Source organism: Jaculus jaculus, chromosome 2, assembly GCF_020740685.1.
Source record: "Jaculus jaculus isolate mJacJac1 chromosome 2, mJacJac1.mat.Y.cur, whole genome shotgun sequence".
Lineage (NCBI taxonomy): Eukaryota > Metazoa > Chordata > Mammalia > Rodentia > Dipodidae > Jaculus > Jaculus jaculus.
In genome coordinates this window covers 55,860,165-56,004,343 of record NC_059103.1, presented here as the reverse complement: position 1 = coordinate 56,004,343, position 144,179 = coordinate 55,860,165, and the positions used below count along the sequence as shown (strand labels likewise).

General features: G+C 42.0%; 4 protein-coding genes and 1 pseudogene across 10 annotated transcripts; 3 read left to right on the top strand and 2 right to left on the bottom strand.

Annotated features, from left to right (window-relative positions):
- Positions 1–53,413: 53,413 nt before the first annotated feature.
- On the top strand, positions 53,414–62,262 carry Alkal2 (ALK and LTK ligand 2). The gene is made up of 5 exons (XM_004656525.2): positions 53,414–53,675; positions 55,352–55,405; positions 55,486–55,566; positions 58,680–58,745; positions 61,695–62,262. The coding sequence occupies exons 1-4, from the start codon at positions 53,414–53,416 to the stop codon at positions 58,742–58,744; spliced, it is 462 nt and encodes a 153-aa protein (XP_004656582.2). The 3' UTR covers position 58,745; positions 61,695–62,262.
- Positions 62,263–63,442: 1,180 nt separating this feature from the next.
- Acp1 (acid phosphatase 1) lies at positions 63,443–91,695 on the bottom strand. 3 transcript variants are annotated; one of them, XM_045144421.1, is made up of 6 exons: positions 91,611–91,695; positions 85,978–86,051; positions 85,780–85,893; positions 66,331–66,392; positions 64,681–64,786; positions 63,443–64,543 (listed from the first exon to the last, which is right to left on the bottom strand). In XM_045144421.1, the coding sequence occupies exons 1-6, from the start codon at positions 91,651–91,653 to the stop codon at positions 64,466–64,468; spliced, it is 477 nt and encodes a 158-aa protein (XP_045000356.1). In that variant the 5' UTR covers positions 91,654–91,695; the 3' UTR covers positions 63,443–64,465. The 3 variants fall into 3 exon arrangements, 2 of the variants coding, with proteins under 2 accessions (XP_045000356.1, XP_045000357.1); XM_045144422.1 differs by lacking the exon at positions 85,780–85,893 and adding an exon at positions 85,628–85,741; XR_006635797.1 differs by lacking the exon at positions 63,443–64,543 and having other exon boundaries at positions 64,714–64,786; positions 85,628–85,893.
- On the top strand, positions 75,567–75,872 carry LOC101606445 (tumor suppressor candidate 2-like). Its single transcript, XM_045142743.1, has one exon. It carries the CDS (start codon positions 75,567–75,569, stop codon positions 75,870–75,872), a length of 306 nt encoding a protein of 101 aa, XP_044998678.1.
- Positions 91,696–91,894: 199 nt separating the features above from the next.
- Positions 91,895–124,710, top strand: Sh3yl1 (SH3 and SYLF domain containing 1). Of its 5 annotated transcripts, XM_045144262.1 has the most exons (10): positions 91,896–92,313; positions 103,108–103,218; positions 106,847–106,960; positions 108,708–108,772; positions 114,431–114,543; positions 115,341–115,469; positions 116,888–117,050; positions 118,188–118,266; positions 122,147–122,197; positions 124,335–124,710. In XM_045144262.1, coding segments are annotated over exons 1-10 (1,017 nt in total). In that variant the 5' UTR covers positions 91,896–92,312; the 3' UTR covers positions 124,526–124,710. The 5 variants fall into 5 exon arrangements, with proteins under 5 accessions (XP_045000198.1, XP_045000199.1, XP_045000200.1 ...); XM_045144263.1 differs by lacking the exon at positions 106,847–106,960 and having other exon boundaries at positions 91,895–92,313; XM_045144264.1 differs by lacking the exon at positions 115,341–115,469 and having other exon boundaries at positions 91,895–92,313.
- LOC123458543 lies at positions 101,096–101,790 on the bottom strand (annotated as a pseudogene).
- Positions 124,711–144,179: the final 19,469 nt, after the last annotated feature.

Here is a 144,179-nt window from a genome sequence, read left to right as displayed (position 1 = left end):
GATAGGGCTAACAAATGTCAAATAGCCATTTACATCACAACCATGTTCTGAGAACTTGGTGCATCCACTGATAAGCAATGCTTCTGCATTATTCCCCTAGTGACCTGCGACCTGAGAGGAACATGGGCCTCTTCAGTACAGGGTTGCTCTGCTCAGCAGACCTCATGGGTGCATTCATGTCTGAACTATGAGCTACACAGCACTTAAAAATGATTCCAAGCCAAACATGGTGGCACACACCGTTAATCCCAGCACTAGGGAGGCAGAGGTAGGAAGATCTCAGTGAGTTCAAGGCCACCCAGAAACTACATAGTAAATTCCAAGTCAGCCTAGGTTTCAGTGAGACCCTACCTTGAAAAACCTAAAAACAAACAAACAAAAACAAATGATTCCAAGGGACGGAGGAGATAGCTCAGTTGGTGAAATGCTTCCCTCACAAGCATGATCTGAGCTCTACCTTAGGAATCCAAGTAAAAAACAACCCAAGTGGGGAAAAAAAATCCTAGGCATGATGATATGCTCTTGTAATCCTGGCACTGTAGAGGCAGAGAGAGGTGTATCCCTGGAGCTACTAGCTAGCCAGTCTACCCTACATGGCGAGTTTCAGGACAATGATAGACTATTTCTCAATAAAGGTAGATAGCAACTGAGAAACAATACCTCAGTTTGTCCTCTGACTTCCACACATCCTACACACACACAAATGGCTCCAAAATATGTAAAAAATAAATAAATAAATAAAAAATAAACTAAGAATTTGAAGTACTTATGGCTTAAAACCTATCTTTTCATCTCAATCTTATACTTGCATTTATCTACATGATGTTGCATTTTGATATTTGATCTGCTCTGAGGCTACTCTAGTAGCCCAGTAAAACCTGCACAGCAGTGCCCTGAGCTCTCTTCCCACCCAGTTTGTACATCAACTGGGGGATCACTAACTGAGCCACACATAGTCTGCATCATATTTTTTTTCTTTTTATTTGTTTGAGAGTGACAGACAGAAAGAGAAAGAGACAGATAGATAGAGAATGGCCATGTCAGGGCCTCCAGCCATTACAAACGAACTCCAGATGCATGTGCCACCTTATGCATCTGGCTTATGGTCCTGGGGAATGAAGCCTCAAACCAGGGTCCTTTGGCTTCACAGCCAAGCATTTAACTGCTAAGCCATCTCTCCAGCCCCATAACATATCTTTTTATGTGCTTGTACAACACCTTGAATGAATAAGTCACTCGCTTTGGCTTCTAAGATTTAACTATTCACGTCCCGTTTAGTCAAAGTTGAAGCCCTGCATTGTTAACTTAGATAGGTTCTAACTTTTAGTTGTAAGCATCTGGCCTGCTTGTTTTAACCTTAAGTACTCTGACCTATATTAATCACCATGATTATAGGCAGAAGGTGAGACAGTGTGAGGTGATTGAAAGAAATGGTTCTTAACCCCAGCCACTACACAAGTATGTCTCTTCATTCCATAAGGAAAATAAAATAAAATCACAAAGTAGATGAGCAGTCTAGGCAGGTTAGAAATTGATTTGCCAACTCACCCTAGGGACTAATTTCAAAGTTCTAGGATGCTGGTCTGTGATATCAGTATTATGTACATTTAAGATACATCTATTCTCACTCTCACATTAGTTGGTACCATTTTCTAGCACTTGCCCCCCTCCCCACCAAAAAAGTATTTGCTGACAGATATCAGAACTGTGTATGAAGACAGAGTTATACATCACAGTGTCAACTTCACAGACTCTTATCTGCCTCTCTTCTAGTACTTTGCATACTGTAGGAACTCAGTAAACGTCATTAAATAACTAAATCAACAAAATAATAATAATAATAGGTAGATGCACAGCTTAATGTCTGGAGATGGAACTACCCATGCTCTGCCTCAGCAGGCATCCTCATCTTTTCTGGTCTGTGGTTCTCCAGGTTGTCTCAAGGATTCAATGACCCAAAGTCCACATCCAGCACTTAGGGAAAACTGTGTGTGTGTGTGTGTGTGTGTGTGTGTGTGTGTGTGTGTGTGTGTGTATTTTCAATTCTCTACCTTTAATCCCTTTTGCTACATATCCAGAAGTATAATTTAATTGCAGAACCACACAGTAATTATTTTATTTTTTTTTTGAGGAGTTGCAGTTCTGTTTTGCATAGCAGGTGTATCATTATATATTTTCACCAGTAGTGCACATGGGTTTTAATTTTTCCACCTCCCTGCAGCAACTGTTATTTTCTGTTTCTGTGATAAAAGTCATCCTGATAGACATGAAGTGACTTGGGCTGAAATTCCTAAATACTTAGTTCCAGGAATCATCTTCTCATGTTTGTTATTAATATTAATAATAATATTATTATTTGTTATTATTATTAATATTAATAATAATATTATTATCTCCTGGAGGGAAGTGCTTGCTCAAGAGCCTTGCCATTTTAAAGTGAAATGGTTTGCTTTCTTGTTGCTGACCTGTATCAGTTCCTTATATATTGTAGATATTACTTCCCATCAGTCAATAATTGTTAGTAACTACCTTGGAAGGTGTGATAGAGATGTTGCAGTGATGAGCACTACTCTGTCACTTCTCAGCACTATGGTGCCTTTTGAGTCATCACAGAGGTCACGGCCATCGGAAAAGAGAAGCTTCTCTAACAAAAATTGAAAGTAGCATTAATATATGGGTATGAACATTATGAAAAGTGCTTACTGGACAGTTTGGTGAGCATTTAGCCAGGCTCCAGCAGGTATTATACCCCTGGGGCTCATGACTTCCCCTGTGATATCTTTATTAATTTTCAGTATAGTTCTTTATATTTTCTGGATATTAACATTTTCCGTAATGAATATGAAAAATATTTTAGTAATCCATTATTATTTTTAATTTTTTTGATGTTTTAAAGATAAATTTTAATGGTTAAAAAATGTGTCATACTTGGATGTTTAGTTATTATACCAATCTTGAACACATGCATGTTACCTAAAACTTACGACATAAGTCATGATTTTCAAAGCCCAGTGTTCCTTACTTTAACAAGGAGCAAATGAATTTCCAAATGCCTTTCCGTCCCAAAGTGAAACCATGTAAAACAATTGTTTTAAATTTTTTAACTGGTTTTAATGTTTCAGATTTTATGTTTAAGTCCTTAATCTATTTTGAGTTGATTTCTATATCTGATGTGGACCAAGAGTCCAATTTCATTTATCTGCATATGAATACAAATGTTTGCACTTTTTAAAAATCATTTCCCCATTGTGTGCTCTTAGCACTTTAGTCAAATAAACTATAGCTCTAATAATGTTAAGTTCAACAAAACCCTGTAAATTGTAAATTGGATATCTTTGAGAGATCTCTATGTTGTTCCATTGGTCTGTGTGTCTGTATTTATGCCACAAACATGTTGCTTTGATCAGTTACTATTTTTCACCATATTTTGAAACTGGAAAGTGTGTTCTAGTTTTGCCCCTTTTCAAGATTTCTTTAGCTGTTTAGGGTCTTTTGCTGTTTGCTACAAATTTTAGGATTATTTTTTCTATTTTCATGAAAAACATCACTGGATTTTTGAAAGGAATTGAGCTTAACTGTAGGTTCATGAAGACACATGGGAAAACTTATAACTGTGACCAGAGAACTATATCTAAAAGTGCATACAATAAAAATGAAACTGAAAACATGGGATCGCAGTGAATGAAAACATTTCTATACAGCAAAGAACACAATCAATACAGTAAAAAAAAAAAAAAACTAGACAAAGCCTACAAAATGGGAGAAAGTATTTTAAAATCATAGATCTAATAAAGGTTAAACAAAATATATGAGGGACTCATTCAGTAGGTTTAGAACAAATATTTAATACAAATATAAGTGAAGAGCCTGAACAGACATTTTTCAAAATGAGGTGAATGGATTTATAGTAGGTATCTGATTAACTACTCCACATCCCTAATTAGGAAAATGCACATTAAAGCCACAGCAAGCTATCAGCCTGCATGCATTAGAATCACTATCATAAAGTCGACAAGTGATAACTACTGCAAAGATGTGGGGAAAGGGACTTTGCACACTGCTGGTAGGGCTGTAAGTTAGTATACCCATTACAGAAAATAAATTAGGAATGATAATAGCACCTTACCATTACAATCTCACTAGCTAGGGTTCATCCAAAAGAGTGAAAGCAGGATCTCAAAGACAGGTATGTACTCCTGTGATTATTGTCCTGTTAACAATAGTGAAGATATGGAGTCAACCTAATTGTGCATCAACTGATGAATAAATAAAGCAAATCACATTTGTGTGCACACATGCACATGCACACAAGTGCACACACGCACACAAGAATGCTATTCATCCAAAAAGAAAAGAAAGAGAAAAGAAAATTCTACCTTTTCCAACAGCATGGGTGAACCTGAAGGTTAGACAAAATAAGACAAATGCAGAAAGACAAGCATGGATTGATCTACTTATACGTGAAATATTAAGGATCTAGACCATGGAAGCATAATGGAAAAGAGGTTACCAGGAGTCTGGAGAAAGGAGAAAATGTTGGTCAAAGAAACAAAATTTTAGTTAGGAGGAATAAGTTCAGAGGAGTCTAGAATATGATACCTGTAGTAAATATAGTGGATTGTGCACCCGACACTGGTAAGCGTAGGTACTTGGTATTCTCATGTCAATTTCATGGTGAGCATGTGTGGTAATAAGTATATACAAACAAGCTGTACTTAGCTTTCAAAATGTAAACATGTATTAGAACATCATACTGTATACTATAAACAATTTTATTTCTCAATTAAAAACTAATGTGAAACTTCCAACAAAAATATAAAATAAATACTGAAGAATAGTCCTATAGTCAGAAAAATACATTAAAACCTGATTTGTGTGATTCTTTGACTATTCATTCTAAAGTTGTACCTTTTTATTTAGTTGCAAGGAGGAAGCGAAGGAGAGAGATAATAGATTCACCAGAACCTACTGCCACTGCAAAGGAATTCCAGACACATGGGCACTTCATGCATCTGGCTATATGTGATCACGCTCTCTCCCCTGCCAGGTAAGTATGCATCTGGCTATATGTGGATACTGGGGAACCAAACCAAGCCACCAGGTTTTGCAAGCAAGCACCCTTAACCACTGAGCAATCTCTCTAGATACTGAAATTGTATTTTAACAGTGTTTTGATACAAACAATGGATTTTAGGCTAACTGGAGTAAATCCAGGCTCTAATGTTAAAGTATTTCAGATTTGCTATTATTACACACTCATTGCATACACACAACACCTGTCTCTAACATGCTACTGATCCTGACACAAAATTATGAATTATCTCTGAATTACCAAGAAACATTAATCTATGCACCTATAATTTGTGTTTCCTATATTTTAACATATCTTAATATTTGTAAATGGACCAGTGATGAGTACTGTCTGGCTGGTCCAGTCTGCCCTCCTTTTTGTCCTCTTCCCTCACTCCCTCCTTTGTCCTCTTGACAAAACTTCAAGTAAAAAGTATATTCTCCTTCAAAAGACTCATTATTCCAGTCCTGATTCATTGAGTAACTTCTCTCACTCAGCCAGATTCAGAAAAAGACTCTTCCCTAGTTAAATATGCACACTGGAGTCTGAATACTTAATTCTAAAAATACAGCTCAGCTCCCAGTTTACAGAGCATATCATTATGAAGGAATTTAAGTTTGTCTTAAAAAGAAACATGGGTGGTGTGATATTTTTATGACTATGGTAAATTGCACCTGAAAAAATAATGAGGATATTAAATCTGGGTCCTTGGAGAACATGAATGGTGGTGCAGAAGGGTGGGAGAGCAATGTAGCCAAGTTTAACCCGCAGCCCTCTCCAACATTCAGTCTGACCTCTGACATAGGCGGTTTATGTTCATTTACTCCCGTGAATTCTTTGCTCTAAGAACAACTTGAGAAAAAAATGAGAGCTATCTCCTAGGCATTGAGTGACTCTTGAAGGTCAAGTGCACACAACTCAAATGGCATCAGTTAGAGACTGTCTTGGTGACTAAAGAGAATGTCCTAGGTGAAATATGCAGCTGTGTGTCTCACTCCCTTCTGGAAAGGCCATGGAATATTTGACCGAAAACTACTTGAGATGGGGGGAGGCTCATCTGATCACCCTTGTGGGTATGTAGTGACCTCACCCTCTACCAACACCAAACCAGCCACATCTCAATTGTCAAAACAATTAGTGAGATAGCCTCAGAGTGTTGATGCACCAGAAGTAGAAATCCACTTCTGATGATGACAAATCAGGATGTACATCTGCTAAATTCCCAACCATGTTAATGCTTTTCTTTACAAGCTACTGTCCTGGGGATGAAAAGGCAATAAAGCAGGGAAAGTGCTCTGAATATACTTAGAACTGCATTCATATTTCTTCTCCTTACCTACCTCAGCCTAGCAAGTATTTCAGGATATGGCCCAAAGCATATATTAAGTTAGGATATTGGGTACCAGCACAAAGGTGAAGGAGATTGACACAGAGAAGAATCAACTCCTATCCAATCAGTTATCCAGAGAAACGGAAGTTCCCAACACTTCATAACTGAAGCAGACCCAAAATGAACCCAACATGGCTCAGGGAAATTTTGTAGGACAGGGGACAGAAAGAATGTCAGAGCCACACGTTGGGTCATCATACACAGAGACATTTCTCCTACCCATAACTGTGGGGTAACTACACAATGCATGGCCCATACACCTGAACAAGGAGGGGCTAGGGGGAGGGGCTAGGACATGGACAAGCCTAACAATGGTACCAACTTGGCTGTACTCACTGAGTACAAAACTAATTAATAAAAAATGAATAATTTTTTTAAAAAATTAGGATATCAGGATAGGAATGAGATATGAAAACACAACTTAAACATAATTTTTTATTCAACAAATATGCCTAGGGAATAAAAGTGGTAAAGATTCTGAGGGATGAAAACAAACATGAAAGAAATAGAGAGCCAAAAGAGAAACAGAAGACAAGATGAATAGAAGGAAGCTGGTATAAGCATAGAATGAGGCATGCCCCAGCACTGGGAAGTCACTCTCTGGCAAGTGTCAGACAATCAAGCAACTAGCTGCAATTCAGTGGGATAATGAGTAGAAAGTACTCTATGCATATATTTAAACTTGGTAAGGCTAACCATCTTTACATACATATATATTGAAATTTAATAAAGTTATTCATTATTATATGTCTTTATTAATATCAGTTTTAAAAGTAAATGTTGTATAGCATGATAAATTAATTTAAATAGCTCATTCCTAAAGTAAAAGGAAATTAAAATTATCTTGGATATTTTTCTTTTATTGGAAAAATAACATTTAAAAAATATTTTTAAGGCTTACTCATTTGCACCCACATGTGTGTATGTGCATGGGAGGGGAGGTGTAGCAGGGTCTCTTAGCACTGCAAACAAACTCCAGACACATAGGCCACTCTCTTTGCATCTGGTTTTACATGGGTACTGGGTAGTCAAACCCAGGCTGGCAGGCTTTAGAAGGAAGTACCTTTAACCATTGAGCAGTCTTCCCAATCAAAGATAACATTTAAAAAAAAATTAGGGCTGGAGAGATGGCTTAGCGGTTAAGCGCTTGCCTGTGAAGCCTAAGAACCCCGGTTCGAGGCTCAATTTCCCCAGGACCCACGTTAGCCAGATGCACAAGGGGGCGCACGCGTCTGGAGTTCGTTTGCAGTGCCTGAAGGCCCTGGCACGTCCATTCTCTCTATATATCTGCCTCTTTGTCTGTTGCTCTCAAATAAATAAAAATAAACAAAAATAAACTTTAAAAAAAAAGTTGGAATTCTTCTAAAAAAAGTTAAATAAGTTTTAACGTCTCATGTCTTCTGAAGTATATGAAGAGAAGACATAGATTGAAAGGAAATAGATATTAAATTATATACATGTTATATGTTTCTTTAAGAATGTCTTGGGAAAACAATGAGCTCATGGATGATTGGATAAAAATCTGTACATGGGCTGGAGAGATGGCTTAGTGGAAGCGCTTGCCTGTGAAGCCCAAGGACCCCGGTTTGAAGCTCAATTCCCCAGGACCCACATAAGCCAGACAGAGTTCGTTTGCAGTGGCTGGAGGCCCTGGTGCACCCATTTTCTCCCTCTCTCTCTCTCTTTCTCTCTGCCTCTTTCTCTCTCTGTCTGTCACTCTCAAATAAATAAATGAAAATAAGCAAAAAAGCATGTTAAAAGCCAAGTGACAAACAGAAAGTAACATACAAAGAAAGCTTGACTCACTAGCCAGAGGCAGCATTGCAGAGAAGCAAGGAGTCACTGAATGGTACAGCTTTGAGGCATATCACACAAAACATAATCAAATAATGTTTGGGATTCATTTTAATAGAGAAACACATTTCAAAGCTAAATTTAATCACAAATCACTATCAGTAAAAGGTAAAAGACAAATACTGAGATCACAGTCAGATTTTCTGTGTCCACTGGTCTACATGGGGTGAGACAATGGCAAGCACTTTGCTTTTCTCATTTTGAGAATGTAAAACCCTGTGTCCATCATAGCTTTGCAGATTTTCTTATTTTTCACTAAGTAAGTTATATGGAACTCAGAATCCCTATGAGCAGAAATCTAGTTACTAATGCATGTTTTCCTTGATATGACTAATTTCCACCTCTGTGAAAAGCTCAACTAGGAAACATGAAGTTGATAGCTGTCCAACTCACTCTGGCTTTGAGCCTGGACCCAATCTCACCAAAGCCATTCTGTCTCTACAGCACATCGACCACCCCACAGATAAAGATTAACATTTCCCTTCAGCACGTTGAACCCAGCAGCACATTAAGAGGATTATACACCGTAAAAGAATTAGACACAGCCGAAGGTGAGAGTTGTTCCAAGAATGCGCATGAATTCCACATAAGAAAGCCAGATGCAGTAACACAGCACACAGTTGAAATGTAGCAGAGGAGATCATTTCAATAGATGCACACAACCCTCCACGTCCTATTAGAATAAACACACTCAACAAGCTAGGGGACGAAGGAAACATTTTTAACATGTTGAAGGGCAATTGAAAAATGCACAACTGGCAGCATACTTAATGGGGAAAGAAAAGGCTCCACACAATATCCAGAGCTTGAAGAAGGCAAGAAGAACTCCCATGCCACCATTTAACACTGCCCTGGGCATCAAAGGGAGAGCAATGAGGCAAGAAAACATGGCACCAGCACCCAAATCAGATGTGAAGTCAACCATTGAGTGAAACACTTGTGATATTCAGACACTACAATTTGTAAAGAAATTAAAGTATGTCTAAATAAGTTGAAAGACACTCCATATTTATGGTCACTCATAAATGTGTTAATGTCCCCCTAAGTGATACAATCCCTATTAAAATTTCAACAAGGTTTTTGTTGGAATGGAGAAGTTGTGTCTCAAGTTCTTAGGAAACTATAAGGAGCTATGAATACCTGACACACAGTAAGAGGACCCACATTTCTTAACTTTTAAATTTACTACAACCCTATAAATATCAAACAATATAGAAATGTCATTAAAATGGACATAGATCAAGGGAAAGGAATCAAGACCTAAGAACAAAACCTAAAAATCTATGGCCAAATAATCTCTCCCAAGGGCACCAAGACTAAGAAAGAGTTTCCTGAGCAACCAGTGGGGCAGGTGATTTAGAAGCCATGTACAAAGCTTGAAGGTAGATTCCTACTCCACACAACAAAGACTAATGGGAACCTTAAATATAAGGGCACAAACTACGATGCTCTTTGAAGAAAACATAGAGGTAAGTCCACAATAGATTATCAGAGTTGACATAAAAAAAACGAGCAACAAAATACAAAAGATGTTTGATTTCATAAAAATTAAAAACTTTTGAGCATCAAAAAACAGCACCAAGAATATGAAGCTGGCCCTGGTCGTATTATAATCTCAGCACTGGGGAAGCTAAGACAGAAGGATCTCAAGTTCAAGGCCAGCTTGGACCATATAGTAAGAATATGTCTCAAAAAAAAAAAAAAAGAATGAAAAAGTGGTATACAGAATATGTGAAAATTCTTGCAAAATTAATTATCTGATAAGGATCAGAAAAGTAAGTTAAACTCTTAACTCAGCAACAGAAAGATAAATGACACAATTTAAAAATGACAAAATTTGAATAGACATGTTCCCAGAGAAGATACATAAAAAGCCAACTAATAGATGAAAACAGATATTAGTACTATTAGTCCTTAAAGAAATAATACAAATGAAACCCATAATGATAGTTTACTCCACACCCACAAGAGTGGTTTGAAAGACAGCAAGAGAGCTAGAGAAATGACAAGCATTGACAATGGTGTGGAAAAATAGGAAGTCAACTTCCTCCTTGATGGGAACCTCATATCTCATATGCTATGGAAAACTGTGAAAGTTTCTTTAAAAAAGTTAAACATGAAATTACCATGCCACCCAAATTCTTCTACTAGATTCACACCCAAAAGAAATGTAAACATATGTCAATTCAGAAATTTCTTAACAAACGTTTGAGTACTATTATTCACAATAGCCAAAAGTCACACAAAAACTAATATCCATTAACAGATGCATAGGGGAAAACGTAGGGCATATACCTACAATGGAACATTGTTCAGCCATAAAAAGGACTAAAATACCATATATGCTAAGGCATGTATGGATCCTGAAAACATGATTCCATACTAAGGAAACCAGGAACACTCAGTCAGGGATATGATTTGAATCTGAAATGCACCCCCCCACACACACCAGACATGTGTTAAATACTTGATCTCCAGTAGGTGGCACTTTGTTGAGAGGCTATGGGACCTTCAGGATGTAGAGTCTAACTAGATAAAGTAGGAGGCAAGGAACAGACCCAGTTATTCCCTTACTGGGCATGTACCCTAAAAGCTCCATGCCTCGGTTCAGAGAGCTTTGCTCAACCATGTTCATACATGCTCAATTCAATTCGTAATAGTTAAGTGCTGGAATCAACCCAGATGTACATCATTAGACAAATGGATAACTAAGATGTGGTATATCTCCATGATGGAATTCTACAAAGCAGTAAGGAAAGATGACACAATGAAATTTGAAGAAAAATGGTTGAACCTGGAACAGATCATTCTCAGTGAACTCACCCAATCACAGAAAGACAATCGCTACATAGTCTCACTCATCTACAGCTCCTAACCTGAAACTACCCAAGATGTTGACATACTAACAAACATCTCAAGGACTGGATAATAGGGTGGGTGGGAAGGGAAATGAGGGTAAGGGTGGAGGTGGAGGACACAAAACTGGACCCAAACGACAATGGTACCATAAAATTCTACTTCCTAAAAGACAGACCAAATGGTTGAACCTTGTCCAGGCCCTTAGAGGGAACACCTGAATCACAAGGCCCTGGAGAGGGTACAATGAAGACTGACCTTACTCTTCTCCTGTTTCTCTCTCTCTCACTCACTCTCTCTCTCTCTCTCCCTCTTTCCCTCCCTCCCTCTTCTCTCTCTTCTCTCTGTCTCTTTTATATTACTTATCTTTTTCTTCCTTCCCTTTTTGGGTGCTGACCTGTAACTCCCAGTACTAGATGGTGGATATCATCCACAATGAACTCTTGATCAGAGAGACCTACAAGGTTTCCCAAAAGAAGACAGATTTCTGTCAGAGTACTTGATAACCCACCAAATGTTAGTGGTAAGACCCTACTGCTAAAGACACCATATGCTGTTGGCACGTATCATGGAGCAACATGGCTGGAAGCTGGAAGAGAGTCAATCCCCAGACAGTCAGAGCATCTAGTGCCTAAGGAGCAACTGGAAGAAAATGACCAATATCTACCCAAGCAACTCATTGTCTAACCTACTTAGCAGCAAATAATCTGTCGTGATGCTCACACAAGTGCAATAGTGGCACACAGCCATGGTGGGAAACCAGCTGCTCTTGATTTGGTTAATTGATGTGCTCAGTGGAATGGAACCCAAAACTGGAGCTGGGAAACAAGTCAGAATCATATCCAAAAATGAGCCCACTTTCCATTATCAAGCTTCCACCAATCATGGGCTACAAGAAGGCCAGACCTATTAAATTCTCTCTAAAAAACAATAGTTATCCCATTTATCTGGTGCTAACTTTACTCTCTGTTGGAGAATTTGCTTCTCTTTTTCAGATAGATGAAGATCCTAAGGAGAGAACCACCCCATCACATCTCAAAAAGGCTCCAGATGAAACTAAGAATAATTGGGGAAATAAGCAAGAGTGCTGTTTTCTTGGTGAACCTGGTACCAGCACAGGGGTGAAGGAGATAGATACAGAGAACACTCAGCTCCTACCAAACCAGATATCCAGAGACACAGAGGCTCCCAAGACCTCATCACTGAAGCAGACCTAAAATGAACCCAACATGGCCCTGGGAAATTTGCAGAAGAGGGGGCAGAAAGAATGCCAGAGCCACACATTGGGTCATGATATACAGAGACATTGCCTGCCACCCATAACTGATGGCTGACCCCACAATGCACGACCCATATTCCCCAATGAGGAAGGTCCCTGTGGAGGGGGGAGGACAGGGAGGAGGGTAACAGTGGTACCAACCTTACTGTATTCACTGAGTACGAAACTTTTTTTTTTTTTTAAAGTAGGAGGTTAGGGACAAGCTTTTGATGGTCATGTACCAGCTGCCAGTCTTGCCCATTTCCATACCCTCTCTGCTGAGTAATCTGCTATGATGTGAAGAGCCCCAATCTCATGTCTCTGATACCTTGAACTCTGCCCAGCTTGCCTGCTAAGAATGACTAAGACCCTCTGAAACCATGATTCAAATTAAACTTTTCCCTTAAGTTGTTTTTGTTCAATATTTTAGTCACAGCCATAGTTTAGTAACTAATAGTGAAAACTGACACTAGAGACATGGGGTCACTGCTATAACTAAACCTGGAAATGGGGTGTGGGGCCTTTTAACTAGTTTATAGAAGGTATATGAAAAGGTTTGAAGACATGGGCTAGAGAAGCTTTTTGTAGCAGAGCTTAATGGGTAAGAAATTACTTGACCAGAATATTGATCGGAATATACACAGTGAAGGCAAACCCTCATAACATTTCAGATGGCAGTGGGGAATCTATTAGGTATTGAAGTACTGACCATTTGGGTTACATTCTGGCAAATCACTTGTCATGTCCTACTATGCTCTTGTCCTGAAAATGTGACACTAAATTCAAAATCAGTGGACTAATGCACTTGGCAGAGGAAATTTCAAGGAAGCATAGCACCAATCACAGCTGCTGCTCACTGCTTTTAGCCAGATTTACAGTGAGGATGCAGAGCAAAAGCAGAGTATTTGAAAAACATGCAGTTTGATGAGGAAAGGAGCAGTGGACAAGTTTAAAGATTCAGTAAAATCAAGTATATACACAATAGGTGTAGACAAAGAGGCTGAAGTTGTTAAAGGGGTTAGTGTCACTAACATGAAGCCAATATTAGCACTTTTTAGAGGGAAATCTACCTTGAGCATAAGATCCCAAAGGCTCCAGGGTCTAAGAATGAAAATTTACTTGAAAGACATTCATTCGAGAAGAGAATACCTAAAAATAGAGGGCTTGGGGTTTCCATGCTCAAATGGAGCTGCCTAGAGAGGTGCTAGCCTCACTTCTGCTGGATAGGCACTTAGTAGCTATTGCAGCCATGGTGTATGGGTGCACAGCTATGGCTCAAGCTGGTCGCAGAACCTGCATGGTCCTTGGGCTGCTAATTTTGCAGGCATTCAGAATGCAAGAGTTACAGGGTCATGGAGCTTTAAAGCCACAATTTGAATGAAGGGCCCAGTGACCAGGCAATGTGTAACAAGGTCCGGCTGTCTGTGAAGAGCCTCTGTCATAGTAATACATAAAGCTCTGAGGGTGACATCCATGCTACAATGGAGATTGCAGGATGTTGGAAATACCAAGTATTTGTAACAACTGCTAAGGAAAAGTACGTGCAGCAGAGATAGTTCAAAAGAGAGTCCATGTGTCCTGTATCCACAAGCCTGTTGGAGCTTAAATGATGTCCTCACATGCCCCAGATGTTGGACATGGAGCTATAGGATTTATTTTTTGTCCTGCTTTGTTTCAGCCTTGGTTTGGTCTGCTCTTTTCTTGCTATGTGCCTATGCCTTACATTAAGAATACAAGTGTTGGGCTAGAGGGGTGGCTTAGCAGTTAAGGAATTTGCTTGCAAAGCCAAAGGATCCAGGATCAATTCCACAGGACCCACATTAGCCAGATGCACAAGGGAGCACACATGTCTGAAGTTGGTTTTCAGTGGCTGAAGGACCTAGTGTGCCCATTCATTTTCTCTCTGTCTCTCTCTCTTTCACTCTCTCTCTCTCTCTCTCTCTCTCTCTTTCTCTGTCAAATAAATAAATAAAAATAAAATATTTTAAAAAGGAAAAGAAGTGTTTACTCGGTGCCTTTGTATATTGGAAGTACAGACCTAGTTTCTGCTTTTACAGGGGTTCATAGCTAAGGTTCCCTTAAGTCTCACCAGAAAACTTTGGAATTCAGACTTTTGGATATTATTTGGACTGTGAACATTCTGGGAACTCTTGAAGTTGGACTGTACACATTTTGCATTATGATATGCCTATTAGCTTTTGAGAGCCAGAAGTATGATCCCCAGGTGATCACATCATTTGAGGAAACTTTGATGGAGCCTTGATGAGAAAGGACCTGGCTCATCACTAGTTGTAGCCTGTGAAGGTTACACCCAGAACTGAAAGCCTCTGAAATGGTGAATATCTTTCCTCCTTTAAGTCATTCAGTCAAGTATGTCGTCACAATTATACAAAACAATGAGGACGGTGACATTGCACATCAATCCTATTCTTTATCTAGACCAGACAAATCCAGAGACAGATAGAGCTTCTGAGGTACTGAAGATTTCCTCTATCCCTTTGGGCTCTCATTTGAAATCCTTAAGCAATAAAATCAACCTCCAGTCTAACTGGTCTACATTTTCTGTTTTTCCTCTCATAGTTTCTCTGTTACCTCTAGCTTTGTAAAGAGTTCTTTATAAATGTTTTCCAACTCAAACTGTTTTTAATTTTTTGTCATGCATATTTGCTTTAGTTTTGTTTTTAGCTTGTAATAGTTGCCTTGTTTATCCGAATGATTCTGTCTAATATACTTTGATCTCATTTGATGGTTATGATATCATCTTTAATGGCCCTTAAGATATTAATTTATGCTTACTTCTCATTCTGCTAGTAAAATATTCATCTTTGTGTGTTTGTTTTTTCATTGTATTCTTCTTTCTTATATTTTTATAATAGGTCCAGGAGTTACTCCTGTTCTATTCCAGTTAACAAAGACATGAAACACCTAGATAAATGGAGCAATATGGTTAAATATCACCCAATAATACAAACACTAAGCACTCTCTTTGTTGAATACCATCCTGATATGCCAATATCACTAGGTGACAAAGCCCATGGGGACTCCCTTGTGCATGAGGCTGTTTGTTGACCAAAATGTCCTTATGCAGATCATGGTATGGACACTCCATTCAGTGACAGCCTTCCACCCTACAATGGATCCCAGCCAGCTTTGGAGGTAGAAACATTTTGCTTCAGCTACTAATAAGGGTTCAGAGCTCTATGACACCTGTCTTTTTCTTTGGAAACCTTCAGGACCAATTGGAAAACACAATGACTTGCTTCTCTTTTGTGGGACCTGCATGAGGGTTGGGTCATCAGCCTCAAACTCTCATTTGTTTAGCTTTCCCTTTCAGTTACAGACACTACCAGGGGCTCCAGACATCTCCATTGAATCACAGTCTGTGCAGTAGCCACAGACTGTCTTGCTGAAAGAATGTCAAACTGAAAGTTTAACATCTCCACAAACATTGAGAGTAGCTAAGGATGAGAAACACCCCAGGAAAAGGATAGGAACTGTGTGTTGCCTGTGTGTCTCCTCCTGAGATTAAGCATGCTGCTTATCCAGGCCTCAATCCAGCCCACCAAAAACTGACAACCTAGGCAAGCACCTGCCCCAGATGCTTCCAAAAAGAAGGTGTAGAGATACTCAGTTTGTATCAAAGAAAATAAAACAAGAAACAGTCTAATTTTACATAAAGTTCAATATGCAAACTAGCAGGTTTGGAATCATGTCCAGGTGGAACTGCCTACAGAATGTACCCTGTAAGCATGTGTTGATACAGGAGCATCCCATGCTATGAGGTGATCCTTCTGGCGGGGCTGGCAATGTGCATGCATGCCCTTTGTTCTGACTGAGCACAAATAGAGGCTTGCAGGCTTCAAGTGCAAAGTGCTGGCACTCTGCAGAGCCAGCTGAGGGGTGCAGATTGTGCATCCCAAGCAACTGCATTTTAAACATGTGCAAAGTTATTTTTAACCTTTTATAGTCCTTTGTAGTATTCAAAGACAATGTTCAACAACTTCCTGCTTTATGAAATTCAGAAATACACACAAAGACATTTACTGAAAATTATGAGTAAAATGTAAGGAGCCACAATATCTAGGCTAAGAAAAAAAGGGGGAAAAAAAGAAGGGTTCAGAGAAGTCAAGTGAGTGGAGAAGCACCTTGAGTCAGAGGAGGAGTGTACCCGAATAAGGTCAGGGGAGGAGTGTACCTGAATTAGAGGAGGAGCTTATATGAGTCCAGGAGAAACACCATGAGTAAGGGGAGGAGCAGAGTCAGGCTAACCTGAGGTAGAGGAGGAAACAGGCAGGTTCCTTGAGCACTGTCAGAAACCCCTGCCTATCCAGGTTTGAATTTTCCCCCATTTTCCTCTGGATTATCTTTCCTCTTGATATGCCTTCACAATTATGCTGTTCCCCTGCAAGTCTAGACACAGGCCACACTTTCATCTAATTACAAACCCTGAAAATCTTTCTAGAGTATCCCTCGTTGGCCTCTAGTGCACCCACTCCCCAGCCCAGGCCTGTGGAGAGACTTTCTCTACAGAAATCCACTTAAGTCATACAAGGAGGGGACACAACAAAGCTCAGAGACATCGTCTGTTGTGGATATTCCTTACATGTTTATCCTGGCTGCCTCCAACCCCATAGAATTCCCTCTGCAGTCCCAGCTGCCCCCAAGTCTTCCTGGATGCTCTTCCATGTGACCATTCTTTTCACAGTGAGGTGAAGAAAGTTGCTGGGGCCTGGGAATGTACCAAGAGGAAGGCAGAATTAAAAACTTTGCCCTCCTGGCTTGTTGGACCCATGCTCACAAAGATGAAGGGATCCTGTGACATGGAGGAGCTGGATAAATGAAAGGCAGCATTACTTTTCTGCTCTAGTTTAGAGAAATGCAGATTTGATGGGTTCAACTGAGGATTTCTTTTACTTAACAAATAGAAACCAAACAAGTAATACTATATGTGAATCCTGTCCAGGAGAAAGCATCAAATATTTTGGACTCCTGCTTTATGCAGGGGGAAGGGGAAATCCATATTTGTATCAAAGTACAGAATAGATGTTTTTATTTATTATCTGTTGTTGTTTGGAAATTTTTCTTAAATTGAGATGAAATTTTCATGCAATCAAAGTGCACTGACCTTGAGGACAAATTCTGATATTTCGGTAAATACACAGTCATGAACCCATCTCGCCAGCCTTGTTCATTTCCTGCAGCAGCTGTAACAAATTACTGGAGAGCTCATGGCTTAAACAGCACATGTTTGTCCGTACAGTTCCAATAGCGGGACATCCACAGTGGACACACAGGCAAAGCCAGGTGGTGCAGGATCGTGTGCTTTCTGGACCTCAGACTATGCTGTCCTACCTTCCCAGAGTTGGTTCTATGCTCCAAACTGGACTTAGTTCTGGGGTCATATCAGCTTTTCCCCATCCACCATGGTCTCATATTCCTCTTCTCTGACAGTTTTTGTATCTATACCTTTGGGGGCAGACTTCCACTAACCAAGATCATTGAGAAGGTTGGACAGACTTCTGGATCTTAACCTAGCCACACTACAAATATTTTTCCCCCATAGGAAGTTGACAGCTCTAGGGTTAGTACATGGGTATCTTCTGGAGCTATGGTGACACCACAGGTGATAACAGCTGTCAGGATATATCTGTATCTGTGCTCAGAGCATTGCATTATGTCCTTAACCAGACAGGCCACCAACTCTCATACCAGTGACTTGGTTTCCCTCCACACAGATGGTCTGCTTTTCAGCTTCATAAAAAGGGGAAATGCAGTGGGCACTCTTTTATGCCTGAGGTCTTTTGCTCAGTAGATGTCTCTCAGAACTGTCTGGGTTGCCCAGTTTATCCCTGTGTTTCACTGTATTATGCAGCACCACCTGTATGATCTCATTGTACCTGTGAATCCATTTTACTGTCCACAGCTGTCTCAACTTTGATAGTCACTAGAAATTATGAGTGAAGACACTGAAAATGTTGCTGTCTAAATCTTTTTCTAAACAAATGTCTTTATCAGTGTGGTTTCAGAGTCATATAGTAGGTACATGTTTACCTTACAATAAGCTGTCAAAAAGTTTTCAAAGTGGTTCAAACCCTATCTTATAATGTGTGATAATTCAAGGTTTCCACAATCACCTCAACATTTAGTGTAGTAAATTTTTAATTTCTGCAAGTGTGTGATAGCTAATCTTGTCAACTTGATGGAATTTAGAATCAAAATAGAAACAAACCTCGGGGCTTATCTATGAGGGAGTTTCTACATTACATTAACTGAAGTGGGGAGATATGCCTGAACTATATACCACCATCTTATGGGTTAGGTATCCTGGACTGTATTAAAAGGATAAAGTAGGCTAAGCACCAGCATTCACTATTCTCTGCTTCCTGACTATAGGCTCACTGTGACCAGCCATCTCCTTCCCCTACTTCTATGCCTTGCCCATCATGATGGACTCTACCCTCTGGAACTGTAAGTTGAAATAAACCCTGAATTCTTTAAGTTGCTTTTGTCAGCCATTTTATCACAGCAATAAAGCAATTAAGTAATAGAGAAAATTGATACTAGGAGTGGGGTTGTTGCTGTGGAAAACTTGACCATGTGGTTTGTAAGCCTTGAATCTCATTTATGGGAGGAATGTGGATGAATTTTGAAACTTGAGGATAGTAAGAACCTAAAATATGTAATTAGAGCTTAATGGGCCGTTCTGAGGGGCAGGAATAGTTGAGAAGGCCAGAATATGGAGAGAGAGTTATACAACAGAGGCCCATGAGGACCCAAAGGGCAACAAAGACTCTATTTGGAACTGTGTTAGAGACAGTTCATGTTTTATACTGGCAAAGAAAATGGTGACATTTTGTCAGTATGCTGAGAACTGAAGGAGTCTGAGTTTAAAAGTAATGGATTAATTTGTTTGACATAGGAAGGCTCAAGACAGGTATTAAGGCTGCTATTAAAGATGTAGCTGTAATTATTAAAGAGGTCAGAACAATTGAAGAGAAATCTCCAGTGCAACACTGAGACCATGGGAAAAGTGTCCTGAGGGTAAGTCCACACCCATTGGAGGCTCCAATTTGTAAAAGTTAGAATTAATTTGAAAGAAAATAGCCTTACCCAAAGGAGTCCCTTCCTTAAAAACAACCATATAGGTAAGTATTATGCCAAGGGCAGCCTGAAAGGCATATTAAGTTCACTAAAGCTATGGTCCAAAGGGGCCAGGCTATATCCCAAGCTAGTATTGGAAGTTGGAAACATAGTCTACATGGTACTGGTTTTGGAGGCATGAAAAATTCAAGAGTGAGATGTCATGAAGTCATGTTATATGATTCCAGAGAGCCACTGAGGCCAGGTAATGTGTAGCAGGTCAGAGTCCCTACAAGGAAGTCCTGAGAGGACTCTGAGTGAAGCTAAGAAGGTAAAAACCTCAAGTTGCAATGGGGACCCAAGGATGTTGGAGTTGCCACACCCACGGGATATCTGCTGAGGAAAGATACAGGTTCAAAGTGGAGCTGACCCAAGAGAGGCTGTGAGTGCTGCAGAGGGCAGAGTTGGAGAGTTGTGACAGTTCCTAGCCCTTTGTAGATTCCATTGTGACCCCCAGAGGCTGGACATGAAGCTGTAAGATTTGATCTTTGACCTGCTGCATTTCAAGCTTGCTTTGATCCAATATTTCTTTGCTATGTCCCCAGTCCTCCCTTTTGGAATATGAATGCTTACTCTTACCATCATATATTAGAAAATTGTAATTTGCTATTTGATGTCAAAGTGACTCACAGCTATGAGATTATCTGAACCTCTCAGAAGAGACTGTGTTTACAGTTTTGAACAGATTTGCTCTCATTGTGATTCTAAATCCCATCAAGTTAGCAAGATAAACCATGATCACTATGCCCCTTGTTAATTTGACACTCAATAATTTTTAAGCCTTAACCTTTCACTTCTTGTCTCCATAGACTCATGGCCATCTCATAATACAAAATGCATTCAATTCAACTTTGACACACCCTGTAGTCTTTAACACTTTGAACACTGTTCAAAACATTATAAGCATTTTCTCCCAGTCTGTGACTAGCTTTTGTATTTTCTAACTGATGTGTTTTAGAAAAGGATTTTTAAATTTGGACATGGCTTAATTTTCCAGTCCGTTCCTTATAAAGTCAATATCTTGTTTTCTTCTCTTTAAGAAACTTTTGCGTACTCTAAGATGGCCAAGATAATCTGCAATATTTTCTTCTACAGGGCTTCCAATTTTTGCATTTGAAGGTCAATTTGCAAACATGTGCAGGCAGTGAGAGGTGGAGGTGAGTTGGGCTATTCTAAAGTTCTAGCTGCATCTATTAAGGCACTCACTCCTGTTTCCATTTGACTTCTTTAGACCTGTCAGAATTCAATTTACCACACAAGGGTTTTTTATCAGACAGACATGGAGTTCTCTGTGCACTGAGGCCCCATGTCTCTTACAGCAGCCTCATTGTGAGCCCTCGAATTATACAGGATGGGACTCTGACTTACCCATCGTTATCTAAAGTATTTGAGTTATTCTGGGTCCTTTGCATTTCCATATAAGTTTCAGAACTGACTTGTACACTTTTTCAAAGGCATCTTTTGGAATTGTGTTGATGATAAACATTAATTTTGTATATTTCCAATCTCAATAATGTGAGTCTCTAAATTTTAAAAAAGCAGCACACTTTTCCATTTAGTTAATATTTCTTTGATTCCACTTAGTTAATATTTCTTTGATTCCACTTAGATGTCTTGACTATTTTTGTTTAAGATGCTGCTAAGAATTGTATGTATCCTTGATTCTATTACAAACTTTCATTCACTTTTTGCTTAATTGATATTACTATATAGAAATTCAATTAATTTTTATATTTGTTTTGTATCTTCTGAACTTGTTATGTTTATTTATTGCTTCTTATATTTATTTTAATCTTCCCTTAGACTTTCCTGTGTAAACAATTATAACATGTGAACAAACATTTATTTCTTCTTTTCCAGCCTATGTGCTTCCTTGTTTCTTCCAGGATTGATTGCACTTACCAGGAGATCTAGCACAATGCTCACCAGAAGTCACAAAGAACATAACATTCTGCTCCTGCTTCTGTAAGAGCAGCCCCAGTAAAAGAAAGAGAGCTGTGGGTTTCCTTTGGGCAATTTGGCAGACCAGAAAGTCCCCTGGTATTCTTTCTTGACCTTACTGAAAGGTTTTAAATCATAAATGTATGTTTAATTTCTTTTGTATTCAATAAAATAGTCAACTGATTTTTCTCCTTTATTCTGTGAATATGTTGTTTACATTGATAGTGTTTCAAATGTTCAATCAACCTTGCATGCCTGAGATTGATTACATTTGATAATGACTGCTCTACTTTTCTTAGCCAATGAGAGGTTTGAGATTGTGACATGAGCAATTCTGACCTACACTTCTTTTGAGAACAGCTTTGGTGCTAGGACTATGTGGGTCCATAACACATGTTGGAAAGTCTTCTTATGTTCCCTCTCTTCAGAAAGTTTATGTAAACTTCAGTTATTCTCATGTATTTTGCTATATAGGCCTTAAGCATCTTTGTAGCAAGAATTTTTAAAATATAATATTAACTAAATTTTAGTACAAAAACTCTAAATCTTTGTTAGCTATGTGGAGAGGCAGACTTCTCAATGCTGGGACCAAGTATTTGAAACAAAATCAGCTAAGGGGAGGAATTATGATTGGGAATAAATTTCAGTCCACAGTCCTTGGCTCTGTTGATTCTATCCATTTTTCAGCCTATTAATTTGCATGTTACATAAGGCTGAACATTGTAGTAGCTGGAGTCTGGAAGATAGACTGTGTGTCTACCTCGTGGTGGACAGGAAGCTAAGATGTCTGCTACATCAGGCTTTCTCCTTTACCCCTTCTTATTGCATGTGGGCTTTAGCTTATAAGATGGTGCCATCACAGTCAGGATGTGGCTAGAAGTGCCCTCCATACATCTGTGCCTCTCTTGCCTAGGCATCTCTCGACCCACTCAAGTTGATAATCAAGATGAACAATCATATCCCTTTGTTCAAAGTTTGGATTTCCTTTGTATCAATTTTGGTAAGCTCGTCTGCCAAAGAATGTCTCCTTTTTCTCTAAGTTGTCAAATTTACTGGAAGAACTTTGTTCACACTATTCCCTTATGATTTATCTAAATTATATGCAAATTGCAATGAGATCCTTACCTTCATTTCTGATATTAATAATTTATTTCATTTCATTTCATTTTTTCTTATTATTTTCTTAATTATAATAATTTGAATTTAGTTTATAGCTCTATCCCCTAGATTGAGGTGGAAATATGGAAAAAGTTAATGTTCCTTTTCTACTGCCAGCCTTAAAAGTGTTGTGTTGCCCTGTAAACACTGACATTGCTATGTTTGTTTTCACAGAGAAAATATTTTCTAAATTTCTCAGTATTTTTCTCATTTTCTCATGAACTATTTACAAATGTGCTGTCAAATTCCAGGTATTTGTAAGTTTTTTAGATTTATTTTCATACTTCTATTTCTTACTGAGAAAGGAAAGTGTAAAGCCCCCATGAAAACATTAAATTTGTCTAGTCTCTTCCCCCTTCCAGTATGTCACGTTTTTCCATTAGTGTTAAGGCTCTGGAGTTAGGCTCATCATTATCAGTGATTACTGTGTTTTCCAGACGTTCTGACCCTTTTGATACTTTTCTTGTAACTGTTAAATGTCATTCAGTGGATAATGTTGTTTGATACAATTGACTTCTAAGATAGCTGTCTGTCTTCAATGCATGACGTGTCCTCTCAGATCATCTCACATTGCTCGTCCAAACCTTCGTTCCAATCATTAGAAATCTTGCTTTACCTTTGATAGATCTATCCATTATCTTTTTGTATTTTTATTTATTTACTCGTAAGGAAAGGGAGGAAGGGGAGAGGGAGGGAAAGGATAGGCATACCAGGGTCTCTACCCATTACGCATGAACTCCAGATGCATGCACTTCTTTATGTGGGTACTGGGGAGTTGAATCCAAGTTGTTAGACTTTTCAGGCAGGCACCTTAACTTCTGAGCCATCTCTCTAGCCCTATCTATTTATTCTAAACCTTTACCCTTCTTCCTTTCTATGAGAGTCTCTTAAGATTCTCTCCCATGTCTACTGTTGAATCAGTACAGAAGTAGAATCTACATCACTGAATGTTTATGGCACTAAAATGGAAATAGTTGCATATTTATGGGTAGCTGTCCATAAGTTGCTCTTACAAGAGAATAAACATATTCCAGGGAAAGAATTGAACACATCTTCCAGAGTATTGGTCATTAACCTACAAGTATATGACAGGTATATGGAAATATAACAAGCTTGTGTACCTATCTCATAAGCACATGTCATCAATATGCATCACTAACAAAAAAAAAATAACCTTGGGCTGGAAAGATGGCTTAGTAGTTAAGGCGCTTGCCTGCAAAACCAAAGGATCCAGGTTCAATTCTCCAGATCCCATATAAGCCAGAGGAACATGTTGGTACATGCATCTGGAGTTCCTCCCCCTACACCCTGCTCTCTTCCTCTTTCTCACCTCTAATAAATAAATTAATTAATTTTTAAAATAATAACCTCTAGCTCACTTCTGTCACAGTCAAATCTGAGAAAGGCCAATAATTGTGCAAGAGGGCCTCAGCTGTGACCACATGCCCTCAGCCTTGGAGGGAGCTCCTGCACCTTTGCTGACACAAGGTTAGCACAAAAAGTATAAAAAATAAAATAAGATGAAATTAACTGTGATTAGATATTCATTTTGATAGCACTTTTGAAGCCCAAGAATAATTTTCTAATGTAGAATTCAGGACTCCTAAGAAACATCCTTGAAGTCTAGGATCTTCAGCTCTGTTCTGGGCTGAGCTGCATGTGTTTTCATGCCCTCTCATTCTCCAAGCACAATGTTTTATTTATGGAGTGCTATATAAAACTCACAAAATTTAATAAAAACAAACAGATATGGTTTGCTTGTGAGGTATGAAAGTTCAGAAATTTCCAACTCTGGCTTTTCCCGAGCCTCACCTTTGGAAGTAACACCAGGTAGACATGATAGATGGTTAGTTTGAGCCACCAGCCTCATGCCATCACTCCTCTTTCAAGTCATAACATGTTTCTTTTGGACCTGATACAGAAGGAGAGTTCCAGATTCAGCAGAAGTCACCCCAAGAGTCGGGAACATGATATTTCTGGCTTCTAGACCCTGGATGTACAAACCATGAAACTTGGTACATCTGGAAACACTGAATTATGTGATGCAAGCCGGGTGGGGACATTAACCGAGGCCCAGAACAGTCTTACTCACCAATTTGCTTCCACAAAGAACTGTCTCTTCATCCAGCCCTGCTCATGGTTGCCAAGGACATGACCAAAGAATCCAGGCTAGGTGATTGACCAGAGGCTGAGTCGCATCTTTGCGTCTGTGGACTCCCAGGTTCCCAGGAGGGTTCTATTTATATGGCCCTGTAAAATCTGGAGATCTGAGGCAAAGCATGAGGACAATCATACTCTCTCCCAGGCACCTGGACTCAGTTGACGCTTCTTTTAGAAGCTTTAGAAGGTACAAGTGTCAAGCAGTAAAGCTCCCACAGAGCATGAGAACCACACTGGTCATGCAGGGAAACAAAGCTCAGCTAATAGAAAATCAAAAAAAAAAGAAAGAAAGAAAGAAAATCATTCCCAGGAGCATGTTCCTCTCAGCAAGCAGGCCCCCACTTTGTGGCTCTTGAATTCTACAGGCATGTAGCCATTGTTCTCTGAACACCTGATCTTCCTCCTAAAATCTAGACAGTATCTGTGGATAACTGTGAACCCTGTGAAGCTCTGAGGATAGAAACAAAACATTTTCCCTTTGCACAAAGAGCAGGGAATCTGGTATTGTAGCGCTGTGGACTCTTAAGTTGCCAAGACTGCACTCATGTCACTAAAAAACTAGAACTATGGAACCAGAGGTGTATGCTCATTTGGTCCTTTCACCATAGGAATTCCATAAATGAGCCTCTAGAGGCTTGTAAGGACCCCTCGTCCTCTACAGGTCTAATTCTCAAAGTCTGTTTTGGGTTGATGAGCACATCTGTCCATGTCTACATCTGATCCTTAACCCAAAACATCACAGGACAGTTTGGTATCTGAAAACCACGAGACAACTTTGCTCAACTTAAATTCTGCCTCCAGATTCTCTTCATAAAACACTGAGGACGAACTTCTGGAAAGTACTTGAGAATTTTGACTGAAATTATAGCAAAACAGAGTTTTTGGAATTCAGGAAAAAATTTATCAACTCCAGCCTTTGGGATTTTTGTCTATTTTAACACATAATTGAAATCAACTAGGGAGAGTAAATTGTAAACCTATCCATTTATTTAGGGGAGTTTGTGAATCAAGGGAGAGGGCTAGAACTGGGATATACACCACATGGAGACAGGACCTGGGAGCCCATGTGGAAGGCTAGACATGGGAATGGAGGGCAAACATGAAGGGAGTTTCTCAAGGAGATTCAAAAAGAGGATAGGGCTTTTAAAAACAAGCTGAGAAGGCTGGAGAGATGGCTTAGCTGTTAAGCGCTTGCCTGTGAAGCCTAAGGACTCCGGTTCGAGGCTCGGTTCCCCAGGTCCCACGTTAGCCAGATGCACAAGGGGGCGCACGCGTCTGGAGTTCGTTTGCAGAGGCTGGAAGCCCTGGCGCACCCATTCTCTCTCTCCCTCTATCTGTCTTTCTCTCTGTGTCTGTCGCTCTCAAATAAATAAATAAAAATTAAAAAAAAAAACAAGCTGAGAGGTAATAAGAGTAATAAAACAAAAAATAAATAATACACCCCCCCCCACCCACCCATTCTAGTGCCATGGAGAGCCCTGGCTGCTGGAATAGAGGAAGGCTTTGCCGGTGCAGCCCTGATGCTCAGGGGAGGCAAAATGAACAGCCAAAGAAGCCTTGCCATTCAGTAAGCCCCCCCTTATAGCTTATTGGGGTGGGGTTTACCCTCAGGCTCAGGTGAGTTCTGAGAGAGAGCTGATTGGTTTGGACTCAGGGGGCTGGCCCATAGAGGCCAGTATGCCGGAGTAGAGGGCATTGTTGCTAAGGAATGAGACTGGCTCAGATATTGAGTTTCAGTCTTGCTGAAGCAGGTGATGTGACAATTCATTTGGTTCCCCTTTTGGGCCCTCTCCTAGCTGACGACCTATTCAAAGAACTACTTCATCCCTATTTCTCCCTCAATAGAATCCATATGGACATAATCAGTGTTAGGAATTTTTAAAAGAACAACAAAATCTAGTGTAGCTGGGCATGAAACATAAGTGGGTTAGGTGCCTTGTGACTCCAAAGCAGTAACTTCTGAGAGTCCAGAACATTTGTTTTTATCAAAAAATGGATGAAAATTTAGATGCTTACTGTGTTTTAAAATGTCTTTTATGACATATATCTTAGGTTGAAATAGTAATGTAGTCCTCTGAGTTGAGTTGGAAGAGAACATTACCAGACTCTTTGTTAAGGATGTTTTATTTCTATGTCACTTCATCCACACCCACCCTGTGTGATGGGGCTTGGAGCCCGTCCAGGTCACATACCCTGGGCATGATCCAGGTTCAGAACCCCTCTCTCACTGCTACAGCATTCACCCCTAGGACATTCCTTACTATCTCCAGCTTACTTCTCTCTGGAACATCGAACCCTCCCTCCAGACAGTACCAAAGCTTCAAAGGTAAGTTTTTTGAGGAAAAAAAAAGTCATGGCAGAGGAATTTCCTTGTGATTCGCTACTGGTAGGCTGGCAGTAGAGGACCTGCCTCTCCTTCACAGAGCCAAAGTCAAGGACTACAGAAGACAAATAGTTTGCTCCTCTGCTCATGAATACAAAGTTGGGACTCTACACCAAATTGTGCTGCATTCCTCTGTGTCCATCCTTGAGACCCACATAGGATGGGGCACAATTCAGGAAGCTTGGTGGAACAGTATTCAGTATATCACTTCAATGAGATTTTTACTTTTTTACCTTATCTGTTTAAATATTGCATATAAATATAAGAAAAAGTTCTGCCTAAGTGTACATTCATAACCTATATACTTGCCTGAAACTGTAGCTCCATGCAGTGCCCAACTTGCTCGGAGACTGTGACTTGACCAAGGTTCTCAGCCTTGGCACAGAGCCTGAATGGTGAACCATCTAGCGCCCTAGCATGAGTGTGCTGTATAGCTCTGTTCTGGGTACCAGGGATTTAGATATGTAAGCCAGAACCAATATCCACCAAGGGCTCAGAGCTCAGTGGATATGGCAGACATGAACCTTGTTGCTGGAGATGGATCTGCATTGCAGTATTGTATCAGTATTGCAGCAATGTATCTGCATTGCAGAAAGAGCATTTTCAACTTTCTGACATTTGCTTCACAGGGACATAAGCATATAGATGTTTTCTCTTCCATGATTCTCATTCTCTGTTTCTGTTGCATCCCTACTTGGTCCCTAATCCCATCTTTGTCAGCAATGTGCAAGGCTTCCAATGAGACAAAAACAGCCATATTTTAGTTGCCTGCTGAGACTTAACTGCATATTGCCCCAAATAGTAACTTCCACCTCATGTTACCTGACCATCTAAAGATAGAAACTTCCATAACATGTATCCTCATGTTTACCTATAAGAAAGGTGCAACCAAGAGGCCAGCATCCATAAATTGGAGCCTAAAGCTGACAGCTGATAGTGGGTTATGTTTGGTTGAGGTTGAGACCAAAGCATAAACCTTAATGTGGAACCTCCTTCAGAAAAGCCATGGAGACAAGATCAGAGGGGTCTTATTCAGGTATGTCTAAAGACATGTATGCTACTAGGGTGTGGCACCTACCCCAGCAAACAGACCAAGTGAAAGCAAAAAAAATGGGGAACTAGGAGAATCAATTTCAACTTCTACGTCATCATTGTTAAGTGGCTGTAAGTTGGAGAGAACTGATGAGGTTTAAAAGAATTGGGACTTTTTAATACTATGGCAGACAAATTCCTTTTTCATTTTTTTTTTTTACAAAAAAAATGGCAATTGAGCTTTTAAACATTTCTATGGGCATGGTATTAAAGGCACAAAGCAGTTGTGGTAAGATCCCCAGGCAGACCTCACAGTATCCCAGCATCTTCCAAGGCAGCATATGCTCTGGATTCCTTGTCCCCACCCTACCCAACATGAACCACGAGCTCCCCTTTTAGGAAGACAAATTTCCCCTTCTGAACTCTCCTTCTTGGTCTGGGTAAGAACTTCCAAGGAAGGTAGAGGTGACAGACTGGCCTGCCTTTGATTAACAGCTCAGTCTGTTGCTCGATGCCCTTGGGAAACAACTTTGTCAGGATGTTTGAAGTGTCATGTTCAATCTAAAATGAAATCCCACATCTTAATGGGTTTTTCATAATTAGCATGTGCATATCAGCTGTGTATGTCCAAGAGGCTGAGGGGCAGGAATATGCCAGGTCCCTTACACCATACAGTGCTGGGTCTGGGAGGGGCCAGCTGGCCTCCCTCCAGTCTCTCTGTTGGCTCAGTGCATTGTTTACATCTGGGTGCTTTTCCTGTCACTTGCTAAACCACCAGAGGAGGATGAAAAATTCTAGGGCTGCTGGTGAATAAGAGATTTGGCCAGAGGCCAGAGAAGTGGCCAGTGGGCTGCCCTGCCACCCGATCATGGAATTCTGCCTTTATTTGGGAACCAGAAAAAGGGGCATTAGGAAGTAAAGAGTGCAAGCTTTGAGTACCTTTAATGAGGGTTCAACTTTGGTTTGTTCTGAGCTCTTATGAGCCCGTCAGCTTCCTTGAGCACACACTCAACAGATGTTTTTCATTATGGACAGAGTGCTGTAAAGCATGAAGCTCATCTAATCAGTGTTCATTAAACATGGACATATAAGGGAGACAGACCCTGGCCAGCCTGTCCTTTCTATGAGGCCACAGGCTTTTGACAGTTCACACTTGGGCATTAAGAGGAGTATGTGTGTCCTGGTGTTGCGGTGTGACTGACTAGTTGGCTAGTCTCTAAGTGTGTGTGTGTGTGTGTGTGTGTGTGTGTGTGTGTGTGTTGTGCATGTGGGGCTGCATGTATATATGTGGAGCCAGAAGACAACCTTAGGTATTCCTCAGGAATACTATTCACCTTTTTGATTGCTTTTTTTTGAGGTCTGATTAGCCTGGAACACACCTAATTAAGTTATATTAGCTATCCAATGAGCCCCAGGAATCCACCTGTCTCCCCTTCCCCAGAACGGGATTTCAACTTCACATCACCACACCCAGCCTTTTTCATGTGAGTTCAAGGAATTGAACTCAGACCCTCTGCTCATGAGGGAAGCAGTTTACCAACTGAACTATCTCCTCAGCCCCCACAGTTCTATTGACAAAGGTGTGATATGAGTGTTTTCTTATTTTTGCTTCTTGAAACAGGCTCTTTTGTCCAACTGCAGATTCTGCAGGCATCTGGTTGTTGTTCTTCTCTGACACCAATATAAAAATTGGGTTCCTTAGCCCTTTTCCCCTCACATTATCACTATTATAACCATGACTTGGATTTCAAATGTATGCATCACTAAACATGAAAGATTGTCTCTGTAAAGAAAAACTGATATGTTGTGAGGCAATGGGAAACTCGAATCCTAGGAAGGAATAAGCCAAACCCATTTTTTTCCACAAAGATAGGAAAAGTCTTTTGCCAAGATGACAGATGTGTCTCCTGAACAGAATGAGGGCTTAGGTGATAATCATTGTGTCTCACTTGATAACCCTTCACGAGCAATTGCCCCATCAAAAAGAAAACATGATGGAGACAATGCAGCTGGGCTGCTAAGAGGTGGAGTTGGGGAGCAGGAAGATTCTCATATGGAAACAGACCTGCAGGCAGTTAGAAGCCCAAGTAGTCGGCTAATATAACTCTAAGACCTGGTCACAGGGCTTGCCTGGTGAGGTTGCTCCCACCCTCCTTACTGCTATCCCTTTAATCAGACCCCAGGGGCCTAGTCAGAACTGGTGAGACACTCCACAATCAGAGCCATGTGTCTGGAACTTCATCAGTTCAATCACATACCGCAGGATCTCTCTATAGATCCCCTGCCACAGCAGGACTGACAGCAACAGGCTCTGATTCCTATGCTATCACAATAAATGCAATAATTAAATTAAGTCATCAAACTCTTCTCTTGTGTGGGTTGACAGCTCTGACTGCACAACAGAAAGTAATTTAGCTGAAGAGTGAAAACCAGTGCTTTCTTGGGTAAGTGGTGACTCATCCTAAGTGCACAGTTTACATGGGGCAGCACAAGTCAGAGGGATCCTCCAACTTCACACTGAGAGCCAAGGACAGAGGCTGAGCTGCTGCTGAGGGTCAGACTCAACTCAGAGCACAGAGAGGACAAAAATCCCATCTCACAGAGGCAGCCCACATGGAGTGGCAAACTCCTCAAGCCCCGTTCTCTATGTCTCTCTATTCTCTGCCCAGAGCTCCATACCCTACTACTTTCCTACCTGACTTGGATTAGCTCAGCAAGTATGTTTTTCATTTTTCTGTGATTTAAATTAAAATCTCTTTCCATCATTTTAGTTCAATCACCCCTTGATGGGTGGTATAGGTGTAGCCATGAATTTTTCAGTGCATCTGTATATGTTTCCTTTCCTGCTCTCACACCAAGGTGGAAAGTAAAAAATTGTCAACTACTTACACAGTCCAATTCCTGTCCTATTACACTCTCTTCACCAATGAGTCAAAAATCCCACTTGATTGCCATGTTTATGCCCATAGACTAGGGCTGTTTTCACTGTTGGTTACAGAAGCTCCTTTTGTAAATGTCAGTGACTATTGAGGAACCCAAGACTCACCAAGGTGATGAGAAGTGACAATGAAGAGCTCAATACTGGGTGAGACATCTCTATCACAGCTACCATAGAACTTTGCAGAGGAGGTGATAGAAATATTAGTCCTAATCTCACTGTTGACCACAGAACCTTCATTATGGAGATAGCTGTGGATATTAGCTCAAAACTCATCAAAATGTTTAAAACAAAAAGAGGCTGTTAAGAGCTCAGCACTAAATGAGACATCTCTGTAGCATGCTTCAATGGATAGGGAACATCTCAAAAGAGGGAGCAGAAAGAATGTAAGAGCCACATGGTGAGGAATAGTACTTACTATTCTCCAGACATGAACTGACCAGTGCTCTCATGACCTCACAGTAGATTTCATTACCTCCACAAGACCTGCACAATTCCATCCTCATTGTACCATAGATGAGGGGGAGGGTAAAAAGAATGAGACATCAAAATAAAAGAAGGACTAAGTGGAAAGTGGAAGGTGTTCAGTCTATGGAGTGAGGGGAAGGAGACAAAAGAGGATAATGGTAGGGGATTATGATCAAATGACAGCACTTTCAGGTATTAAAATTCTTAATAATTGTTTTAATTCTGTTTGAATCTCATTAAACAACATTACAAGCATACTTCATAATTTAGATAAGTATCATGTAATATTCATGCAAAAAGCACTGCCTGGTTCTCCACAGCAAGTATAAATTCTGGGCATGTAGTATTGTTTGTTTGGTGGTCCCAATCAAAGAGGACCTTCCCCCTGGAATCTGTATTGATTACTAGCAGTCTGTAAGAATTATTTTTAGCATCATCAAAGTAAGAAAATTTCCTTAAGTAACTTGTATGAAATTTTCACTCTTGGTTGAACAAAGGTCATTAATTCAATCATTCAAAAATATTTGTTGATTATTTCTATGTTTTCATCATTCCACTAAGTGAGGCTGTCCAAACAAAGCAGAAATTACTGGAACTGGAGGCCACACCAACCAGCAGAGTTACACATACACTGTGCTTTTTCTAGAGCCCTAGGACATCAAGAGGAGCTAGACCATAGCCACTATAGATCAGCACCTAGACTTTGTTCAGAGAGTATTGAGCTCAGGAGTCCTCTCCTTTCCAGATGCTAGCCAGCAGCTGCATCTATCAGCTATCTTCTGCCATGTGCAGGTCACACTGTACTGTAGGCATATATAATAAGGCTCATGACAGAAGTTATTGGAGGCCCACACTTTTATGAGTAAATGTCATTTTTCCCTCTTTTTCTCCTTCCTCCTCACTTCAGACGTCCTTTTTATGAAGTCCAGAGGGGGAAAGGCAGATGTTAAACTTGTATAGTTAGTATCAAATGAGAAACCAAAGCAACATCTCAGGCATGACCCAGGTGACTAATTGCACCAGATGAACTCATTCAGGACAGAGGGGGAGGCCTGGCCATAGAAGCAGGTGGCCTCCGGGGTGCCTGGGCTATAGAACTTTAATGTGTTTTCAATTTGAGAGCAAAACCCAGCCCCATAAAGGCTATAATCAGAGACAGCTGCCCCTGCCCAGGAGGTCCAGCCCCTGGATACCCACCCCTCTCTTCATATCAGCAATTGCAGCAGGAACTTTCCAGTGAGAAGCAGGTTCAACCCTAGGCACCACTAGGCAGGAAGACTTCAGTCCAGGATGGGATACAGATGTAAATCCAGCACTGCTGAGCAGAGAAGGAAAAGGCCTAGTTGGGGCACCTATTCCAGAGAGAAGAGTGAGGGGTAAGGTAATCCTTGAGACTCCCTCTCCATGTGGACAGAAATGCAGTTGTATCAATGGACTTTGTGATCTATTTGTTTTCTTTGGATTCACTCACACAGGACTGTTATGTTTTCATGAGCTGCACCAAATGGAACCTTTCTGGTAATAGCTCTTCCAGGATTAACCAACAGTGCAGAGTCCACCAACTGACAAGCAAGCTCCCCATGAACACAAACTTGAATGTATACTGCTCCCCACAATTCCATTTTTTTCTATGTGAACTAAATTCCAGATGCTTACAAGCAAAGTCTGTGTTGTACTATTGCCAGAGTACTGTGTTGCACAATGAAGAGTCCAGATGGGAGCTGTGACACACTCACAGCCAGACAGCACATGCAGGACCATCAACAAGGCCATCTTGTGTAAAATCTAGGCTCGGGTTACTATGCAAGACAGTGGTAAGCTCAGCATGGGCCCTTATGTCACATCCATCCCCTGTGCCATCATCTCTGAAAATTCATCTCAGGTCTCATTATTTTTTACCCAAATTCCACCCTTATAAATGTCAATTATGACACTTAATATGGACAGAGTGCTTATTTGTCAGGGATCATTCTAAGGGCTTTATGCAATTTATTTTTTCTTATTATATTATTTAATCCTTGCAACCACTCTGTGAAGCATTAATTATTATTTCTATTTTATAGAGGGATAGAGGGGTTAAGCAACTTGCATATGAATACACTGGTACTAGTTAATCTGAGCTTCAAATTCAGGTTCATCTGACTCCAGATAGGATAGAAGGAATAGCTAAGGTCCATTCACAACGGCTTGCTGTAAGGATGTAAAGTTGATATGAATCTCATAGCCCATTGTCATAGTAGTCCATAGTAGAGGGAGTTTCTTGCCCTGGATTTTCTCCCAGAGCCTGGTGGGGTGCCCCAGTCTTTGTGTAAATCCAACAGCTTCTGAGTTTGAACCCATGTTTTGGCATTACAGTTGGATGACTTTAGGTAGCTTCCATGTGTTCAGTTTTCCCATATATCTTGATTGAACATTCAGTTGTATGTTTTCTAAGACTAAATAATTCTGGCTTCGTTCCAATGTGGGTAATTGCAGTCTGCTTCAGTTCTTTCTGATTAATTTTTTTTTTTTTTTTTTTTTTGGCTTCTGAATTTTTAGACTGACAGGATTCAGTCCTGGCCCTGGGTGCCCTTAGGGCTTTTCATAGGTCCCATGCCTGAAACCACAGAGACCTCTAAGGGCCACAAGGGGAGCAGGCGGCACAGCCTGCACTAGCTGCTCTCCATTCCACACAGCTTCATGTTTCTCCCCAGAATTTTACAACTAATGTGTATTAAAATGTACACACCTAAGCAGAGGCTAGGCAAACTTAGGTGTTACAAATACTGAAGGTGAATTACTTTGGAAGATAGGAGTCATGATTTAAAATATGTATTCCTCATACATCATAACCCCACTGTTGTTTACATTGAAATATAAAATACTGACTTCTCATGATTGAGCTGATATTTATACTTTGATGTCACATAGCTAATCAGTTCTTAAGACCAGTATTGGCAGTTTCTAATCCATTTGAAGGAAAATTTCTCATTTTCTCATTATCTGTGTGAGGCTGGTTTCTGCTAAAAACACAATACCTTTGGTGGCTATTGGCCTTTTGAAACAATTGGGAAGCAAAACAATCTTCACTTCCAGACTATCTAATGAGTTCAACCAGCTTGTCAGACCCACAGAAGAATTACACACTTTCCATTTTATTATTTTGACTTTTGTCTGGAGTCACTGATGGAAAGAACTTCACCTCCAGAGGGAGTAGCTTGCACATCCTAAAAGCAAGCTCTTCAATTAAGTGGTCAGTCTCCTCCAACATGGATTTCCAATCATGCTCCAGCCATGCTGCCAAGAAAAAATACTGATCTTTGGATAAGCAAGAAATGCACAGTAGAAATTCTCAGGCAAAATGAATAAGGTTTGTGCACTTAAATATGTAGGAAAGATTGGGTCTGTGAAGATGGCTTAGTGATTAAAGGCACTTTCTTATAAAGACTTGATACCCAGGTTTGATTTCCAAGAACCCACCTAAAGCCAGAGGCACAAAATGGCCTGTGTATCTGGAAGCCCTGAGGCACCCACGCACCCATGCTCTCTTACTTTTTATCTCTCTCATAAATAAATAAATATATGTTTAAAATGTATGAAAGATTCAGAAGTGTTGAAGGCAAGAAAGAAAGGGACAGATAAAAAGAGGAGAAGTTGCCTCCCTATGAGTGGGAGGATGAAGACAGGTCCCAAGAGTCACTTCCCAAAGGTAGTAGCAAGACAGTGGAGAGTTAATTGTTCTGTATAAATACAAATTGCATTTCTTCTAAGTGAAGCAGATCCTTCATGTTACTGATGTGAGCTAAATACCAAGAGAAATGTTGTATAATGTTGTATTATCTCCTAGCTATATCTCACTAAAGGTTCAGAGGGAAAAAAGCGAAATATTATGCAGAGGAAGAGTTGATTCTAAAATTCCCAGACTGAAGTCCCATGGTAAGCAAAAAAAAAAAAAAATCATAACATAACATAAATTAAGTTTTTACTTAACAGAACTAGAAATTGACAAAATGACTCCCATAACAATGCCTGTGGTCTAAGTAGACCAGAGTGACACACACATTAAGCCATAAGTAGCTGGTTACGAATCTGTTGAATCAATGTACATTGCAAATGTGTTGTGCTAACTCTTACCTGATAGCAATTATCCTCAAAGAGTGGGCCACATTAGGTTGAAGCATTTCCACAGATTATATTAAGAAATCAACTAGAGGAGCACGTGCCTGTAATCATAGTATTCAAAAGATATAGGCAGGAGGATCAAAAGTTTTAGGCAAGCTTGGGCTGCATAGTGATACCGTGTTAGGAAAGAAAGAAGAAAGGAAAAATATTAAACACATTGAAGGGTGCATTAATTTTACTGACCACAGAATTTCAAACTCATATTACACAATAGCAGTGAGGTGAGTGGCATCATAGTTGGATCTTGTTCAGGCCCTTGATGTCCTGCATACTCAATCGCCAAAGCCCCCGTTGAGGTGAGCAAAGCAAAAGTGGAGACTCAACTTTACCTTCTATTACTTTTTTGGATGTCTAGAAAAATACAGCCCTATTCGCTCCCCATCTTTCCCCAGGCGGCCCCTCAGGAACCATTATCCCTATAGCCATCCAACCCCTGTTCTTTTTAGCAGGAAGCCTGCACTTCTATCTTGTTCACTAAAAACAAACTAAAAGCAAATGGTAATGCATGTATTATGAAATCTGCACTAGAACAATGAAGAAGCAAAAGGTTGAAAATAATTACATTCAGCCTTAGTGAGATAGGGAGGAGAGGTCGCAAGTGGTCAAGGAACTAAATCTTTATCATACCCATAACAAGTTGTTATTCAGAATAGCTTAACTTATGTAAAATGATCTATTCAGTACTCTGCCTTTAATACACATGGTCACCTGAGCAAATCAAGACTGAAATGCAGGTTTGATTCACTAAGGCATAAAGGCTGGGACTACACCCTTACTTACTGATGCCTCAGGGTCTCATTGTCATCACCAGAATTAGGAACAGACACTAAGTTGCAGAAGCATTCTGAAAAACAGTGAAAGACACACTAAAGATGAAAGAAATCAGGATGTTCATATTGGTTGAGAAGCCTATTTATTTTTGTGTTCATTTGTTAATATTTTTGAAAAAAAACTGTATATGTGAGAATGAACACATAGAGTGAAAGCAGTCTCTCCTTGACCTTAAAGGCTTAGTAAGAAGTGATTAGGAGGGCTGGAGAGATGGCTAGGTGGTTAAGCACTTGCCTGTGAAGTCTAAGGACACTAATTTGAGGCTCGATTCCCCAGTACCCACATTAGCCAGATGCACAAGGGGGCGCACGTGTCTGGAGTTCGTTTGCAGTGGCTGGAGACCCAGGCGCACCCATTCTCTCTATATGTCTGCCTCTTTCCTTCTGTATGTCACTCTCAAATAAACAAATAAAAATTTTTTTAAAAAAAAAGAAGTGATTAGGGGGCTGGAGAGATTGCTTAGTGGTTAAGGTGCATGCCTGCGAAGCCTCAGGACCCAGTTTGATTCTTCAGGTGCCAAGTAAGCCAGATGCACATAGTGGTGTATGCATCTGGAGTTCATTTGCAGTGGCTACAAGCCCTGGCATGCCCATTCTCTGTCTCTCTCACTGTAATAAATAACATCTTAGAATAATAAAAATAAATAAAAAGTGACCAGGATAAGCAGAATGTATCTTTCTTTTGTAACCCAAGAGATGCAGCATGCTCTCAGATTTAAAGCTAAGTTAGAGTCTGCTGTGCCTGAAGGAGACTTGGTAAAGCAGACCAGCAGTGGCCAGCACAGCAGCTCTGCTCTTGTTTAACCAACAAATCATAGATATTACTAATGGGGAGAGTGTTAGCCAAAACTAACGATGTATGAGAAGCTATATGGAAACCTACTACTCTGCAAGCTAATTTCTCAGAGAGTATTACAGAAGATGGGATCGAAAGAATATAGGAGCTGGAAGATGGGGAGGAATGCTATGGAACGCTGGCATCTGGACATAACAAGACCATAACATTCATTAACTCATACTGAATGTGATTATCTGCACAAGATTTGCACATTATGGGGCCAGTCAACATTCTATGGTAGACAGGGTAGGGCCTTGAGAGGACCCTGGGCCTCCCAAAACAAGGCAGGCTATTGCCAGTGCTCTTGACTGCCCACAGGAACTGCTTGGTAACACCCTATTGCTAAAGAAAACACATGCTTGGGTTCTACTACACAGAGAAATCAAGCTGGAACTGAGCTGAATGCTTCCTACTAGCTGGCTGGCTCTCATAATGCTTGAAAGGTGCTATGTAGGCTTCTGGGGGAGAAGAGTCTAACCCAGCTGTGGACACTGTGTGCTATACTACCAACCTTCCAGGCAAGGTGTGCCCTCTGGTACAATATTGGCATGACTGTTATGGAGATAACCAACCACTTTCTGATTGTATTTGAGGCCTGCTCTATAGGAGGAAATCTATGCCTGGTACTGATATAATAAAACCGGTCAAAAGCCTGAGACCAGGGAGGTCTTAGGAGGAAGCTACTACTGTTGTTTTGCTAAGTGACATGTTGTACCTATCAGACTACCTACTATTTATGTTTGTGCCCATAAATTAGTGCCACTCTTGGCTTTGGTCAGAGAAACTCTTCCTTCCTTCCTTCCTTCCTTCCTTCCTTCCTTCCTTCCTTCCTTCCTTCCTTTCTTTCTTTCTTTCTTTCTTTCTTTCTTTCTTTCTTTGTTTTGTTTGCACAAAGAAACTTCTTCTTGCAGAGGGTAGCAGTTACTGCAGAAACTCATAACTAATAATTTTTAAAAATGTTAAGAATGAAGGACTGTTCAATGCTTGAGCCTTAAATGGTGCATCTATATAACCCCTTCTGAAGCTCAGGGAGCATCCTAGGAGATGGGGCAGAAAGAATGTATCAGCTGGAGGATGGGAAGGAGTGTTGTGAAATGCTATCTTCCAGATATGGCATGCCTGTTGTATTCTTTTTAAAAAATATTTTACTTTTATTTTTTTTTAATTTTTTATTTATTTATTTGAGAGCTACAGACACAGAGAGAAGGACAGATAGAGGGAGAGAGAGAGAATGGGCGCGCCAGGGCTTCCAGCCTCTGCAAACGAACTCCAGATGCGTGCGCCCCCTTGTGCATCTGGCTAACATGGGTCCTTAGGCTTCACAGGCAAGCGTTTAACCGCTAAGCCATCTCTCCAGCCCACTTTTATTTATTTATTTATATGACACACAGAGAGAGAATGGGCGCTCTATGGCCTCCAGCCACTGAAAATGTACTCCAGATGTGTGCGCTCCCATGTGCATCTGGCTAACATGGGTCCTGGGGAATCAAACCTGGGTCCTTTGACTTTGCAGGAAAACACCTTAATCACTAAGCCATCCCTCCAGCCCCGTTGTACTCTTGAACTCATAGCAGTTGTGATCACCTGCACAAGATTAGGCACATTCACATTCTGTCATGGATGGGAAAGGGGCTCATGGGTCACCACCCTTCCCCAAGAAGCTAATGGCAGTTGATGGTTTGTGGAGGTAGGGGGACATTTTCTTCAGTGGTAACCACTGGTAAGTTGTCCATGCTCCAGAAAATAGCTTCCATCCCATGCTCATACAAGCAACCCTACTAAACTCAATGGGTCACAAAAAAACAAAATATAAATACATAAACATGGAAGTGGAAGGACTAGTTAGGAAGAATAAGGGGTTTGATGGAACTGGGAGAGTGACAAGAGAAGGTAATGGGGTGAATGTGATCAAAATATAGTATATACATGTACAAGTAAAATCAAAATAATTTTTAAATATCCACAAATTGTTTCAAAAATCCATTTGTACATAGTGACATGAAATTTTAGATTGATCAAAAATGGGATGGGAGATGACAACTTTCTTTATGAAATGTGTTTATTTACTTTAAAAATAAATTACTCACAGGTTCTTTAAATAACAGACATCCTTAGCACATTTAAGATTCATTTCAGCTTAAATTTCAGCAGTATTCCCAAGGAAATGCATGGGTAATTGCAGGCATATCCTCAGGGCCAGCTCAGCAAACAGACCTCGTGAGGAACTGGGCCGTCACTTCAGTGGAATTTCACAGATGCCAAATGTTCGGGCATCTGCATGGTTGATTTCACCTTCATTTCATTCTGACTATCCCTGCTCTTGGTGGAGTCGACATTGACATGTGATGTAGCAGCTTCTCAATTGAATATATTTTAAAAGATGGAGGAGATTATAATTACCAACCCTATGTATGGGATTATTCTTTCACAAATCTAAGACTTCAAATAAAAGTCAAAAAGGAATTTTCACTGCTTTATATACAAATTACAGGAACTTCTGCAAGCTGGAACTTTGGAGTAGCTATAAATTGGTTTTCAGTATTTTCTATCTCTATAATTTAAACCTGTTAACAATAAAAATGGAATTTCTTCCTACTATGGTTTTATATAAAATTTGTCATTAGAAATATTCATCAAAGGGTCATGATTTGCAGAGACATTTATCATACTAATAACTGGGGGCTAACTCCACAATGCACGACCCATTTTCATTAACAAGGAGGGTCTAATGGGAGGGGGTAGATCACAGATGAGCCTAAATAATGGTACCAAACTGCCTGTATTCACTGAAAAGAAAACTAATAAATTAAATTTAAAAAAAAAGAAATATTCATCAAAGTCGAGTAAGAACATAGTCACCAGCAGTAAGAAGAGCTGTCAGTCACTTAAAATAGAACCTATCAATTAATTTATACCAAAAAAATGACCCTTGAAAACTGTTTGCTGCTCATGCTTTGAGTACACTTTTTAAACTACACAATCAGCATTAGGTGCTTCCATCAACACCTCATTAGACTGGTCACATCCTTGCTAACAGCATGGTCATTGCTACCCTTTAGCAAGATCCCTATCTTAAAAGTCAGGCTTCAGAGATTCTGAATAATGCCAAGGGCACTTACTTTCTGTTTCATGAATCCACTATCATTTTGTAATATAAAAGGGTCAAACAATAAAATGTGCAAGGCAAGTAAAGTGGTTTTATCTTAGCAAAGTTAAAGCACTGCAAAGAAAGATACTACCTTTATAAGAAAATGTCATTTTTTAAAAAATCAATTCTTTCTGAAGTCCAAATAGTCCCCTTGAGGAAGCATTCATCCCCCATTGTCAAATTTCTGCTCATGGAATTAATGCTCAAACTCCTGACAACACTGCTATAGCTCATCATTGCTTTCTCTAGCCTGATAATTTTATGATGTGTATTTTTTATTGTATAGTAATGATAATATCTGAAATAAAAATGGCAATGCATTAGCAGGATTCATAATTGCTAGTTAACTTATAACACTGAGAAAAATCAAGGAACATTCATGAAGGCTCTTATGTCCAACCCCAGACCTAGCTTTAAGGCATGGTAAAATCAGCATACCTCAGACCTCCTGACTTCTGGGCCCTTTGCAAAGGACCCACCAGTATAATGTATGTAATAAAGGCCACTTGGACATGATCATTTGACCAACATAGTACAGAGGGGTAGGTTCAGGGTGAATCTGAACATATCCACCAGGAGGTGTTGTAGCCAAACCAGTGGTGGAGTTTGACATATACATGCTGCCAGGAACAATGCAGAATGGAGGTCAATCCTTCCAAGGACACACGTCCATCAAAAGACTGAGCATTCTATGGGCTGAAGAAATGGTTTAGTGGTTAGGGCAATTGCCTACAAAGCCTAAAGACCCAGGTTCAATTCCCCAGTACCCACATAAGCCAGATGCACAAGGTGGCACATGCATCTGGAGTTCATAGCTGAGTGTCCTCACATGCCCATTCTCCCCGTCTCTCTCTCAAAGAAATAAAATTTTTTAAAAGATTGAGAATTATAAATGGTGAAGTGGGTACATACAAATAGAGATGAAAAGTAATCTTTACCATGTTTTAAGCATGATATCAATTTCTGACCATGCAGGAGAGAAACCGGGATACTAGCTGGCCTGGCCATAGAAAGACATGGCCCACATACTGATGAAATCAAGCTGACAATTTCTCCAGGTCCAACAGTACTCTCTTAAACTGAAGCAAACCTGCAGGGGGCATATGGTGACACTGTGGACAAAGTTGTGACAGATTCTAAAATAATACACATGTTGACAGAATGGAAGTCTTCATATGTAGGATTCAGAAAGGAAGGCCAGGAGTTCATCAAATTCTTCTATATCATGAAAAGCATGAGAAAAGAAAAAAGAAAAAAAGCCTGCCTGCTGCTGTATCTATGCAAACACTCCTGATTGCCGTTCTATAAACACATGACCAGATAGAGCCCATCGATCCCATGAAGAGATGGAAAGACAAGAGGTCAAGGGGCTCTGTCTTAGAATGCAGGAGCAATGGGAAGTAGATTACATCCAACCTCTCTGGTTAATCCTGAGTCAGATTTTTCCTTCACATGGAAGCTAACATACTACATGACATCCTCTAAAGTTCTACTCTTGATCCCAACATATAAGGACAAAGAGAAAACCTCTGAGCCATGTTTAGGAATATTTGAATTATGCTGAGCACAAATTAAGGAAAGTGTTTTCCATTAAGAAGAGGGAACTCACAGAATTCATGAAAGATATGACACAAACTACAGATATTTGAGTATCTGTAGAATGCAAGAGGGAGTACTCAAACATTCACTGACAACAGAACAAAACTCAGATGTCAAGGGTCACCCCACATTTAATACAAAAGTGAATAAGTAGCAGCTACAGCAAGTGCCTCTTATGGCCTTTGGAGGGCAGGAGATCAGGAGACACAGTCAAGGCTCCACACCAGTGCCAGGGCCTAACCTCACAGGTGCTTCCCCTTCCCATGCACAATGGGGGCATGCACCTGGTCCTTGCATAGGTCACCTCAGAGACATCCTCCCATTCATACATGTAGCAGCAAGAGTCTTTTGACTAACGGACTGTCATTCTCAATCCCCTGGACAATGTAAAATAAGTATATTCCTCTTATTTTGAAGCTTATTCTTTCTCTTACTTCCTTTTTTTTTTTTTTTTTTTGTTCTCCTGAATCAGGGTCTCATTTAGCTCAGCTTGAACTAAAACTCACTCTGTAGCCCAGGCTGGCCTCAAATTCATGGCAATCCTACTACCTACCAACCTACCACTGCTGAGATTAAATCACAAATGCTGGGATTAAAGATATGCACCACCACATGCAGCAGAAGTTTATTTTTATATTGTGTTTGTTCTTTTTTATAAATTTCCTATTTATTTTGCAAAATAAACTAAAATTATAACTTAAATCATGAAATAGGAAGATCTTTGTTCACTGCAGTATGCTTAAAGCACTGGGACCTAGCTCAGCCTAACATGATTGCTAGGTGAATGAATTACTTACGATGCTGTCAGCAGGTATTCTCAGGTTTATATCCGCCCCCCCCCCCACCCCATACTTTTAAATGCCCCTGTAGAAACATCACCAATAATGCTAAACACTAAATGAAACAATAAAAGAAACATTATTTTCTTTGAAGCAAAACTCTCTACCTATCTTCCTCCACTCACACCACACCATGGTTTCAGGGTTTTCTTCTCTTTCACTTGTATTCCTGCAAAAGTGCCTTCTTCCAGTTTTATTCAAATGTCACATTTTTGGATATGACCTCTCCAGGTCCCTTACCCAATATAGTTTCTTTCTGTCTCATCCCTATCAGCATTTTTTTCTTTCTCTGTCCTTCCTTTTTTTCATCCTCCTACTTTTAACTTTATATTATTTTATTGGGTTCACTAGTTTCATCTACTCTATGGTGCAAGAACTCCATAAGCAAAACCTGTTACAGCTGCAGTACCTAATGTAGCACTTCTCTCTGTTAGGTATAAGAGAAAGGAGTGATGGGAGGATGGATGGATGAGTAGATGGATGGATGCATGGATGGATGGATGGATGGATGGATGGATGGATGGATGGATGGGTGGGTGGGTGGGTGGGTGGGTGGGTGGATGGGTGGGTGGGTAGATGGATGAATGGATAGACTAATGGATGGGTGGATGAGTGGACAGATAGATGAGTGAATAGATGGATGGGTGGATGAATGGATGAGTGAATGGACAGATGGATGGATGGATGGGTGGATAGATGGGTAGGTGGATGGGCAGGTGGATGGATGGATGGATGGATGGATGGATGGATGGATGGATGGATGGATGGATGGGTAGATGGACAGACAGTTGTGTGGATGGATGGATGGATGGATGGATGGATGAGTGGATGGGTGGGTGGATGAGTGTACAGATAGATAAGTGGATGGATGGATGGGTAGAAAAATGGATGATGGTACCCAATGGAGCCATGCTACTGCAGGTGAAACCCTGACTCCTTAGTGCCCCCAACTCCACCCATGCTCCTGTGTTCTACCTGCTAGCCCAGTTGAACCAAGTCCATTCAGGTGAGTTCTCCATTCCTAGTGTCCTCTACCATCATGCCCTGCCCACTTATTCAAACATACCAGCCTTCCCTGCCCACCACAGATAAGAAAATCCACATCATCCCACTCCTCACTGCAAAGCTTTGTGTGAACACATACCACCTTCCCCAAGCACTTCTTCCCCTTAGCCCCACTGCCTACATGGGCACTACATGAGTAAGCTTAACCACCCTCCCCAGCTTATGCCCCTACTACAACTATACAGCTACCTTGTGTGAACAGTAACAATCTCCACAAGACATACAGAATATCTCCAAATGGGCAAATCCCAACACAAGCATAATTCCCACACAGGTGACATACACACACAAAAAAAGCAAAGCAACATATCCCTACCAAGAATGCCCAGCAATGTAGTCAAGGCCTCCCATGAGAACTACTTAGAGGAAATTACAAAGAATTTTAAAACATTATTATTATAAATACATACAATGAACTCAAATACGGCATGAATAAATGCCTAAATGAAATTAAAAAAAAAACGAGCACAAACAGCTAAATGAAACAAGGTCAAATGAAGATATGAAAAACGGAACTCAGTAAAGATAGAAACGACAGAGAGGAGCCAGGCATGGTGGCGCACTCCTTAATCCCAGCACTCGGAGGCAGAGGAGAAGGATTGCCATGAGTTCTAGGCCACCCTGAGGCTATCTAGTGAATTCCAGGTCAGCCTGGGCTAGAGTGAGACCCTACCTCAAAAAAAAAAAGAAAGAAAGAAAGAAAGAAAGAAAGAAAGAAAGAAAGAAAGAAAGAAAGAAAGAAAGAAAGAAAAAGAAAGGAAGAAAGAGAAAAAGAAAAAGAAAAAGAAATGGCAGAGAGTATGCAAGAACACTGGAGTGCAGAAGTTTTCTTCTCTCTCCTGATCACCCAAGCACTTAAATAATAGCTTGTAAATATGGCATAGGCCTCAATTTGCTTCATGCTGAGCATCTGCTAAGGTCAGAATGCCTTTGCTCTCATAAAATTCATGTCAAAACCAAATCCTCAATACAATACAATAAGAGGTAGGACCTTTGAAAAGTAAGGGGGGTCATGAGACCAGTCTCACCATGGAATTATCATGCTTATAACAGAGGTTCCAGAGATTGCCTAGGCCCTTCTGTAACCCAAGGAACAATGGGCACTACATGAGTAAGACAAATTTATGAGAAAAGAAGGCACCCCAAATCTTCTATCAGTGCCTTAGTCTTGATCTTCTCAGCCTCCGGAATTGTGAAAAATGCATATGCTGTTGATTAACCACCCTGCCTGAAATATTTCATTATTAGTCTGTGATGATAACTCTTGATAGTCAACCTGATGGGATTTAGTCACCATAGAAACAAACCCCTGGGCATATCTGTAAAGAAGTTACTAGACTAGCTTAATGGGGATGGGAAGATTCACTCTAACTGGGGGTGGCACTATTCCATGGGCTGAGGTACCAGATTGAATAAAAAGGAGAAAGCTAACTAAACATAAGCATTCATTTCTCTCTGCTTCCTGACTGTGGATACAATGTGACCAGTTACCTTGAGCTCCTGCCGTCATGCCTTCTCTGCCAAGATGGAATATAAACTCAAACTATGAGGCAGAATAAAGCCTTCCTTCCTTCCTTAGGTGCTTTTGTCAAGTATTGTGTTTCAATAACAAGGAAAGTAACTAATGCATAACCCAGATAGACTGAAGTAGCATGTGATTGTTCATTGCATAAAGGCTACATTACAGCAGTGGGAAAGTGTCAGAGGAAGCATTATTCCTGTGTTCACATGTCCTTGTAATTGTAAGAATCTAGTGAATGAAATGTGGACATTTCTGTTGAACTCATAGTCCTAGTATATCTGAAGCCAAAAATATCACATACATTATCTTAATAGCACATGCTTCCTGCTTCAGATTGTAGCCATAGACATTACCAATAGGTTTGGAACTTCAGCTATGGTCTTAGACCATATTGGCAGGGACCTTCACCCACTGGCCTAGAAGATATGCTATGGCCTGAATGCTCAGTCATGGTCTGGACTCTCATTAACCTGAGGCTCAGTAATTGTCATGATTGCTGATCAGTGACACAAAAACTTGCTGAGGGCTTGGGGAGATGGATCAGCAGTTAAAAGCATTTGCTTGCAAAGCCTGATGGCCCAGATTCAATTTTGTAGTACCTATGCAAATCTAAATGCCCAAAGTAACACATGGATCTAGAGTTCATTTGCAGTGGCAGGAGGTCCAGGTACACCCACATTCACACTTCCTCTGTTTGCCTCTTTCTGTCTCTCTCAAATAAATGAATAAATAATATTTTTAAGAGAAAACTTGCTGAGGATGTTTCAGTCTAGTCTGTGCATATGAAACAGTTACATATTAAGGATTCCTAGATCTCTATAGGACTTCAATAGGCCCTCTTCTGTGACATTAGCAATGAAGGGAGGTGTACACGGACCATATATACTATTAGGAATGAATAACTATTGACAATACTTCTAAATTACTTTTACTGTTTTCTTAGACATTGTAGTAAGAAATTAACATATATTATGAAGAAATGGGGCTCAAAGTGGTTGTGTTACATTGATGAGGTGAGGAACCAGAACTCAGGTTGTACCTGTTATCTCACATTACATTCTGCACAGAATGTGGGAGCCTAGGAGTTCCTTCTCCTTCCTTTCAGCTCATCTGTCTAGCTTTATTACTGGGGTTCCAGGCCTGTCCTTCAGAATTTTACAAGGTAATTATCTCTGCCTGGAGTTCATGGTCCCCATGCCAACACGAATAATTTTTACTCGTCCTTTAGGACATTTCAAATTTAATTCTTCCTACAAAGTGTTCCAAAGTAGCTCAAATAAGATGTCAACATTTTGATGAATTATATAGTAGTTATATCTTTCCTATGTGATCATGTGCCTTCTAAAGAAATGCTTAATTTCTAATTCTCTTTATATTTTGATAGCACTGGTCTTCATAACATAGGAAACTATGATTGTAATCTTGGTTATAAACAACTGGGTGCTTAGAAAACTGGTATTGAGAAGTGGGATCATTGCTATCTGATGAGGTTGAACAAACTTTTTAGAATTGTTTTACGGAAAGACTCTGGAAACATTTGGAGATCTTGGCCTTATTAAAATCTAGACTGCTATATGAGAACTTAGTAAGAAATTTTGGTCAACATTCAAATAGCCATTGCGATGACAGAAATGTAGATTGAGAGATTAGGCTGATGAGATTTCTCATGGCAATGAGGACTCTATTGGAAAATGCATTCATAGTCACCCTTGCTATACCCTGACAAATAATCTTGTTACATTTTTCCATGTCTTGAGAGTTTAGAGGCAGTCAAGCTTAAAACTTATGGACTAGGTTATCTGATAGAAGACATTGCAAAGCAGAATAGTACTCAGGGTGTGGCATTGGTATTAACGGCTGCTTTTAACAAAATTCATACTGATAATTATGAACAAAGAGGAGAGCAGATCAGGGCAGAAATATCTGAAAAATGTATAGCTTGATGAGTAATGGTATACATTTAAAGGTACTGATCAGGAGAGTTTGGTTATTAACATCAAGAAAAACATATCAGGTGCTCCCTCCCCCCCCCCCGAAAATCAGGAAATAAGCCTCAAGTACATCAAGAATCAGCATGATCCCAGCCACCAAAGCATCAATGAGCCACAAACACAAGTGTGTTTCAAAGACTTGCCAAGGTTAGAGTCTTTTGAGAAGAGACACCCAGGGCACCCAGCAGTCCCAAACTGCCTAGGGAATCGTGTCAAACCAGCAAAGCCCACTGCAAACACTGGGCAAGTGAGCCCTTGTCCAGGAGTCTTGGCAACAAACCTTCACTTCATCCACGTGATGCCTGATTTACAGGTATGCAGAATGGAAGAGGCTCACAGAGGCTTTCACAGAGATTTCAAAGGAGAGCCTGAGAAACTGGGCAGTATGTGGCAATGTATGAGTCCCTATAGGAAGCCTTGACACAACAGTGTGTAGTGCCATTACAGTGAAGCCAAAGGTACAATAGAGACTCCAGGAAATTAGAGATGCCAGGAATGTTGAACATCTGCTGAAGAAAGCCCCGAGAAAGAGCAGAACTGGCCTGGAGAGGCTTCTTAGGATGCAACCAGCAGAGCCACAAGGATGGGAGCTCAGTAAGCCCTGGTTGCTCTTCAAGGACCTTTTGGATCTAATGTTTGGTCTTCTGGGCTTTGGTTTTGCTTTGGGATTCTTCCATTCTACTCCCCATCCTCCCCCCTTGGAAATGGGATGGTGATCCTCAGCCATCGTTGTATATTGGAAGGATACAGCTTTTTCACTCTTTTACAGGCTCACAGCATTGAGACTTAGAAGAGATTTGGGGCTTTGGGGAAGGTATAGAACATTTGACTTTGTGAACTACTGGGGATCGACTAACTGCATTGTGAGACAGACTTGAACTTTTATGATTTAGGGGTTCATATAACTTGTTATAATTTGAACCTTAAGGATTCTACAAATCTCATGTTACTGGCTTGGTCCTCAGCTTGGCATGACTAGGAGGTACTGGTGACTTTTAAAGGTAGAGCATAGTAGGAGGTCTTGTGCCATTGCAAGTATACCCTTGAGAGGAATCACAGGACTCCAGTTCCTCCCTCTCTTCCAACTATACTTTATTATGCTTTCTAACCCTGATGGTAGCGGTTTTGCTCTGGCACATGCTCCTTTCATATGCTCTTACCATGGTGTACTGCCTTGCTCTGTACCCAAAAGCTAAACTTCCAAAATGGTAAACCAAATAAGCCTTTTCAATTAAAAATAGATTATCTCCATTTGTTATAGTGATGAAAAGCTGACTAGTGGTGCCCAAGAAATATTTGTTTTAGTAGTGTTTTGTGTTTATCAGGAAAAATAAATGCTTATTTATTTCTGTAAGTTATACCACCAAGCACTGGTAATATAATGATGAATAAGAAGTACTCTCTGGCTGAAAGAATAGGACAGTAGAGTGGAAGACACAAAAAGCAACTGAGGATCTGCTAGGAAAGAAAATAGAGCAAGAGATTGGAACTGTGATAGAGTAAGCACAGAATGGAAGGGTGTTCCCACCTGGCCTCCAGAGGTGGACAGATGATTAGGGGAGGACAGGTTAGTCAATGATGGCAAGGAAGGAGAAGCAGGGAAGGAAAAGGCATTGGGCATAATGGGAGGGAGTGATGGTCCTATACATCTTTCCATATGGGATGGAAAGACTGGTGTAAAATGACATGGGCTTCTGAATTGTGAGTGGCTAGAGTCTATACTGAGAGCCTCCTTCCTGTTCTGAGACTAGGACTTGATCACTTCACCAAGGGAGGAGGCAGCTGGAGGAGAAAGACCAAAGCCCATATTCCCCAGCCTGAGGACTGTCCATGGCTCACTTTATTCTCCCGGTTGTCCATGAAAGGTGCTGTGTCCAGACTTCTAGGTAGAGCTTAAGAATATTTTCTTCTTGGGCTGCTTAAGGAGAAGACGAGTCCTAACAGATATCTGTATGAAGAAAAAAAAAATACAAAAGTCTGTCCTAAAATGACAACTGATCAATAATAGGCCTGTTCCCCCTGCAACTGACTCCACTCATCCCACCCCACCTAGGCTTATGTCCAGGATACAGGGGAGAGGAGAGGTCCCAGAAAGGAGGAACACGAACAGCTGAACCAGACCCTCTTCTTGTCAGACTGGATGAGAAACTGGCATTGGACATATGCCTGCTACTATGTATGGACTTTTTCGTGAAGACTTACATTAGATTATCCAGACAAGCCTGCAGGATTTGGCATATGATACTGTGAGGAACTTTTCAGGTTCACCTGACCTTGGTTCATTTAGATCATTCCATGTGTCATTTATTAGTAGGTATATTTCATCTTCCACACAATATGTGGAGTTGAGATATTTTGGTGTTATTTCTAAGCACATAAGACTCCATTTGATTCAAATATCCACATGGGCAAATTTGGCTGTTCATATGCTCTTTTATGCCACAGGAAGGGTCTTTTTTTTTTTAATTTAAAGGTACTGATCAGGAGAATTTGGTTGTCAAACCAGCAAAGCCCACTGCAAACACTGGGCAAGATATACTCCCAGCAAAATTTTATAAGCAAACCAAGAACATCCAACCCTTTCTTTAGACCTTTCCCTCATGAAGCATTCTCTTCTTCATGGCTATGGGACAAGAATATTGAGCAAAAATACATCAGTTATGTGATCAAGTGCCTCTGTCTTTTATACAAAAGTTGGCTCCTGACTCTTCTTCCCATGTGCTACAATCAGTTTTGCAGATGCAAAAATGGCATAATGGGAGGGAGTGATGGTCCTATACATCTTTCCATATGGGATGGAAAGACTGGTGTAAAATGACATAAAGATACCACTCCTGTATTCTTACACATAAAAGCTACATTATTATATGTTAGAAAAAAAATGGCCCAATTAGATGGCTTTCCTCCTGAAAGCTAAATATAGTTTGTAGTATATTCCTAGCACACTGATAACATAGTCACAGTAAAAACAAAAGAATTGTTAAAAGTAAGAAAGTGCTATTTCCTTGTAGATGATCATGTTAGTGTTTGTGAAAAATGACTTTTTATTTTTGTTTTTGTGAGGTAGGGTCTTGCTCTAGCCCAGGGTGACCTGGAATTCACTATGTTTTCTCAGGCTGGCTTCCAACCCACTGAGATTTTCCTACCTATAGCTTCTAAGGACTGGAATTAAAGGCTAACATAACTTTGGAACTACTTCATGATTCATTTCAACACATGTTGTTTACATATTACATTATACATATATATACATATGTGTGTGTGTGTGTTTAAAGGTAGCTAGTGCTCATCTAAAATTTAAATAGGAAATTGTGTGAATGTAACTTCTTGTCTCAAGAATAAATATCAAAATTCACTCAGTAATGACCTCAAGAGGATCTTCTTCAGCTTTCTGTAAGGAATATTATATTTTATTATTTGGGGGCTTTTTAATAACAACCACATCATTATACAGCTTCAGATCAGGGGCAAGGTCCAACCACCTCACTTTACACAAGGATGACTGGAGAGACTAAGTCATCTGTTGGTGCAACTTCACATGAGTTTGTGGACTTGTACGCCTGGTCCTGTGATGGCCCAGAGTGAATGAACTCAGCATCTACACTTTGCAGGTGTCTCGCTCACTGCTGGTAAGTGGAGAGCTTCCCCAAGTTCATCCTGTTGGCAATGTATGGAAGTTGAGTAACACTAATGATTGAGTTTTTAAAGTTTATAAATATTTATATAATGCGAAGGGCACAGTACTTCATAAGACTGAACAAACATGACTTGTCAGGTACTTGATCACCAGATTTCCTGAGCCCACACACCACCCAGGCACATGATCTGTCTTCCATGTGTGTATTAAACCATGAACTCAGTGGGGCTGAGGTTAGCATCTAGAAAGGAGTGCTGAGAGGAAAACATCTGTCCCCGCGAATCACAGAAGGCAGAAATATAATATTCAAGTCTAGCAAGACTTGTTGGGTTAGTAAAATCAGAAGGGTTCGATCCTAGTGTTTTTTCAGAAGTGAAGCTTTTGATTCCGAGCAACATTGTTATAGAAGTGTAGGTAAGTCTAAAACAATACATGACTAAGGTAAATAAATAAAAAACATCCTACATCTTCACAAAGCTTCCTAAGCTCCCAGCGCCTTCGAGTAGCCCCTCAGTGGCCAGACTTGGAAGCTGGCCTTGCCTGAGGCGAAAGCTGCGGGCAGTAGGCGTCGCTCTTGCTAGAGGCACTATTAACTGCTTCCTTATACTTGGAAAAGGAGACAGGGTAAAGTAAAAGCACCTCATCTTACCTAAGATCTGTTTCTCTCGCAATTTCACTTTGTCCTGGATGTATGTATCTGAGCAGAGCTACGTGCGTTTAAGTCATATTGCATGCAACAAAACAATAAACACTAGGAAATCAAAATCATTTACAGCAACGATAAGACAGATACATCTCCAAGGGTCACATATTGGCGTTCCCCTCACCCCACTTTCTACCCTTCTCACTCTACCAAACACTAAGTGTTCCCAAGGCCGCAGTCCTAGAGAGGGAAGGGAGACTGGTGGAACGAGACTGGAAAGCCAGGGTCCGCGCAGAGGACCCCAGGCCGGTGCACGTGCGCGCACCTGGCCGCACAGCATCCCAAACCACAGCTAGCGCGCTGCCAGTCAGAGGTGGAGGCTTTTAACGCTTGCCGCTCTCCCTTTCTGCTATTGTACTTAGAACACCTTCCCGATCCGAACGCTGACTTGGAGGACGTCCAGCTCTTGCCCAGAAAACACCAACGAAATGGGAAAGCGCGCGACTGATCAGACTTCTCACAAGAGGAAAACCATCGAGGAAGTCAATTGCTGAACCCTCACAAATGTGCCTGGCTGTGTCCAAAGGATCAAACTTTCGAAGACGCAGCCGGGGCACGAGCCCGGAGGGCGCCCGGCGCAGGGTCCACCTTGCTGGACGGCCGCGCCCTCCCCGCTCCGACGACCTTCGCGGGTCCCGCCAAGTCTGGGGCCGTCCGCGGAGCGCTCGCGTCTGCTTCTCCCGGTCCTGCGAACCGGTCGCCACGCCGGAAGATCCCTCCGAAAGGGCCAGACTGGGCGACAGTCAATGTCGAGGCCATCAGGGAGCTCCTTTTCAATAGCGGACGATGTGCATTTAGACAAAACCGTTTCCCGGTTCCCGGCAAAGGCGTTTCTGCTCGTCCACTCACTCACTCACCACAAGTGACAGCAACGGAGGGAGAGACAGGGCCAGGGGACCCGGGAGGCGGAGGGAGGACGGCCGAGGGGAGCGGCGGGGGGGCGGGGGGAGGGGCGGGGGAGGAGGAGGAGGGGGACGGTGGGGAGGTGGAGGGGCTGACGAATATCCGCACCGCGAGCGGCGCTCCGCGCTTCTAATTAAAGCGGCGCTCGGAGCCCGGGGGACCCGCCTGACGTCGGCGGCCGCGGGGATAAGAAGCGCCCGCGGCCGGCGGGGCTCGGCGCGCTTGGTCCTGCTCGCGGCGCTCCGTCCGGGGGGAGCGGCGGCCGGACTCGGGGCCACCGGGCGTTGCGGGCGCAGGTGCGGGCAGGTGCGGCGGCTTCCCCCGCCCCGGGGTGGGCCCGTCTGCTCCGCCGCTCCTGACGCCGCCAGGGCGGGCGACAGGCAGAGGTGGCCGCGGTCCCGCGCGCGGTCCCCGAGGCGAAAGAAAGTTGTGCGGCGCGGGCCCATCGCGGACGCCGCGTGCGGGAAACTTGGGCGCCCTCGGGTGGGACGGCCGGTCCCCAGCCGCCCGCCGCCGGCCACCGGGGCCATGCGCACGCCGGGGCGCCCGCTGCTCCTGGCGCTGCTGCTGCTGCTGCTGCTGGGCGCGGCGGGGGGCCGGGGACGCGCGCAGCCCCGGGGCCCCGCCGACCGCCAGACGCTGCTGCGCTTGCTGCTGGAGCTGGTCCAGGAGCTGAAGCAGTTCCACGCGGGCGACACGAAGAGGCTACAGCTCCTGGCTGAGCCCGACTTCGCCCTGGGCCGCAGGGAGGCCACGGACTACGGGGCCGACCCCGAGGAGCAGAGAGTCGGTGAGTGGCCCGCCCACAGTGGGGATCCGAGGGCCGGAGAGTGGGTGAGAGGCAGAGCGTGAGCGAGGGTCCTCACAGGGTGGACGCGACAGGCAGAGAGGTAGTGCTGTCTGGGAGTGTGTCATGATGGAGTGTGGGTGAGGGTCTCAGCAGTGTAGACCTGGGCAGCAGAGAATGGGGCGTGTCTGGCAGAGTAGGCCATGGGGAGTAGAGTGGGTGACACCAGAGGGACAGAGAGTGGCAGTGTGGAAGCCAGGGACCAAGATTGGGTGAGTGTCCGCCAGCGTAGACCTGAGTGGCTGAGGGTATTCGAAAGTTCCAGCACTGTGGACCCTGAAAGGAAGACAGTGCTAGCAACAGTGGGGACTGGGCTGAGAGCAAGTGCATCCAGACAGTGTGCTTAGAGGAGTTCCTACCTTCCACATGTGAGGACACCCTGGATTTCTTATTTTCTTGGAATCAGAATTGTTTTTGAAAGACATAGTTTTAAATAAAAATCAATTTTGATCGTTTTAACCAAGAAAGGTTTTGTATAGATTTTATTTTATTTTTTCCTTAAGAAAAAGAAACTGGCAGGGATGGAAGACTGTGTGAGCCTCTCAGATAACCATTCCTAATCCACCTCTAAGACATGCTGGTGCCGGGGTCAGGATGTTCTGCACAGACCTGGCATCTGCTATTTGCGAGGAAAGGTTCCCAGGCCCAGCATTTTCAAGAGGAGGAAGAAAGGGCCAGAGCTCCCTTGGTGGAGCCCTTTCCAGAGTGGCCCATGGGAATTTCTCACTCAGGGAAGCATGCAAGCTTTTAATGTTTTCGTGACACAATTAGGTCAAATATTATATGGTCAGTTTTGTGTAGACTGACTCAAGGAGTACATGAAGGCAGACCTTGAGCAGTGGTCTCCACCTCACTCACTGACGCCTCAGTACCAGAATTTCTGTTTGGATGTGGAAAGAGGCTGAGCAATTCTTCTGGTAAAAACAAAGCACTAAAGCATGGCATTAAATACAGAGAAGTTACTGGCCACCGGTGTTAGAGGGGTGAACGTTAATTAGAAGGACCTGTAAATAAAGCAAAAACAATGACCAGAATCATAGAAGAAAAATCAGGGAACTGTTGCTGGGGACTAGGTGCTAATGACTGTGAAAAAAGAGTGAGTGAAAGAGGCTTTTCCTGGGAACACCACTTTACCTTACAAATCAGGTCGATGTACATCTGCATTCATGCACACCAGCCTCACTGACTGGGAGGCATTTGATTCTTTAAAGAAGTATTTGCCTACAAAATGTAATGTTCCATTGCATTTTTGTGTGAAGGATCAGGTTTTATTTCTAGGACTTTGGAACTCTTCAGAATGAAGTGTCTACAAGTGATTTGTCTGTTGGAAGCTGTCTAACTAAAAGAAAAAAAATACAGTTCATCACTCTTAACTTTATGGTCTCTGACCCCACCCTATCCATAGAAAATAGATAATTTTGGAGCTTTATGCTGCTTGAGGAAAACCTGTCCCTGACCCATGTTTACATTGTGATGTGGGTAGCAATCTAATGTACTCCAGTCTGTTTTATCCAGCATATTGTAGTGTGGAAACGCACTTCCCAAAACTTTCTCCCACATTCACTTGTCACATTTATTAGGTACATTATTCAAGCAATGTAATTTCTCTCCCCTCACAGAAATTGTTCCTCGAGACCTGAGGATGAAGGACAAGTTTCTGAAACACCTCACAGGTGTGTGTTTTCTTCACTGTTCTGCCCTCCCTACTCCTTCATACCCTGAGTCTTCGTGACCTTCTTCCTCTGTGTTCCAGGTCCTCTTTATTTCAGTCCGAAGTGCAGCAAGCACTTTCACAGACTTTACCACAACACGCGAGACTGCACCATCCCCGCATGTAAGTGAGCACCCAGCAGGCAGATGGCGCTCCACCCTTCCCTTCATCAGCAAGCCTGCCTTCCCACAGGTGCAGGCTCTAAGGTGCAGGGGCCTGAGTGTCCCTCACTGACAGGGCTGGGACCAGGATGTCCAGACAATGGAGCTGATGGCTAAGCTTTGCAGCAACCAATACCAGTGCAAAGTATTTGCCTTGTTCGTTAGTGATAATCCGCCAGAATTAGTCAACTCTTGCAATGGGCTGAACTCTTCCAGTCACATCCTTATTTTGTTATGAATTCTGACCCAAAGCTTGCATTCTACTCAGTGTCACACAGGTTAGAAGTGAGTTAACTCAGGTGTCTTCTACTGGTCAGAACTCTGGAGTACAGTCAGATTGGTGTGGGACTTTTAAGTTCAACTTTATTGAGCATGTCCACTATTCTGACCAGTGGCTCTTTCTTCCAATCAGTAATCACCTCATCATCCAGGAATTTTATTTGCTATTCCAAAATGCTGCTCCTTCACTAGCTAAGAAATGCAGGCTTCACAGTCCAGTTCTCAGCTGTGCCATTCTTTCCTCTAAATTTCTTTTCATTCTCCAAAACATGCTTCAGCTGTTTATCTAGAACAGTAGAACTTTCTTTCCCCAAAGTTGCTCCTTGGACTCTTAATAAAACCATTTTTTAAGTGGGATGAAAACTTACAGTTCATTTAAAGCTTGTAAGATAAAATCCATGCAGACACACCACAACCTGGTTGGCTACTTTCAGAGATGACCAAAAGGCCATTTTTCCCGTCAGCAGACTGGAGTGGTTTGGCCTGCCTGCCAAATGAAGAGGAGATTTTTTTTTTTTTTTTTCTGTTGAAGAAGCAGTTACTGTGAATAGTAAAGTTCCTCATTTAGAGCTGCTTGTGTGTGCTGGACACTGTCTGGCATGTTCATGACATCATTATCTGTGGACCATGGTTCAGCAAGGCTGTCTCATTAGCACTTTTCAGATGAAGTGAGGCCTGCAGCATAAAACAACCATAGATGTCCTGAGAAGTTAGGTCTTCATCACTGAATTTGCTGTATGAACCTTCTATGCCATTACATTCTCTTTCTTCTCTGAAATGAAAGCATCTTCTTTTGATAATTACTGACTTGCTTCCTAGGGTCCCAGAACCTTTTTATTACTTAAATGTATATGTGTATTAACTATTGTCTTACAATAATAGGACCATAGAATCAAAATTTGAAAGTGGCTGTCAGTCATGATATCTAGTCCTTTCACTTAGCGATGAGGAGACAGAGTTTAAATTGCTGGTCCCATAGACATCAGCAAGATGTGCTCAGGGCTCATGCACCACATTGCAAAGACTCTCCCAGGGAGCCATGCTATGCTCCAAATTGCCATCTCCTTTTGCTCTAATATGGTCACAGCTCATGCTGGGCTCCCAGAGGTAGAAGGCTGGCACATTTGTGCATTGAGATGGCTCCTTCCATCTCTTCTCTAGTTTATTATTTCTAGGCTGTTTTAGGCCGTACAAAGAAAAATCTCTGAAATGTAAAAAGGCTAGAACTGACAGGGACCATAGAGTCTGTGCAGGTAGTGCTGTATTTGGGAGCTTGAAGGATTGCAGAGCCAAATCGTTGTCAGGTCTGATGCACAGAATATGCATTTAGCAGGACCCCAGAGTGGGGTCTTCATGCACATTAGGGTTGAAGGGCATTGTTAGAAACACTTGGCCAGACATGGTAGTGCACACCTTTAATTCCCGCACTTGAAGGCAGAGGTAGGGGAGACAGAGGTAGGAGGATCACTGAACCTAAGGTCACCTTGAGACTACCTAAGTAGTTAATTCCAGGTCAGCATGTTCTGAAATGCCTGGTCTAGTGAGCTGGGGGCCATGCTGACTGGGATCTTTAGATATGATGCAAACAGAATTATATACAGTTTGCAATTAGCTAGTTCTGAGCTCACAACCCATTGCACCTATGGTACAGAATCTATTCAGGAAAACTGGATTCCAAAACGTGGCAGATGAGTAAGAAAGTAGGAATCTAGGTGACCAGCTGCCACCATGTTGGGTTACTTTTCCTCTTTGAATCAAGGTTATATGCCATAAATAGTTAGGAAGTACATTCTTGAGAGGGATGTGAAGATTTTTCATTGCCAGTTCACTCATTCATTCAGATTTTCAGCTGAGGATGAACTCCTTCTATTTTAAGTTGGCTTTTGCTACACTTGAGAAAAAGTTTAGTAATTTATAAGCCACTGAAGATCTTCACAGAACTTTGTCCTGAGGAAATTCCCCTGTGGCTGAACTTTTTTATGTGTGTTTTCTGAAGTAGCACGTGGCAGAAGTATGGAGTAGGGAATTGAGGGAGGCATCAAGGAACACTAGCATCCACTCAAAAATTAGTTTTTGGTGTGCACTACTAGGATTGAGTCTAATGCCTTGCATAAGCACTTTACCACTGAGCTGTATCTTCAGACCTCCTAACTTGTGTGCTTTATTTTCCTTTCCTTTTCTTTCTTTAGTTCACGTTGTGAGACAGGGTCATGCTAAGTTGCCTAGGATGGTCTTGAATTTACTCTATAGTACAAGCTGGCACTGAACTTGGAGCCCTCCTGCCTCAGCCTCCTGAGTAGCCTCCCAACCAGGTTCAGCCTACTCTGCTCCTTTTGACCCACTTTCTTTTATATGTTAATGTGAAGTTCTGTCATGCTCAGTCAGCTCAGGAGGGGACCTAGACTGCACCTCACCTGAAAGTGAAGTTGCAAAAGAGCAATGAAAGGTCCTATCTCACTAGATGCAATAGTTACAGCACCTCTGTGAGCTCCACAGCTGCACTGCAGGAGACTGCAGGTAATGGCTGCATCTGCCCCCATGCAGTCATTACCTTACCTAAGTTTTGAAGTAAAGCCACTACTTTAAACCCACAATTATAAATGACAGTTGCTTCTAGGAAGCTTAGAAGTTAAAGAAATAAATGGACACAGTAATGTATATATTATGTATACATTACTGTGTCCATTTATATATATATTTTATTTATTTATATTTATATTTATAAAACCTTTCTGTTGATTTTAATGTTGTATAGGCAACTAACAAACAAGGGTCCATGGTTTGTTTTCACTGCAGACTATAAAAGATGTGCCAGGCTTCTGACCCGGCTGGCCATCAGTCCGATGTGCATGGAGGGATAAGGTAAGCTCCCAGTCATGTTGACCACACAGCAAGAATCACAGGGACATGAAAAACTCATGGGGATTCAAAAACATGCGTTCTTTAGCTGTGGTAGACACTGCCCAGAGGACAAAACATCTCAAAACATTGGCCATGAGTAAAAGGCTCCCCCTACTGGCTGCCCACAGTGGGCAAGCAGCATTGCAATGGGAACTTCCTACAGCACTAATTTCAGCAGAGCCTGTCAGCCTGAGTCAAACCATGGCTCTCATTCACTCATATGAGTACACATGCTCCTGAAACTGGATGTACTAGCCCAGCTTAGAGAATGTAGAGGACTGGGGGCTGTGGCTTGGTGCCGCCACCCAGCATCACAGATTGCATCAGCAAAACTTCCAAAAGTTAAAGCATGATACATGATGGTGCATTGCTTTTGTTGGGAAATCTTAAGTGAGACTGTTGGTGTGTTACTAACCATATCCATGAAAAACAGCTTATCTGGAAAGGGTCTAGTCTACGATGCCAATAAGCTTACACAAGATAGCTATCCTCTTTAAGTTTTTCTATCAGTGTTCATTTGTAATGTCTAGTGGCAGAAATGTAAATGCATTATCAGGCCTCTTGAGAGACATGTAGCAAGTGGTACTAGCTCTCGCTGGGCCACTAATGATATTTGGAGGAGGATGGCTTTATTTCCCGACATGAATGCCACTGGACTCAGTCACTTTAGACAACTTGGCAGAATTTTAATTTTACCAATTCAGGACTTCCTGTATGTTATGCGTGTGCCAGGCACTCTCAGGTAGTGACTTCCCACTACAAATAAGACCTACTTCCTGCCTGCAAATGGCTGTTCCCAGAAAATGTGACCACTGTCCAGAAAACACTAATAAAAGCAAATACTGCATTTTTCTAGTGATTGCTCTAGCTCATCTCATAAAAAATGGATGAGAGCAGCACTCTTTCACACACAGATGGGCTCAGTGCGAAGGCAGTGCTGTGCAGTAGCAAACCCTGGACCCAGCCAGTGCAGATCAGCCAGTAGTTGCAGAGTAACGTCCATGCCATGCTCTACCCCTGATTTCCCCATCAGGAGCAAGTACCACTAAAAATGAGAGGCACTGCTCTAACAATGAAGTGAGTAGGCAGTGATGCCATATAGGCTGGCTGGCTCTTTTCTGGAGAAAGCAAAGGTGCTTTCATGACAGCCAACGCTGAGAACACTCTTTTCCTCCCCTTCTTTCCAATACTTTCCAGTTCCTCATCCACTAAGTTTATGGTACGCAGGTCTTTTTATTAAACAGATGTATATTCTTGTGTATCTCCCCCAGGCGATGTGCTGGGGAGATTGTCATTTTTGGTTGTATATCTTCATAGTTGGGTCACTCCTGTACAAGACACACCTTGGTGTTTCCACCTATTCACAAGTGGGCAGTGTGCAAAGCACTCAATGAGAGCCACCCTGCCTTCATGCCACTAGCCTGCAGAGGGTTGACTGTTTCCACAAAGATGGGCAGCTGCAGTTCCCCAGTCAAGCTACCAGCAGCGCAGTGTCCACATGTGGCTGTTCTTCCTGGTCTACCCCTGCAACAAGAGAACATGCTTGCCGGAGCAGTGTGAGTGCAGCATCAGAAAATGATCAGGGAAAAGTGAGGTCCTGACCAGGCACACAATGGCCTCTCACACTCTCCCTGCACCACTCAGTCAAAAGCTGACAGGACACGCAGCAGTACAGAACAAGTCTGTGCTCACAAGCTTCTACGCCCACGCCACCTGCTTACAGTCATTCGTCACACGTCAATAGGCTCACTGTAGCCAAGAAATGGGTAAAGTTTGAAACATTTTTTATTCTTATCAGCTATTTTTCATATAACTTTCTATTTTTTTGAGATTAAATGATTCTAAGTCTGAATGGTTTAATCTGTGATAGCACTTGTACCAGCTAGCCACAGTTGGATTTTGGTTTCTCTATACCTTGTAGAGCACACATCATGATACACCTCCAATGGGGAAGGCCCTGAGCACATTGGTGGCTCACAGTGGCCAAGTACTTCCCTGCTATGTCAAGTCCCCTTCTCTCTTCACATGAGGTGGCTAGACCTGGCTGATGTCCCAGCTCCAGCCTAGAGTCCTGGGGAAGGTCTATACGGGTACTAAAAGGAGAGCAGGGAGCAAACCCATGGGCACCTCACTGAAGTTCAGGTGACCTCAGACCAGAGAAACTGCATTTCCCAGGTAATGCAGACACTGCAGGTCACTTACATGAAAGGGCTGAAATTCAGGATATATTTTTAATTTTTTTGTTCATTATTTATTTATTTGAGAGCGACAGAGAGAAAGGCAGATAGAGAGAGAGAAAATGGGCGTGCCAGGGCCTCCAGCCACTGCCAATGAACTCCAGATGCGTGCACCCCCTTGTGCATCTGGCTGACATAGGTCCTGGGGAATCAAGCCTCGAACTGGGGTCCTTAGGCTTCACAGGCAAGCGCTTAACCGCTAAGCCATCTCTCCAGCCCCAGGATATTTCTCTAGAAGCATGATTTTGATTAATAATTACCTGAAGACAGCCTAGAGAGCTTGAAATTTCCCTTTAAAAACTCAATGATATTATTCTAATATGAAGCACTAAAAGCAATATTCAGTCTTGATAAAAGTAGCTTTAGCATGTGAACAGAGAAGTATAAGGCAGGCCAGCTCTTCCCAGAACTGCCACAAACTTCAGACCTCCTTAAATACCCAAGGACCAGGTACAACTCCTAAACTAAACTCCAACAAACATTCATACATGTACATGACTCTCATCCCTTTGTCATTCATTACGTAGTAACTTCAGAAGTTGTTTCTGAGTGGCAGGCTGGGGAAGGGGTAGACTACACTTCTTGGAACTTGGAAAAATATACATACACACAGATTTCTTGTTTATAAATGTGCTGTTACACTAGTGATCTCTGGTCCTCTACTTGTTTTCAGCTGAAAAGAACACACCACCAGGAACCCTGAGAAGTGCCTTGGAAACCAACAGAACAGAACCACCTTTACCCATCCCCTGTGGACAGAGATTTATTTTTGCAGAGACTCTTCCATAATTCCTTTGTTTCGTATGTTGAGTTTGCAAACATACTCAGTAAATCAGTGTACCTGACAGCGATACATGCCACTCTTATTTTGAAAAAACTAGGAACACTGCACAAGTGATGTGTAGTGCTACAAAACAAGAATATTCTTTTCCAGATTAGGTGGAATCACAAGATTATTTCTTTAGAAACACAGAATCTTAAAAACTGTATTTTCATAAAACATATAGTATGATTTGACATTTTTCTATTCCTTATACGAATGAACTCCCAGAGTATTGTTTGGAACTGCATGAAAAATTTAAGTGAAAAACAAAACCTCAGTTGTTTTGGAGACAGTGGGTATAACTGTGTGAATATGTCCAACCTAATCCCATTTGTCCTTTGTAAAATCAGTGTAAACTAGCATTCCAGCTACTGTGCAATATGTAAATACTGTGAATAAACACAGATGACTCAGTGAAGTGTTTGTTATAATGTGGTCTGCAGTGACTCTTTTCCCAACAAGCTCTTTGGAATTCACAATTTTTTGAAGTGGAGGTAAGATACTAAGTACTAGCCCTAGTTTATTTGATATCTGGTAGTCAATACTTCAATTTGAAGATCACAGCCACCATTTCCCACATGATTTTATAAGAGCACCAAACTACAAGGAATCCTAAGACTTCTAAGCAGTCCAACTTCTATGAGTAGGTACTGAAGTCAGCACTACAGTGGGTTTCTCTCTACTGGAGCCCTGGTAAGCATACGGTGTTGCAAAGGACAAAGTACTCACTCGTCTTATTATGCTGATTTTCACCTAGGATACATACCTAAACACTTAAAAAAAATGGTACAATTTTATTTATGCACATAAAGAAATATGAGTAAGAAATGTGATTTGAGGGCTGAAGAGATGGCTCAGCAGTTGCCTGCAAAGCCTAACAACTCAGGTTCAATTCCACAGTACCCACATAAAGCTAGATACACAAAGTGTTGCATCTAGAGTTGTTTGCAGTGGCTAGAGGCCTTGGTGTGCCCATTTTATTTTCTCTTCTCTCTGCTTGTAAATAAACAAACTTAGAAAAAGGAAAAGAAAGGTAACTTGAGATTACAAAGGGATTACTAAACAAGGGACAGAAAGGTTCCTGATTTAATCTTATTTTGTGGTTCATCACTTACCCTCTCCCAGTTCTTTAAATTCCCAATCTCACTCCCCAGGAGCCAGTCTGTTAGCCAGGACATCGTGGCCCTTCTCAGAGTGAAAGGTGCTTGTATGACTGCTTTACTCTGGCACGCCTCCCATCTGGAGATTCAAACCCTGGCCAGGCAGGTGACCCACATTCCCAGGACCCCTTTCCTCCAGTTTGAGGACAACTCAGGCTGACTAGTTCTCTGGGATTAGAGCTCACCAGCTCTGAACAGAGGTTCAGACAACTGTCACCTGCATAGCGGCTAGGAGACTAGCTCGGGGCACCAGCTCTGTGAAGAAAGCCACAGGCAAAGTCACTTCCAGGAGTCTTTCATGTGGCAGCAACATACTTTAATCACGTTACTTGCTAACACTGAATATAACTCTGCATACTTAAACCTACACCATGTCAACAAAATACAAGAAATGTTTCTAGTATTTTTTTCACAAGCCACAGACAACAGACATCTCCATTGTATTTATAACACCCAGTTTATTGAAAAAGCAATCTTCCCTGACATATATCCACATGAATTTGAGGTCAGCTATGTTAAGTGCACTGAAATTACCTATGCTTGCCTGCAGCTTTTTAGCTGATGAAAAGATGCTTAAGAATGTTGTCAGTATTTAAGCACTTTAACATAATGGGACTTTTTCCAACTTTTAAACTACTTTTTCATACGGAAGCCAACTTATGTACATTATGTGTGTTAATGTGCACATAATACACATGTCCTTCTAACCACAGATAAAACACAGTTGTCCTTTTTGGAAGTCATTCCAGTTTTAGAGCAAAGTTGGATAAGATGGGAACAAGTAAGCTGAGGAAATTAAGGGTGCTAAAGACTAATAATTCTACATCTTTAGCTCCTTCTTTCATTTTTGAGACAGGTTCTCACTACATAGCCCAGGGTGGCCTATAACTAATTCATGATCCTCCTGCCTCATCTTCCCCAGTGCTGGAATTGTAGGCATGCCCTACCACACCCAATATCCCTTTTCTTTTGAATATACAAGTGTGCACCCTGAGTGTCTGAGCTAAAACTTTTCTAACGTTAAGCTGATAGCTGCTATAGATAGGGCTGCTATGACTGACTGTTAAAAGCCCAGGAGAGGTATAAGGCAAGCAGAGGGCACTGTCTGGGCTGGCCATGCCCCACTTTAGGTAGACTACACTACCCAGGTCTTGCTGGGTTCAGAGGCTGGCCTGGGCCTGCAGGCCATTCCTTCTTTATTGTGTTCAATATTTGCTAGTTTTACTATTTTGTAATTTGGGAAAGTGAGAGAGAGGTTCAACTTGTCTAAGAATGCTGTACCTCAGACTGACTCAAACATTTTTATTCTTCTGCAAATACAACTAATTCCCACTTACAATTATTTCTAAGATAAACAATAAATCAGCTGAAGAGACATATGGGGTCCAGGGCTTAGGAACACTACCATCCTTAGGGCACAAGACTAGTGGGAGAGTTGCCAGCTGCCGAGGAAAGATTCAGCTAGGAGGACTTCTCCAGGAAGGCCTGGCAGCACCTGAGGCACTGCTGGTACACCAGCTCGAAGTCTGAGTCGTTGCCCTGCAAGGACATGAAAAGAAAATATTAGCAATGGTACATAACGAAGATGTCCTCAGAAGACCTGAACCTGTCACTTAATACCACAGGAAACAACCTGCCCCATCTTTACACTGGCCCCAAACCTGAACGGTACTTACATAATAGGGATCTTCAATAGTGATTTGTTTCTGTGGATCATAGCTTCCAAGTAGCTCAATTTTAGCTTTGCAGTTTTTAACTTGATTACTTTTTCTATTCAAATCTCTGTAAAATTGAAACTTGAACTTAGAATTCTGATCTGTGGTTTCAAGTTAAACAGGGACATCTGCTCAGGGTTTATGAAACATCCCTATCAAAATCCAACCAATGCAACCTGATTTGGAATGAAACCAAATACTCTGCAGGGCCGTAGCGGGACCATTTCTCGGCTGTGTGCCATAGCATTCTCTCTGGGGCAGCAGAATGCAGCACCATCTCACTGAATCTGACATTTACAATGTGGATCTTCAATGAACTTGACACATGTACTACTTTGAGTATCTGGCTTTGCATAGGTACTGGGGAATTGAACCCAGGCTTTGTGATCAAGGGCCTTTAAGTACCAAGCCATATCTCCAGTCCACAATGTGCATCTTTTTAAAAAATTATTTATTTATTTATTTATTTATTTATTTATTTGGGAGTGACAGACAGAGAGAGAAAGACAGATAGAGGGAGAGAGAGAGAATGGGCGCGCCAGGGCTTCCAGCCTCTGCAAACGAACTCCAGACGCGTGCGCCCCCTTGTGCATCTGGCTAACGTGGGACCTGGGGAACCGAGCCTCAAACCGGGGTCCTTAGGCTTCACAGGCAAGCGTTTAACCGCTAAGCCAACTCTCCAGGCCACAATGTGCATCTTTAAGTCTCACAGTAGTAGGTTTCTCTTGTGAAATATGTGTTGGCACAACTGCATAGATAGGGAACAGTCTGAGGAGTATGAGAGTGCAAGGATCAGACAAATGACACCAGGACCAAATGTGGCTGGAGTAGATGAGTGCAGCAAGAGGCATAGAAGCCAAGGTGGTACCAGCCATGTTTTAAGTCCTTGTATATCTACCCACCCATTCTGTGAATTTACAGAAGCAACTTAAGCCCACTGTCCTTTAATTTCTTCTTTGGTAATAACATGAATCTCCTGATGAAAAGTAGAGTCCTGCAGAACACAGAAGTACTGTAGCTAGTAACTGTTACCTACTACCCCAACCACCATCATTATCAATAGTGTACACATAGTATCTGTTTTGACAGATTCATTTTGGGGGTGAGGTACTGGTAGAGAAATAAAAAAATCCCTAGTCCATAAGTCCTTACAGCACTAACAAAACCACCTTGTGCAAATCAAGGTATCTTGTACAAACTATAGCTCACAAGCCCACTGGTGGCCGACTCATCCACTACACCAGCAGGACCTTCCCTCTGTAAGGTGCCTCTTTGTAACAGACCTCTGAGACAACTCTACATAACCCCCTCATCTTCCTGTTATTCTGAGTAATTCTGTATGTAGTAATCATCCCAGTACCTTAGAAACTGTAAAAGAGCCAGGCGTGGAGGCACACGCCTTTAAATCCCAGCACTTAGGAGGCAGAGGTAGGAGAATCGCTTTGAGATCGAGGCCACCCTGAGACTCCACAGTGAATTCCAGGTCAGCCTGGGCTAGAGTGAGACCCTACCTCGACAAAAGAAAAAAAAAAAAAAAAGCTATAAAAGAAAAATCACACTGCAAGAGGTATTTGGCCCAATATAGAAAAATTACTCTTAAAATATGATTACCTCAGATTGCTTTGATCCATACACAGTATATAATCAAATGTGGCAAAGTCTTCTTTGGTAACCTACAAGTAAGAAGTCAAAATATGGTATTTACATTCATACAAAGGCAGTAATTTTTTTAAAACTTTACTTCATCTAGTCTATCATGCATTAACATTTTAATGACATAAGTAACAGTATTTTTAAATTAATAAAATATATTTCAAGAACTATATGGCAAAAAAAAGTTTATATCATAAAGCAGTATAAAATACATAAAGTTTAACATCAGCTTCAGTCCCCTGGGGATAAATTATACTTCTATCAACATACTGAAACGTCTTCCCACTTAATCCCCTCCATTATTCTATTTTCATTCAACAAGCACTGAATGTCCCAGTCTCTGGCAACATGATGGCTGAAGCCACAGGCTACCTACACAACAGAATAAACGCCCCCGAGAAAAACAAGGCAGAAAGGAGATGCAGGGTCTTGGGAGAAGGAGGACAAACAACTTCCAGAAAAGTGGCCAGAGAAGGCCCACCAGGAACAACCTCGACTATAAATCCACAGCTCAAACTGACCTGGGAGGTTTCCTTCAGGCATCTCCAGACTGCCTGCTGACTGCTGTTTTCTTAGGGACCTGAGCCTGCTTACAACATGATGGAGTTTCTTGTAGATACCCAGAGGCATCAAAACTCTGGTGCAAGAGAGAGGTAGCACTCTCAGGCAGAGAATACAGCATGAGTAGCTCAAGACTTTTTATTCTGCTAAAAATGGGAACTCTAAGCTCTTAAGTGTAGTCATTTAAATTATAACAAGGGGACTGTATTATATTAACATTCCAAGGCCTAATTTATTTCAAATCTCTCAGAACATGTATTATAATACTATTATATTATTTTCCAACCTAGTTGTGAGATATACCTTGGAAGTTAATATTAACTGTTAATTTTAAATTTATTATTGATTTGCACTAACAAAGGAAAACAATTACTTACTAGTCAAGCCACACAGGATTTTTGGATGATAAAATAATCGAGGAAGAGGAGCACCTGTAACTTCTCATGAAGAATAAACTGTGCAGTATTTCAACTCGCAGCTAGCTACCCAGGAGATGCTGTGGCAAATCAACCCCGCTACCAAAGACTACTGGAAAATCCATACATAAACCAAAGCACACCTTCAAAGTCACGAGCATGCTTCTGGGATGAGCTGGCTCGTGGCTCCAAATTGTAGTGAGAATGTAACCACACAGCAGATCAGCCCCAGCTGACCTCAACTAGCCCTCTGTAAGGACAACATGGGCCTGAATGGAACCTACAGCAGATATCTTACCTTCTGTAGCCTCGAAGCTCTTTAACTCAAAGTGATTTAGGTCTACATCCACAGACCCAATTTTATACCATCATTATTAAAATTGAAAAAAATTAACACTGTTATTAATTTCAAAATGATACAAATTCATTGCCTGTTATGGGCTTTTAAAATAATTTTTATTTTTTAATGAAAAGCAATTATACTTCCAAAACCTCAGACCTCAGACAAAAGAACGGCACTCTTGGATTTTCCTAATGTGTCTGCAAGTACATAAAGTAAATCTATTCCATACAAGTGAGAAATTTTCTAAGAAGAGTGCTTCTCTAGCCCTTGTGGCTCAGTGTGAAGAGCATTCTTTAACACTAGACCACAAGTGGGTAGGCGATGGTTAGAGACTAGCTGTGATGCAGCCAGAAAATCCTATCATTGCCCTTTTCACATTGTCCCAGTCAGTCTCATTGGCCAACCTCAACTTTTAGCAGATCCATGGCTTGCCAACTGAGGTCAAGGAGTCCTGGACCACACTCTAAAAGGAGGGGACTGTGAGCAATGCCAGGAGATAGCTCACTGTCATGACAGAAGGCTCTGGTACCAAGTGGGGTGCTACAGTCATTCGTCAAGGCACAAGCCAGCCCTCTCCAAAGAGCAGGGCTGAGTTTCAATGGTGCCAAGGAGCCACCCTAAAGGACAGACCTAGTCAAAAACCATGGTGGAAAAGGAAGACCCTAATTACCATGTTGCCAGTCTTGGACAGGGGAAAGGAAATAGGTTAAACCTGAGTAAATGTGGGGGAGTGTAGGGCAAGAAGACAAAGCCAGCACAGGTGCTTCCTCCCCACCTTGACAAGTCTTTCACCTATCAGGGCAAAAGTTCAACAGACCAATGAGAGGCTTCATGAATGAATGAGGAAGAGACCAACATTCTATACTGTGAGCTGCCATGTAGGAGGTATGATGTTCATGTCACACCATGGGCCCAGCAGGCAGCATAAGCCTCCCCAAGCCTTTGCCCAATCCTGTGGAGATGATGATATACCTGCCTTCTTATGACTGTGAGCCTATCCGGAAACAAAATTCAATCATCCAAAAACTCTATGATCAGGCTGGAGAAATTGTTCAGCAGCTTAAGGTAGTTGTTGCAAAGCCTGCTGGCCCAGGGCTCAATTCCCCAGTACCCACGTAAAGACTGATGCATAAAGTGGTGCATGCATCTGGAGTTTGTATGCAGCAATTAGAAGCTCTTTCACTATGGTCCTCTCTTCTCTCTCTCAAATAGATAAATAATAAGTAAGTAAAGACTCTATGATTGTTCAAATGTCATTACGAAGGGTGCCAAGCCACAAACAGAAAGCAGAAAGCAAACTCATCAGGCCTAGTGGCACAGGCCCATAATCCTAGTTATTCAGGAGATTGAGAAAGGAGGACCAAGGCTAGCCTGGGCTACAGAGTGAGTTCAAGGCCAGTATTTAGTGAGACCATCAAAATAAAAATATAATATAAAAAGGGTACTGGAGTTACAGTTCAGTGGCAGAGAACTTGCTTGGCATATGTAACATCAAGGTCCAATCCCCAATACTGTTAAAGAGAGAGAGAGAGAGAACAGACTCAGACATGACTCAGATAGGAGTTCTGACTCCAATTAATAAGACCCAAAGATGGGCTGGTGAGATGGCTTAGTGGTTAAGGTGCTTTCCTGCTAAGCCTAAGGGCCTGTGTTCAATTCCCCAGGGCTCATATAAGCCGGATGCACAAGATCTAGAGTTTGTTTGCAGTGGCAAGAGGCCCTCTGCATCTTTCATTCTCCCTCTCCATCTCCCTACTACTATCCAATAAATAAATAAAATATTTAAAAAGACACAAAGAACTCAGTAAGTACAATTCTATGGTCTCTGGAACTAGCAGAAGGGTTGGTAGACAGAGATCTCAGACTAAGTGTAGAGTAAGGAAGACAGAAACCAAAGAAAAGAACAAAAGAAATTTATATTCAATGTATATAAAAGTTGGCTTTCAGAAGAAAAGAGAAAGGAAAGAAGATATGGAAAGATAATCACCTGAGACTTTTGAAAGTTGATGAAAAACATCAAGCTACATCACCAGGAAGTATCTTTAGGTCTCCAACAGTAATGCTGCTGAAGCCAGAAGAAAACTTAACAGGTAAGAAAAAGACAAGAGATTCAAAAAATAACAAAACATTATCACACCAATTCTTCCAAACAATTAAAGCGGAAACACTATCAACCTTCTATAAACTCTTCAAAAGTACAGAAAACATCACCCATGTGTCTGATGAGACTGACCTGACAGGTGGTACTAGATGCTGCTACAACCCAACAGTACTACATGGCCATGTTCATCCATCCACTGGCACTACGTGCAGAGGTTCCATACCAGAAGCTGCACACATATCCAACAGCTAAGCAGGTAAACACACTGCGAATGCTGTAGCACTCAGCTGTTCAGGACCGTGCACTGTTACACACGGCAACATAAACAAACCACCAAACAACTCACAGAAGAGACTGCACATGAACTCACCCCACTTCTATGCTGGGTACGGTAATGCATACCTATAATCACACACTTGGGAGCTGAGGGATTATCCAGGTTCAAGGTTAGTCTGGGTTACAGAGTAAAACACTGACTCAAAAAGACAAAACACAGCCGGGCATGGTGGTACACACCTTTAATCCCAGCACTTGGGAGGCAGAAGTAGGAGGATCACCATGAGTTCGAGGCCACCCTGAGATTACATAATGAATTCCAGGTCAGCCTGGGCTACAGTGAGACCCTACCTCGAAAAACCAAAAAAAAAAGACAAAACACAGCTGGAGAGATGGCTCAGCGGGGTTAAGGCACTTGACTACAAAGCCTAAGGACCCATGTTCAATTCTCTAGTACGCAGGAAAAGCCAGATGTACAAAGTGGCGTCTGGAGTTCATTTACAGTGGCTAGAGGCCCTGGCGCACCCATTCTCTCCTCTCTTTCTTTCTCTCTCTCAAATTAATTAATTAATTAATTGAATTAAAAAAAAGACAAAACAAAACATGAGATCCCACATAAGGTTAAAAAGGCGAAACAAATCTTTAGGGATCATATGACCTCTCCAAGAGCAAGAAGTAGCTGCCAACACTCCTCAGTGGTCCTCAGTGCTGCAATAAGCCTATGCACAAGTAAATAAAAGGTGACTAATAAGGGCTGGAGAGACGGCTTAACTGTTAAGGCATTTGCCCGCAAAGCTAAAGGATCATGGTTTGATTCTCCAGGACCCATGTAAGCCAGATGCACAAGGGGATGCATGCATCCAAAGTTCGTTTGCAGTGGCTGGAGGCCCTGGTATACCCATTCTCTCTCTCTCAAGTAAACAAATAAATAAAATTAAAATACATCTAAAAGATTATTAATGAAAGGAAAGCATATACAATTAAGGCAATTCTCCTATGGCTACCTACATTAAGAGCTCACATCCTAAAAGACTGCATGAGTAGGAAAGAAGTAACACTCCACAATATGTCATTTATTAAAGCCAGGTTGACAAATTAGGAAAATGAACAACTTAAGAAGAAATATACTAGAGCTGGGTGTGGTTGTGCACACCTTTAATCCCAGTACTCAGGAGGAAAAGTTAGGAGGATTACCATGAATTTGAGGCTACCCTGAGACTACACAGTGAGATCCAAGTCAGCCTAAACTAGAGTAAGACCCTACCTCGAAGAAAAAAAAAAAAAGAAATATACTAGAATACTAAGTCAAATAAACTGTGATAATTAGTAAAGAAAAAGAATCTGTAACCTTAAGCCAGACTCACATCCTTTACCTATACTCTGAAATAAACAAAATGCATACAGAGAGAGCAAGAGGGAGAGTTGAGAAATGTTTCTTAAAATTAACAGGGGCTCTACTTTCTTGATTGAATGGCCCCTGGGTCTCCATTTCCTGGGTCCCCTGTTCTGGAGGGTGTGTGCATGGAAAGGTAGTGAAACCTGAAACCACAGAAGAACTGGGGAGATGAGCAAGAGTACTGCTTCCATGCCGAACCTAATAATCAATGCAAGGGTGAAGGAAACAGACCCTGAGGATAATCAACACCTACCAAAGCAGAGATCCAGAGGCTCCTAAGAGCTCATCACTGAAGTAGACTTAAAATTCACCTACCATGGCTCATGGAATTTTGCGGAAGAGGGAACAGAAAGATTGTTTAGAGCCACAGGTTGAGACATCATGCCGAGAGGGATTCCCTCTCCCCCCCCCCCCGAAAAAAAAGAATTGACTGCTGCTCCCACAATGCATAACCCACAACCCCATGGGGAATACATACAACCCCAGGGAGGAGGGTCTCAGCAGAATGGGGGCAGGGAAAAGGGAAAAGATGGCATCAACACATGATGTATCCACATAAAATATGTTGTTAATAATAGTAACAAATCAATAATAAAATGTGACAATTATAGAATAAAACTGCTACTGATATGTTTATCACCTCACTGAAAGCATAGAGTTATACTATATATTTCATATATTAAAACATGCTATAACTAATTCTTAAAAAAAAAAAAAACACCAGGACTTCTGGTTAAGATGGCGGCATAGGAACCACAACAAAACCAAAAAAAAAAAAAAAAAAAAAAAACCAGCAAAATACACTCTTCTACTAAATAGTGAGGTGTATAAGAAATTACCCACAGCAACAAAGAAGTGGAAAGTTCCAGAGCATCCAGAGCCCACATAGGCAGGCAGAACTGGCTCCAGCAGCAGCAGCAGCACCCGGTCCACGGGGCCACAGCTGCAAGGCTCAACTTGAGCCGCAGGAAAAGTCAAGTGCTGGGATTTTCTATTCACATCGGAGCTCTTGGCAAACTGAAGAAACATGAAGGGGGAACAGCAGCAGCAGCAAACAATGGAGGGGCGAAATAGAGGATCACATGGAGTATAGCAGGAGAACTAGAGCCATCATCCACAGCCTCCCCTCCACCACCACCAGAACAAGCGCCAGCAGGCACCAGATATCAGGGAACGGAGATCACAACACCCAGCAACTGCCAGCCTACTTGAACCCATAATGTATCAAAGAGGGACCCAAGCAAGAGCGCAGTATAACTGAGATCAAAATCATCCCAAAAGGTAACTGACATCACACCAAGTCACTACCCCCCAAATAAGCCTGGTATATAGGCCTATTGGTATATAGGAAGTACTAATTGCACCTTCCATATGAGGATAAATTATATGTTAAATCTGATGGATGGTCAGATTTGCCATTCTTAAATAAGCTGTATTTTGGGCTTGTTATTTGTTGCTTCTTGATTTATACTGGCTTTGCTTTCTCTTCTGTTGTACATTAGGGAAGAGTCTCACTCAGTCACAAGCTGACTTGGAACCCTCAACAGACCAGACATCTTAACCTCCTTGTTGACAAGATTAAGGGTATGGGGCACCACACACACTAAGAGACAGTGATATTGTTAGAGATTTGGTTGTCATAATATCTACTCTTCCATAAATACTCTGTGCTGTTTTTCATTGAAAGTGTACACTGTTTAATTAAATTTATTTATTTATTTATTTATTTATTTATTTGACAGCAACAGACATAGAGAGAAAGACACATAGAGGGAGAGAGAGAATGGGCGCGACAGAGCTTCCAGCCTCTGCAAACGAACTCCAGACACGTGTGCCCCCTTGTGCATCTGGCTAACATGGGACCTGGGGAACTGAGCCTCGAACCGGGGTCCTTAGGCTTCACAGGCAAGTGCTTAACCGTTTAGCCATCTCTCCAGCCCTGTTTCGTTAAATTTTAGAATCTGCCTGTATTTTGTTCCACTCATAGCAGGAAAACCCAACACCTAGGGTAACATTTGTAGGTATTCTGAGAATCTTGAGAGCCACACCTAGCACCTTAAGCTCCTACTCTGAAGATATATAATACCAGATTGAAAGATACATCTAATAATACTGCAGCTAACTAGAAAACCCAAGCATTAAATTAATCCAAGATGCAAAAATATATACAGTATAACACAAGGAACACCAAAATCAAGACAATATAAATCCACGAGAAGTACTAAAGCATCAGAAATGATCTCTAGTGAGAATGAGTTGGAGGAAATGCCTGAGAAAGATTTCAAACGAATAATTATAAATGTGCTCAAAGAAGTCAACGAGGAAATCAAGGAATCAAAGAAGACACAGGACACCAATTTAATGAAATAAAGAAGTCAATACTAACATAAATAAGGAAATAGAAATAATAAAGAAAAAGCAGTCACAATTACTAGCAATGAAGAACACAGTTAATGAAATAAAAAACTGTAGAAAATCTCACCAGTAGAATGGCTGAAGGAGAGGACAGAATATCTAAACTAGAAGGCCAGGTGGCAGATCTAATACAGTCCAACAAAGAGAAAGACAAACTAAACAGGAAAGTATGAATGGGAATTTTAAGATATTCGGGACGAAAAGATCAAACATAAGAATTCAGGGTATAGTAGGAGAAGAATTTCACTCCAAAGGCATAGTAGGCGTTTTGAACAAAATCATAGAAGAAAACTTACCCCAAATTGGGAAAGAGGTGCCAATGCAGATACAGGAATCCTTTAAAACACCAAACAGATAAAACCAGGAAAGAAACTCTCCTGTACATATTATAATAAAACTACCAAACATACAAACCAAACAAGAAATATTGAATGCAGTTAGAGATAAAAATCAAGTTACCTACAAAGGCAAGCCCATCAGGATCACAGCAGATTACTCAACACAAACTTTAAAAACCAGAAGGGCTTGGAGTGATATATTCCAAGTTCTGGAAGATAATAACTATCAACCAAAGTTACTTTATCCTGCATAGCTATCCATTCAAATAGATGGAGAAATAAGGACATTCCATAACAAAAGCAGGCTAAAGGAATATTTGAAGACAAAACCAGCTCTACAGAAAATACTTGAAAGAATCCTCCATGCTGAAGAGAAAGAAAAGCACACATATAAGGAAACTGGAAAAAAACAAGCAATACTCAAATACTAGTTAATATAAAAAAAAAATCAAAGGTAAAAAGGGAAGAACTAAAAAAAAATGGCAAAAATAAATACACACCTTTTAATAAAATCTCTTATTATCAACAGGCTCAATGCACCAACCAAAAGACATAGGTTTGCAGACTGGGTTAAAAAGCAGGATCCTGCAATTTGTTGCCTTCAAGAACCTCACCTTTTACAAAGGATGGACACTATCTTAGGATGAAAGGTTGGAAAACAGTGTTTCCAACAAATGGGCCTAGAAAACAAGCAAAGGTTGCTATCCTAATATCTGACAAGGTAAACTTCAGTCCAACATTAGTTAGGAAAGATAAGGAGGGTCACTTAATATCGATTAAAGGCACACTCCAAAAGGAGGACATTACAATCCTAAACATAAATGCACCTAACATGGGGGCTCCCAAGTTCATCAAACAAACGCTATTAGAACTAAGGTAACAGATAACACAAAACACAGTGGTAGTGGGGGACTTCAACACCCCACTCTCATCAAATGACAGGTCATCCCGTCAAAAAATAAATAGAGAGGCACCTGGAATAAATGAGGTCATAGAACAAATGGACCTGGCAGATACATACAGGACATTTCATCCAAATGCTGCAGAATAAATATTCTTTTCAATAGCACATGGGACATTCTCAAAATAGACCACATATTAGGACACAAAGCAAATTTTACAAATACAGGAAAATTGAAATAATTCCCTGCAGTCTATCTGACCACATGGTATCAAACTATAAATCAATAGCAAGAAAAGCTATACAGCATACACAAAATCATGGAGGAGCCTGCAGAAGGCGGCGGCGGCGGCAGCACCTGCGAGCCGAGCTGGGCATGGTGGCAGCCGCTGCAGCGCTGTGAGAGCCGGGCGGTTGCTGGCTCCGCCATGCGCCGGCGGCCCTGACATGGGCGCCAGCGGCTCCAAAGCTAGGGGCCTCTGGCCCTTTGCCTCGGTGGCAGGAGGCAGCGGCCTGGAGGCGGCGGGCACCGAGCAAGCTCTGGTGCGGCCTCGAACCCGAGCGGTGCCTCCTTTCGTATTCACACGCTGCGGCTCCATGTCCTATGATGAAGATGGAGATCTGGCTCACGAGTTCAACAAGGAAACAATCATCACCAAGAACGGGCAGAAGCGCGCCAAGCTGAGGCGAGTGCATAAAAATCTGATTCCTCAGGGCATCGTGAAGCTGGATCCTCCGGGTGATTCCCTATGAGGTATGAGCCTACTGGTTGGCAGACACAAGCACCCACTGCCCAGCAAGAAACTCCCTCCCAGGTTAAAGGTGTGGCTTCCATTGAGGAATCCAGGCTGGGGCCACAACCCTGAATAAAACTCCGTTGGCCCAGAACCTTCGGCCGTGAGCGGGACAGTCCCATAGGTGTTAACTTGTATTGGTTTGTGTGCGGACGAAAGGTGATGGGCGACTGGTGAGGGCTAATGACAGAAGCACCAGACTACCCTTCAAAGCCACGCCTGCAGAAATCATGGCGGGACATATGCTGGTCAGGAATGCCTGGTTCCTAGTTCCTTGCCTGGCCTACTTTCTTCCAAGCTTGCCTAGGGCCTGGCCCAGCTAGAAGTCACAGCACTTTACAAGCAAGGTCTGCCTTCTTCCAGCCCCTGGGCTGTGGAAGCTGTATACAAGTGGGAATCTTCCTTTCCCTCACTCCCCTACCCCACAGTCAAGAGCATTTCAGCCGTTTGCTACCTCGATTCCTCCTGTATCGGACAGAGGCTGGGGACAGATCCAGCCTGACTCTCCCCATCTACCTGCCATATGTTCCTGCTCTAGGATGGACAAATTATTGGTTGTTAAATAGGAATGGGGACTGGCATGGGAGGTTTTTCCTTTCACCCAGGGCTGGGCTGATTCCCAATGCAACTAGTTGCTGCCCTCCCCGCAGCTGGGAGAGCAGGCCAGGGTCGGACAGGCTGTGGGCTCCTGTTCTTATGAGGAGTTGCCCCAAGCCACCTATTACGTCGAATGCCCCTTGCCTTTGCCCCAGTCCCCTCTTCCCTGCTGGGGAAAGGCTGTCCACACCCAGTGGTAAGCAGCGGCCACTGTAGGGCTGGTGCCAGTGTCTGTGAGGAACCCACTGCCCTTACCCCACAGTGTCTTCTCCCCTTCAGGATCAGTCAGTGGAAAGGACGGGAGCCCCTTTGTAGGGACAGAAAGGAGGGGCAAACTATAAAAGAAATACTTAAAATGTGAAGGTTTGTAAATAGTCTAAACTATGATGGTGTTGGGCAAAGTCTGATTTCTAGAGATGACTTTTTAAAAAAAAAAAACTGCTTAATGTGGAAGCTGTGTGCTTCTAGAGAGTGGGAAATGGCTTGGGGAAGGTGGCCTCAGCATAGGAATACTGTTGTATCATTTGTTCAATTTCAATAAAATTATTTGTAGACCCTGAAAAAAAAAAATCATGGAAACTAAATAATACACTACTAAATCATGAATGGGTCAATGAAGGAATCAAAAGGAAATCAAAAAATTCATAGAATCAAATGATAATGAGAACACAACACAAAATATCTAGGACACAATGAAGGCAGTCCTAAGAGGGAAATTTATAGCTTTAAGTGCCTATATTAAGAAATTAGAAAGGTTGCAAGCAAACAACCTAATGCTTCACCTTAAAGCCTTGGAAAAAGAACAAGGCAAACCAAAAATCACTAGATGGGAAGAAATAATAAAGATTAGGGCAGAAATTAGTGAAATAAAAACAAAAAAATATCAATGAAACAGAGTTGGTTCTGTGAAAGGATAAACAAGATTGATAAACCCTTAGCAAATCTGACCAAAAGAGGACACACATTAATAAAGCTAGAGATGAAAAAGGCAACATCACAACAGATACCAGAGAAATTCAAAAAATCATAGAGACATACACCCTACTAAGTATGAAAATATGAAAGAAATGGATACAACCTACTTAAATTAAAACAAGACGAGATTAATCACCTAAATAGACATTTAACAAGTATGGAGATCCAAGCAGTTATTAAAAATCTCCCAACGAAATAAAGTCCAGGCCAAGATGGACTCACTGGTGAATTTTACCAGACCTTCAGGGAAGAACTAACACCATTGCTTCTTAAGCTTCTCTATAAAATAGAAAAAGAAGGAATCCTACCAAACTCCTTCTAGGAAACCAGCATCATCCTCATACCAAAAACAGGCAAAGATAGAACAAAAAAAAAAAAAAAAAAAAAGAAAGAAAGAAAGAAAGGAAATTACAGACCAATATCCCTCATGAACATAGATACAAAAATTCTTAACAAAATATTGGCAAACCAACTATAAGAATACATCAGAAAGACATTCACACTGACTAAGTAGGCTTTATCACAGAGATGCAGGGATAGTTCAACATACACAAATCAATAAATGTAATACATTATATAAATGGACTGAAGGACAAAAATCACATGATCTTCTCATGAGATGCAGAGAAAGCATTTGACAAAATCCAACATCTCTTCATGATAAAAGTCCTACAGAGACTAGGACTAGAAGGAACATATCTCAACATAATAAAGGCAATTTATGTCAAGCCTACAGCCAACATATTACTAAATGGGGAAAAACTGGAAGCTTTTCCACTAAAATCAAGAACAAGACAAAGATATCCACTGCCCCCACTTTTATTTAATATAGTACTGAAAGTCTTAGCCTTAGCAATAAGGTAAGAGACACACATAAAAGGAATACACACTGAAAAGGAAGAGATCAAGTTATCACTATTTGCAGACAACATGATTCCATACATAAAGAAAGGATCCTTGTCGGGTGTGGTGGTGCATGCCTTTAATCCCAGCACTTGTGGGGGAGAGGTAGGAGGATCACTGTGAGTTCAAGGCCACCCTGAGACTCCATAGTGAATTCCAGGTCAGCCTGGGCTAGAGTGAGACCCTACCTCAAAAAAAAAAAAAAAAAAAAAAAGCAACAACAACAAAAAGAAAGGATCCTAAATACTACCAGCAAAATGTTAGAGCTGATAAACACCTATAGCCATATAGCAGGATACAAAATAAATACAAATTAATCAGTAGCCTTCCTATATGCTAACAACAGACAAAGGATGAAATCAGAGAATCACTTCCATTTACAATTTCATCAAAAAATAATAATAATAATGATAAAACACCTTGGAATAAACCTAACCAAGGAAGTGAAGGATCTCTACAATGAAAACTTTAAAACTCTTAAGCGACAAATTGCAGAAGAAACTAGGAAATGGAAAAGCATCCCTTGTTTCTGGATCAGAAGAATCAATATTGTGAAAATGGCAATCTTACCAAAAGCAATCTACACATTTAAAGCAATTCCCATCAAAATTCCAATGGCATTCTTCCCAGCAATAGAAAAAACAATCCAAAAATTCATTTGGAATCACAAAAAAATCTTGAATATCTAAAACAATACTGAGCAACAAAAATAAGGCTGGTGGTATCACCATTACCTGATTTTAACCTATACTACAGAGCTATAGTAACAAAAACAGAATGGTACTGGCACAAAAACAGATATGCAGATCAATGAAACAGAATAGAGGACCCAGATGTAAGTCCAGGTAGCTATAGCCACCTGATATTCGATAAAAATGCCAAAAATACTCATTGGAGAAAAGATAGCCTCTTCAGCAAATGGTGCTGGGAAAACTGGATATGTATCTGTAGAAGGATGAAAATAGATTCTTCTCTCTCCATGCACAAGAATTAAGTCCAAATGGATTAAACACCTTAACATCAGACCTGAAACTCTGAAACTGCTAGAGGAAAAAGTAGGGGAAACCCTTCAACATACTGGTCTTGGCAAAGACTTTCTGAATATAACCCCAATTGCTCAGGCAATAAAACCATAGATTAACCACTGGGTCCTAACGAAATCACAAAGATTTTGTATGCAAAGGACACTGTGAATAAAGCAAAGAGGCAACCTACAGAATGGGAAAAAGTCTTTACCAGCTATACATGTGATAGAGAATTAATATCTAGGATATACAAAGAACTTAAAAAATTAAATAATAAGAAATCAAACAAGCCAATTACAAATGGGCTATGGAACTAAATAGAGAGTTCTCAAAAGAAGAAATAGGGATGGCACATGTGGAGGTCTGAATAAAATACATGGCCCTCAATATATTCAGTTGCTTATGTGTTTGTAGTCTGCAGCCACCTGGCTGGAGGCAATGCCACTGGGTGGATTTTAAGGTGTGGCAGTGGGTTTCAGATCTTAATCTAAAGATATACAAAGTGTGCCTAGCTGGAGTTTCTGAAGTATGCTGTGGCTTTTGACCTTTGGGCTTGTGCTTCTCTCTCTCTGTTTGGGCCTGAGAAGGCAGGCCAGCTTCTTCTGTCATTTATGGAACTCTCCCTGGATCTGTAAGCTTCAATAAATATCCCTTCCTTCATAACTGTGCCTGGTCTGGAAGTTCATCTCAGCGAACCTGAATCTGTCTGCTACAGCACATAAGCATCTGAAAATATGTTCTATATCCTTAATCATCAGGGAAATGCAGATTAAAACTACGTTGAGATTCCATCTCAGTCCTGTCAGATTGGCTACCATCATGAAAACAAAAGACCATAAATGCTGGTGAGGATGTGGAAAAAGAGGAACCCTTCTACACTGTTGGTGGGAATACAATCTGGTCCAGCCATTGTGGAAATCAGTGTGGGAGTTCCTAAGACAGCTAAAAATAGATCTACCATATGACCCAGCTATAGCACTCCTAGGCATATATCCTAAGGACTCATGTCATTACCTTAGAGATACTTGCTCAACCATGTTTATTGCCACTCAATTCACAATAGCTGGGAAATGGAACTAGCCTAGACGTCCCTCAAATGATGAGCAAATAATGAAGATAAGGCACATTTATACAATGGAGTTCTACTCAGTGGTAAAGAAAATTGAAGTTATGAAATTTGCAGGAAAATGGATGGATCTGGAAAGGATTATACTAAGTGAGGTAACCCAGCCCCAGAAAGCCAAGTGTTGCATGTTCTCTCTCATATGTGGATCCTAGCTACAGATGATTGAACTTCTGTGTGAGTAGGAACAAAACTCAGTAGCAAAGGCCAGCAAGCTAGAAAAGAGAAATAAAGTGAAGAGTAAGGAAGGGAGGGGGTACTTAATGGGTGGTATTGTATATATGTAAGTAGAAGAATAGATTAATGGGGGTGAAAGGCCCAGGTGAAGAGATTGAGTAAAGGAAAGGTGGAGGGAGGGCTAATCAATATCTAAGAGGATATAAATAAATCATATGGAAACCTACTTTTGGAGGCAATGGAACACTCAGGAACCGTAGATTGTTGCTAGAAAATTTTCAGTGCCAGGGATGGGATACCTTCCAGTGAGTTGTTGGGCAAGGAGGTCCCTGATGGCCCCAAAACATTACAGGCCATGACCGAGACCCTTGGTTTCCCACCAGGAATAGATGATAAGACCCTACTGCTGAAGAAGATTCCACATACTTGGGCTGCAAGGCCACTGAGTAATCCTGCTGGAACTGAGCTGATAACATCCTCCATGTAGCCAGCTGGAAGAAGCCATTCTGCATGCAGTTCAATGGGAGAGAGAGAAATCAACAGTGACGAAACTCAACAGTAGACATGGCAAGCCTTATATTTGGTCAGCCAGGCCAAATGAGCCAAAGGGTATATAGTGACACGTCTGTCATGGTGGAAACTAACTGCCCTCTAATTGGACTGGAGGCTCGTTTCATGGGAGGGAATACATTCCTGATACTGAAAACTTAAAACAGGGGTAGTCTTGAGCCCTAGGGATGTAATGTCTGCTGCTGTCTGGCTAAATATATATACTATGATTATCAAATGCCCACTAAGCACTTCTCTTAATGTTCGTACCCTTATATTACTGCTACTCTCACTTTTGGTAGAGAATCTTCTCTTTTCAGATGGCAGTGACATTGGGATGACTCAGAAGGCATCATAGTGGTGGAAAGAAGTGACTGGAGTGCTCAGTACTGCAATATCTCTATCGTACCTTCCAAGGCTCAGGGTCTATTGTGGAAGAGGTGGCAGAAAGAATGTAAGAGCAAAGGAAGGGTAGGACTCCTTACAACATTCCCCTCCCCCCCGACACAAAATAGCCTGGATATCCATGACCTCACAGAGCCTGACACTACCTACACAAAACCATCATAATAGGAGGAAAAGGTTATGACATCAAAATAAAAGACAGACTGAATGAGATGGGTACGGGAGTTGATGGAGAATGGAGTTTCAAAGGGGAAAGTGGGGGGAGGGAGGGTCTTACCATGGGATGATTTTATAATCATAGAAGTTGTTAATAAAAATAAATTGAAAAAAAAATCCAAAAAAATAAAAATAAAAATAAAAATAAAAATAAAACAAGGAAGGGTTGGAGAGTGGATGGCTGTCTCATAATTCCAATGTGTACTCAAAATAAACCTGCACCATTCACGAAATGGCAAATGGACAGGCCAAGTATGAAAAACCCTGAAGTGATCAAACTGAACAAATGATATAGTATCTTTTGATCTTTTACCCAAACTCCAAAGATGGGTAGTAAGGGGCATGGGACATAGCTTAGTCAGTCAAGTGTCTGTGGTACCATGAATTAGAACCTGAGTTTGATTCCCAGGACCCACATAAAATGTTGGGCATGGGATCTGGGGAAATGGCTCACTGGGTAAAGTGCTTTGGAGGCCTAAATTTGAATCCTCAGAACCCACAAAAAAGCCTAATGTGGTAACATGCACCTGAAATCCCAATGCTGACCAGCAAGAAACAGGAGGATCCTCAGGGCTTGCTTGCCAGTCAGTCTAGTGTAATTGGTGAACTGTAGGCCAATGAGAGCCTATCTCCAAAAAGGTAGACAGTGTTCCTGAGGACAGCCAAGTTGTCCTCTGACCTCCACATGCACATGCAGCCACACATACATACAGACTCACTTAGAAACAGGCAAGCTGGCTGTGGTGGCAACTTTAATACCAGTATTCGGGAGGCAGTGGTAGGAGGATCACTGAGTTCGAGGCCACCCTGAGACTACATAATGAATTCCAGGTCAGCCTGGAATAGAGCAAGACCCTACCTCAAAAACACACTAAACAAATAAATAAATAAAAAGAAAGTGAAAAAGGAAGGGCCGGTAGTTAATTACTTATTTTAAAGAAAGAACTCTTAGAAACACAACTATGTCTTCTGAATTATAATGTGGATACAAAGCTATCTTCAGGAGTTCCCCGTGCCAGCCTGTGTGCAGGCGGTGGGCACAGCAGTCTGGAGTGAGTGGGCCAAACCTGTTTCCAGGCTCCACCCACCTTCCCAGTCTTGAGTTCCCTGCCTGACAGTGTACCAGCAGCTAGGAAGTCTGGAGTGAGTAGGCCAGACCCTTCCTTTTGGCTCCTCCCAGTTTCCTGGTCCAAGTTCCCAGAACCAGTCTGTGTGCTGGAGGACAGCAAGGAGTAAACAGGCCAGGCCCCTGTTCCCTGGTTCCTCCCAGTCTCTCCTGGTCCTGGTAGGTCCTACTGCACCTGGCTTGGAGAGGCCTGGTCCCTGTGTAAGCTGTGGAATTGGGCCTTTTGCTCTGGTATCCTGACTGGCCACTAGGTACCAACATCCCTGTTTAACTAAGTCAGAGGGTGCATGGGCCAAAGGATAAAAACTTGTTTCTTCCTCTACAAAATATAGAGCCTTCCTAAAATGGGTAGACAGCAATGCAAAAAAACCAACAAAATCAGAAAACTGAAAGATCTCCACCAAGGATGCCTAGTCCTACAATAGAAGCCTGCAATGAAATCATAGAGAAATCAACAGAAATTCATTCCAACAGCCTGAGTTGCTAACATACCTGAACAACATCTCAAGGCTTGGACAAAAGGCAGGGGAGAGCTTGGGGGAAGGAGGTGCAAAAAACTAAACCCAAAATGAACTGGCACCATAGAATCCTATATTCTGGAAGTCAGCCTAAAAGGTGGAACCCTCAAGTGGACCTTAGGGGGAACACCTGAATCAAAGGGCACTGGAGAGAGTGAGACAAAGCCTAACCATAAATTTCTCATGTTTCTCTTTCTTCTCTTTTTCTATTCCCTTGGCATTGGACTGTAATTCCCTGTACCAGGATATGGTTTACATCCACAATGAGATCAGAGAGACCTACTAGATCTCCCAAAACAAGTAAGACAGACTTCTGTCAGAGCCCTTGATTACCCACCAGAGGTTAATGGTAAGACCCTACTGCTGAAGACACCATACATTTGTCAGCAAGGACCATGGAGGGACCTGGTAGGAATCCTGAGGAGAGCCAGTCCCCAGACAATTAGCCCATCTAGTGCTAAAAGGTGCTAGCTACATGAGTTACTGAGGGAAAGTAGCCAAAATCTATCCAAGCAACTCAGTCTAAGCAAGTCAGAAGCAACAACCTGATGTGATGCTCATACAAGTGCAATAGTGACACACAGCCATGGTGGGTAACCAACTGTTCTAGGATTGGCTAACAAATCCGCTCAGTGGAAAGGAAACCATATCTAGAACTAGAAAACAAGTCAGAGTTATATGCAGGTAGTGATTCTGCTACCCATTGTCAAGCTCCCAACTAATCTAAAGGCTGTAAAAGGGTCTACTCCCTTGAAATTCTCTCTAAATTAATAATGGTTATCCCATTTAACCAGTGCTGACTTCATTCTCCATTGGAGAATCTGCTTCTCTTTTTCAGATGGGAGCTGGACCTGAGGAGATAAACGACCCAGTGCACACCACCTCGGCCCCAGCTGAAACCAGAGGAATCAGGGAAATGAGCAAGAATGCTGCTTTTTTAATGAATCTGGTATCAGCACAAGAGTGATGGAGATAGACACTAAGGACATTCAATACCTGCAAAACCAGAGATCCAGAGGCTCCTAAGAGCCCATCTCTGAAGTAGACTTAAAATGCTCCCAGCATGGTTCAGGGAATTTTGCAGAAGAGAGGGTGGAAAGATTGTTAGAGCCACAAGTTGGGACATTTTGCACAGAGACAATGACTCCCCCCACATAATGTATGACCCATAATCCCCTGAGGTTGACCTGCATCCCCAAATAAAGAAGGCCTCTTCAGAAAAGGGGCAGGGAGGAGGGAAAGGATAGTACCAACATGTGTTGTTTACATACTAAATATGTCCATATCTAATAAAAATAATAATAAAAAAGAAAAAGAAAAAAGCTATCTTCAGGGCTGGAGAGATGGCTTAGCAGTTAAGGTGCTTGCCTCCAAGCCTAAGGACCCATGCTTGATTCCCCATTACCCACATAAGCCAGATGCACAAGGTGGCACATGAGTTTGGAATTCATTTGTAGTATCTAGAGGCCCTGGAGCATCCATTATCTCTCAAATAAATAAATAAAATATCTTTTTTAAAAAAGCTATCTTCAGCTGGGCGTGGTGGCACATGCCTTTAATCCCAGCACTTGGGAACCAGAGGTAGGAGGATCGCTGTGAGTTCGAGGCCACCCTGAGACTACATAGTGAATTCCATGTCATACTGGGCTAGAGTGAAACCCTACCTCGAAAAACGAAAAAAGCTATCTTCGTCTGAAATTGAAGGGCTTGTAAGCACTTCAAATAGACTTTAAGTGTCCATAATATCACCTGCATTCTCTTATATTTTCAAGGCACTTAGAGAAAATGTTTTCAGGTCTCATGTGACTTTGTTCTATCAACACTGGTAAGTAATACTATCACCCTGGGCTAAGCAAAATTTATGTAGGTAGTAAAAGAACAGAGCCCCCAGCTCAGGTCTGGCTTGATGCAGGGGTGCCCTTACGGTGATTAATGTCATCGTTATGTGCACTTTAACAGGCCATCCCAACATCTTGCAAATCTTTCAGAACTACACATGTAGCCAGTTAGTTCACACCTAACAAACATGCATAACAAAGCCTCACAGTGTCAAAAGTTATGGGGCTCTAGGCAGTAGAAATTAAACAAGGTCTTTTCTACCTGTCTTGCCTTATGGGCTGTGCTAATGCCATGATTTCTTAGGCAGCTCATAGCTCTTGGGTCCGGGGCCCGGCCCACGTTCCAGTCAGAAACAGCGCCGCTGTCAATGGCCCACTGTAACACAAAACACAGGTCAAATTCCAGTACAGTACCTGCCGGGCAATGTGATTCATAGGGATGCCATGCTTCCTCATGCAGCTCTGCCCTCGATAGTCAGGGGGGTTCCCCACTTCATAGGTGGATGTAGCCGCACTGTCTATCCTCCACTGTGGGAGAGAAAAAGAATGTTCTCGCACTTTCCTGCCCAAAGGTGTTCAGACTAACGGCTCAAGGTACTGAATGGTACTTACGTTATCTGAAACATTTGCATCAGTTACTAGTTTTCTGAAAACTGCTTCTGCAATAGGTGACCGGCAAATGTTACCTTGAAATGAAAGGAGAGGATATACGCAGATTATTAGCTGTGGCAGAAAGATGGACGCTGACTCCTGACCTGAAGAATGGGTGCACCACCTCCCATATCAGATGTACACAGCTGCATCTCATCTTCCCTGGGGAAAAGCAAAGGCCAGCAGAGCAATGTAGGGTTCTGTGGCCTGCAGCTGATCAAACCAGATTCAGAGACCTGACACAACTGTCATGTAGGAAGACATGGTAGGAAAGCAAGCAAAACCAAAATCAGTTCCATAGGTTGCTACTACTGACCCATGAAATCTGTTACAACAAGCTTAGTTCAAAATAAAACACAACAGAACTGAAAACATGTATTTTCCAGTACACTACACATAATAAAGACATTTCATAAAGCTAAATACTAATATGTATAGGCATGATAATTCAACACATGCTTTTCTGAGCAATCATGCCAAAGCCCTGGCCAAGAAGAATGTGAACCCTGGGAGTCAGCTAGTTTGAGGAACATGAGGCCCTCCAGACTCCCCTGCCTGCATCAAACTTCTGACATCAGTCACCAAACCATGGGCCCCAGATCACATGGCTACAAATCTGGGATTCCCACAGACTCCCTTAGGTATTCTCTCAGATGACTCAGAAAAAAAGCTGTACTTATGACTCCATGCTAACAAGGTCCATATTAGAACCAGCTAGGGGAACAGAAGGTACATTCTAAGGGTCCCAAATAGGACATCTTTTTCTGCTCAGGGTCATCTGATCCTCCTATAACTGTTAAGTGGCAATACTTACAAGCATACTCCTGCCAACCAGGCAGCTCACCAGAGCACCAGTGTTCAGTCACTAGTAGCTAATTGAAGGGATGATGGACTTTGAGCCCCAAACATTGTCCTTTGCTATAAGCATCAACTGGGACCACCATAAGTAACAGACACTCCACCACTTCTAGAAAATCCAGGGAAAGCAGAGGTGAATTCCCAGGAGCCAGGACAAAGATCAAATTCTTAGCAAATTCTTAGAAAAAATAGTTTAAGAAACAATTCTACAAGCTAGGAAGCTCACAGACGCTAAATGAAATTGTGAAAAAGCCAATGTTTAACCAGTTTTAGTTTACATGAGAGCCTTCAGATTGAAGACCTGAAGAACAAGGGAAAACTGTCCAGCTTTATGCTTTATTTTCTAAGTTACCATCTGTTAGGTCAAGATGGGCTCCCAAGATGGAGTCACCAAGGACAGCAGAATGATGACAGAGGCATAAGGAAGTGGATTATCCATGCGGGTCTCAAGAAACTACCCAGCCATTATTCCTTCCTTGCCTAACAATGTCTCCAGCTCATGGTTTCCTGCCCCCTTATCTTGTAAGTCACCTGGTCACTGTTTTTGTCTCACACCTTGGCTATCTTAAGTCTCCCCTAAAGCAACCTTTTTTATTCAGCTCAGCAAAGAGTTCTTTTCCCTTCCTCACCTTCCCCCAACTGAAAAAGCCCTATAAAGCCCACTAACTAAAAACTCAAGTTGGATGTTCTCCACTCTTGAGAGTCAGCCCTACTTGCTGGTATTTTTCCTAAATAAAAGCTTTTATCTTTGCCTGCAAGTGGTTTGTGTGGTTTTGGTCACTTACACAAAACCTTATACCATCGACAGTTTTATGCTTAAATTTAATAAGAATGGACAGCTGGGCAGACCTGCAACTGGACAAAAGGCCACTACTTGATGGTAACATGGACAGGGAACCTGGCCAGGCTGTTCTGAACAGCACTCTGTCCTCCAAGGTGTGGGGTGAGAACCAGAAGGTCTTCAAGGGAAAAGGGAAAGTAAGCTTTCATGGGTTCTTTCATGGTTTCATGAGTTCTTAAAGGAAGTCGTATCTTAGAGGAATTCTGTTTTGCTGTGGCAGCAAAAGATAAGAAGGCAAGAAGAAGGTGAGAGAGACTGTTCAGAACACCCAGCAAGACAAAACATATTTTAGGATGCCATGTGTACCCCGACAACAGAAACACAACGAAGGGAGGGAAGGAAAAACTGTCAGAACAGAGGTTACACTGTGAAACACCTGGTGAATCTGAATCAGTCTTCAACGTGCAGTGAGACATAGGGATGGCCTAGTCAATGGACCAGTTCCTGCTGTCATGGCACATCTCCGTGTTAACAACAAAGCATCTGGCTTTTTCTTACACACTGACTTTCCATAGCAGTACAATGTCTTATCTGTAAACCATAAGAATTAAGCTATGAATCAACCCTAAATGCCTTCTATGTGCCAATTTGTTTCCACATTCTAATGTCTTCGATTTTTCTCCTGAAATACTGTCATCAGCACTGTTTACCACTGCAAAGTGCCCCACTTGTCACCACATACTCTGGAAATAGTTTTAATTAGGACAACTATGATTATTTTGAAACTTCAGAAGTAAAAAATGCCTAATATCTCAACATGTAAAGAGACAATGAAAGAACCTCCACCACTCTTCAAAAATTTATTAAGTGTAAAATAACAATTTTTCTCACAAATAAAACTTATACTATTTAGTGATTCAAAAACATAGTTATCTACTTTCCCCCAGATATGTGTATTTAAAACAAAAAGTTATGTTGTACACTGAAAAAACTCTACTTGTACAGAGACTACAAACCATACTACCTACAAGATCAATAGAAGTGAACATTCAATCCTAATAACTTGTCTTTGGTGTACCAAGCTGACAACACCAAATTAATGTTATTAAAAAAATAGGAGGCTGAGAATGTGGCTTAGTGCTTGCCTAAATGTGCAAGACCCTGGTTTAATCTGGGGCCGTACCAAAAATAAATTAGCAAACAAACAAGGAATAAAATAATGGAGATCATCGGTCATCAAGAAAATACAGAGCCTCAGGTTTCACCTTCTATAAGTCCAAGAAATGTAAGCAGCACCATGGTTCTCACATGAGCTACACTGGCTCAAGTCATTGCTGCCTTCCTCAGAAGGTCTCTGCTTTACAGAGTACAAAGCTAACCTCATCATGTTGCTAAAATAAGCTCTTCTTGGCCAGTAGCCCTGCCACCAACAAACTTCTGATGCTTCTCTACAACTCAGTCTTAAGAGTCAAACTAGGGCTGGAGAGATGGCTTAGCGGTTAAGTGCTTGCCTGTGAAGTCTACGGACCCTGGTTCGAGGCTTGATTTCCCAGGACCCACGTTAGTCAAATGCACAAGGGGGGTGCACACATCTGGAGTTCGTCTGCAGTGGCTGGTGGCCCTGGCACGCCCATTCTTTGTCTCCCTTTATCTGCCTCTTTCTCTCTGTGTCTGTTGCTCTCAAATAAATAAATTTTTTAAAAAAGAGTCAAACTAAAGGCTCTGATAGAATAAAACTTTTGCATGTGAAGTAAAACAGTTCACTGTATTCTAGAAGGGCTACTATACAGAATGCACCTTTCTTCCCCTAAAATTTTCAAGGAACAGAGTCTCACCATCTGACCAACAAACATTTGGCCAGGAAGGGCATCTTTGCCCTTTCGTCCCTCCTTCAGCATAATCTCAACCCTGCAGATGGAACAAGAGCTATGCCTCCTTTACCCTGCTCAACACCTCCCATGACTTATCTCATGCATACCAAGGCCAGGTCCTTACACAGCCTCCAAAGATCTGAACCTCAAATAGGAATCCCAAAACAAAAACTCATGTCCTACCATCTTTGTATATAGCCCAGAAGGCTATGAATACATTTTATACTCTTAAGTCACAGGGAAGAATGCAAATGTAGAAAATCTTGTTATATGTGAAAATGACAGAGTTCCAGTGTTGGTATCTACAAATAAAGCTCCACTTCAACACAGCCACGTTCCATCTATTATAAATGGTCAGTGGCTACACCACTGTTTTACAAGCTCAAAGATTTACTCTGGCTGTTTACAGAGTGCACATGTCCCTGGCCACCCTCAAGTCTGCTCACTGGTTGCCTTCAGGTGTGTCCTTCCCGATCAAATTGCTCCAGCTTTGTCTGAACACTTCTCACACAGTACCACTTGGTTGATGATGGTCGACACAAAATGTAGCTCCAGAAAGACTGGGCTTCATCTGTGATGTTCACTATTCTATGCATCCTTAATGCCTAGCATACAGTGCCTGGAAAAACAAACAACAACACAAAGGAACTGTATTGAAGACAAATGTCCACAAACACACCCTTCCCTGTGGTGACTGTAGTGCAATATGCCAACATAGCCAACAATAGCAAGTGAACACAGGCACAACAATGGGAAACTATTAGATACCTAAAAAAAAAAAAAAAAAAAAAGCACTATTTAACAAAACTGGTTCCACCAGCCAGTATGCAACAAAAACCTTAATACTCACTATCAATGTGAAGTGAGACCAGACTTTTACTTTTTTCCTTACAGAAATTAAATTGCACAAACACCCACTGAGCACCCCATACTGCAGTGTCCTCAAGATGGGAAAACAGAAAACCCTCCTTATTGCCCACAAGAAAGTTAGCACTCACTGGGATAGCACCAGGTTATCAATAATGAAATTTGTGGAATAAAATCTCTCCATAAGAGGTAAAAAGAGGCAATGGCCTGGGAAAGCAAAGATGGGAGTACAAGAATTTGATCCTACAGAACACAAGGGTCTCCACGTAAAACACAATATGGAGCTCAGTAAAACTGAACACATTATCAACGAACACAAATCACCTTCAGAGAGCCAGCCAGCTAGCATGGGGAGAAAAGGTATGGTGGGTGAGCAGGAAGCCAAGTGGACTTCCAAAGAGGAGCAGCTCTCTCCTGTTGGAAATGCAAACAGTAACGCACCACTTTAGGCGGGCTTCCTCGGGGTGCAGGCAGTGATGAAGAACGCTCAAGAAAGAAATTCTCCTTCAAGTAAGTGTGTGTGTGGGGGGGGGGTGGTGTCTGATGAAATTCAAAGAATGAAACTAATTCTGAATGGGAAGGTATTTTTAGATTTATTTATCTTTAAGAACTTCACATTGTTCATGCACACAGAGAAAATGGGCTAGAAACCAAAATTACAGAGACCCAGAGAATGGAAAACTGTAAGCTGAAACCCACAGTAACTGCAGCCCAAGGAAATCGCCTAACTGGAGAAAGTATATCACCGAGGATGTGTCCTTAAACTTGCCTTGGTCTTTTCCTACTTGACCGCTTTTCTGTGCTTCCGGTCCACATGGAGTGAAAAGCCAGTGCCTCAAGCTCTGGACACCATGACGACCACGATGTTCCCAGAATCAACCGAGCCCAACCACTGCCTGAAATGCACCCACTGAAACTATGAGCCAAAACAAATTTTCCCTCCCTAAAGTTGTTCTGGTTACGTTGTCACAGAGATGAGAAAACTGACACAGCTGGTGACGCGTGATACAGACTGAAAGGAGGAGGCCAGAGGCTGTCGGGGTGCAGGCGGGGGACACAGGTTTAGGGGGTGCGAGCGGATGAAGGTGGGCAGAGGCTCGGGAAGACTTTGCCAAGGCGCCCATTTTCCCCGGCCTAGTGTTTCTGGCTTGAGGCGCAACACAGTGCGCAGCCCAAGATCCCAAGGAGGAAAGTGTACGAAGTTGGCGAGCTCTTACCCAGACACACGAATAGCACCGACTTGGGTCCTACCTCAGCCATTTTCCCAGGCCGACTACGGCGCGCAGAGACGGCGTCGGCGCGTCCTCACGCAGCGCATGCGTACCACTAGCGTCTCGCCCTGCGCTTGCGCAGACGACCTCCTTGTACCCGCGCGCCGCGGGAGGCGGGGCCACGAGTCTCGGGAGGGCGACGCCGGGCTGGCGGGGTCGCGAGTCCCCTTCGGTCTGCGAACTAGCGCGCCTGCGCAGCGCACCTGAGCGCGGGCGGGTGCGTTCCGGGCGCGCTCGGCGACATGTGCCTGGCGCCGGGCTGGAGTGGGCGGTCGGTGGGCTCCCCGCGAGCGGTTCGCTGACTCCGGGGCTGCCCTAGCCCCAGTTCTCGACCCTTTCCTGCGGTGCACCCGCTGGACCCCAGCCCCTGGGTACTCCACTGCCCTTCTGGGTGGTGGGTCTTCCTGATGCAAAGATAGGATGGTTTAGAAGGCTCCACGGGCATGAGGAGGGCGGACGCAATTGTGTGCGGTCCGGAGCAGAGGTCCAGGGCATTGCTCACGGGCGAAAGCTGGGCGGACTCCACCTGCTCCCTCACCTGGGTCAGGTGCGCCCGCGGGGCGGGACCTGGGGAGGCGGACCGAGAGGACTTCCTCTTCCTGAGCCGGTGCCTAAAGCTGGCACCAAGCGGAGCGCGGCGCGACCACCAGTGAGTACGGGTCTCCCTGCTGGCGACGGGCGTTGCAATGCGATAGAGGACCGGGCATCGTCAGTCAGTCGCTGGGTGGGCTGGGTCGCGCATCTGCCGGGTCCTCCTCGCTGCGTCGATCGCTCCGCCGATCCCCAGAACAGAAGATTTAGCGATTTCTAGGGTTTTGATTGAAGAAGAGTCACAGCCGTTTCAGTTCCTAGAAAAGCTCTCCTGAGTTTCATATTTTGACGACTGACGTTAATTTTATGTGGTTTTTTTTTTTTTGTAAGATCTAGTGTTTCGCTATGTTCTGGTGCCCAATTATTTTTGAGAAAGGGCATCTTACGCACTGGACACGTGTGGGCGGGGCCCGCGCCATTGCAGCGAATCCCAAGATTTGCATGGGGCTCACCTGGGAGGGTGTGTTCTTCTGGAGGGGTTCCTGGGGGTGGGGTGTTCTGTGGATAGTGCGGCTTTCATGGGCGAGGGGCTCTCGGGATAAGGGGTGTTCCTTCGGGAGGGAGACTGTCAGGAGGAAGGTGGCTTTCTTTTGGGCAAGGGGCTCCCGCCCTCCACACACTGTCACCTGGCCTTGCAACATGGAGTCCGAGCTAGACCACTGTGGTGGCCTGAAAGCGGAGTGGCTAGAGAATCTTTCACTGAGGTGGTCTTTCTTTTTTAGTATGAGACTGCCCTCTATTGATTTGATTAAAGTAACGAAACGGGCATTCTCTACTTCTGAAAGCGTAGCATCTTCATTTCAAAAATGCCTACTGTTACCCACTACTCTGCTCGGGTTGAGCTAGAAAGACTTGAAGGAGCCACTCCCACCTGCAAGAATGCTCTGCCCTGGGGCAGGAGCTTGATCTGTATTCCTGTGTTTATCCAATGTGTAGGTCTTGCATTCCTGCTCAACCAGGTGTTTCATTGAGATGTGAGGAAATGTTTGGATTAATAATGAGTTAGAAAACCTGCATACACAGCTCACAGAACAGCAGGGCTCTGATTTAAGGTGCTGTTTTACTCCAAGGCGCTGCCTGTTATGAAATGCCTGAGCAGCGTCTGATCGCAAATTGTTATGTTGGGAAGTTAAAATAGAGTAAGTGGTAACCTCCATCCTGTTTATTGCAATCAAATTAAGAATTGGCTGTTCGTTCACTAACATTCAATTTAAGCAAAATTTCTGTGAAATGAGTTAATACTCTGGCACATCTATTCTGTTTAAGAAAGTTTTATTCTCAAAAAAGTTGTCCCTACTTGGAAATTTGATTTGATGCTTGAAAATAAAAGATATTTGATCCTGATTAAAGGGAAATACTGAACTGTGTGGCTACTAAGACAGACTGTGATGCCTATTAACATTTACAGTTCAGTCACAAAAAGACACAAGTCTCTGCTGTTGGGATTGGGTTTTGAATTTTCTCTGAGAAAGAGTACATTTTTAAATGACATAATCAGACCAGAATGACCTATGTGGTCCTGTCCTGAGCCAGCGGCTCCCTGAGGGATTAGGGGAGCAGGTGCCCTGTAAAGGTTTTGTTGTCCAGTGTTCCCAGCGGCAGCTAGGAAGTGAAAACACAAGAAGATATGGAGTTGAAATTTGGTTATTGAGAGATTAATGATCTGACCAGTAACAAGTTCTGATTTCTAGAACTGACAAGCTTTGTCTCGCTAAGACACAGGGAATAGTTAAACCCAAGTCCCAGAAAGGTAGTATTGATCTAGAAAAAGGGGAAAGATGTCAGACAGCAGTGTTAAAAGTTCTTGAGTGAGTGTGGGCTGGAGAGATGGCTTAGCAGTTAAGCGCTTGCCTGTGAAGCCTAAGGACCCCGGTTCGAGGCTCGGTTCCCCAGGTCCCACGTTAGCCAGATGCACAAGGGGGCCCACGCTTCTGGAGTTCGTTTGCAGAGGCTGGAAGCCCTGGCGCGCCCATTCTCTCTCTCTCCCTCTATCTGTCTTTCTCCCTGTGTCTGTTGCTCTCAAATAAAAAAATAAAAAATGAACAAAAAACTATAAAAAAATAAAATAAAATAAAGTTCTTGAGTGAGCTCACAAACAAAATTTCTTTTATTTTGGCAAAAATTTGGTCAACTTGTTCTAAATACTGTATATCCTTAGCTAGTTTCTTCTGATTTCTGATGGGATTTTTATCAGTTGAGAAAGTTAACCTCAGTTTCATGTAAATTACAAGGTTTTATAAATTAATATGTTACTCAATAGAAATTTTTAAAACCATTTGTAAGAGTCCTTTACCAATAGGCACCCTTCGCATAATTCCTGTTTGTTGAGCGAAGTAATATAATCGGTGCTTGATGATGAGGCTGGTTGGGTTGAAAGTGGGGAGGGGCCCTATGATCTGTGGGGTTTTGCTCCTGACCCTGAGTATACATCTAGATTGCAAGCACTGGTAAGCTTTCTAGCCTGAGTGGAAATTTATTTAGAGTAAGATTCATATGTCACTGACTTCAGTAGCCCTAGACTAAGTTATTGACAGATGGTGAATATGTAAAACCATTATCAGTTCTTATGTTTATTGAAACTCTGAGGTTCCCAAAACAAATTTTCTTCCCAATAGTCTATAAACTCTTCTTAGTATTTTTATAGTGTGAATTTTAAGTGTAGGAATCAGATATCTTAGTTGCTTTTAAAAGGACGCTTTTCATCTAAGACATTTTGAGTTTAAAGTTTGGGAGTCAACCCTCTTAGGAAAAATAACCCAAATATTTATAAATAGTTTGCTTGGCTTAGGAAGTCAGAAGCTTAAGACTTTGATGAGTGTTCACATGTTGTGATGGGAGGAAGGCAATGCAGTCGCTCAATAGAGTCTTGGCACATGACGTCCATGGCAAAGCAGAGGAAAAGTGGGCAGTCCAGGAAATGAAGCTGAGAACAGGAAGAGGACCTGTATATAACATTTTATTTTGCATGTTTTGGTTCTGACAAAAATAGACTGCATGTAACTGTGACTAGGCATCTTGTGGGACATTTTGTAGAATCCCTGAATGTTCTGTGATTCAGCTGACCTACTGAAAAACTCTCACTGGAACCAGACTTGCCAGTAGATGGCCTATCTACAGTCACAGCTTGTGGGGTATAGGATTCATGAGCCCAGAAGTTCTGCTGCTCATGACCTTCCCCCTGAACAGGCTGTTTGCATAGGCCATACTTGATGTTGAATGTGGTTGTGTAACTGGTCTCACGTAGCCTAGTTGGAAGAGGTCAAAGTAGAAAGTCTTTGTGGACATAAATAAATAAATGTAGTAATGATCAAAATAGGTTCTATATTAGAAACTGGCAAGTAGGAAATCATAGAATAGGCCCAGCAAGAGCAGCATGCTCTCAGATGGGCTGTGAGGGGCGGGAGGAAGTCAGTGAGTGAAGTAAAATCTCCAGGTCGAGACTTCAAGAGAGTAGAAGTCACAGTTGGGCTTTGAACTGAGCTTCGGAGAAGAAGACTTGAGAGGAAGTGAATAGTAGGGTTGAAGGAGTTGGGTCTAAATAGCTGTATTGAAGAAGATAAAGTTGAGACTAGAATTTAAGGGAAGTGTTGCAGTCAGGTTCACATTGCTGGCAGAAAACACTCAACCGAGAGCAGCTTGTGGGGAGGGGGAGGGTTTGTTTTGGCCTACAGACTCAAGGGGAAGCTCTGTGGTGGCAAGGGAGAAACGATGAAATGAGCAGAGGGTGGACATCACCTCCTGGACAACAGCAACAAGAGAGTGTGCCAACCACTCCTGAACTGCCATGGGGAAGCTGGCTATAGTATCCATAAGCCCACCCCCAGCAATACACCGCCTCCAGGAGGCTTTATTCCCAATTTGCCATCAGCTGGGTACCTAGCATTCAGAACACCTAAGTTTATGGAGGACACAAGAATCAAACCACAGGGAGGCTAGGGATAGGCAGAATAGAGAGAGGCTCCATACAAACTGTGTAAGCTACAGAGTTAGGACAGTGTCTGTAGGCATCTGAGGTTTAGTGCAGAAAAGGGGAACTCAGAACAGGAGCATGGCTTGGCAGGGGCTGTCGTATGTGGTCAGTCAGCATTAAGCTTTGGAGGATATATACAAACAGTGTTCACAGGCCACTTCAGCCAGCAGTGGGGATGATGCTGCCCTGGCACTCCTGTGTCCAGCCAGGCAGGCTTGTCTGCTAGGTGGAAGGAGAATGCCCCAAGCTAACAAGAGGCCTGGAGCAGCTGCTCATACTGCATTCCAGGCTTGGGCAGAAATCAGCCCTACTGAGAACTGTGTTCTGTAGGAAGTAGCAGTCAGCTGGTCTTGAAGGAATCCTAGTTTTACAGGTTGGGATTCCTGCTGTCTTCTGTAAAGGGCCAGAGAGTGTGTGTATTGTACTTCACCAGCCAGGTGCTAAAATCTAGGATATCATGTTGGTATTTCTTTAGCAAGTGAGAAAACTAACTCCCACAACTTTTTTTTTTTCATAATCACTGAAAACTGCACTTCTTGAGTGTTCGCCTCCAAGCTGTTCACTGAAGGGCGGAGGGGTGGGGGGCACGTGTGGCACTGCTCTGGATAGAGGTTTATCTGGTTCCTCACAGAGCAGAAGGCAAATACCAACATCCCAGTTGACCTCTCCCGTGATTCTAAAAATGGCAGGAGTTGGTTCTGGTCTGGTCTGGGCCTAACTTGCCAGTCCTGTTGGACCACTTACCTGCTTACTCCTGGCCTCACCCTCTTAGAGTACCTGGCTGCACTCGTTAGGTAAACAAGGAACTCCTTCCTTATGTGAGCCACTTGTCCCAGGGCCAGGAAGGGCCTCCCAGGATGCAGCCCACCCGCCAGGCCCTGTGAGTGACAAGGTCCCTCAAGTAAAATCCTCTCTGCAGCTCCCTCGTCTTCCTGTGGGCGCTCTAGGGCCAAGCAGCTCCCAGGCTGCTCACTCCTTTGTTCAGGGGCCTTTGCAGCCTTTGCATGGGGTTGAACCTGCCCCAAGCTCTCCCATGTGGTCTACATCTGGTCCACACTCACCCTGCCTCAAGAAACCACCCAATTTCCTTATGTCTTTTGCCATGGATGGTAACTTACATATCAGAATTCCCCCTCCACAGCCTGTTGTGGAGTTTCCACCTCCTGTGTAGAGCTGTGCTCTGCCTGCTCAGGAAGATGGAGTCTGAAGCCAAAAGAGGGCCTAACCACTCAATATTACAATGTTTTAAGATGTACTTGCTAACAGAAGTTGGCACTGCAGAGATAACACATCTTTTTATCCATTTTAACATTTAATGAAAAAGCCATACTACAACTCTGCTTTTTATGGAAGGATTTGCAAATATATTGTGAATACTATATAATCAGAGATACTATGATAAAAATTCTAATGTAACAAAAATAATAATATAGGATAATCATATTTGATGTATTTATTCACTTTTTTGCCTCTTAAGTGACTAGAATACACATGTAAACTTGTCTGTCATTCCTTTTCAGAAGTCTACCTCATCAACACATACACATGGTGCCACCTGTATGGATCCTGGGGCTCTTTTCCTCACTGATTTTTTTTTTTTTTTCGTTTTTGGTTTTTGGAGGTAGAGTCTCACTCTAGCCCAGGCTCCCAGGCTGACCTGGAATTCACTATGGAGTCTCAGGGTGGCCTCAAACTCATGGCAATCCTCCTCCTACTTCTGCCTCCCGAGTGCTGGGATTAAAGGTATGCGCCACCATGCCTGGCCTGATTTCTTTTATATATATTATTTATTTATTTATTTGAGAGAGAGAACGCGGCAGAGAGAGGGAAAGAATGGGCACACCAGGGCCTCCAGCCTCTGCAAACGAACTCGAGATGCATGTGCCCCCTAGTGCATCTGGCTTACATTGGTCCTAGAGCATTGAACCGGGATCCTTTGGCTTTGTAGGCAAAGGCCTTAACTGCTAAGCCATCTCTTCAGCCCTTCTTCATTGAAAAAAAACCCTAGCTGCTTCCACTTGTTTTTTTGTTTTGTTTTGTTTTGTTTTTTGCAAGGCCTGAGTCCTACCTGTCATGGGATTCAGTCCTCAATGCTGCCTTATACACCAACCAACATAAGCTAGAAAATAAACTGGGCTGGAGTACGAGCCACACATCTGTGCAGGCCAAGTCATGAGCCAGAATCTCAACAGTGTCATCACTGCACTGTGTCAAAAATGTAGACTGACATGCTTGTGTCTTTCCACAATGCCAAAATTTATTGATTAACAAACTCACAAGCCCTGCCAAGTTTTCTAGGCTGAAATTTAAAATCAAGGAATCCTGATTGCACTTGATAGTGTGATCATTGGTAATCAAAGGTTCTTTTAATTATCATTACTAGTATGAGTTTCTCATGTGTCTTACACTTCACATAGTAACTATATGCATATCCCTATATTACAGAATAACTAAAAAAGGCTTAAAAGTTGCACAGAGTAAAGGGACTTTGCTGAAGGCAGAGGCTGCTAAAAAAGATGCAGAGTCATGGCAAGTAAATATATTGTCCCAGCCAGAGCTGCTAGATGTACCCAGAGCCTGACAAGTTTGAGGTCTCCAAAGTGCAGGGCTCAGGAGGAAAGCAGTTCATAGGAAAGCTTGTTTGGGAGCCCAGTATGTGAATGTGCTGAGTGGAAACCCTGGGGACAGTCAGATTTTGCCTGATGGTAGGCGGGTGGGTTTTGCTGATGTTAGGTGCAATCCAGGTAAGGGTGGTATGTTATCCTTTATTGATCTGGTGTGTTCATAGGTTCAGATTTCTGGCTTTTCTAATTTTTTTTAAAGGTTAATTATTGCTCTAAGCTAAATAGCATTATTTCTTGCTTTTTTAAAAAAATATTTATTTGAGCGGGAGAGAAGCAGATGTATATATATATATATATATATATATATATATATATATATATATATGGTGAGAAAATGGTCACACCAAGGCCTTTAGCCATTGCAAATAAACTTGAGATGCATGCATGGCTTACATGGGTCCTGGAAAAATGAACCTGGGTCCTTTAGCTTTACAGACAAATGCTTTAACTGCTAAGCCATCTTTCCAGCTCTGAAATAGCACTTTTTGAAAATGTTTTTATTTCTTTATTTATTCATGCAAGATAAAAATGAGAATATGAGGAGCCAGGGCCTCTTGCCACTGCAAACGAACTCTAGATGCATGTGTCACTTTGTCCACCTGGCTTTTCATGAGTAATAGGGAATTGAGCCTGGGCCAGCAGGTTTTGCAGGCAAGTGCCTTTAACCACTGACCATCTCCCCAGTCTTCAAATCTGATCTTAATTTACCCTTATATTCCTTGTCTATATCAGTTCATAAATGGTACTTTTTATTTGCATGAATCAGTTGTTTATCAGTGTATGCCTCATGATTGGTGCTGGATGGTTGGTGGTATCTATGTGACAAAACATGTCGCATCATTCTGCCATTGATTTTGTACTCAAAGTGGAAACAACTGCTTCTTTGCAAATTAGTCACCCAGGTCAAGGCACAGCCTAAAGCCAGGACATGGAGTAACTTAGAATATAGTGCAACCTGATCTCCACACATGGCTATTGCAGTGGTATCCAGCAGTCATCAAACTACTAGAACCATATGACCTGCATGAGCCAGTCAAGACAGAGATGACCACAAGACCAAAACTGACAGAGAAATCAGAAATGGCTGCAGTGCTGCCAAGTGTGTGCAAGGACTTACAGAACAGTGCCCAGGAGACGTGGAGGGAGGCATGTTGTCTGGAGCAGATCTGAAAGAAAAACATAATGGTCAACTTGAAGACACAGCAACCAGAACTATCCATAGAGGAGCCAAGAGTATGTGAACTCAAGTTCCCAGAAAAGCCCTGTATCCACTACCTACTTTCTACTGAATGGACTGGCAAAAACTTGTGATCACAGAGGGATGGGCTGTTGCAGGATCAGAGCCAAATTACCTTAATATCTATTTATTGCCCACCTCTGTGTCTGGCCTAACATCCTGGTATTAGTTGATCAGATGTGACCTTTTTGGAATGTATTAGCAGACCTCCAGCTTCCACCACTTCAAGGATTGAGAATGTCATGAGACAGTATCTGAAGCCTATAGTGGAGTCCCCCCATCTCTGCTTTGCTATAACTCACCCGCCTGGTAGTCAGCCAATGTATTTGAAAAGTGCCATGATTTATGTCTTTTCTTCTATTCTGTACCTATAAAACCTTCATGAAATTGGCAACAAATTGGAATGTGGAATTTGGAGTAATCTAAATCTGTGTTCTCAGGCCATGGTCACTCATATTTGCCTACAGAATAAACTGTTATCCGTTTTTGCATCAACAGGTGTGAGAAAAGGAACAGAACTTTCCATGCCACGTTTGGAAAAAAGTAACAATAGATGTATAGATTTGAAATCTGGTAATCAGGAGGGAAAGGAAGGTCTAAATATATTTCAAGAAATAATGTTCCTTGATTTCAGTGGACACCATTGAGAAAATGATCAGGCAAACTGCACACTGGGAAAATATTACGGATATTGTATGTATGTGCATAAATAAACACATGCATATGAATATAAAGGTGTTTTAAGGCAAAAGATTTGAAAAGATACTATTAGAAATCAAATAAGCATAAGCAAAGTTTTCAACATGGCTAGGCATGTGGAAAATAAAAACTAAATCCACATTGAAGTGTGGATTTAAATAAATTAACATTTAAAAGACTTTCCATACCACATACTTGGTGAGAATGTGAAGTAACTAGAACTTTAAGCAATTCCATTCTTTGGAAGGTGTTTTTTTGTTTTGTTTTTTTTTTTTAATCTTAAATGGGAGTAAGAAATTTGGCTTTTATTTTTAGAATCTGATAGGCTCTAAACACGTGATAGAATCATCATCACACAAAAGCCAATCTAGTAAAGTTTTAGGTGACCAGTAACTTTGTCGATGAGGTCCGCTGGTCCTGGCCCAATTCCTAGGACAGTCCGAGAACCTGCTTCAATCTGTGTACGTCCAGCATCTTGGATTAAATTTACAGTCAGTCCCAACATTTTTGCATGGGTCAATAATTCAAGCAGGGTTTCCTCATCAGGGGCTTTGACCACTACCTTGGGCTGGCCACAGCACTCCCACTCTTGGAGCATGTGAGGGTTTCTCCTTTGATTTTGCTTGTAGGCGGACACTGCGGCATGAGCACTGCACGGCAACTTTCCCTTTTCTCATCTTGAAGTCATTTCGAACCACAAGGATCATCTTGTATTCCCCACCCTCTCCCAGGATGCTTGCTTCAGTTCCCATCTCTGTCTGTCTGTCTTGAATTTTTGGGGAGCACCCCAAGGCGTACCTGGAGGCCCCAGCCTAGGCCCATGCCACAAGCAAGTCCAGCAGCCAAGCTGAGTGTGCCAGGATGAGCCAAATACTCCATTACCACGGGCTTGGAGAGCTCCTATGGCCCCGCTGCCCACTCCACGCTGAACTTCACCACAAGGCGGGAACACCCTCGTGGAGCGCCCTGGAAGTTTCTTACATGATTAAACATGCACTTAACCATTGTGAGCTAGCAGTTTATATCCTTGATAATTGATGCGGCATAGAACCAGAGGAAATGAAACATTTGTGCACTTTTATGGGTATTTACAGCAAGTGTATTTGGAATAGCCAAAAACTGGAAGCAACCTAACTATCTGTGGACAAATAAATGGAAGAACACATTGTGGTGTTCCCGCATACAAGAATTTGGCCTGGCAGGGGAAAATGTAGACTTACTACTCCCACTAGTGTTACAGCGTAATAGTATAAGCTGTCAAGGAAAGGGTAGATACCATTTACTTTCAGTTATATGAAATTCTGGCACATACAAAGCTAATACAGAGTAACAAATTGGATTGGTATTGCAACTAAGCTATTATGGCAAGCAGTACACTTGAGGTTACAAATATCCTGGCAACTCTGGGAATGTAAAAGGCTGTGCAAGTGCAGGCATGCAGTGGGTACACTCATGCAATTCCCAAGTGTGCCAGAATTGTACTTGTAGGAAAGTCTACATTTAAACATTTCTGATCAGAAAGGCCATATTCAATTTTATAACTTGCATATAGTTAGTAAATGCATTTTTTGTTAATTTTCAAATTTAATTTTTAAAAAATTTTTTTTGTTGTTCATTTTTATTTATTGAGAGTGACAGAGAGAGAGAGAGGGAGAGAGGTAGATAGGTAGAGAGAGAGAGAGAATGGGCACGCCAGGGCTTCTAGCCACTGCAAACGAACTCCAGATGCGTGCACCCCCTTGTGCATCTGGCTAATGTGGGTCCTGGGGAATCGAGCCTCAAACCGGGGTACTTAGGCTTCACAGGCAAGCGCTTAACTGCTAAGCCATCTCTCCAGCCCTCAAATTTAATTTTTTATTAGCATTAAGATGATTTAATTACAGGAAGAAAATACCTAGTGAGGAGATGGTGCCAGATTTTATCTAAATATCCCTTGATTTTATAATTGGTGAGACTTGCCAAATTTGGGAATTCCCATCTGAAAGATTTTACATCTTTCCTAAGCAATGAAGTAGTCAGAAAACAAAGACTTAAAATCATTTTCCAGGGAGGTCACCATATTGATTCTGAACTTGGTGCAGACACCCAATCAGCATAGTGTACTTCATGCTCCTGGATTAAGTGCTCCTCCTGCCTCAGTTTCCCCAGCTGGGGTTTCAGGCACATTGACATTCATGCACATTGTTGCCAGCGGGATTTACAGTCACTCTGTGGGGAAATAGAACTTCTAAATTCTTGATTTTATGTGAGAAAACAAATGAAATTGCAACAAGTTCTGAATTTACACATAAACTTTTTCACTCTACTTTTTAAATCTTTCAGTGAATAACCCAATACCTTCCAATCTGAAATCAGAAGCAAAGAAGGCTGCCAAAATATTAAGAGAATTCACAGAAATAACTTCCAGAAATGGACCTGACAAGATCATTCCAGGTAGGCAAATTTTTAGATGCATTTTTCACATTGCTGTTTTTTGTTTTTAAGCATTTGTTGTCAGGTGCCCACTATTTAAAAACACCACTGTCCTTGTCCTGAGAGAGGAAGTGCCTCAACGACAGTCCTCTTGCTGTCAGCCATCAGAGCCAGAGAACACAGGACCCTTCCTCACTCTGCTTCCTCAGCCTCAACCTTGAGACCTTGCTACCCTCAGTTTTCCTCAACTCTTCTGTCCTTTGTAGCAAATTTTGAGGACTTTGCAAAGCAGATCTTTTTATTTTTCTAATATTTTATTTATTGATTTATTTGAGAGAGAAAGAGGCAGGTACAGAGAGAAAGAATGAGCTTGCCAGGGCCTTCAGCTACTGCAAATGAACTTCAGACGCATGTGCCACCTTGTGCATCTGGCTTACATGGGATCTGGGGAATTGAACCTGGTTCCTTAGGTGAGGGCCTTAACTGCTAAGCCATCTCTCCAACCCAAAGCATATCTTTTTAAAGCACTTGTGAGTTGTTTCTCACAAATTAAGGAAATTTCATTTACAAATAATTGGCAAGTCTTGTGTTACCTAAGCGAAAGGCGCCAAAAAGAATTTGGCACTTTAACTCTGATGAATTCCAGAACTGGTTTCTTATTCTTCTAAACAACACTCTTACTTCATACTCAAAGTTTTCATAAAGGATACTGTGGTGGTTTGACTAGAATAGATGGCCCCCAATATATTCAGTTTTTTATTGTTTGTAGTTTGCATCTGTAGCCACCTGGCTGGAGGCAATGTCACTGGGTGATCTTAAGGTGTAGTGGTAGGTTTCAGGATTCAATCTGAAGATATGCAAAGTGTGCCTAGCTGGAATGTGCTGGTGGCTTTTGGCCTTTGGGTTTGTTCTTCTCTCTCTCCACCTGATCCTGTGAAGGCAGGCCAGCTTCTTAAGCCATTTATGGAACTTCCCCTGGATCTGTTGGCTTCAATAAATATCCCATCCTCCATAACTGTGTCTGGTCTGAAAGTTCATCTCAGTGAACCTGAAGCTGTCTGATACAGATACCAAATACTAGTAACTCCATAAGTAAGACACAACAAGCACTAACAATGCCTTTAATTCCTGTGTTCACATAGGCATGCTAATGTAGCATAGCAGACCCAAATCTTTGTGGCAGCTAAGTAGAGTGAATCATAAGACCACCTTTCCTGAAGCAGGACAGTTAGTACCAAAGCAGAGTCAAACATGAGAGTCCTGATAAATTTTAATTTTGTGCTGTTTCCTTATATATAAGACATTCAGGTTCAGTAGTTGTTTAAGAAGACATAGGTTGATAATTCCCAGCACCACTGTGCATCAGTCAATGTTCCCTCAGTCATCAAACATGGGCTTGGGGCTAGAGAGATGGCCCAGCAGTTAAGAGCACTTCCTGTGCAAGCACGAAGGCCTGAGGAGACCTTGAAGAAAGCTTGAGCGCTATCCCCAGGATCCCCATAAACAGCTGGGTGTGGCCATGCACATCTGTAAACCCCAGTTCTATGAGAAGTAGAGACAGGAGGATGGCAGGGGCTTGAGAAAAAAGAAGAAAAGAAAAAACAAGCTCCAGAATCAGGAAATCTGGCTCAAGTTAGAACAGAAGGAAGAACAGTGGAGGGGACACCTGCCATTCCTTCTGGCCACCTCCAGTGAGGGTGTCCTGTCACAGGCAACAAGGGCACATACATGCATGTGCATGCAGCCACACTACATGACACATACACAATGAATAAATACATGCCTTGAATGTCACTCTACCACACCTAGTCACCCTTAGAGAAGCAGGCCAGGAATGCCTGCCCTAACATATTCCTCTTGTGTGGTCAGGCTGATCACAGACAGTCTGGCTCAGAGGTGAGCTTTGGGGAGACACTACCTGTTGGTTACAATGCCTAGTATTTAGCTGTTTCCAAAGGAGGTTCACAGAATACTCATGCCAAGAAGATTTGTATGCAGTTAGCTTGGATAATGCTGTAAACTAATTTCCCTCCTAATTAATCACAATATGTGACTGACTGTCCTGCAACCAAGAAAAAAGTGAATTTTTCTAAGCCAGACTCTTAAATTATTTAACATGTTTAAATGATTATCAGAATTTTATTATTTGAGTTACAATTGTGTTGACCCAGCACTTTCCCTCTTCCTGAGAACACAGTCACTGTTGAGCCTTGATGCCTTAGGCAGGTTCAGCCTGGCACAGCTGCTGAGCATCCCCCATAGTTTACAAAGGCTCTGCTTGGATCTCATGAATTCCCCACTGAGCTGCTTGCACATACACATTTCGGGGCCACTGATTGCAAGTTTAAAGAAAATTCCAATAAAGAACTTGAGTTCTCAGCAGCTGCAGTCTGCCAAAGAAGTGGAAAGCTGCCATCTCTTGGTCTGTCCAGTGGCCAGTACACTGACTTGTGGTGAAGAGCGCCTCCTAAGCCCAGTGTGTGTTTGCCCTCAGAGGTTAAGGATTGATGTATAAAAGAATCTTAGTTTAGAAAGTAAATCTGCACCAGTTCATTCTGTGCTGTAAATGAAAAGCCTGTTGGCAAATCATTTAGGGATTACTGTCCTGGTGTTTTGTTGTCCCTAACTGTGGGTAGGTAATCTATAAAAAAAGATAGCTGGCATGTGGAGAATTTAATTTTAAAAGCATGGCGTTATGTTTAATGTTTTGAAATTGAGACATTAGTAACATCAGAAACATTGAGACCAGAACATGAGGTGTGGAGGATATGCTGCCAACCTGCAACTATAAACATACTTGATTGTACATGATAAGAGCTACAGCTTTCAGTCTATGACAATACTTTTTCTGCCTCTGAAAATACAAAGGTAAAGTGTACCTAGTGCCTGGTGCCCGGAAAGCCCCCTTTTCTGTATTTCCTGTTGCCAAATGAGCCCCAAGTATTCTGTGTGCTGACCCTTCTGTGGTGTATTTTTTCTAAAAGTCTAATTTAACTTTTTGTCTTGTCTTGTTTTGTTTTTGTTATCTAGGCAGGGTTTTGTTCTGTGCCAGACTGACCTGGAATTCACTATGTAATCTCAGGCTGGTCTTAAACTCACAACAGTCTTTCTACCTATGCCTCTTGAGTGCTGGGATTAAAAGCATGTGTCACCACACCCAGTTTAATTTAAATTTTAAAGTGACATAATTATAAATTTCACACTTTCAAGGAGTATTTACAAAACCTTACCATGCTTTAGTATATAGAATCTGGTCCCACTATCCTAAGAGGCTATTTGACAAGATAAATTACCTTTCAGTGATGTCATTAGCCTTGCCTTTTGGAAGATATGTTATCATATGAAAAATTTCCAAAGCAGTGGAGCTCTGCTTTTACTAGATACATACATTAGTAAATCTTATTCTATGTAATGAAACCCAAAATATGAGTGAACCAATCTTTGTAAACTAGATTTTCAATGTATAATGATAATACTTGATTACTACAGTAGATCATGAAGTTAAAGTGGAAGAAGCCACTGAAGTTTTGTTACAGAACCAAATTTTCATATTAATAAAAGGTAAACTCAGTTATGTGTTTAGAAAATCACACTTAAGCCACAAACTACATTTTGGTCACTGTTTGTTTGTTTGTTTGTTTGTTTATAGCCCATGTGATTGCGAAGGCAAAAGGACTTGCTATTTTGTCTGTGATTAAAGCTGGGTTTCTGGTGACAGCAAGGGGAGGCAGCGGGATTGTCCTGGCACGTCTTCCAGATGGAAGTAAGTGACCCTTGCAGAGATCTTACTTCTTCTCCATCTGTCTGTGGTGGATGCTTTCTTCAGAAGTGTGACAGATAAATTGGCCATGCTTGCTGCTCCTTCAGATGTGTCCAATGTGCATCAGGAAGCCAGCAGAAGAGCTAGTCTTAGGTTACTAGATGGGATTCAAGGTAGATCTTGACTGCTTTGAGCATACATTTTGTGGGTCTCCATGCGACACCTACTTGACTACAGTAGTACATACATTTGTGTTGTGAAATGTGAGCTCTTCCTCATCAGCTTTGTGAAAGCCATTTTCTTCTGTTTATGAAAGTCAGCATGAACTGTGCCATCTGCATGGTTCGCTGTGTGTCTGGGAGATCAACATCTGTGATGTCTGAAGACACCCCTGGGATTGGCTTCATTTCCTGCTAGGGTGTCCTCACAGCAAGTGGAATTTTCTTCCTACAGCTCTGGCTTCACTTTCATTGCTCAGTGCTTCTTCTGGTATTGGGGTACAGAGTAACCCCCATATATATCCACTAGTCACTTTCCTTCTATAGGCCCTTCATTTGAAATTCAAAAATTAATGTAGATCAAAAACACCTCATTTAATTTAAAATGTCATAAATTTTAAAATAGTGGGGGGAAAAAGCCAGTCTTTAAAAGTTAGAAACCATGACGTTCTTCTTACCAAGCAACGCACAGCTGTTCATGGACAGAAGTCTCTGCTCAACACTGAACATGCACAGGCACCTTCCAAGTGGGTCTCTGTCTGAGGGAGGGAGGGAAGACAGAGGGAAGAGTGAGTCTGTAGAAAAAGGCCCCACCCCTGAGCCCACTGACAGGCAACTAGCTTGTTGCTAGAAAGCCAGGGTCTGCTTAGACTAAGCTCTCCTTCCCCACTCTCACCCAGTGGACTTTTCTGCTGATTTCAGTCTTAGCTTCTCTCCCCCATCCTGAAGAGCAACAGCCACGTAGGACCAAGACTAAGTGAAAGGCTGTCCAAATAAGGTAAGGCAGGATCCTAATCCCAGAGAAGCAAGCCCAGCCATTTCCAGCACAGGAAATGAAAAGCAGTTTTGGGATGTGAGCCACTGATTTCTGAAATCAAAACTCCTCTACACCTAACACATTAGCTCTGCATGTATCAAATAGAACCTGTTTTGGGGGATGCGTTAGCTAGCAAAAGGAGTGCAGTATGGGAGAGTTTCATTTAGACTCCTCCCCTCCCCACACAAAGTTAAAAATACTTTTTTCTAGACTGGTTTAATGTTACTGATTCTATCAGAAAAATGTAAGTATATATCCTAAAACTCCAAACAGATGGGATTATTGTACTTAGTGTACAAATATAAATAAATGTCTTGTGAACAACAGCAATAGTTTAGTATTCTGCTACCCCTAGAAATGATTGTAACAAACCTCAGTCCTGATCTTGCCTGCCTGTAACAAAATGGTAACTAAAGACAAGGCAGCTGAATTTTTAAGATATTCAGAAATGAAATCAGATATTTAATCTATTTATGAATAAGAAACCAATAGTTTAGTTTTATGCACATTGTTAGGAAAGGCTTTGAGCACCTGAGTTTTTGAGTATGAAATACTTACTCATGGTAAGTATTTGATACCTTTCAAATACCTTCAATTTTAAAATATTTTAAAGTATAAGAGAAGACATGAGTCACATTTCATGTAAAATATATTTTTCCTATAGTCACATGATAGACTTTAAATGTTAAAACATATTTTTGTTTGCTTTTATCAGAATGGTCTGCACCTTCAGCCATTGGGATAGCTGGGCTTGGAGGAGGGTTTGAAATAGGAATTGAGGTAAGTAGATTATGTGTGTATAACACACAAAACATAACTGAGACTTCCTAGTGCTCTTATTTTGGCTTTGACACTTCTGGAAAATCATTCTTGTTCTCTCTCTCCTCCTGCTTACCTCCCCATCTAAGATAATTGAACCCAGGGCCATGTATATTCTTTCTTTTCATTGTGAGGAGTATTTCTATCATTGCATATTCAGTGTTTCAATCTTGAGCACATCCATATATCAGACACACCCTAATATCTCGTGACATAAAGGATGCTAACTGCAAAATCATCTCCTCCTTGATAAAAGCAGCTCCTATCAAAAGCATTAAGCAAGCTGGAGCTTGAGCTATAAGAGCATAGCAAGGGCCTCACAGCCTGCCCTCATTGGTGGTGATGTTCTGTCATATCCTTTAAGGCACTTTAAGTGAAGATTAGCTTCACATTATGTTTGATAGGCTGATCTGCCCACGTCAGGTCAGTGCACCTGCATCTGTTCATGAAGCTCTGCTGTGGAGGTCCACCTCATCTGTCTCCTCATCTCTTGCAGTATTGCTACATGGTTGGTAAATCTGATCTACCAGTATGCTTCAGTCATCATAATTTCAGTCCATTTCTTCCAGAGCTATCCTTTTATGAATTTTGCTCTGCTACCTTATTTTTGCATTTTCTGTGTTATTGTGAACTCTTTGACCTTCTGCCCTGACGCTGCATTCCCAAGAACTGAGGAGAGCATGAGTTCCTGTTCCTCTTACTTGTGCAGCTCTTGCACAGATCTCCTGTCCACCTCAGATGGGTGAGGAACTAGAAAGGGACCAGCTGTTTCGGTGAGTCCAATACCCACAGGCCCCAAAAGGGAGCAGCCGCAGCATGGGCACAAAATTAGCAAATCCCCCTTTCCTTGATGTCTCTTCTGTCAAGGGTTGTGTTAGCCTGTTGATCCCTCCTTGTTTTCAGCAATGCCTGTGGGCACAGACTATGGCTGAGTTTGGTCTAATCAGCTTGTTACTATGGGGTGATCTTCTTGGGTCACCTGTGCTTTAATTTGTTGCTCTGAGGGAGCTGCCAGCCACTTCACACTGGGTCACCCACTGTGTCACTATGACCTTCACCACCCTCTGTTCTAACACAAGTCACTTTCCTTGAAGGACTGTAGCTCTCTGCTCCTGAAGTTGGACTCTAGTCTGTGTCCATATTCTCTGACAGTTGGGATGTAGCCCAGTCCACTTGAGGTGACACCCATACTGCATTAGACAGGATCCCAACCAATATGGTTGCTGTACTGGGGAGAGAGTCCAGGGATCTCTTGGTGTCCCTTCAGGAAGTCTTCTCGTACTAAGTGTGCTTCATTGCAGAGAGCCTTTTTACTTACAGGTGAAGGATAATGTGAATGGAGAGTCACCATTAGTTGTTAAGTTTTAATCCTTCTTTTAACCAGGGAACATTGGAGAAGGTACTTCATCTTTCTAATTTGAGCCTATAGTAAAACAACTTGTATACAATGATCCTTAAATACCCTCTAATATTCCCTGGTGGCAAGAAAGCTGTCGGGCTGAAGCTTGCAATGCCATCAGTTCTGTGGCTGGACTGGCCTTTTCTTCTGGGGACATCTGTCCACATCCGAGCTCCAGTGGAACCATGGGCTGACTCTGGTTCCTGAAGCAGCTTGCAGAACACAGCAATGATCTGTGCAGCAGCAGCAGCAGTTCCTCCATTGTCCCACTGCTTCTGCGTATCCATATGCTGCAGTGAAGGCCCTCGAGAAATCCAGTGAGAAAAGCTGCAAGCTCAAGTTTGTACTCTTTGTGCCTGGCTCATTGTAACAATTTTTGTACCAAACATGAACAGGACATGTACCCAGGGTACTGGTCTGGCCATTGGGGTCCAAGACTGCTTCTGGTGGCTTATTACCTCATGCATGTCACACTTTATGCAGCATGGACTTATCCTCTTGGAACAGGAATGACAGTGACCCTGAGTGAAGCCTGAGACACAGGCAGAGTCTATGGGCATCAGTCTCTGCTCAGGCCAAAGGTACTACAGAGTGTATAAGTCAGTGGCTCCAAGTTCTTTCGACATAGTGTGTACTGAGTAATTACATAGACAAGTGAATGGCCATCTCTGTCTTGAGTGAGGGTTAGTATGAGAAGAGAAGGTCATTTTTGTAGGAAGGAGATTAGTAAAGAGATGTGATTTTGAAAAGTGTGTGTGTGTGTGTGTGTGTGTGTGTGTGTGTGTGTGTGTGGTGTTTAATTCATTCTTGGATATGGTAAAACTTTGAAAATCAGTGCTGTAAGGAAATAATGCCAAAATTTGGTTTTAATATTTTCTTTGTGGGACAATTACAACAAAGCATAAAGCCATAAAAACCAGGAAATTTGGCCCATCCTTGTGTGATCCAATTGACCCAAAGTTTATACTGGACCACTGACCTGCTTTCACTGGAATTTGATTGCCACTCCTTAAAAAAAAAATCATCAGCCTTTCCAGGGACAATTTGAGTTCACAGTTCTATCTTACTCAAGAAAAAGGCTTCTAGGCTAAAGTTGAGAAATTACTGGTAGAGTTGAGAATACAGTCCCCAGTCCCCTAAGACTGATATGTGAAGGACAGAGTTACTGTGTAAGGACTGGAAGGTGCTGGGAGATGTCCCCATGTCAGGTTTAATGTGATAATACTAGCCATTCATCATTTCATGTGATGATTTTTACCTGTCACCTGGGAATCAAAACAAGACTATTTAGTTATCTCCTGTGAGATACAGGCTATACAGTCACTGGAGAAAGTGCTTATTTTTGCATCAGGAAGGCTGTGACCCCAGAACGAAACCAGCACATGAGTTGTACAGCTCCCAGGCAGGTTAAAAATGGGTTGAGAGGACAGAGTGAGGAGAACAGTCTGGCAGCCTCTGTGAAGGGCAGATGGGGAGCCTCATGGGGCTGGAAGGAGAGTGCACAGGCCTCCATACCAGTGCTCAGATGTGGTCCTGACAGCTAGCTGGCAGCTGCCAAGCATCACCCATTGATCTTGACCCATGATTCTGGGAAGATCACATCAGGGACACGGAGGTGGCACACATCCTGAGTGGCTCCACGTCAGCTCAGAAAGGACTCCTGAGAAAATCCCCCAGCTTTTCTGGCTGTTGGCTGTTGTTCTTTAGCTCTTCCATTTAAGGATTTATTTAATTGAAGAACTTGGATCTTGTTAATTAAATTTTAATGCACAGCGTTTTGGCGTTTGTCAGCTTCTCCAGCACTCTGTTAGGCTGGTCTCGGTGTTGACCCACCATGAGCAGGAAACTCTTCTGCTTCTCACTCCAAGCTGTAGAAAGAAACCCAAAGCCCTGGGACTCACATGCTCCTGGGCTGCTGACAAACCATGGCTGTTCTCATTTGGTATTCTCAAAGAACACAGGATCACCTTACTGGTCTTTCAGAGGGACTACACAGCTTAGAAGATTAACTTTCTTCCTAAGTTACCTCTGCAGAATCTCACCTTACTTAACTGTTCTGAGCTATACTTGGTAAGACATAACAACTAGACCATCAGTTCTGGGTACAGATTGGCTTGTTTGTTTGTTTGTTTGTTTGTTTGAAGTAGGGTCTCACTCTAACCCAGGCCAACCAGGAATTCACTATGTAGTCTCAAGTCTCAGGGTGGCCTTGAACTCATGGCTGTCCTCCTTCCTCTGCCTCCTGAGTGCTGGGATTAAAGGCGTGCACCACCACGCCTGACTCAGATTGGCCTTTTCTGAATGTGAATGTACCACATGATGCTAGGCTATATTGTTCTCTGAAGCTGCCTGTGAGACACAGTTATACAGTCACTAGAGAAAGTGCTTAACCTGTGCATAAGGAATGCTAAATCCGGTGTGCGGGTATGGAGATGCAGGCCTATTACCCCAGCACTCAGGGGACTGAGGCAGGAGACTAAATACAAGGCCAACCTGGGCTACGGAGTGAGAGCCTATCCTAGCAATAACAGAAAAATTCTTAGTCGTCCTGCTGTGCAGCACTGCAGTCCTCAGAAATTGTCTGTATGTAAAGTGAAACTAGCCATTGGCAAGTCAATAAAACCTTTCTGCATAGGTCAGGGCTTAACACTCGTCCAGGACCTCCTTGTACTGGGACGTTTTTTTCTTTTTTACAAGTGATCTTGTTTGGTAGTAACAGAATAGCTCCATACATCAAATGAAACACTGATTAGCAACCATTCAAAAAATTTAAAGAACTATATGTGTTAAGGTATCTTTTAAGGTATGTTGGCCCAGTGGGCTTCACAAATGATTCTGGTTCTTCAAATATCCTACAAAGTGGCTGTGTGATCATCCACCATCCCAGAGAAGGCACACTTCATTTCCCCAAGATCACACTGGCATACGAGAAGCAGCTATGAAACTCACACCCAAAAAGTTTCTATTTGGAGTTCAAATTTTTAACACCTACCACTATGTTTTCAATTTTATAGTTACAGGTGACACACGCATCCAATCCTTGGGACAATTCAGTGAGGTAGGCTCAGCGCGTCAAGATGAGATATAAAGGCTATTGAACATGTCCCACAGCGTCCAAGGATAAGAATGGGAGTTAGCACTGGTGTCTCCCATGATGCCTCATGAATGATGAGTCATACTCTTTCTCTACTATAACCTTGGGTGTAGCAGACAGCTTCAGATTCACTGAGATGGACTTCCAGACCAGGCACAGTTATGGAAGAAGGGATTTTTTGAAGCTTACAGATCCAGGGGAAGTTCCATAATGGCAGAAGAAGCTGGCCTGTTTGCACAGGGCAAAACACAGAGAGAGAAGCACAAGCCTAAGAGCCAAAAGCCACACAGCTCAGCACACTTCAGGAACTCCAGCTAGGCACACTTTGCATATCTTTAGATTGAAATCTCAAACCCACCACCACACCTTAAGATCCACCCAGTGACACTGCCTCCAGCCTAGTGGCTGCAGATGCAAACTACAAACTAATAAAGAGTTGAATGTATGGGGGGAGCATCTATTTAAACTACAACATTGGGCTCCCCATGTTCATGATAAATTTGAAAACAAACTCTCCATATTGACTTGGCATGAGCATACACTTAAATCTCATTCTGATGTTTGTTCTTAGAGAAAAATTAAGTCACAGGTATGGGCATTACTAATGGAAAACAATGGGCTCCTGATGTTTTGAACTTCCATGACCCAGACAGGTGTCTAGTGTGCTGTGCCCTGTTAGTGGGCACACAGCCTCTCCAGGAGTTAGGATGGGAGAGATACCTTGGACCTGTAGCCTGACAGTCCTGACCCTATTCCCTGGGTCTAGCATTTGGGGAAGTTTACTTTGAAGTCAGCACATTGAGCCCCTCACCTGCCCATTTTGATGTGCTGTGGTTGTCAGGACAATAGATTGCAGCTTCTCTGAGACTGCATCAGCAGCCATATTAGTTGTGGCTGGGAAGAAGAAAAGGAAACCTGCACTGGGTGCCTGGGAGCTCACAGGGTTTGCTGTAATCACAGGTAGACTTCTTAACCCATCAGCTCAAAATGATGGCTTGTCTTTCAGACTGGCTTCCTGCCTACAGTGAAAGTTACATTAGGTGAGGCATGTCTGCATTTAAGTCAGCATGTTTTAAGCCATATCTCAGTGTTGGCATGTTTAAATAAGGGGGTTTCTACATTCCAGGTATCGGATTTGGTGATCATTCTGAACTATGACAGAGCAGTGGAAGCCTTTGCAAAGGGAGGAAACTTGACACTAGGAGGGAATTTTACTGTGGCAGTTGGGCCCTTGGGAAGGTGAGTGAATAGCAATTAAACCATAAAGGCCTAAAAGGACATCGTGTGTGTGTGTATGTGTGTGTGTGTGTTTGTTTCTTTGTCTGTGTGTTTCTGTGTCTGTCTGTCTACATTTAGAGAAAATTAGGTTAAAATGCACTAACATGATTTCTGCATATGCCAGACAGTTTGAGGTCTCACAAACAAGAAAGTCACACACACACACACACACACACACACACACACACACACACACAAAACACATACTGAGTGGGATAAACTGGAAAATCTAAACCTAGAACACAGAAGAAGAAGAAACACTTCAGAAGCACAGGTCATGTTTTTATGGAATTGACATAAAATTTTCCATAAGCTGTGAAGATGCTAAGCCAAGTCAGATTTTATTAACTGATATGGGCAGTATCATGAAAAATGGCTGAATCTTAATTGAGCAGTGTTCATAATACTAGAATTACATTTTCCTTCTCTATTAATGAAATACTACCCTTGGGTTAGCGAGCATGGCAAAGAAATTGTCACAGTCTAGTTATGAAGCAGCACAGTTCTCCATCTCAAAGTGTCGTGTAAGAAGAATCCACACTCTTCAGCACTCTGGGGTGCATCTCACCAGGTGGGAAATGCCAGCTTCGGTGGCTCCCTCACCAGAGCAGCCTTGCCAGGTCTAGTTCCATGTATGTGCTGCCACTGCTGCCTTCCCACTGAGCCACATGAAAACCCTAGCTTAGCCAAAGGGAGCACAGGTCAAGTAACTAGATGCGGGTAATGAGCAGTTGTGTTGGTCCCACCACCCTTTGCAGGAACCTGGAAGGAAACGTGGCCCTGAGGAGCTCGGCAGCAGTCTTCACTTACTGCAAATCCCGGGGCCTCTTTGCTGGCATCTCCCTGGAAGGGAGCTGTTTGATTGAAAGGAAAGAAACTAATCGGAAGTAAGTTTGCAACACAGTGACTTTGATTGGTTTAAACAATGTATAATTAGAAAATAACACCTCAAAAATCGATGTAGTTCTGATTTACAAAGTACACTTGCATATTCTTTTAAATGCAAGATTTATATTTAAAATTTCAATATGAAATAGTTCTGCTCATAAGAAATTTAGAGGAAAAAAAATAAAGAACAGAATCTTCTTTTGCTTTCTGCCTTTAAACATTTTCCTTGGCATAACTTTGCCAAATAAGCCTAGAACCATGGTATATGTTTAGTTGACAGATAAGATTTTTTCCTACTTAGCATTTTAAGACCCATAAGCATGACTTGGTAGCCCAGTAATATTTGACTAGGTGATGACATCATGTGGCCTCTGCTCTCCAAATATGCTGTGGAGGCACAGCAGATAAACTGTGGGTTAGTCAGATGTGCCTCATCATGAGAGGCTTCCCATCACCACATGCTGCTTCTGTCTTCTTCAGTTCCAAATCAAGACCAGTTTTGATTAGAAACTCAGTTTGGCTTGTTTTAAAATCTTTGGTGCTACCTCAGAGCTTCTTTTTTTTTTTTTTTTCTTTTCAGAGCTTCTTAATCTGTGTCAGAAAGTTTTCCCCAGATGGCTTTAGAAATTGTGCCAGCAGACTCCAGAGTCACAAACCCAAGGTAGCCAGTGATGACATGGCTCACAGGACCCTACTGACAGGGGCAGACCTTCCACTGAAGGACTGAGAGCTCCCATCAGGCTTACAGCCAGTTCTCCCAAGAATGTAGCATCATATGTGACTTGCATATAAGTCAGAAGTAGTAGGAATGGTGAAAATTAAGGTTTGCAGAGGTCTTCATCTTAGAGAATCAAGAGTGATATTTTCCAATTCTGGTTTCATTAGTTTAGAAATATAACTTAAGAATGCTTTTAGAATCTCAGTCCTAAGTCTTTGGCAGACTTCTCTGCCAAAGCTCAGCTAAATCCTGGATAAACTAAAACAAACAACCCCTTAATGAATTGCAGGGCTTCTAAACTCATAAAGCACATCTTTATTTAATTTTGGTTTAAAAAAATGTTTAAAGAAATTACAAAGCCATATGTGTAGGACTTTTTGTAACATAAAAAGGAAAGCTTATGAAGATATATATATGTACCTACATACATTTGTACATTTATATAAAAATATGTGTGTGTATTTGTATATGTGGGTGTGATTTTTGTATGAAGAGAGGGAGGGAACATACTGGTATTTATGGTCCTTGCCTATGGAGATAAGCTTCAGGGTGACTAAGAATTGGCCATGAGGGAAAGCTTATGGTATGTGAGGTGTGTCATGAGCGTGATTACACAAGTGTGTGCATCCTGTGTTTACCTCTAGAACAGATCTGTTAGTAAATGTTAAAGAAGTGTTCTTAATTTTGAAATTTTATTAGATTTTACTGTCAGGATATCCGAGCTTATGACATTTTATTTGGAGATGTGCCACGGCCAGCCCAAGCAGAAGATCTTTATGAAATTCTTGATTCCTTCACCGAAATGTACGAGAGTGAGGGACAGCGCATCAACGCCAGAAAAGCGGCACGGGAGCAGAGGAAGGTGCTGTGGCAGGTTTCATGTTTCCCCTGGTTATCACAGGGACTTTCTGTCTTAGGACACTCTATCCCTGATATCGGGTTCCCAACAACATACTGAGATTTCTTTGTGATTCATTTATATAAAGTCCTCACAAATGTCTTACGGCTTTGATGCTGTATAGATTTTAAGGACAGTTTATCTTCTGTGGTTACATTTCCCCTAGGATGAAACTCAGTAATTCTGGTTAACAAAACCAGTAGCAACTGCAGGCCTTAAAGCACCCAAGATGATGTGTGTACTTCTCCCCCTGGCTGAACATAACCAATCAGGCTTTCTTTGGTCCTTAATGTACAGAGTAAAACTGAAACATGGGGTTTAAATTGTCACACCCTCTTCCTGCTGACAGCTCCCAAGACCATATCACTGTACCTGCAGGCTCTGAAGACCACACCAACTGTCAGGGTGCTTACCTACAGGAGTGCATTGGACCATCCACATCAGACTCTCCCCATTTAGATTGCACATGGTTCCCAAAAACAACACGAGAGCATTCAGGAAGCCTAGCTAACAAGTGCAGAGGTGGAAACTTTCTTTTTTTTTTTTAATTTTTATTTGCATTTTCCATGATTATAAAAAAAAAATCCCATGGTAATTCCTTCCCTCCCCACCCCACACACTTTCCCCTTTGAAATTCCATTCTGGTGGAAACTTTCTAAATAAATTGATCAGAAGATAAAATAATTCTAGTCTAAGTAAAATGTTTTTGTTTTATAAATTAATTTGTATCTGTGGGTGCATGTTTGTGGGGGCACATGCCATGGCCCACATGTGGTGGTCACAGGACAACTTTGAGGTGTTTGTGCTCCACTGTCTTTGCAATAGAGTCTGTTGCCACTGCAGAGGAACTGCCAGACTGCAAATAAATGTCAGACTGGCTGGCCCACATGCTTTAGATTCTCCTGGCTCCGCTTCCCATTGTCTTAGGCATGTTGAAACCACAGATGCATGTGTCATTTTGCATCTAGCTATTTCTGGGTGCTGGGGAATTGAACCTGGGTGGGTAGTTTTTGCAAGCAAGCCCTTTAACTGCTGAGTCATCTCCCCAGCCCACTAAATAAAATGTTTTAAAATTATGTGTATTACTTTTGTGCCTGCCAGGCTAAGGAATTACCTCCAAAACCATTGTCAAGACCACAGCAATCATCTGTCCCAGTCCAGCCAAATACCAGCTCTCAGAGTAAGTGCTTCTGTTATAGCTTAAGAACAATCACAGTTTATCAGTTGTTAAATATTATTGCTAAGAAAACAAACAACCCTGTTCTACTTCAGAATTAAATAGAAAACTAGTGGGTATTGGAGAGAAAAAAAAAATGCCCAGCCTCTTCTAAGTCCTGGCAAAAGTTCTCACTGTAGCCATTGTGAAGATGTTTGTTCTTCAGAAGTTGCGTCCTCACACTTGCAGCCGGGTGTCATAACAGTTCTTATCATCACTAAAAGTGTGTGTGTCCGTCCATGTGTGAGTGTGGGCATGCATATACCACAGCGTGCATGTGGAGGTGGGTGGACAACCTTGTGGTGTCGTTCATCTTGTTTGAGGCTGACTCCCACATTCTTGATGCTCTTGTTCCTGCTGCACTCACTGGGAGTGTCTGGGAATCTCACAGTAATATGCTGGAATTGCAGAAGTCTGCCAAAGCTCCCAGTTTTTTCAAGGGGTCAGATTCAGACATGGGTACTTAGGCTACTTCATCCACTGAGCCTTCTTCAGAGCCCCTTTATTGTTTATTTTGCCCTGTATTCTTCAGAGCTCAGAATCTCATTAAGATTTTTAAAATTACATAAAATTTATAAAACTCCAAGTTTTGAATTTTAACTATCACTCATTTTGTATGAGTCATTCTTGCAATTCTATTATTCATGTGTAAAGCATGTTTAGCAGTAAACAGATTATGTTATATTACATAGGTGGTATGTCAGGTCATGGCTAATTATACAGAAGCACTGTGCTGGGGATACTCGAAGTACAAAGATGACTGTAACTAAAATCCTTCCCTTAAAGAAATTTCAGTATAGGAAGAGATAGATTGCATGTTAAATTGCAGCTACTACCAGTGAACAAAGCAATAGAATAAATAGGAACATTGTTCAGAGACAGGTGGCTGCTCCTCAGCCCTTCCTTCATGCTCTGTATCATATTTTCTAAATCTTAATCCTTGTTCATATTGGTTCTTGGTGTTCTCCACCATAAACATCTCCACCATCTTCGTTACTTATCTCAAAACTTCCCCACCATCTGTAACCCACACCAGATATGTTCCCCATCACAAACATTCCCACCATAGGACCAGCCCAGTACAGCACCCCTCAGCTCGCACATTTAAGTTGTATTTCAGTTGATTGGTTGCAGCTCTTGTTACTGGAATCGTGTCTGTCTCCTGTTAGTAGAGTCAGATCTCTTCAGATACTTGATGGATGCGTGAAATTTAATCTTTCATGAAAATTCTCTTCATTTTTTTTTGGTCACTTTTCTCTGTCAGGATATTTGTTTTCTTTCTCAAAATGTGAAAATACTTTATGTATTGAGGGCTTTTTCTGTCACTTGGATAATAGCATTTTCCACATTCATCACCTGTCGTGTGATCTTGATTTTCACATCTGAAGTTTTGCTTTTTATGCCTGCCAACTAGTTGTTGTAGACTTGGCTTACTTTAGTCATAGCTAAGGTCTTCCAACCTCCTCTGCAGGATTTTATTCACTGTCTCGGGTTTTCTTATGATAATATTACAGTCTAATTCTTGGCTACTTACTTTGAAATCATTTGAGAGAGAGAGAAAGTGAGTGAATATGGATGCACTAGGGCCTCCTGCCTCTGCAAACTAATTTTAGATGCATGTACCACTCTGTGCATCTGGCTTTACATGGGTACTGGGGAAATAAACCAGACCTGTAGTCCTTGCAAGCAAGAGCCTTAAACCACTTAGCCATCTCCCTATCCCCTCTGTAAAGTTTTGATTATATCCTAATAAGTGTAAATTAAAGAATTTGAGATGGGCTGGAGAGATGGCTTAGCAGTTAAGGTGCTTGCATGCAAACCAAAGGACCCAGGTTTGATTCCCCAGTACCCAGGTAAGCCAAATGCAGAAGGTGGCACACATGTCTGGAATTTGTTTGCAGTAACTGGAGGCCCTGGCATGCCTGTTCTCCTCTCTCTCTCTCCCTCTCTCCCTCTCTCCGTCTCTCTCTCACAAAAAATAAAGATGCTTCTTTAAAAAGAATTTTAGATGTGTCATAATCTCGTGTGGTATTTGCCATTTGTTGAGAGGTTATTTCATGTCTCTCAGTAATTTTGTAGTTCTTTTGCTTTTTTCTCGCAGACTTAACTCTGCATTACTTTGAAATCATGGTTATCATTTCCATTCAGAGTTGAGGAAATTTTAGTTGGCATGTATTCTGCTGCCTCGTATCTACCCCAAATTATTTCTTCTCGCTTTCTTAAAGTAGGTCCTTTTGGGATGTCTGTATGCTCCTCCCTGCCCTACCAGTGTTGACTTCTCTGTGTTTATGCATACTTCATAGAAGTGCTCCTTTCTCAGGAAGTACCAGGCTTCCAGGGCAGGTGAGCACTGATGACTTAGGAGAAACTGTGTCTGATACCAGTTCCTGGAGGAGTTTCTCAGAGCCAGGCCAGCTGGAGCCATGGCTATGGTTTGCCCCTTCACTTTCTGCCTCTTACATTGTTCTGTCAGCACTTGAAGAAGAAACATTAACCTTCAATCCATCCTAATTCCTATACCAAACATGGCTGCACAGTGTAAGAACAAGATCCTATCTGGAAGTGTGGACATGGGTGTGGTTAGTGAATGGCTCTTGTGAGCTGTGAGACCCACATTTATAATGAAGATAGGAATTACTATCATTATATAGTAATTATTGTTAAATCGCAGTTATCCATCACCTAGACAGTTATTGTAATAGTATTTTATTTATCACATAAATATTTTATTATATTGCTTTGGTGATAGATTGCTGTGTGATTTTGTTTTTGCTTGTAGCTCAGCACTGAAAAAGAATTCAGTTACATTACTGTAAATGCCTCCTTCCAATTCCTCCTAAGTTTTTACAAGAACCACCTTTAATAGCCGGATGTGGTAGTGCCTGTGTTCCCAGTTACTGTGGGGAGGCAGGAGAATCATTTGATTCCAGGATTTATAGGCAAGCTATACAGGGAGACCCCACCCCCTGAAATGTAGTTTGATTTTTGAGTCTACATCATTCTAGCCATAAAAATGTCATCCTGTAAACAAAGACTAATTTATTCAAAATCTTATCCACCTGTGGAGATGCATTTCAAATTTTACTCTTCTATTTGGTAAGCTGGTGTATTTAGAGTTTATGAAAGATTTGATAAGTTATCTACAAATAATGGTAACTCTGTTGACAAAGAGTTATTTAATAGGCCCTGTGCTTACTTAAAATTGTAGCAATAAATTTATATAAAGATTTATGTTATAGATGTGTTATTTTTATACTGTAGTTTTAATATATTGCTATAACATCTTTGGGCCTGTGGGGTGGAAACATGGTTTGGGGTTGAAAGTAGATTGAATGGTGCTGGGCATTCTGCCTGCACAAGGAAGCTTCTTGATTTCCTGTCACTGGCAGTAGTGCCATTCAGACCACTGTGGTGGGTGGTCTCTTATTCAGAATGGGGAAATGTGTTATTGTATTTAACTAATTGATATGCAAAGTATGTTCACTTGTACCCCTTGCAGCTGTTGAGGTCCGTCCTGAATTTGAGGTATCAGTTAGCAGCTGTACGTTGGCCTGTCTGCACAGTCTAACATTATCTTAGCGATCAGCATGGAAGGTTAGCAAGCACTACGGGCCTGCCTGCTTTCTTACCCTGGTGCTTCCCGGTTGTTCCTGGAAGAACTGTGCATGCAGCAATGCCAGGTTTTTCAGCTGCTCTGCCTCGAATGTGACATCTTGTGGGTATTCAGACGTTTCTTGTTTTATAGCTTAGTCCCATGGCATAAATCCATAAGAAGGGCTGTATTTGACCTTTGTAAGTCTTCTGTACACTATAATAAACTTATAAAATTTCCCTCTTGTTGCAGGTAATGGAAATAGGCTATATCCTGAACTTCCTAGCTATCGTGAGAAAGTTGGTAGGTAAAATGCTATTTGTTAAAAATAAATATGGGGGCTGGAAAGATAGCTCAGTCAGAAAAGTTCCTGCCTTGAAAGCATGATGACCTGAATTTGATCCTCAGAATCTACATTCACATGCTTGGTATGGTGGCACATACTTTTAATCCCATCACAACCCTGTCTTCAAAAAAAATATGCATGGCATTCCTAAGTAACAACATCTAAGGTTGTCCTCTGGCCTTCATATACACATGAACACATGTGCATGCACATAGACACAAAAAATACAATCGCTATACATATAAACACAAATTTCAAAAAGGGAGAAAGATTTGTAATCATCCAATGATCACAAATTTTCTAGTTAATCTGATAAATTATGAAAATTTTTGGGAAAATACTCAGGCTCTGCTTTTGTTCTCTGATAGTTTTTTTTTAAATATACTTTACTTACTTTTCATTTATTTATTTGAAAGAGAGAGAGAGAATGGGCATGCCAGGACCTGCAGCTGCTACAGATGAATTCCAGACGCATATGCCACCTTGTGTATCTGGCTTATGTGTGTCCTGGGGTGTCAAACCTGGGTTCCTTTGGCTTTGCAGGTGAGGGCCTCAACTGCTGAGCCATCTCTCCAGGCCTCTGGTAGGTTTTATGGAGCCAGCACAGCCTCTGTGTACAGGAACAGACATTGCCATTGGCAGCCCAGGCAAACAGGTATAGGTAGCGAGAACAGAATACCAAATTTGTTCATTTTCATTGCAATATGGCCCTTATTACATTTTCTCTGAGTTTTGACTCCATCAATTTTATGTTTTTAAGAAATTTTTTTCATGTGCAAAAGTTTTGCATTATTGGGGACTACTTTACAAAATTCATTAAGAATATCATATTTTTATGGTAAAAATATTCCATAAGCTGTCTCATTCTTTAGATTTTTTTTCCTTAAAAGAATTAAGCAATTTTTTAAAACAATGTTTATTTGAATTAATAAGAAATTGAAGGTTTATATATATATTAAGAGTTTTATCCTTAGTAGCACAAGAACACATGTTTTAGCACATGTTTACACTAGAATACAAATGAGTGGGACGCACATTGAGAGCAAATATAAAATAGCCATTAACTTAATGGCCTAAACATTAGTTACTAAAGTCACAAAACTATGTGCTACTGAATTTATAAACTATTCAGGAATTAACCATTTCACATAAATAGCAATGTCAATAAATCAGGTAACCAAATTACAAAAAAATTATGCATATGATAATATTTTGAGTGTCCTTCCTGGTGGATCTAGGGCTTCTGGCTTCCCTTGCTCAACTGGGTCCTGCTGTTTTGGGTTTCATGCTTCCTCTCTGAGCCTACGCCTTGTGTCCTATTGGAGTTGGTGTGGGCAGCAATGGCTGCAAAGCTCTGAGGAGTTTGAAGATGCACTTCCCTCTGTGGTCATATTTATGTTAAAGACTACCCAGGTGATCAAATCTGACTTTTGGCTAAAATCTTTGGAAGAACATAGTCAAAAGGTTAACGTTTATTCTACAGTAGCCAAGATACTCAGATGCTGAATCCAGACTGTCACTTTAAAGATTCAGGATAGACCAAAACAGGTCTCTGGTTGTTAAAGGGAACTTTCAACTGGGCAAGCCAGCAGACTGTCTACCTGCCAAACAGGGGCCACTCACACTCAACCAGCATTTATTTCTCACAGTTCTGCAGTGGGGACATTAGTGTCTGGAGAGGTTCCATTTCTGGTTCATGTGCCCCTGTCTGTCCTCATGGCAGGGGCAGGTAGCTCTCTGGGGGCCTCTTACCCTATTCATGACTATCATGTTGGGAGGTTGGGATTTCAACATGAACCTGGAAGATGCAAAAACATTCAGACCATCATGATGCCTAGTCCATTCATCTGAAGAATGTATAATTATTATCTTAGAAATTATTAACAATTTAAACAATTACAACCGTTTGCTAAATACAAAGGTAGATATATAACATTACACAATTCTAACATGCAGATTTGAGAAATGCTATTGCTGAGTTCTGGCTCTTTTGAAAGGAGAAAATCACAAGTTTAATAAAATTTTCTACCTTATCTACCCATACATCTACTTCTCCCACAAAAATGAATGATTTGAACATGTTTTCTTTTTTAGGCAATTCGAATCGGTTCCTAGAAGTGACAGCACTGTATTCTTTTGAAGGGCAACAGCCAGGGGACTTGAGTTTTCAAGCTGGAGACAGAATCACCGTTATATCAAAAACTGACTCACATTTTGATTGGTGGGAAGGAAAACTTCGAGGTCAAACTGGCATTTTTCCAGCCAACTATGTAACCATTAATTAAAGTTTACATTATTTTCTTACTTGATACACACACACACACACACACAAATATTCTTACACTGAAAGGATTTACTATCCAGTTAAGATTAATGTAAGTTTAAAAACTCACTGACCTGCAAAACTTTTGTCCAGTTCTAAAAGATGTTTCTCTACATGTAAATAAATGGTTAACTTATATCTCGTTAACCATCTTGTACTCATTTCATCACATATATTATTTAGTAGTTGTCATCCCTGATGTCAGTGGTCGTGGTTCTTTTGTGTTCCTCAGACATGAAACATCTAATCTGGCTGTGTACACCATCACATTTTCAGTGAAGAAATCACATGGCTGAGGAGTCCTGCTCATTTGCATATTAACTTTGATCCACTGAACACCTGGGTGGAATTCTGTCCTTTTGACTTAAAAACTTGTGAATAATTAAATAAACTCGTGAGCATGAGGACTGGCAGCCTCCAGGAGCAGAGGGTGCTGGAGACACCTTCTTTTCCTGCTGCCTAATAGTGTTCTTGACCATCCACATTGGCAATGCCGAATTGGTTCCAAGGGAGGAACATGCTGCCTCTCTGCCTCTCTCCAGCACAGGGAAGGTAGAGAAGACCACTTCTATGCACAGGTGTGTTAAGAGTGCCTTCCTCAGACTCCTTGGAGCCCAGCCTTTTGAACACTGCAATAGGCCTCCCCTTATCTTTTAAAGCTCCATCTAAAGGTTCCCACTAAAATCATCATGCAGCCAACAGCCAGTTACTTGCTCTACTGGGCTGTGACAGCTGCTTCCTTATGAACACAGAAAGTGAGTACTGAATGGGAGAGAAAATGAATGCCTTGATGGGGTGTCTCTGCAGCTCCCTGAATTACTACGGGTGTCCACTGCTACAGTTGCCAGCAGAGACTCTGACACAGGTACAAAGTCTGAAGCTGACATCTGTACTTACATTCATAGGAAGAAATGGATAAATCCTTAGGGTAAATCCTACTGGCAGAATTGTTAGGTGAAGTTAGGTGAAGGTGTTAGTTGCTAGAAAGCAACTAGCTTATGCTGTGATCTCATGGAAGCTTGATTGATGTTATGCTCAGTACTTGAAAACCATGAAGGAACTCTGATTAGTCTAAAATTTTAGGAATTATATAGGATGTTCATTTTAGTACCAGAGGCATTCATTACTCATCTGTATGTAATAAGCATTAAAATATCATCTGTAACTTTGGGAAAAAAAGTACTTTGGCTCTAGATTGGATGTCAACCTGTTTCTGTCAAGAATTGACTGATGAACTCATTCTAGACTCACTTCCTCAACCTCAGATCTGTGGCTCTGGTAGCTCCTTGAGGCTTCCAGGCAATTGAATGAGCTCAGTGAAATAGGTACAGTCCTTGGTCCAGCCAAAGCATATGTTAAATTATGAGGCTAACTTAATATTTTGTAAAGGATTTGATACTGAATTTTAAAATCCAGAGTACAAATGCATAAGTTAGTGTGATTTCATTTTCTTTGAAAATGTAGATAAGACATGTAAAGCATGGACTCAGACTGATTAACAGGGCCAAGTTTGCCTAGCCATCCTCAGCTCTAAATGTATATTTCTCAATGAGAAACAATTTATTTGACAAGCCACCAGGGACCAAACCTGAACCCAGTTCTTGGCACTGTGATCATGTCCGAATCGGCTACACAGGGGCTGAGGGTGGTGGGCTGTGCAGCCTAGCGCTTTACTCCTGAGGGTGCTCAGGCCAGTAAAGGTCACAGCAGCAAACACCCTCAGCTCTGTCACCCAGCCAAGGTTCTGCCATGCTGAGGAGCCACAGCCTTCAGCAGGAATGGGAGCTGCAGGTCCTCACTGTTCAGAAGGGTGTTAAAACTTCATGAAGTCAGAGGCTGCCTCCCCTCCCAATGGAGGGGGTGGAGTCTGCAGTAGAGCCCATAGAGCAGCAGGAGCAGAGGCCCCCTCGCTCAGAATTCAGGGCTGCCTCCTGAGCTCTCTGGTCACCTGGACATCAGCAGTTACGCATCCCACCACAGGCGCTCCTCTTCGCCAGCCCTGCATGGAAGCCTGTCTAAACAGAGCTGTTTCCCAGCTCAGAACATAAACACCCGCTGGTGGTCCCATGTAAAAGTGTCGGACAAGATGGCTGTGACTGGAATGAAGCCTGGTCTTCAGGGTTGCAGTGCTACGCACTCTTGGTTTCTAAGAAAGGACCTGCTTTCTGACTCCAAGGCCCAGGGGTCTGGAAAATACCAAGGGGTTTGTTTCTCAGAGGAGGCAGGGGAAAAATGTTAGCTGTACTGTCAGAGAGGGACTCAGAAAATAGAGGTGCTTATTAACGAAAAGGGCAAATGAAAGACCTCATCAGTATTACTCTTCATCTCACCCTCTTACAAGGAATAGTTACAGTGATCAGGAGAGGCCAGCTGCAGTGTTCAAAAGGCTGGTCTTCAGGGAACCTGTCACCACTGTGGCACTGGACTGCTGCAGAAACCCTCAACTCCCCAAGCACACTCAGGAGAGCCCTTCTGTTTCTGTCCTGGGAGTATAAGTGTGGAAAGAAGACATGCCTTTTCATGTAGCTCAGTGTTCTTGGAAAGACGCAAGAAGCAAACAAATGTCATCATAGCATAATAAATATGGGCAAGCGCTGTAAAGAAACTTAAATCAGGAGAGGCATGTGACGGGAGCATCTGCTGCTATAAACATTCCCAGCTTAGAGGCTACTTGGAAGGCCACAGTCAGCCATAGGCCCATGTGTTACTGGCAGGAGTGGGGAGACAACAAGAGAGATACAGCAGGGAGTAGTGTTAGAGGCCATAGAGAATTTTGAGTTTTACTCAGAATGAGTTATGCCCTTCAGGCTTTAAGCAGAGATGTACTATCATCTTTTAGGATGTATCTTTAGCAAGTTTCTTGGCTACAGTTTTGAAAACAGACTGCCAGGTAGAAAGATGATAAGAACTGGTGAGCCTCTGAGCCAGTTTTGAGCTCAGAAAGGTCAATAGACAGCACACACAAGATCTGTTGTCTGTGTAATTGTGATTTAGGGAGGAGGTGTTGGGACAGACTTCAAAACTGCACATCAGAAACCCAACCCTGGGTCTGGAGGTGTCTATGCACCATCTAAGGACAAAAGTCATGGAGGCGTTAGATACATGGGATGGCGTTTTGGTGTCTTAAGATTTAAATTTGGGCAATCAATGGTCATCTACTGTTAGAGACAGACTGGATGAAACTATGTGTCAGGTGATAACAAAGGAAACAGAGACAGGACTAAGGTCAGGACCAGGAATGTTCCTGGTTGTGGAGAAGAGGGGACCTCTGGGGATACAGGCACTGCTGAGATGTTGAAGGATCCAGAGTGTGGGGAACTGTCTGAAACATCAAAGCCAAGGTCCTTGAGAACACAACTCAGATCTGGTGACTCCTGGCTACAGGCTGCTTAGAAGACCAGCATTAACCGGCATGAAGATGGAATCCTGAGAAGACTCGCCTCCCTTATATCTGACTCTATAGATGCACGCACCATTTCGTTTTTCTTTTCTTTTTTAATCAATTACAGGCATACTTAGTATGGATACATCACATGTTGCTATCATCCTTTCCCTCTCCCTGCCCCTTTTCTGAAGGGGGCACACACCATTTCTGACCCACTTGCCAAAAAGAAATTACTGAGAAAAATAACTGGAAAGTATCTTAAGTGAATTCTCTGGTCTCAAGCAAATAATTAATTCTCATAATGAAAAAAATAAATGAAAATGCAGAGAGTGTTGAATAGTATGCCTCAAGGTCCTTGGAGTCAAGGGACAAATCCATAGGTCCACATAGAGACACACACACACACACACACAAAAAAAAAAAAAAAAAACAAAAAAAACATTAACCCCGGAAAGCAAACAACCACCAACAAAGCAACATGGATCCAAATAGAACTCAACTTTGTATACCTTGGGCTGGGCTGGAATTTAGACCCACTCCAGTAACACCTTAGGGCTGGACCCAAGGATCAGCCCACAGTGACACATCTTTTAGCAAGGTGGCTGGAAATCTTAAATTATAGCTTAATAAAACATTTGAGCCTATTGGGAGACATAAATTTAAACTATCACAGGCATCTTAAATGAATTCTCTGATCACAAGCAAATAATTCTTATAATCAAAGAAATGCAGAGGATATTGAGTACTATACTTTGAAATTACTGCTATCAGTGACATTGATTTCTGTTGCCTCGAGGTCCTTGAAGTCAAGGGACAAATTGTTTCTGAGCAGCTGACAGATTGGGCAAACTAATGACTTAGTGTATAGAGCTTACGAAAAGAGGATATACTTACCTGATGCCACAAGGAAAGTTGTCCTGGAAAGGATTTAATTTTACTTGAGGTCCTTGTCTGATTGTTGGACAATGAATTGGCCCTCCATGTCTTTTTATGCCACAAGTGCATGCTGTTTTGGCAGCTATGAATAGCTTCCAAGCTGAGAGCTTATTTTGAATTGCTCTCAGGTAAGTAGAGTCCAGGGCTGCGGGAAAAACAAACCCACATTTCCTTAGGAAAATTTTACCTACAAAAGTTGAGCCCTGAACATCCCCCTCATAAGGTATCAGGGGGAAGGTACTCACATCCAAACTGTTACGGAATATTCTAGGAAACAGCACATCCTGGCAGATGTCAAGAAGGAAACAAGGAAATGTTACAACCAGACACATTGTTCTTGAGTTGACATGAACACTGGGTAGAGTCTACCTGGTGTCTTGACTAAGTTAAAAGTATTAAAATATAATGATCATGTAAAAAAGCATCAATGAGGAAATATTTTTTTTGCTTTATTTATTTATTTATTTATTTATTTATTTATTTATTTATTTGAGAGTGGCAGAGAAAGAGGCACACAGAGAGAGAGAATTGGTGCGCCAGGGCTTCCAGCCACTGCAGACAAATTCCAGATGCATGCACCCCCTTGTGCATTTGCCTAACGTGGGTCCTGGGGAATCGAGCCTTGAACCAGGGTCCTTAGGCTTCACAGGCAAGCACTTAACTGCTAAGCTATCTTTCCAGCCCGGAAATATATTTTTAACCTATTACTTTATTTTACTTCTTAACTTTTTATTGAAAACTTCCATAAATATAATATACCATGATCATAATCCCCTCACACCACTCTTCATTTTCCCTTCCCAAATCCCCTCCCCCACCCCCCGAGTCACATCTTTACAAATTGCCTGGCTTCTATTTTGATGTCATCACTTTTTCCCTATTTTGTAGGTCTTGTATAGGTCATGTCAGCCACTGTGAAGTCATGGATATCAAGGTCACTTTGTGCCTGAATGACAATATTGTAAGCATTCCTCCCCTTCCTTTGGCCCTTATATTCTTTCTAGCAGTGCTTTCACAATGGTTCTGACGATCTGGAGGGTGTGATAGAGATGTCCCACATAGTGCTGAACATTCCACTGTCACTTCTTAGCACTTTGGCAAGTTTTGAGTTAACCAGTGGTCAGTGCCATCTGGAAAAAACTCGTCTAACCAAAACTGGTAGTAGCATTAATATATTAGCATAAACATAAGTTTTTACGGGGAAGTTTGGGGCATAATATATGTATGTATTCAGATAATAGTTTCCCCCCTAGGACTTTTTGACCTGTTCAGTCATAGGCTTTTGATTAGGTCTTCAGTACCAGGCAAGAGTTCCCTCCATGGAGTGGGCCTAGAATTCAATCAGAGAGTAGTTGGTCTCTCTCAAAACAGATGTGCTGTGCTGGGGAAATGGCTTACCAGTTAAGGTGCTTGCCTGAGAAGCCCAAGATTCCCGGTTCAATTCCCCAGGACCCATGTAAGCCAGATGCACAAGGGGGCACATGCATCTGGAGTTTGTTTGCCATGGCTACAGGCCTTGTCGTGCCCATTCACTCTATCTGCCTCTTTCTCTCTCATAAGTAAATAAATAATTTTAAAAATCAGACGTGCCACCATTGTACCAGTTGGTACATTTGGCCTGACTGGCTGGCCATCAAGTTTGCAGGATCCACTGCTAGTTAAGACCATTGATGAATTTTCTTCCCCAACAGGCTGCATAGATCTTTCTAGCACTCTGACAGCTAGTCACCAGGGAAGAAGCTTCCAGCTCAGCTCCAAGTTGGTTTCTCAGTGACCTACAGGCCAAGCATGTACAGTCTTCAGCAATAGCATCTTACCATCTAGTTCTAGTGGGCAACCAAGAGCCTTGGCAATAGCCTATAATGTTTTGGGATATTAGGAGCCTCCTTGGCCAACAACTTAATTGAAGATATTCCACCCCTGAAGGAAAAATACATTTAAAATGATTGTTTATGGAGATAAACATTTGTCAATGAACACTATAATAATCAACATAAAATTTGGTGTCTATCTTAATAAATCAGACTTGAATCTGGAGAAATAGTTTTGCACAAATGTTTGGGTGATAAGTATGAAAGAGATGTTTTGAAGCATCTATATGCCAACCTGGAAGACCCCAGTGAGCTCAGAGTCATGTGAGTGAGAAAATAAAGGTTATAACCCATTGTAACAGTAACCAGACACCAGAAAGTCCATACTGAGACAAATGATGGATTGAATAGCATCTCCTCCTAAAACAGGATTCACACTGATTAATGTAAAAAGACTCAGAGAAAAAGCAACATTAGACTACCACAGTGGTAAGTAAGCATTGCAGGCAAGATATTCTTATAGATTCAAATTGATTGTAGGAAAAAAAGTAACTTTGAGGAGAAAAACCTGGTATTCCTCACGTTAGCTTGCTGTTCAGGGTGGACTTTGCAAACAATTAGCACTGAGAAGCCATCCAGGACCTTTGCAGAGCAACTGACCAGTACTCTCCTAAGTTCCTCCCTAGTATTCTAACAACGTTCCTCCCTGGTACTATCCCAAATTTCTCCCCCAGTACCCTCTCAAGTTTCCCTTCAGAATCCCCACCAATACCTTCCCAAGAAACTCCACTAGCACCTCCAAGGTTTCCTACCAGTACCCTGGCAAGGTTCCCAATTAGTTCCTTTTTGCAACATATTCAGCCAATAACATCCAAAGGTGCCTGACCTGGAGTTTCCACACCTGGCATTCCTAAGGCCTGCAGGTGCTTTGGGGCAACTCCAGGTTAGCCTCTGTGGATGGCACACTGTGGTGTTTGGCTTTTTACATGTTTTTGTATACATGTTTATATTATTCCATAGTCTAAAGGAGCAAGTTTAGCAGAGGGCAGGAAGAGGAAAGTGGAAGAGAGATTATGTGAAGTGGGGTGTAGGCTGTGCTGTGAGGATTTCCTGCAGCCCTTCTGTGCTCTCCAGTTGAACAAGACTCCTGGAAAAGCTCCGCCCACTTTGATACAAGCTGGAAATGGAAAGGAAATTGTATTATGTGGCTTCTTTTCTATCTGGACAAGGCCATCATGAGCCAGTTCAGTATCTGACCAATGGACTTCAAACATGGCTCCGGGTAATAAAGTAATTTGGCATACATTACCAATCCATATGCATCATATTAAGTGAAAATTATTACATTATTCAACAAAGGCAGCAGTATGATAAAATATTTTATAGGGCTGGAGGGGTGACTTAGCGGTTAAGCGCTTGCCTGTGAAGCCTAAGGACCCCAGTTCAAGGCTCGATTCCCCAAGACCCACGTTAGTCAGATGCACAAGGGGCGCACGCGTCTGGAGTTCATTTGCAGTGGCTGTGGGCCCTGGTGTGCCCATTCTCTCTCTCTCCTCCTCCTCCCTCCCTCTTTCTCTCTCTGTCACTCTCAAATAAATAAATAAAAATAATTTTAAAAAATATTTTATATATTTTCTTAAAATGGTAAAAAAAAATCTTTGACATGTAAAAACTTACTGAAATAGCACTAAAATAGTAGCATAAAAGTATGGCCTGTGTGTTTCAGGCCTCCGTGTTTACCAAGTACTTTCCAACCATTCTCCAATTCAAACGTCACAGCTAGCCAGGTGCAAGACAGCCACATAAATATTAGTGTGAGGAAACTTGGCTGCTTCCCAGCACTGCGCCTCCATGGTGGAATGGAGCAGGCCTGTATCCTGATGTCAAATCCCCGTGAAGCTCCACTCAGTTGCAAGATGGTCCTCCGTCCTCTTACTGGGGTGGAGTCATTCACACGTATTTCCATGATGTTCAGGTCAGGTGTGTGACACGACTGGACTGATGCCCTGGAGTCCTGGCACTCAGCTGCTTGCCTGGACCCTGGCTTGCCCTTCTCCAGATCTGTGCCCTCAGGGAGGGGCTCACCCTCTTTGCATATGAGACTTCTCAGCTGTAAACAGGTATGAAATAGGATAATGTATGTAGGCCATCTTACCAAGAGCTGGACCACAGTGGTTACAGCACTTGACTAGCTTGCACAAGACCATAGTTTCCAACCTGGTACCATCAGAAAAGAAAATGTCTTTTATTTTATATCATTATTATTATTATTATTATTATTATTATTATTATTATTATTATTATTTTGGCATTGCTGGTGAACTGGGAATTTAAACCCAAAACCTAACACTTGCAGTTACAGTGAGCTACAACCCCAGGTGTTGCATGACTTGTCCTGGGGAGTGATGAACAAATTTCTATTCACCCCAGATAAAGCATCAGCAACAGACTGAAGAAGAAATGTCACCACAGTCTACCTTGATAAACCAGTGACTTTAATTAATTAAATAATTAATTAATGGGGTTGTTTACAGGAGATGGGTACCTTACAGGCACTGGTGAAGAGAGCCTCCCTGCAGCAATTACTAACTACTACGTCCTAGGGAAGGGTGGGGCCTTGTGAGCTGATGGGTGAGCCCTCCCCCTCCACAAGGGAGAGCTGGCAGGCTCAATCCCATGAGGATCTCCTGTGGATGATCTCAAGCACTCTAGTTTCAAAACTACAATGGCTACATCATGCCTGCCAGCAATACAGTTCTGCAACACCAGCCTAAGAAGATGCTTGTAGAAACAAACCATGCCAGGAATAGGGGCTGATGCCTATTATACCAGCACCTGGAATGCTGAGGCAGGAGAATTGCAAGTTCAAGGCCAGCCTGAGCTACATAGCAAGACACTGTCTCAAGAAACTAAAAAAAAAACAAAATAAAAATACAAAAATTAGGGCTGGAGGGATGGCTTAGTGGTTAAGGCATTTGTCTGCAAAGCCAAAGGACCCAGGTTTGATTTCCCAGGACCCATGTTAGTCAGATGCACAAAGGGGCCCAAGCATCTGGAATTCTTTTGCAGTGGCTGGAGGCCCTGGCAGGCCCATTCTCTCTCTTTCCCTCCCTATTTCTCTTTCAAATAAATAAATAAACAAAAATTAATAAAAATTTTAGAAATACAAAAATTAAAACAGATGAACAAGGCCACGTCTGCTGCCCATAACCCGGTTTAAAAGACAGCCTGTGGTCTAGAGAGGTGGTTTAGTGGTTAAGGCACATGCCTGCAAAGATGAAGAACCCGGGTTCAATTCCCCAGTACCCATGTAAGCTGGGACTCACAAGGTGGCACATGCATATGCAGTTCATTTGCAGTGGCTAGAGGCCCTGGCATGCTCTTTCTCACTTACTCTCCCTCTCAACTCAATAATTTTTTAAAAATTTTTTTAAAAGACAGCTTAACTACCCCAGAATTTCAACCCTTGTGTCTTCACTAAAGTATTAGCAGCTTAGTGAAATCACTGTGGAGCAACTGAAAGAAAAATAAAAATATCTGCTTAAATGACTACCCAGTCACCTAATGCTTCCAATCAACAAGTATTTGTTTACCACCTACCATGTGCCCAGTGTCATTGAAGGCTCTACAGATTAGAATTAAGAAAGCAAACATGCTCTTGTGCCATGGCACAAGAATTACTGAGGAGCCAAGTAGAACAGTACCTGATGGTGCTGCTGTTAAGCCATCTGCCCTCCTCTCCCAGGCTTAGGAAGTCAGCATAAAAAGGCATTAGAGGCACCATTAGGAGAAGCTGTACATCTTGCTAAGAGGTGCAGTGAAGTCCATCCAGTTTCTATGGGACCTCAGTCCTCCAGACATGTTTTTGCCCATCACCAAAGCATTCAGGGTACCACGAGCCATCACAGATCTTGGTGGAAGAATCTCACCCTCTCAGGACTGGGAAGCCATGGTGACAGGGCAGTGTCTGCTATACCTTGCTCTCCTTGAGGTGCCACATGGCTCCACTGGGTGAACCCATGCTTGTCATTCCAGGAAGCAAGTCCTTCTCTAGCTTGCATTCTTGCAAAGAAAATGACAACCAAACTAATGAAGTAAAATGACGAAAGGATTTCTGGGCTCAGAAATGACCACTTGACTGGAAGGGCTAATTTGTCCTGAACATTGTGCTTTTTGCCCTCATTATTCTTTTTCTTTCCTTTTTTTTTTTTTTTTGTTTTTTGTTTTTGTTTTTCGAGGTAGGGTTTCACTCTACTCCAGGCTGACCTGGATTTCACTATGTAGTCTTAGGGTGGCCTTCAACTCACGGAGATCCTCCTTCTTCTGCCTCCCAAGTGCTGAGACTAAAGGCGTGCACCACCATGCCCTTCTGCCCTCATTATTCATAAGAACTTCTCCCAGAGCAGGCAGAGATGGAGGCAGACAGCACCCTCTGCATGGCCATTCTACTGAGAGCCATCGCTCCAACATGGCAGCCAGAGCCTGAATTTGTTTTCATAATTAAATGCATGTTATCTAGAAGAAATGAAGGATGTGGGGAAGGATAAATTTTAAAATAAACTTTAAACTGTGGGATTACAGGAGTAGGTTCAGAGTAACCATTTCATGGCACAAACCTGGGAGTCAAGAGTTTGTGGATTGTAACTCTGGATAAATATATTTTATTCTAATATGTTTAGTTAACTACAAAGCATGTGAAACAGAAAAGCCAGTAAATCTTGTCAGGAAGGTTGTAGCATGGACTTCCCTTGCACCACAGAGGGTCTGTCCCCTATCACAGTGCCACAGCATTTTATCCATAGGTTTATCTACATGTTCAGCAGTGTTCTGAAACTAGGAAAGGCCACTCAGCCATTGGAATTATGTCTGTGACAGCTAAGTAACAGCTCAGGAAAGTGCTTATGACATCCCACTGTTTGGAAAACTCATTGTGCTTAACTCTACTACATCATGGCAGAGACTAGGTCTTTAGAAACTGTGTCTTTAGAGACTAGAAGGGAAAATAGAAATGAAAATGTCTCCTATGTTAGATGGCTAGGTTTCAGAATATGAGCTCTTCATTTTCTTGATGTTAATTATAACATACCTGATCATGAGTTTAAATAAGAATCAGGATTTCTAAAGTGTAAAACTATGATCTACTCTGTTCTTGTTTATCTTTCCCAAAGCAACAGGAGCCTCTCTCTAGTACCTCCAAGGAGTGAAGACACTGAAAAATAACATCACAAAAGAGTGGCCCAGCAGTGGCACCTGTGAGCCCTGGTCAAAGTCAGCGTGTTGCAGAGTGCATCAGTACAGCATTGCACTGTTGAAACACACACCTCTTGTTTAAGATGTTCCTGCCTGGTCATACTGATCCCTGTTGGAAAGCCCAGTGAATTCTCAAGCACAGAGTGGGTGGGGTAAAATGCATATGCAGGGCTTATACCCCTGGCGCTGACAAGAAGAGAGGCCTAGCTCCTGTGTTGGGCTCTGAAATGCATTGGGCAGAAATTGTGGAAAAGCCACAGTTTAATGAACGCTGTGTGGCTGGTGTCATGTAAAGACAGAGCTCTCTGGGTGTGAACATGATTCTGTCTTGACAATAACCCTTCTGCTACAGGTGCAATGGGGGTGTCCTTGGGATAAGTTGAAAGCAGAGGGGTCACCAGAGAACCAGATAGTATGCAAGGGAAAGTGCCTGGCACCATGTGCTGGCCCATGGGGATCTTGAGTGGACAGAAGTGAAGCTTTCAGGAGATACCTGTAGGACATAGGAATCCAGAAGATATCCAGGAATGTCATTCCAGGGTTGGAAGAAACTGTCTAAATTGAGAGTGGGCTGTTCCTGTCATGAAGGGAGACATGGCATTAGGATGCGGCAAAGTTTGTGGACTTACTTTCCTTCCTGTGGCCGAAGATACCTCCAAAATGAAAAAAAAAAAAAAAAAAGAGCACAGAGTAGACCTGTGGGCACCTAGGAGGGAGGTGAGGGGATATGGTGCACTCTGGGAAACTTTGAGGACCGTGTGACAAAGCTATGGAGGCTGTCCCCCAGGATTGTGTTTCCTCCATCCGTAGTAGCCAGTGAGACAAACCCAGTGTAATGTTGACAGCCAGTCTCAAGGAAGGATAGCAGACTCTAGCCAGAGGAAGATCCTAGGTGACAAATATACTATGTCTTTGAAAACTGTGCTGCTGTTCACTTTTAGAGCTGTCAGATGACCTAGCACAGCTCAGAACTGACTTTCTAATCATTCATGATTTTCAGCAGGTCTTGCTTTCAAGGAGCACAAAGATGAGAAGTGCAAACAGTAAAAAATAAATAAATAAAAAAAAATTTTTTTTAAAAAAGGCCATAGCCTCACTGTGGACTGAAACTAAGAAGTCATTTTCTTTATAGGGAGTTGGGTAAGAAGAAAGCATGAGGGACAGATACTTTAAGAGACAGAGGAATCAGTGCAAGTAATAATGTAATAAATGACACCCCACTATTATATATATATATATGTGTGTGTGTGTGTGTGTGTGTATACATGTGTATATGTATATGTATTTATGTATATATATATATGTATATATGTATATATATGTGTGTGTATATATATATGTGTGTGTGTGTGTGTGTGTGTGTGTGTGTGTAGTTTTTTGAGGTAGGGTCTCACTCTAGCCAAGAACTCACTCTATAGTCCCAGGCTGGCCTTGACCCCATAGAGATCTTTCTACCTCTGCCTCTTGAGTGGTGGGGTTAAAGGCTTGTATAATCAAGTTCAGACCCATTACATTTTTTTCTATGCAATTATTAAAGTGAAGTAAACATTACTTGCACCTATGAGCACACAATAAAAGTATCCATAGGAAAATACAAACATTGGGGCTGGATAGATGGCTCAGCAGTTAAAGGCACTTGAGTGCAAAGCCTAACAACCTGGGTTTAACTCCCCAGTACCCATGTAAAACCAGTTGCACAAAGTGGTACATACATCTGGAATTTTCTTGAAAGTGGTAGGAGGCCCTGTTATACTCTCTCTCTCTCTCTCTCTCTCTCTCTCTCTCTCTCTCTCTCTTTCTCTCTCTCTCTAATGAATTAAAAACATATTTTTAAATACAAATGTTTCCTAAGAAAGAGAATGATAGCAAAAGTACAGAAACATTCTGTTATTTTATGTTCCTGTGCTAGCATCAGATGATCTTTGGATTTCTATAGAACATCCCCACAGATTCATCCCCAGAGCATGTGGCACGCTCTACAGTTTTCAGAACAGGCAGAGGAAACACAGGTCACAGATCATGGTCACAAGTTCAAGGTGTGCCTGTCAACATGGCTGTGGATTCTTTCTTTCCAGATCCACCTGATGTGAATTGGTGGAGTCTGCTGAAGCTGTGAAATGACAAGACACATGTGTTGTCTGTCTGCTTGGTCCTTCCTTTCTTCTCCCCCTCCTTTCCTTCCTTCTTTCCTTCCCATGAAAGATAACCTATGCAAGTATCCAAAGGGATAGTAAATAGTAACTTGTGTCAATCATGTTCTTCGTGAAACAGGTTGTGGGCTAGTAAGAAACAAAATAGCTTTGAGACTTGGTGATTTTATTTTACAAATCAACTATTTGGGGCTCATGGGTGCTATTAGTTATGGGGAAATGTCTATACAGACAGCAGAAGGGCCAAGACTATGTAAAATTGGAAAGTTTTAAAAAAAATCTTCTAAAATAAACGTGTGCCTCTGCTTCCTCTAAAGCTAGAAAACATCAGGAGCCAGAAGTTCTGGGAAGGGAACTAAGGTCCCTGAGAGGGGTTTGCAATTCTCAGTAGAAGTTTGCTTCGGTGGCCTATATATAGCTTCCCTGAGCCTGGGGAGGCAAGGAAGGCCAAAGAGCAGCTGGGGGCCTCAGGCATCAGTGCATATGTCACAGATCAAAATTCTTCACAGAGCTCCATGGCATCTTGATGCCAGGCAGAGTGCCAGGATTGGAGGAGGGTTTGGCACATTCTCAGAATGGTGAAGAGCAGGGCACACACGGGGCCATTATGCACCTAAGCGGATGCAGATAGGTCCATGTCAGTCATGGGGTCTATGACCTCCCAGAAGTTTTATAGCTGTGTTCCCACGAGCCAGCAAAAGAAAATCCCCAGCCCCACTAAGGCAAGTCCAGGATCCAGTGGATAAGCAGATGTCAGCCAAACATGCATCCCAAGTTTCATCAAGGTCTTAAAATGAGGTTTTCGGCTGTTCAGTAAAAATGGAGAGGGCTAGATGTGTTCAAATAGCTAGAGGCCCTTGGCGTGGCCCAGTGGAAAAAGCACATGTTTGGGACTTAGAGACTTGACAACAGCAGCCAGCCACCTCAGTGCATCTCCTACCTAGATGGTTCCCAGGTTCCTTCACAGGATATGATACGTGTAAAGCTCAGACAGGCTCACACTATATGTTCAATAATAGGTTGATGCTATTGCTGAAAGAAAAATTTTATATATTTTTTTTCCCTTCCATTACAGTTAGAATCAAATGAGTCCTTTCTGGGTCTGTTCTTTGTATCTTCACCAAGAACAGATGTGCTAGCTAAAGCCAGACTTAACCACCATCCAACCCATGTACCTTGTTCCTGAGACAGCCAACTGCTGCTCTCCATCTTGGCCCAGGGAGCAGAGCCACCATGTGTGGATGGAGGCTGAGGCCACGGGCCTCCCGGGCTTGGACAGAGACCTCTGTTACACTATTCTTTTCAGCCCGGCGTCCTAAAGCTTCTCCTAGTCAGAGCAAGTATGTGCTATGATTAGGTGAATTTAGCTGTACTTACGATCAAGTAACAGGACATTTATCTTCTTGGGCTTTTTTCATTGCATACTTCAACAATGTTAAGTACGTTTCACTGCTGCACCCAGATTTCTAGGATTGCTTTTTCCATTTTCGCACCACAAACACTATATGCTCCTTTCACATTCGTTTCCTTTCCTGCCTGTCCCCAGCCCTTCCCTTTCCATTGACCATTTCCAAGCTTTTGACTTCTTGAGATACTTTATGTCTAGCTTACCTCATTTAATGTAAAGAAGGTTCCTTGGGGGCTGAGGAGATGGCTCAGCAGTTAAAGGTGCTCACTTGCAAAGCCTGAAAGTTTGATTCCTCAGAATCTATGAAAAGCTGGATGTAAGGCCAGGTATTAAGCTGAACACACAATGGTCCAATGCCTATGATCCCAATGCACCTGCAACAATGGGAGACAGAGCCAGGAGAATCTGAAGCTCGGGGGTTAGCTTGACTGGGGTTTGTTTGCAGCAACAAGAGGCCCTGTCTTAAGGAAGGGAGAAAGAACTCAGGTGCCTTGAGGTTACACTTTGACCTCCACACACGTGCCCTGGCACATATGCACCCATTCTCTTTTATAGAAGAAGACTCCTCCATGTTGCAATATACATGAGAATTCCTCCATCCATTTTTTTCTTTTCTTTTTTTTATTAATTTATTTTTTATTGACAGCTTCCATAACTGTAGACAATAATCCATGGTAATTCCCTCCCTCCCCTACTTTCTCTTTGAAACTCCACTTTCCATCATATCCCCTCCCTCTCTCAATCAGTCTTTCTTTTATTTTGATGTCATGATATTTTCCTCCTATTATGATAGTCTTGTGTAGGTATTGTCAGGCACTATGAGGTCATGGCTCTAGTCCAAGGTGACCTGGAATGACCTTAAACTCACGGCAATCCTCCTACCTCTGCCTCCCAAGTGCTGGGATTAAAGACAAACTCCTGGCTTCCCCCATCCATTTTTTAAGATTTCACTGTCTTCCAGTGCAGGTATCTTATGTTTTCCACCTATTTACCTCCATTGTCCATGGACACTTGGGTCGCTTTCCTCTCTTAGCTTTTGTGGAGCCAGATGTGTAAACATCTCCTTATGACCCTACGTGGAATGCTTCAGAACACAGACGCAGAATATGGTAGTGTGAGCTTAATTTAGGGGAGATTTCCCGGCTGTTTTCTGTAGCAGCTACAGTGCAGGGGCTGCTGAGGTGCCAAACCTCAACTTGTTTTCTGTTCTTTGAATCTAGCCATTTCAGCACCTGTGAGGTGCTGTCTGTCTCTACATGGCTTCAACCTGACATCTCTCAAAAAAAAAAAAAAATAGTGTTGAGCCTCTTGAATGTGCTTAGTGGCCATTTGTACATCTCCTTTGGAAAGTTGTCTATTCCAATTCTTTGCCCATTTTCCACTGAATTTTTCTCACTGAGGCTCCAGCACTTTGGAGTGGCACACAGTGTGACAGGATGTGTCAGCAAGATGAGGTTTTCCTGTGAGAGATGCCTGTCAGTCCAAGTGTGAAAAGGAGGAGAAGCACTCATTTGGAGGTTTCATATCCTTCAGGGCTTCCCAACCTCAGCACTGCTAACATTTTGAGAAGAATGTAAACACACCTTTACAACACTTTCTTTAACATATATATATGTGTGTGTGTGTGTGTGTGTGTGTGTGTGTGTGTGTGTGTGTATAATATTATATAACATATATTATAATATATATAATATATTATAATATATATTATTATATATAATATATAATGTTATAATATTATATAATATATAACATATATTATATATAAGTGTGTATATATATTTATTTACTTATTTATTTATTTGAGAGAGAGAGAGAGACAGGCAGAGAAAAAAAGAAAATGGGTACGCCAGGGCCTTCAGCTGCTGCAAATAAACTCCAGACACATGCCACCTTGGGCATCTGGCTTATGTGGGCCCTGGGGAATCAAACCAGGGTGCTTTGGCTTTGCAAGCAAGTGCCCTAACTGCAAAGCCATCTCTCCAGCCCTTTGTGGTAGCTTCTTGTATGCCCTTGACGCCAGCACACCTGCTCTGGTGTCAGGCTCCAGATATTGCCCCACACTCCCGATCCAGAGACAGACGGGAAAATACTGACGGGTTCTGTAAGGAACTCAGGGTCCTGTGTTACTGAATTCCCCTTGGACCTGGTATCTGGATATTCCTCAGCCTGCTGGTGTCTGGCACTATTAAGAGTTTTGTTTTTCTTTTTCCATGCAAACAACACTTCCCACTGTTACAAAGAAGGTTTTGTGCCTTATAAGTATTTGTGGGATGCTCAAAAGAAAGAGTCTGCAATTCTCCTTCAGCATTTTGCATTGGTTAATCTTTTGGAAACAAGCTTGGAAACTCTAAGGGAAAATGTGGATATTTTAGAGAAATTTAAACTTTATTAATGCTTAAAAATCTTATCAGCAAGCTATGCTAAGGCCACATGCAGATACAATTTGTTTGCAAAAAACTAGTTTAGTATTATTTTAATTATATTTGACATATAGAATGTACTCTGTGGATATAAAAATAAAACATCTCTCTAGACCACTTATAAATATTCTTAAAAAATAAACTTTTTATATAATTGCTCTTGAATTTTGGCATGAATACTGGTTCTTAAATGAAAACAAAAACTATTCATTTTAATTTTCGCTGGTGCCTACTTTAGCAAGCAAAGCTTCCAATTTACCAATTTTAATACAACTGTTGTCTTTTTTAAAGTTATATGTGTGTGTGTGTGTGTGTGTGTGTGTGTGTGTGTGTGTGTAGGTGGGTGGGTGTGGGTGTGTCTGGACCCAACAGAGCCTTTGGCCACTGTAAACACCAGACACTTGCTCCATGTTTTTTGCATCATGTATATATGGGTGGCTTGGGAATTGCACCCAGGGCAGCAGGCTTTGCAAGCAAGCAACTTTAACCACTGTCCATTTTCACAGCCCATAATATGTCTTCTTAGTTGCTTTAATTATTAAAGAAAAATGTCTTAAGATAAACCATCTTCATTTCTCCAACCAGAAAATGGAATACTGCATCTTATTGTGTAATCTAGAGTGAGACCCTACCTAGAAAAAAACAAAAAAAGAAAGATAGAGAAATTGTGCCAGATCAAGGGACTGGATGCTATTTTATCTCCTCAGTGCCAATTTCTCTTTCTTACTTCAGTTAAACGTCACTCTTGATGGATATTGCTACTCCTGGCTGGATGGTGGCAGAGGGCTGACAAACCCTGTACCTCTGACCAGTCAGCTCCAAGATTCCCACACATGGTCACATTACATTTACTCAACAAACAAGGGCTGAGGAGATTAATCAGTGGTTAAAAGCCCTTGAAAAGTCTGAAGACCTGCATTCGATTCCCCAGTCCCCAAGTAGAGCCACATGCACGAAGTGGCGTATGTGTCCAGAGCTGACCTGTAGTGACATGAGGCCCCAGTGCGGCCACACACTCATATCCTCTCCGTCTCTCTTTCTTTCCCTCCTTGCAAATAAATAACACAAAAGTTCACTTTTTTGTTAATTTTGTTGGTTCATGTATATTTGTTTATTCTTAGCTTTACCACTTTTAACTTAATTCCTTTTGCAAGATGGTCTTTTATAGGTAATTCTCAATTTTGTTGTAAGTTCTTTTTCTACCATATGATCAAACTTTCCAGCCCACATCTCTATACATTTTTAGGTATGTATACTATTTTTCCTGAGCCACTGGAGACCCCTTTGGAACCACAGGTCACTTTCCCTTAGGTACTTTTGTGGACATTCCTTAACAGCAGAATTCCAGAATGGACAAAAGCTGTTGTTTTGGTCCTGCATGCTTTAGTTCATTTTATTTTGTTTTTCCTAATGAGACATAGCTGAGTACACTGAAACTTAGTGCATTAGAACAATCTGTAACTGAACTGCCATCAGGGCTGTGGTGTCCTCTCCTCTGAAGACTGGGCTGGAGTTCCTTTTCAAGCTCCCTAGCCTGGCTGGACTGGAGGACACTGTCCCTGGCAGCTGCTGTCCTAAGGGTTCCTTCTCTGGGGAACAAGACAAATGTCTCTATGGGAATAAGCAAGTCAGGCACAAGCTTGTGACCACACCTTAGGACAAAAGCCCTCCTATCCATCTTGCCACATTCTATTTATTGGAAATAACCCCAGTGTGATACCCTTTTAAGAGTCTTTCTAGGGGCAAAGCCTCCAGATGGGCTCACCTGGCAGCTCAGAGTCTCAGCCTTCCGCCCTCTCTAGAGGACCCTCAAAGGCAGATAAGTCATCAATTTTTTTTTTGTCATGACAAATTATTCCAAATGAAGTCAGTTATTTGAGCTGATGTTTAAAAGAGACAAAGATGAATCATGCTTTCAAACACTGATGACCAAGTCACATTTCTATTGATGAATGACTTCACCAGGATGTTCTTATCTATGAGAAGAGCTCCCATTCAGACTCCTGGGAGAATCCCATACAAAACATACTCAACTAGTTTCTATTCTGAGGGTGTGACTCTAGCACCCATGAGTCTGAGGCACAAGGATCTTAAGATTCAGGCTGACTAGGGATGCATAGCAGTTTCAACTTTCAATGAACCTTTAAGTATGCTGAGAACACATTCCCTCCAGCTTTCTTTCTTGGTCAGAGACCCATCAAGTCTTTTCGCAACTTGCCTTGCAACATACATGTGTGCCTTTATCAGCCCTAA

Coding starts and splice junctions, on each gene's coding strand:
- Alkal2 (XM_004656525.2), top strand. CDS start 53,414: ATGCGCACGCCGGGGCGCCCGCTGCTCCTGGCGCTGCTGCTGCTGCTG. Junction 53,676..55,351: donor CCCCGAGGAGCAGAGAGTCG/GTGAGTGGCCCG, acceptor CTCCCCTCACAG/AAATTGTTCCTCGAGACCTG. Junction 55,567..58,679: donor AGACTGCACCATCCCCGCAT/GTAAGTGAGCAC, acceptor TTTTCACTGCAG/ACTATAAAAGATGTGCCAGG.
- LOC101606445 (XM_045142743.1), top strand. CDS start 75,567: ATGGGCGCCAGCGGCTCCAAAGCTAGGGGCCTCTGGCCCTTTGCCTCG.
- Acp1 (XM_045144421.1), bottom strand. CDS start 91,653: ATGGCTGAGGTAGGACCCAAGTCGGTGCTATTCGTGTGTCTGG. Junction 85,894..85,977: donor ATGCAAATGTTTCAGATAAC/GTAAGTACCATT, acceptor TCTCTCCCACAG/TGGAGGATAGACAGTGCGGC. Junction 66,393..85,779: donor TGAATCACATTGCCCGGCAG/GTACTGTACTGG, acceptor TCTTACTTGTAG/GTTACCAAAGAAGACTTTGC.
- Sh3yl1 (XM_045144262.1), top strand. Junction 106,961..108,707: donor GGCACGTCTTCCAGATGGAA/GTAAGTGACCCT, acceptor TGCTTTTATCAG/AATGGTCTGCACCTTCAGCC. Junction 114,544..115,340: donor GCAGTTGGGCCCTTGGGAAG/GTGAGTGAATAG, acceptor CACCCTTTGCAG/GAACCTGGAAGGAAACGTGG.